Source organism: Ursus americanus, chromosome 4, assembly GCF_024610735.1.
Source record: "Ursus americanus isolate L20-20 chromosome 4, mUrsAme1.1.p, whole genome shotgun sequence".
Lineage (NCBI taxonomy): Eukaryota > Metazoa > Chordata > Mammalia > Carnivora > Ursidae > Ursus > Ursus americanus.
In genome coordinates, this window is record NC_142130.1 from 18,283,162 (window position 1) to 18,427,340 (window position 144,179).

Sequence of the window (144,179 nt, forward strand, 5' to 3'; positions counted from 1 at the left end):
AGTACTAGGAGGGAGGAGAAGAAAAGGAGCAGAAAAGTTCTTCCATGACTGGTACTATTTTAAAATGGCTTTGCACTCTCTGGTTTGGCAGATGTTTAAAGCTGAGTCATTCTTAAATATGGTTTTATGGATTCTTTGGAGACTATCCTGCTAGACCCTTCCAACTGCAACTCCCATGACATGAGTCATTCTTTTTGTACTTATAGCTACTGATACACCTTAGTTGCTGGTGAAAACAATAACCCATTTCTCAGATTCTCTATTGGTGACCCATTACCTTTCCAGGCAATCTTCTTGGAAAAACTTCTTGCTGTGTGAAATTATGTATTTTTCTTATTGTTTAAGTCAACCGAGTCATAGTGTTAGGTTATCTGTAACAAAGGCACTTTTACTGATAACAGTGACACATCAAATTTTATTTTTCTCTTCCTGGTATCCTGCTTATTTTATTGGAGGGGAATTGCTAGTTGTTGAGAAGTCTAATGAATTGATCATGATTATAAATAAAAATTACAATAAGGAATTACAGAATAAAGTCCTGAGAACCTTATCCCAAAACAAACTAAGGGCAGGGTTCCCAGACTTCTCTTTAAACCTCCCTAAGTGAGTTTTTTCTAAGATTGACAGATTTTATTTTCACTCTATTTTGGAAATCAGATGGAATGCCCATATGTTATAAGCAGTAACTGTAATATATTTGCCTTAAAAACTGACAAGAAAGCAAAAGAACTAGAACAAAGAACACTAATTTTGTACCCAGCTGCATGCTAAACACACAATGAACCAATTTGAACCCAAATATAACTGCTATTTTCAGATGTCTGTTTAATTTCTTAAGTAACCCATGAATATGTTCTATTATGAAAGATTCAAACAATCTCAAAGTTCCTTTCCTTTTTTGAGTATTTGCATACACACACACATATAACTTTAAATATTTTACATAAATGGAGTCATCATAAACGTATTGTTCTGTGGCTTACATTTTTAGTTAATAATTTGCTTTGATAATTTTGTAGTTGTACAGAGCTCATTTTAAGGACTGTGTGATATTCAATAGTGGAGTGCATATAATTTATTCAACCATATCTATTAATGGATATTTAGGTTCCTTCCAATTTTTAGTTATTACAAACAATGCTACAACAAACCACAAACATTCCTTTCTTCATATTTTTCTGAGCATTTTGAAAAATCAATTGAGACAGTATATACCTAGAACAACAAAATATCCCCTGAATCACTCTCATACGCTTGTTTAAAGTTCTTGCTTCATTACATATACAGCTTTATTTAACAGGTTATAATAACATATTAATTGAACAAATGGATCACTGCCTGTGTGGATGTTACCTAAAATAGTATGCTTAATAAAAGTCTCATGTCCCAAAATGAAACTGCAACAGACGAGTTCATGAGCTGACTAATCTAATTGGGAATGCAGGCTGACTTTAGGCATGGTTTATTAGACCAAATTTCTTTCCTTCTTCCCTCCCCCTCCCCCCCTTGCTTCCTTCTTCCCTTTTTTCCTACTTTCCTCCTTCCTTTCTTCTTCTCACCCTTGTGTATTATTAAGTGTTAGAATACCCTTTCAAGTCTTGGTACTTCCATTAACCACTGAGACATATCTGTGAAATGGTTACGATGTATGGACAACTACTAAGAAGTGTTTCTAATTTTCACAACTTTGAGAAGACTAAAAGATCAGTTTTTAAAAAGTGGTCCTCTTTTAAGCAATTACAGAATTACACTTGTCAAGCTGTTTTTCATTACAGGGGAGGACTTGCATTATGTTTTTATTGCCTGAAAGAAAACCCTGCCATGCTTTTCATGTTATCATGTAATCTATAAATAGATTTTCTCATTCAGCAGAAAGGAAGCAGAAATTTGATAAGCTTTACATAAGATATCAAATATTCCTATGGTTCCTGGGTCAACAAACTGAACAACTACACGAAATCTCCCTCATATACTACAGTCTGCATTAGCAGTATCTCTTAGTTTAGCAACCTTTATTGTAACAGAATCAAGGTCTGAAGGCATCAGAGGGTATTTTTAGACTTCAGTGGGGTCATGATCTGTTCTTTTTAGGTGTGGATTTCATATATTAAAATTCAGTGACTAGTTTTCCCAACTTCATAAAGCCCTTAAGGCAAAATGCATAATGAAAAATTCTGTGGGGTCCCAAACAGCAAAAAGGGATGCGTTTTAATTATATTTCCAATATTGTTTTCAGTAGTTATTCAGTTTGTTTACTGTTCTTCCCTAGATCTTCCTAGGCAGCCAGTTGTAAAAGGCTTCTGTGATTTGGCAGTATAAGAGCCCGTAAAGGAATGGACACTGAGCTATTTCCAATTAGCACAAATGCCAGGTTAGATACCAGTCAAGTGCGGCGACAGATAACATTCCTTGTATGTGTAAGGAATTTTTGTTAAACAAGACTTCCTGCCAGGTTGATTTAATTTAAGCATACTAAATAAAGAAAACTTCCAGAGACTTTGTAAATAGATTTCTTAGAAGGCTATAAAACTGGCTTGGCTCTCAGTTAAGTCTTTTAAAAAATCTTAATTATACTCTCTCAGCATTTTCATACTAACACCCAGAGCAATCTCTTTGTACTTTGACCAAAGATTGTTTTAAAATGTGATGAAGTAGAATGGGGTTTTCATTTGCATCTGCAAAGTCACTTACAAAATTAGGGAGCATTTTTTTTTTAATGCACTAGTAAATCCATAAGAGAATTTCATTCTAATTTTGATTCACCCTAAATACTGTTACGTAACTGTCAAAACTATTTCATATCACTTGTGATTTATAAATCATAAATGCTTTCTCAAGTTTTGATTGTATAATGACATAGTGTTCCAAAACGATTCAAATTTGAAGCTTGTATTTTAATCACGTAGGGGCAGGGGCACCTGGGTGGCTCAGTAGTTAAGCGTCTGCCTTTGGCTCAGGTCATGATCCCAGGATCCTGGGATCGAGCCTCGTGTTGGGCTCCCTGCTCAGCAGGAAACCTGCTTCTCCCTCTCCCACTCCCCCTGCTTGTGTTCCCTCTCTTGTGTCTCTCTCTGTCATATAAATAAATAAAATCTTTAAAAAAACAATAATCACATAGGGGCAAAAAGTGACTACTAACAGCTCTTAATTTTGCAGCATGTGCTATTTATTTATTTATTTTTAAAGACTTTAGTTATTCATTTGACAGAGAGAGAGAGCACAAGCAAGGGGAGTGGCAAGCAGAGGGAGAGGGAGATTTATGATAGTCAACAAATATTTCTTGAACTTCTACAGTGTACCAGCACTGTATTTGGACTACATCAGTGAACAAAACAAAACACCCTGTTGCTATGAAGCTTGAATTTAGCTTCTATTATACTGGAGTTCAAAAAACAGCTAAGACACCTTTAATGCAAGTTTAGTTTAAACTGCGGCAGAAAAAATTGGCAGAGGGAACTGCTTTCTCAAGCAATGTAAGTTACATCAAGGTAGATTTGTCTGTTTTCAATGACCAGGGAAAAAAGCCCCATACGAAGGTGGAAAAGGGACAAAACAAATAAACAACAGGATTTAGTAATAACATCATAATAGGTAAACCGTCTTTATCTCCAATACTAGCTATGTTCCATGATTTCCAAAAGTTACCGAAAGGACGAATCGCAACACTTAAAAGTAAACCAAGAATTGGAGTTAGAGTTTATATTTGTAATAGAATACAGTTTCTAGAGCACATTTAAGAAACTTGTATGTTGCTGTAACTTGGGTGTCAGGTTACACGGGAGGAGGAAATCTATGAAGGAAATGAGAGTATAACAAAATACAACTGAAATGCAGCTTTGAATCCTAGTCCAACTGTTTCAGCTGATTTGCTGAACAAGGTAATGGTACATATTTCCAAGCAGGACCATTTACTGCGTTGCAGCTAAATAAACTGAAAGTCCAACAGATTGCTTCAAAATCTCCCTTTAATTAAAAATGGATTCCCTTCTTACAAGAGCCAATTCATATTTCTCACTTAGTGTTTTCCATTATCAAAAAGTGGCTTATATTGTTCTATACTTAGAAGGCTCAAATTTTTATTTATGATCACATACATGTTTCTCAAATGCCTTTCAGATGTATGCATGTTATGTATACATATGTGTTCAGATATATACGTGAATACCACACTATCCATGGTGTGGAAGCAATTAGGTTTGATTTTTAAATGTTCTTAAGTTTATATTTGAAGATTTTCTCTGCGGCATGATACATGTTACCTGAATTTGATTTTAAATGCTACCAGAAACTTTTCAAAATGCTACATATGCATTGTACTTTGTAAGTCATACTGAAGAAAACACTAGTTTCCAGTACTCATCCATAACAATCATAGCTATATGCTTATTAAATACAATAAATCATGCTCTAGAGACTATTCCACATATGATTGTGAGTTTTGTATCATATATTCATTAAACTTTCATTTTGTTCATCTTAAATTATAAAAAATATTTTTTTATTATATGTAATATAGATTCTGAATCTATTAATATTTATAATATGTTAAAATACATCATATATACCTATATAATACATATATTCTTTATATATTGTATGTATGTGTTTTTTCGTAATTTATTTAACTAGCAAATAAGAAAAGAGGCAAAATAATACCAGCGGACAACGATTTCTTAATATTAGAAGAAAGAATGAATATTCTTGGTGTACTTAATATTATTTTTCAAGTGTTAATCCTTACCAGTTAAGCATTCCACATTTTTAAAATCACATTTTCCTGGGAGTGAGGTGAATTATACATTATGAAGTGAACCAAAAATACTCTTGATTCTTTTACACATGATTCTTTTAAAAGTTTCTTGGTAAAATCAAATAGCCATCCAAGAACTGATAGGCAAGTCTGGAATTCTCTATGATATTTTATTGTTAAGTTCTACTTTTGGTTTTACCTTCTCAAACCAGAAGTTCTCTGCTATGGAACATGAACTAAACTGATCCTGAAAATCTTGAATTCACGCCTAAAACTCTGATTTATGAAATACAAGTTAACTGGAATTGGTTGGAATGATTAATTCTGCTGTGGTGCTAGGAATCAGAAAGAGTAACTTTTGGTTTTCTTTCAAATTCTGATTTAATTTAATGTCAACGAAAATACCCACAAAATATTTACATGTTCTTTTAGTAGTCTTCAGTACAGGCTAGGGGAAAGAAAAAGTAAATATGTAACAATTGCTAAAGACCTAAATTTGCCAGGAATTGATAAAAATGTTTTTTCTTCAATCCCTACAACAGTATTATGAGCTCGGAAATGTTGTTTTCAACAGCTTAAATCTGAAGGAAAGTAACTTTCTCAATGTCACACAATTATTAAGTGGCCGTGTGGTCGAACCCAGGTTTGGTGACTTCAGAAACTCAGCACTTCATGACTATACCCTGATGCCCATCTGGTTGGTCTTAATTTCCCTTTGTTTCCTGGCTTACTGTTAACTTCCTTATTTTTATCCTACTTCTTTTTCTTCCCCCACCCCCCTCTTTCTTTCCTTTTCCAGTATGAATGGAAAAACACAAGAGAACAAGTATAGCTTCATTGTATTGGGAAAAATACATTATGAATATCCTAGATATTTTGCCTTATTTATTTTCAAATTAGGGTAAAGGTCAAAAGCAGCAAAGTCCTAAAGGGTTTTATCCTAGTGAGGGACTGGTAGGAAATTGAAGACATATTCAAATTAGATCATTTGAGGACAGTTTTAAAAAGAGACTATTTTAAAAGTGCCCTCAGGATGTAGGAAAACTACTATATGAGAGAGTGCAGTAGGGATTGGGCTCCCTTGCCACTGGTAGGCCTGGAGAGCGAGGGGGTTTGTGGCTTCCAGAACCTGGAGACAGGAAGCTCTGTGGGTACGGCTGTCTGACAAGTACTCTAACCTTCAGTCAATGGATGCAAACAGATGTGAGATGGTGGAACCGGTTCCCCATGGCTACTGCCCTCCTACCATCTCCTGCACGAGCTCTCTCTGAGTGGCAACCACTCAAAACTAGAAGGCAAAAAAGCCTGCTGAGGCAGCCTCCCCAGTTCAGCCTCCCCGCTCACAGAGAAGGCTGAAGAAGAATGGAGAGAGGGCCTAGTGAGGCAAACAAAGATAATCCAGCACAAGGTCTAAATTATGGTAAAAAGAGCTTCTCTAGCTAGGGGTAATCCCTTGTCTATCAAAAGCTTTCATTTTTGCTAATATCAGAAATATTATTTGCAAAAACTTAGGAACAATGATATACATGAAAGAAATGATAAATTAATCAGGTGTAGATAAAATATTTAATGTCATTGCAATTTGTACAAAGAAATTATGTGAATTTTGGTGGGATTAATCAGGGAAAGCTATTTATGAGCCCAGGTGTCTCAGTCAGTTAAGCAGCCCACTCTTGGTTTTGGCTCAGGTAGTGACCTGGGAGTTGTGAGATCGATCTCTGCCTCAGGCTCTGCACTGAGCATGGAGTGTGCTTGAGATTCTCTCTCTGTCTCCCTCTGCCCTCTCCCTGCCCCCCTGCTTGCTCTTTTTTCCTCTCTTTCTTTCTCTAAAATAAATCTCTTTCTCCCCCTGCCTCTACTCCTCCCCCCTCTCTTTCTCTTTCTCTCTCAAAACAAATAAATAAAATCTTAAAAAAAGAAAAAGAATAAGGGCTCTGGGAGCGCCTGGGTGGCACAGTCAGTCAGCAGTCCAATTCTTGGTTTCGGTTCAGGTTGTGATGTCTGGGTCATGAGATCAGGCTCTGCGGTGGGCTCTGTGCTCACTGCAGAGTCTGTCTGAGACACTCTCTCCCTCTTCCTCTGCCTGCTGCTCCCCCTGCTTGTGCTCTGTCAAATAAATAAATAACTAAATAAAATGTTAAAAAAAAAAAAAAGAAAGAAACATCAGGGCCGAAACCATATCTAAATGGCCAATTTGCAGCAAAAACATGATCCCAGAAACCAGTTTTGCAGTATGCGGTCTCACATCAAATCTGCTTTATGTTTAGGTTGACTATCGCAGGTGCCTTATTCCACAATACTTTACCAAGTATTTTTGAGTCATCCATGTGAACACAGGTCAAATTATCTTCCCCTGGCTCCTCCTCGCTGATCCCGTATCTCAAATGTCTCAAAGGAGCCACTTTTCCTATGTCTCCAGCTCTGCTCTGATTTCATTTAATGCCACTTTATTTTCCTTGCTCCTGGGGACAATGGTTTTTTTCACCATTTCTGTTCCCACAGTTCTCTTCTTAACTTTGCCTAGTTCACACTTAGGGCCCTGGATTATTCTCTCCAGAAACCTATAGCTTTATCAACTTTATTATTGTCAAATAATTTCTACCTCCTATAAAGTGATTGCTTTTGAGTAGTCATTTTATGTATTTGCCCTTAACTTTTGTAGCTCCAGAAAGTGAAAGTACAGAAAGCATGTTATCATAGATAAATGAAAAAGTATTATTAGTAATCTAACAAGCTCAATGTTTTCCAAATTATAGGCCACGATCCGTTATAGGTCATAAGCTAAGTTTAGTTGGCAGACCCTAGAACTGTTTTAATTAAACAAAATACAATGAGATAGGATGGGGTTTAAAAAAATAGAATGAGGCCATAAAATAAGACTATACATTGTCTCATGAAACTTTGTTTTAGTTATTTATGTGTATTTAGGCTTGGTCACCATGTAAAATGTATTTCTTACTCTGGCTCAAGACACAAAAACTTCCAAAGTCACTCTACTATATCTCATTACCTGTTTGTTGCCTTAAAAAATGCTCTTAGTCCTTTCTATAAGAACATTATTATGTTTTCAATTAGATTGGAAGCTGTTTGAGGGAAAAGACTCATTTCATTTACCTTTTGTACAACAGCTCCACCATTCAACTGACCAACATTACTGAAAGCCTTAACACATACAATGCACTAAGTATCCAATAAACATTAGCCATTTTGACATTTATATAAACTAAAGAAAAATGAAGGCTGTGCTAGCTGAAAATAAATCTATAAATGAAATATCCAATTATAATAGGTCTCCAGTTTGTCTTATTTGTTCAATACCATTAAATTAAATGAAAAAATTCTCTCAATACTATATGCCAGACCAGGCATTTTGCTAGGTGTTTAAGGGAGATACATGATTAATATATGGTCCCTGCTCCAAAAGAGTTCATGATCGATAAGAGATATGTGTTGAGAACTGAATTATAAGTATTAAATATTTGGTGTGTTCCTCTCACAACATTCTACTAAAGTGGGAATCATAATCCCACTTTAAAGAAGTGGAAACATGTTTAGAAATGTCAAGGTATTATTGGGATTTTAAACCCTCTAAATTCAAAACTCATGACTTTCTACCTTATCCACTACATTAGACCTAAAATTTGTATGTGAGTTACTTTGTCAAATCCCAGAATATGGAGAGGTATACAACTGTAACATTCACATTTATTAACTAATCAATACATTTTTTTGAGTGCCTACTATGTGCTCGTGTTCTAGAAAGAAGATAAACATGTGAAAACTTAGGATAGAAATTAACTACCGAATTTAAGGAATCCCACAATATAGATAAAATCGATCGCCAGAGGGATAGACTTTATGAGAACTGCTATAAAAGTAGAATCGTAGAAAACTGTTACCCAAGGCAAATAATTCCAGTTAGGTCTGGTTACACACAGCATTGCAAAGCATTTCAAAGAAGTCATAGCTTCCATATCACAAAATTGGAATAGCCCTGAGAAACACTGCTTGTATGCCTCCCCCAAACCCATTCACTCTAAAATATGTAGATCTGGACCAAAATGGCTGAGACTGCCAGCATCAAGTAATTATGGTTTACTGTAGTAGTTTTCCATAATTTTATAAAACTCACAGTTTCCTCTGTGGCCAACTTACAATGAAGTCTAAAATGGAGAAGAGATAGAAGCAGAGCTAATGAGGTAGCAACGAATGGTCACACAGAGCAACACCGTTCCCCACCAGTGTTTCATTTTCTCAAAATAATCCTGTATGATAGGTTCTGGCACAGATTTTAGACAAATTGGTGAAGATTGTGAATTTTTTAAAAATTGTTTTTCCTTCAGGGGTATTCGTACAAGTGGCTTTATAAATATGTTCTTAAAATAATGTTGAAATCGAGAAACTATTTTGAAACACAGGATTCCTTGGTAAGACCAAAAATCCTTTGCATTTTATATCAGAATAATAATGTATTGATGATTAGTGATGGTGAAAAGAGTCTAAACTTTTTCATTGTCTTATTCAATATGCTTGAGACTTCCTGAATAACTGAACACTTTACATTCTTGGTTCTCTTGATTCTAAATTGCCAAGCAAGAAAGGCTTAAACTTTTTTTATGTCAACTTTATATATATTCATACCTTTTTTGAAATATACTTAAGCTCCATATACATTGATTCAAGGGATTAGAATCCCGATTATACCTTACCATGTTTCCCATTCTTTAAAGTGGGGATAGAGTTGATGACCTAAGGATAATCTATTTGTAAAACTTAATTACCTGTCAAATGTCAAGTTTGTGAAGGTTTATGGATGTGTCTTTAAGTATTTTCATTAAACTGCTTAACCTTGAATGACGTGGGTTTGAATTGCACTGGTCCACCCATATGCGGGTTTTTTTCAATAAATATAGCATAGCACTATAAATGAAATTTTCTCTTTCTGATGATTTTTTTTAAAAGGTTCTATTTATTTATTTAACAGAGATAGAGACAGCCAGCGAGAGAGGGAACACAAGCAGGGGGAGTGGGAGAGGAAGAAGCAGGCTCATAGCAGAGGAGCCTGATGTGGGGCTCGAACCCAGAACGCTGGGATCACGCCCTAAGCCGAAGGCCGACGTTTAACCGCTGTGCCACCCAGGCGCCCCTCTGATGATTTTTTTAAAAGATTTTTATTTATTTATTTGACAGAGACAGAGACAGCCAGCGAGAGAGGGAACACAAGCAGGGAGAGTGGGAGAGGAAGAAGCAGGCTCCTAGCAGAGGAGCCTGATGTGGGGCTCGATCCCATAACGCCGGGATCACGCCCTGAGCCGAAGGCAGACGCTTAACCGCTGTGCCACCCAGGCGCCCCTCTTTCTGATGATTTTCTAAATAAAATTTTATTTTTTTCTAGCTTACTTTATTGTAAGAATACAGTATGTAATATATTTACAAAATATGTGTTAACTGACTGTCCTAGGTGTACCTAGCACAACATACAACAGAGTAAAAGTCTAAAAAATACTTGAAAGGTGAATGAAAAATCAAAGTTGGAGCTCTTTCTCCTTTTCATAAACTTGTATTTTCATTTTTGAAGATTATTATTTTAAAAAATAATTTTATTAGTAATGCAATCCCCTAAGATTTTGATCGCTTTACTCTTCCTCTAATGCATTAATATTAACATTTTTGCATGGAAAATGGAATCATAATAACAAAATAGTATTAAAATGCCTTCACAACATATTTGCCTAGAAAACTGGTGTCTTTGAATGAGGAGTCATTAGGATGAAATTCAGAGTTATCACACTTGTTGAGTTGCTATGAGTTAATTACACATCGTTCTCTAAAAATGTCATCTTACCAAGGACATCCTTTCCCTAAGAAGATAATACTTAATAGAGAAGAAAAAATGTTTCTATTTTCTAGCCAAAGCAAGATCACAAAAAGAAATAAACCTATAAGCAACTTTCAGAAAACAAAATTGTAATAAAATAACAAGACTGCATTGGTGCTTTAACAATTTTTTTAGGTTCTCAAGCCATTTCTTAGGTGAACTGTATAAATTTTGTTCTTTCTTATGATGAAAGCAAATCTATCTTAGTTTAAAAATACAATATGACCTATGAATAAGAGTATGATAGTTTCTATTTTGATATTAAAGTTTATGTACAATATAATTAGTAAATTGGAGAATTCAAAGGAAATTGGAGATTCAAACGTTATCTCCTTTTTTCCTCTTTTCTCCCACCGTTTACTCCCTGGGGAAGGGAAGGGTAAGTCACATAAAAAAATTTATTCAGCATATATCCATCAAAAGAATATGAGAGTTAAAGAAATTAACACATATATGTATATTTTTACTGTATATATATTTGGCAATTAGCAAATGCTTAACATGTTGTATATATCCCAGAAATGTTTAATCGATGGATGAAAGAAAAACAGTTTTTATAAGAATTAGTTATTCTTAAGATCACATTAGAATTCTCAGAAATTCTACCTTAGTCTCCATACAAATGTGGATTTGCCTATATTATTTATGTTAACTAATACATCTAATAATACTTGGCAGAGGAAAAAAACTTATTTATGGACAAGAACCTAGCTTTATTTAGTGGACTGAATCCAATACAACTTCTACATCCCCTGCTTTTATGGTTTCTTAAAAGCAGTGTGTCATTAGAAGAATTACTGCAACTTTTTTTTCTTAAATCATTAGCTTATTCACAGGGAGCAGAATGAAAAACTTACAAAAGAAAAACAAACAAACAAAATAGTTAAACCAGGTCAAAAGAGTCATCAAATCTAAGACAAAAAATTTTTTGTCTACCCTCAATTAGAGCAGATGTCTTCTTTCCCATTTTGCCTACCTGAATCTACCTGATTTAATGTTCTTTATATAGAAGTATCTTCCTCTCAACATCACCAAGTATAGATTTAAAGCAAAACAATTTTAATCAAATTTACATGCAGATTATATGGGCTCCAGCCAATTCCTCTTATCATAATTGACCAGAACTGTGGTACTGCCGTGCTTTATAGAGTTTTAGAATAATTTTCTTTGATGCACATTTCTATCATTATAAATGATATGGCCTGTTTAAAAATATATCTTATAAAATTGTTTCCCTCTCCTGTCTTATTAACTCTTGAGAGTACTGTACAGTAAAATTTTGGAAGTTATTTATTTCCATCTTTTTGGTTTTGAAAATTCCTTTATATTGGAAATTGGAGAAAACACTATTAAATTTCAGCTGTGTTTCAAAGTAGTTTTAGTTATCTGAAATATTTATATATTTTAATAGACATATTTATATGTATAAACATATATATATATATATATTTTTTTTTTTTTTAAGTAAGCTCTAGGCCCAGTATGGGGCTTGAATTTATGACCCTGAGATTAAGAGTCACATGCTCTACTGACTGAGCCAGCCAGGCACTCCCCCAAATGTATTTTGAAAGTGTTATGAAGTATGTGTTATCTGCAGTTATGTCTCATAGAAATGGCATAGTCAAAATTAACCAAAGAAGTCCAAAAGACAAGGAATTGTATAGTAAAATTGGAAATGCCTATCAATTTTATAGTTTGTAAATCATCTTTAAAACATTTTTATATAGATCATCCATTCATAAAAACATATAAAAAGCAGACTGTCTAGAGAATAAAATATCAGAATGAACACCCACAAACCCAGTAGCCTAATAAATAAAACATTACCGGTATTTTAGAAACTCTTTTTGTCAGTCTCAGATTGGGACTCCCACGTGGCTCAGTACGCTAAGTGTCTGATTCTTGGTCTTAGCTTAGGTGTTGACATCAGGGTCATGAATTCAAGCCCCACCTTGGGCTCCGCTCTGGGCATGGAGCCTACTTAAAAAAAAAAAATCTTCTTTCTCCTATCTCAAGAGGTTAACCGCTATCCTGATTTCTCTGTTAATCAGTCTCTGAGTTTTCTTTATAGTTTATATCACCTATCCCTAAGCAATTTCCTGTTTATTGTTTAATTTTAAAAACCTCAGGAACAAACCCAAATCTAGATGTATATAGAAAGGGCTATATTGCTACTGTTAACACATACCTTCCAAGGAGAACAGAGTTTGTATGTTATAGTCTTGTTTCAGCTTCCCTGAGAATTTAAATTTAAATGAGCCCCTTTTAAAGAATTCAATGAGCAAGGCCACAAGTGAATAGTCTGGATAGTAATGTGGGTCAACTGGAAAGAAACAGAGACAATGAAAGGAGGACAAACTTACACAGGATCATTACTCAATAATATCATTAATATAGCCAAAATGTAATAAGAATGTATATATTTACCTATGTGTGTATATGTATGTGTGCGTGTATTTCTCTGAAGTATATAAATTACATATATAAAACCTACATACATGCATTAACTGTATACGTGCAATAGACTGAATGGTTATGTTCCTCTAGATTCCTACACTGACATCCTAACCCTCAAGGTAATGGTATTAGGCATTGGGACCTTTGGGAAGTCATTAGCTCCTGAGGGTAGAGCCTTCATGAATGGGATTAGTGCCCTTATAGAGGTCCCAGTGAGATCCTGTGCCCCTTCTACCATGTGAGATGATAGTGAAAAGACAACTATCTATGAGGAAATGGGCCTTCACCAGACACCAAAATTGCCAGCACCATTATCTTGGACTCCCTACCCTCCAGAACTATGAGAAATAACTTTATGTTGTTATAAACCACACAATCTGTGACATTTTGTTATAATAGTCCAAATGAATAAAGACAATTATATATTTATTTATTTGGGAAAATTAGAAAGAGCCTCTGGATATTAAAAATATGATAGTAATATGGGGTGCCTGGGTGGCTCAGTAGGTTGAGTGTCCGACTCTTGATTTCGGCTCAGGTCATGATCTCAGGGTCATGAGATCAAGCCCTGCATCAGGCTCTGTGTTCTCTCTTGCTCTCTCTTGCTCTCTCTCAAATAAATAAATAAATCTTTTATAAAAATACTGATTCTGACAGTAATAATGATTCTAACAGTCCAATCAGTGCTTCTAGAGTTTAATAATAATAACTGAGCATTCATTCCATGCCAGACGCTGTACTCAGCACCTTCACATATATTGCGTCACTTAATTTTCTCATTAGTCCTTAGAGGTGGCCATTAGCATTCCTCATTTCACAGAAGACAAAACTAAAGCTCAGAGGTGTTAACTAACTTGCCAAAGATCATATAACAAATAAAAACTCAGGTCAGACTTCAAATTCAGTCTTTTTAACTCTAAAGTTCATATACTGAACTGCTACATTATAATATCCTGTACCATTAGCAAGCTGATGAAGGTGGAATGCGCACAACGGTTAGATGGTAAGAATTTCCTCAAAGGATGGTGGAGGAAGTCAGCTTAAGAGTCGCCAAATGGAGCACCTGGCTGGCTCAGTTAGTAGAGTGTGTAGCTATTGACCTCAGGGTTGTGGCTTTGAGCCTCATGTTGGGTGTAGAGATTACTTAAAAATAAAATCTTAAAAAAAAAAAAAAAAGAATGGACATATGATGTGATAATGTGAGCCAGGAACAGGAATCTGAATTTGAGAACCAAATCTTGTCTATTGACCTTCTGAACATGCTTCCAGTTTTCTTAGTCACCACTGGTGTTACCAGACCTCTAACTTTTCAGTCCTGGATTGTCTGCAGACAAACACAGGATTTTCTTTCTTTCTTTCTTTCTTTCTTTCTTTCTTTCTTTCTTTCTTTCTTTCTTTCTTTCTTTCTTTCTTTCTAGATTTTATTTATTTATTTGACAGACAGAGAGACAGCCAGTGAGAAAGGGAACACAAGGAGGGGGAGTGGGAGAGGAAGAAGCAGGCTCATAGCGGAAGAGCCTGATGTGGAGCTCAATCCCAGAACGCTGGGATCACACCCTGAGCCGAAGGCAGACGCTTAACCACTGAGCCACCCAGGCGCCCCTCTTTCTCTCTTTTGAAACATTATATATCTCCTCTTAAGTTTTTCTTTTTGTCAAAAATTATACCTAATTTAAAGAATCGGTTGGTGTTCAAGGAATTTAGAAACTTCCCATCTATAATCATTTTCCCTTTCCCAGAGACAACCACTTTTAACTTTTTAGCTTATTATTTTGCTATCTTCTATATCTCTAAATAACATGTGGGCATTATCTACTGACTTCCCACTGTGGAAGAGGAGACCTCAGCTCTCTTCTTTTTACTGCCTCTTCTACACAAACTTTCTGTTGTTCTGTTGTTCTTCCTCTTATTTAGTCTTATTGGAATTTATGTTGGATCAATATACTGTATTATATTATATTGTGTTATATTATATTATATTAGATATTATACTTATATAATATATATTCAGAGCTGAGCCATAAGATAAATAAGAATTACTTTTCTAGGATGACTTTATATTTTCCCTAGAGTTTTAATATTTTTTTTACCTCACTTAATGTTTTAATTACTTATCAACAATTAAATCCCAAACTGTTCACTAGTTGTCTAAACATAATTTCAAGGGGCACCTGGGTGGCTCAATTTGTTAAGTATCTGCCTTGGGCTCAGGTCATCATCAAGGCGTTCTGGGATCGCCCTGCAACAGGCTCCCTGCTCAGCAGGAGGTCTGCTTCTCCTTCCGCCCCTCCCCACTGCTAGTGCTCTCTCACCCTCTCACTCTCAGAAATAAATAAAATCTTTAAAATAAATAAATAAATAAATATCATTTCAAGAAGCTCATTTACAACAACAATTCTAACAGGTTTATCTTGAAAAAGTCTCTCCAATTAATTAATTAATTAACTTACTTTTTATAAACTGAACTGTTTATACTCTTTACTGGATACACAGCTATCATCCTGAGATCTCACTTCACCAGCATCCTTGGGGGTTCACTTCACCCTCTCTTACATTAGAGTCCCTTGTTTATCTCCTCAATTTTTTTGAAGATAATATTCTTCATTGCTTCCTCAGAAAGAACATGGGGAAGTAGCATTTTTTATATTTTTCTGTATCTTAAGTATTTTTATTCTACTTCATAGGTGATGATAGTTTGGCTGGCTATGGAGTTCTAAGGAAATCATATTCCTTCAGACATTTAAAATGCACTTCTCAAGTATTTTCTTGTTTCTAATATTACTTTTAAAAAGCCTAAAGCAATCCTAATCTTCTCTCTTTTGTACGGGATCATTCTTATAGTTATGGAAGCTTGTAGTATCTTACTTTTGTCTCGAGTGTTCTGGAATGTCTTGATGTTGTGCTTTAGTGTGAGTCTATTTACATCTATGTTTGGGCAATAGGTAAGGTCTTTCAGTCTGGCACTGCATGTCTTCCTTTTGGGGCCACGCTCCAGAATTATTTCACTGATGATTTCTCCCGTTCCTTTTTCTTTTCTTGCTTTTTAAAGGGACTACTATTTAGTCATTACCAGTCATTCTGGTTTTCTTTTCTTTCTATCTTAGTGTTCATTTCTTAATCTTTTTGTTCCATTTCTGTGAATATTCCCTCAACTTTTCTACTGAGTTTATCATTTTTGCAATCATATATATTTTTAAAAGATTTCTGTATTTATTTGAGAGAGAGAGAGAGAGAGAGAAAGCACAAACACACAAGTGGGGTAGGGGGAGGGGATGAGGAAGAGGGAGAGAGAGAGAATCCCAGCAGGCTCCATGCTCAGTGTAGAACTCAATGCTGGACTGATCTCAAGACCCTGAGATCATAGAGTGCCTGGGTGGCTCAGTTGGTTAAGCATCTGCCTTTGGCTCAGGTCATGATCCTGGGGTCCTGGGATCAAGTCCCATGTCTGGCTCCCTGCTCAGTGGGGAGTCTGCTTCTCCCTCTCACCTCCCTACCTTGTGTTCTCTCTGTCTCTTTCCCTCTCAAATAAATAAAATCTTTAAAAAAAAAAAAAAAAGACCCTGAGATCATGACCTGACCAAAACCAAAAGTTAGTCCCTCAACTGTCTGTGCCACCCAGGTACCCCTAGAATCAGTATTTTAATTTAAGCATGAGACTAATTTATGTGAAATCACTATGGGCTCTTTGTGTTTTTTAAAACTGATTCATTATTGGATTATGGAATCAATTCGGTGAATCATTATCAACATTTAAAAACAAAAACAAAGTAGTAATTCATAAACCAGAGTACTTTGCACTAATAGGGTTTATTTAAATGTTTCAGAAACATGGGGTGTTGATGGGAGTGAAGCATGCTATTTGAAGGTAGTGGCGGTTCTCTCCTTTCAGGTAAAAGCACAGTCACAGAAAAATAGGTTAAAGGTGTTACAAATAATTGTGTTTTTTAAAGTTTTTGCTGCAATAGTAAGTTATAATAAAATCTAAAGTAAAGTCCAAAAGCTAACTCCTAGTTTTCAAAACTACCAAAGTCCAAAAAGGTGCTTTTTGGAGTCCATTGCATCCTAATTCATCTTGCATGCCTAAGAATAAAATTCTGACGTCTTATAAATAAATTTAGTTTATACAAGTGTCTTTGATAAAATTTCATATTTTAAAAGAAGCAGGTATATATTTATCATCCAGACCTTGGTTTCCAGATCCAATTCCACGATAAAAGAATCAGGGCTCTCTAGAGAAATGGCTATTTCCATACCAGAGGGTAGAAAAGTATAAAATGAACTTGGAACATATTGTTGTTCAAGAAAGTACATATTGTTTAAATAGTGATGAGCCATGTTAAAAGAACTTGCTAGCCAATTTGAAGAGATTCCTGCTGGCCAAATCTTTGACAAATTGTGAATCAAAAGAAATGTTTAGAAAAATATTGGGCTGAGGTAGGGAAAATACAAAATGAACCTGGGTCATCTTATAGTAACAGAAAACAAGTAAATACACACAAAAAATGAAACAATGGAAGTTTATCAAAAGACATAGGAGCTAACCTAAAGAGCTTCTAATGGCCAAAGCTGGAACAATTTGAACAAAATAAAGTAGTATTGGATTATATCCAAAGTATAAAATAAATAACCATGATTCCATACCTATATAATTAAGTGATTGAACAAATAAATAAATGAGAGTGAAGGAACAAATTTCCCTTACTAAAGGATTTCAAAAAACATAAGTAGATACTCTTTCCTTCTAGAAATGGCGCTTAATCCCATTTCCCCTCTCCATTCCCCACTACTCCTTGCCTTGAGTGTGGTTTGGATTTTTTTTTTAAGAGAGAGTGAGAGAGAGTGCCCATGCTTGCATGCACACACGTGGGGGTGGAGCGGTGGGCAGAGGGAGAGAGAGAATCTTAAGCTGGGCATGGAGCCCCATGTGGGGCTTGATCTCACAACCCTGAGATAATGACCTGAGCTGAAATCAAGAGTTGGACACTTAACCAATTGAGCCACCCAGGCACCGCAGTTTGGATTTGTCGACTTCCAAAGAATACAGTATAGGTAAGGAAAAATTGCAGTGGAAAGATCTGAAAGACACTAGCTTAACAAAGTGATCAAGGTTAATATCATTAATAACAAGTCATATCACCTCTGTGATATGATGTGATGAAGACACTTCTCCTCTGTGGTATTCTTTTCCCAAATTCATAACTCCAGTCTAATCATGAGAAAACCATCAGATAACACAAAACTGAGGGACATTGTAAGAAATATCTGACCAGTATGTCCTAAAACCATCAAGGTCTTGAAAAACAAAGACTAAGAAACTGTCACAGACCAGAGGAAACAAGGAGACATGACAACTATATGCAGTCTGGTATCCAGAATTGGATCCTAGAACAGTGAAAGAGTATTAGTGGAAAAACTGTTGAAATTTAAGTAAAGTCTGGAGTTTAGTTAATACCAATATTCCAATGTCAGTCTTTTGGTTTTAACAAATCTATGATGATAACGTAAGATATTAACACTAGGGGGAAATCGATGAGGGATATATGGGAACTCTCCGTACTAACCTTGTCATTTATCTGTAAATTTAAAATTATTCCAGGGACACCTGGCTGTCTCAGTCAGTAGAGCATGCAACTCTTGATCTCAGGGTTGTAAGTTCAAGACCCACATTGGGTGTGGAGCCTACTGTAAAACAAACAAACAAAAAAATCATTCTAAAATAAAATGTTTTTAAAGAGAAGCAAATATAATTTAACAACAAATGTTAACAAAGAACTGAAAGCAAAGAACGCTAGTATAAGGAGGCACATAATGTTTCATGCAAGTTCGTGTAAAATATGCATAGAAAGGTGGAGGTGAGCAAGTTTTAAGAAGGTGATCACAGCCCCCAGATGATAAGAATTTGAAATCACCTATTTTCAGTCTTTCATATTTAGAGAGTTTGAGAATTTTCCTAAGGTTACCTGGCCCAGCAAGTCATGTGAAGAGCCATTTTGTGATAGTCTCTGCTCTAAGCTCCACGTTTTGATGAAACCATATTCTTTCTTGCATGAGCTTTCTGGCCTGGTAGAGCCACATCTTTGCTTTCTTTTACCTTTAGTGGGTTCCTGTTGTTCTCAGTATAAAATTTAAACCACTGGGTGCCTGGGTGGCTCAGTCAGTTAAGCATCTGCCTTGGGCTCAGGTCATGATCCTGGGGTCCTAGGATCACCCTGCATCAGGCTCCCTGCTCAGTGGGGAGTCTGCCTCTCCCTCTGCCTCTCCACCAGCTTGTGCTCTCTCTCTCTCTCTCCCTCTCTCTCAATCTCAAATAAATAAATATAATTTAAAAAATTTAAACCCCTTAATTGTTTGCCAAGAATCTCTAGTTAGGTTCATCTCTTGTCATATCTCCCCCATACTCTATGCTCCAGCCATTCTACCCTTTGGGAGCCTTCACGAAATCTTTTTCCTCTGACTAGAATATTGTGCCCTTTACTACTGTCCCCATTCTACATGGCTAAATCAGGAGTCATCTTTCTCACGTTTCTGCATAAAGGCGCTCCTTCAGAGAGGTGAACTGACTGCCCTAAGGTAACCACAATGGAATTGGGCCTGCCAAAGAAAGCAGTTCTCTCACCTTCTGGTCAAATATGCTTGAACATTAAATTACATTATGAATGGAACTCCAAATAAATGTGGGAAAAAAGCAGCATTCTAATCATACTAACAAATCAAATTTTTTTCAGTTGTCCAAGTGCTTATTCTTATCTATTTGCAGATGTAAATTTTACATAGTTATAATCATTATGCAGATTGACTTTCATATTCTGCTTTATTTTTTATTCACGTATTGTTAAGCATTTGCCATATTATTACATAGATTAGGTGGTTATTTTTATTATTCCTAGCTCATACATTCATTCATATTTAGAACTTACAATATTTGGAGTTCTAGGCAAGATAATGTTGTACAGAAGAAGAAATAAATCTTGGCTCTAGAGGAGTTTATATCTAGGTTACATTAGTCAACACTTTGTTTTCTATCTTTAATTAATATTGTTATTATTAAATGCTATAGCCTATATTAATAAGATAATATTATCTTGTGTTCTGTAAGTTATACTATGTACCCTCTTTTTCCAAATAGTCCCATCTATAAATTGCATTTACTCTTATTTTAGTTTCTCCTCATAAGCTTTCCCCAGAAAATCTCGTCTGCTTTCTGGATCTTTTTTTTTAAAGATTTATTTATTTATTTATTTATTTGAGAGAGAGAGAACAGCAGGAAGGGCAAGGAGAGGAAGAAAGAATCCCAAGCAGACTCCACACTGAGTGCAGAACCCGATGGAGGGACCTGAGTTGAAACCAAGAGTCCGACGCTTAACCAACTGAGCCACCAGGTGCCCGTTTTCCTGATCTTAAATGCTAAATATTCACCATAGACTCCCAAAACTTCATCTCTACCCTATACCTCTACTAAAACTTCACAGAATGTTTTGAAAATATCTCAAAGGTAATATTCCCCAAATAGAACTTCTTATCTGCCCCCACTAATCTTCCTTTATGTTCTAAACTTATAGCGTCATTATGTGCCCAATTGCTCAAATAAAAGCTAACACTTATCCTTGAGTCTCTCATTTCTCATCATATCTCTAGCTATTAGATCCCATTGCCTCATCATTTTAAATATCTCAATTTTATCTCTTTTTCTTCATTCTTATTGCTTTTATTTGGGTTCTACTCATCTCTTATCTAGCTTGCAATAGACTTTTAACTGGTTTCTGTCTTCACTACTGTGATTTTAAAATCGTTCTTCCTCTCTACTGATAAAAATTCTCTTCCTTAAGACCCAAACGCAGTTGGGGTGCTGGGTGGCTCAGTCGTTAAGCATCTGCCTTCGGCTCAGGGTGTGATCCTGGAGTTCTGGGATCGAGCCCCACATCAGGCTCTTCCACTGGGAGCCTGCTTCTTTCTCTCCCACTCCTCCTGCTTGTGTTCCCTCTCTCACTGGCTGTCTCTCTCTCTGTCAAATGAATAAATAAAATCTTAAAAAAAAAAAAAAGACCCAAACGCAGTTAAGTGATGTCCTTACTTCTGAACTGGTGATGGCTTGTTCATTATCTAACTCCATCCCCACCATTTATTGAACATCTAATTTATACCAGCCATTCTTCTAAGTTCTTTATACATATTATTTCTTTTTTTTTTTTTTTTTTTTTTTTTTTTTTTTTTTAAAGATTTTATTTATTTATTTGACAGAGACAGCCAGCGAGAGAGGGAACACAAGCAGGAGGAGTGGGAGAGGAAGAAGCAGGCTCATAACAGAGGAGCCTGATGTGGGGCCCGATCCCACAACACCGGGATCACGCCCTGAGCCGAAGGCAGGCACTCAACCGCTGCGCCACCCAGGTGCCCCTATACATATTATTTCATATAATCCTTACTCAAGGTTGCAGCTAGCAAGTGGCAGAGCCAGCACTTTGACTGTAGTGTTACTCTTGTATTACATTACAACTGCCTTTCAGAAATATAATAATTCTAAACCTCTTAACATGGCTTATAGTATTCATCCCAATTGGGTCCAAATTCCATCCATCCATTTACCAAATATTTACTAAATACCAAGTACAGTTGAGTACAAACAGAAACTTCTGGGGCACCTGGGTGGCTCAGTAGGTTAAGCATTTGCCTTCGGCTCAGGTCATGATCCCAGGGTCTTGGGATCAAGCCCCACTCCAGGCTCTCTGCTCTGCGGGTAGTCTTCTTTTCCCTCTCACTCCCCCTCTGTGCTCCCTCTCTCTCTCAAACAAATAAATAAAAATCTTAAAAAACAAGAACAACAACCAGAAACTTCCTTCAAAGTGCTTATAGTTTGGTAGAAAATAATATGAGTGCAATATGTTTCAATTAAGTGGCATAATACAATAAGATAGAAATATTCCCAAATTCTATGTGAACAGACTAAAAAGCTTCAGCTGGACTGAATTTTCCTATTTCATACATTTGGTCATTTTTCATGCTGTTCTGGGGTTTGGAATGTCTCCTTCCTTGACTACATGACAACTACAGTGTCTGCAAGGTGCCACTAAATAGTCTTTTGCTTTGTGGAGGCACACTGACTTCTCAGCACAGAATTGACATTTCTCCTTGGAATATCCATTTTACATGGAGCAAAGTTCTAATACAGTATGTTCTGTTGAATTGTACTGCTTATTTATGGAGCTATCCTTTACTCGGCCCTAAACTATAAACAGAGACCCGACTGATTTTTCTTTATTTTTTTAAAAGATTTTATTAATTTGAGAAAGAGAGAGAGAGAGAGCATGAGCTGGGAGAGAGGGAGAGGAGAGGGAGAGGGAGATGGAGAGGCAGACTTCCCTGCTGAGCAGGGAGCCCAATGCAGGGCTTGATCCCAGGACCTGGGATCATGCCCTGAGCTGAAGGCAGACACTTAATTGACTGAGGCACCCAAGAGCCCCAGTCTGATTTTTCTGTATATTCCCTTCTATCACACACTTTGGTCATACACTATCAATAAGTGCTTAAAACTAAAAAATGTCACCACTTTACTGTTTACTATGTATTTGGCTTTCCTTTAAGTGTTTTAGATAAATCAGATGAATAAATTGATAAATGAACGAATGGATAAATAAGAGTCTAGAGAGAGGTTGGCTGGTTGAGGCTGTGCTTCACAGATTCTCAGAGTCACTGGTAAGTTCTGCTCTCTTTATACTGTGGTAGGTAGAATTCTAATATAGCTCTCCTGATGCTTGCTCCCTGGGTACCCATGTTTTTGTGTGGGAAGAATATGGAACTTGGTTCCAACCAATAGAATAGGGGAAGGTGAAGAAGTTTTAGTTCCTAATAAATTGATTCCAAGTTACTTAAAAAGGAGATGATCCTGGGTGGCACTGACCTAATCAGGTGAGACTTTAGAAGAGCGTCTAGAAGTCAGAGACCATGATGGTTAGTTTTGTCAGCTTGGCTAGGCTATTGTGCCCAGTTGTTTGGTCAGACACTACTGTAGATGTTGCTGTGAAGGTATTTTGAAGATGTATTAACTTTTACATCAGCAGCGTTTGTTTTGAGTAAAGTAGATTGCTCTCCCTTTTGTGTTTTTTCCAATACCACCCAACAATTCTCTAATTCTCAGCAGACACTAACTGGGTGTTCTACAAATTTAACTCAAATTTGACATTGTCTACCTAGAGATAGCATCAGATCCCACAATTTAAGGGACCAGTCCCATAAGACTTCACCTACTGCAGAGGCCAATAGCCAAGTCCAGGTTGTTCTGTGCTTCTGACTAGCCTACAAATTGGAGTTTTCCATGACCTCTCCCTTGGGTTTAACTAATTTGCTAGAGTAGTTCACAGAAACATTTACTTATGCTTACCGGTTAGTTATAACGAAATTATAAATGATACAGATGAAGTGGTGCATAGTGTGAGGTCAGGAAAGATAGTGAGCATAGGAGTTTCTATCCCTAGAGAACTAGGCTGCATCACCCTCCCAATGTGTGGACGTGTCATCTTATCTCCTGGTTCAAGAGTTTTTACAGAGCTTTAATTTCCAGCCACTCACCCGTTTTCATTACTAGAGGTCAGGAGTGGGACTGAAAGTTCCAACTCTCTAATCCCTTGGTTTTTCTGGTGACCAGCCCAATCCTGGCCCCACCCTAAAACACCTCATTAGCATAAACTCAAGAGTGTTCAAAAAGCCTCCATATGATTAACAAAAGACACTTCTATCACTTAGGAAATTCCAAGGGTGAGAGAGCCTAAAGGAATTGCCTCATACAACTGTGAGGGCTGGCAAATCTGAAATCTTCAGAATACGCCAACAGGGTGGAAGTTCTGCAACAGTTGTTGTAGTCTTGAGTCTAAAGTCCTTATCCCACTCCTTTCAGTGGGTATATATTATTCAATTTTATGGATAAGTTTGCGCTAATTACTGCTCCCTGAAGGGTTAAGTTAGGCTCTGATTTTTATTTTCTTTCCTCTTTTATTTTTTGTTCTTAATTGTGACTGTGAGTTCCTTCCACCAATAAAAAATCCTTATGAACAACCTCGGAAATTTCTTCAGTAGATCTGTAAAATAAAGTCCTACAATTTGAATTGCTGGCTTAAATAGTATGGTTAATGTAAACATTGATACCATTTAAAAATGTCTCCACGGAGGTTGAACCAATTTACACATTTGTGTACCAATATGACCCTTTTCCAAATTTTTTCTAACACTTGTTTCATCAAACTTCATATATTTCTATATATTTATTATTTTTATATATCTATATTATTTATAAATCTTTATTTTTCAGAGAGGGAAAAAGGGGTATCTAGATGTATTTCTTTTGTTGAGACACATTTTAGTTGTGTTTTTAATATGTTTATTGACCACTTACATTTAGTATTATGTCAACTGTTCATGTTCTTTATCCATTTTTCTTTAGGATTATTTGTGTTTCCTTGTGATTTGCAAGAGATCTTTGTTTGGTAAAGAATATAGTAACCCCCCCCCCACCGGGGGCTATCTTTTGAATTTCTTTATGGTAATTTTTTTCCTTTGAGAAGTTTTAAATGTTCATGTATTCAAATTTACAAGTCTTTCCCCATTGGCTTCTAGGTATTGTGTTTTGGCAGAATCAACGAAACATAATTTGAAAGGTATCTATACTTACCTGTATTATTTTCATGGTTATTTTTACACTTGGTTTTGTTTCAATAGGAATTTATTTTGAAGCAAGTAGTAAAAATTTTAGTAGCCTAAAATCATTGTCGTCACACTAATAAAATTTTCTTTCTCATTTACACATCATTCAAACTAGAAAATGACAGAGCTGAACTTGAAAAGGGCAATCCATGTTCAGAGCCCATGCTCTTAATTCTATTAATTATTCTCCAAGTGGACATATGATCTAGTCCTTTTTGCTTTAAGTTCAACTTCACATTCGGTTAGGGCCTTGGGGAGGAAGGAGATTCAATTTCTGGCTTGCAAAATAAAACGAATATGACTTCTTTTTTCTTTCACCTTGATTTTCTGATGGCATAAGAAATAGATTGAGGGACTTACTATGATATGAAGATGACTAAACAGAATAGTTAGGTTTAATGTAGTTTTCTTTAATATTCATTCTTATACTCCATGTTTGATAATATCTAGTTACAAAAAAATATCAAAGATGCCTGTAGAACAAAAGCTGAAACATTTTAAACTATGACTCCTGAGTGTTTCATTAGCTGTTTAAAAAATAGGGTACAATTTGTTTTGGAAACTGTTGGTTGAAATATTAAAAGTTAGTTCACACTTTTTTTTAAAGTTTATTATTCCTTTTAGTAATTCTACACCCAACATGGGGCTCACACTCACAACCTCAAGATCAAGAGTTACATGCTCTTCCAACTGAGCCAGCCAGTCATCCATATTTCACACTTTTTAAATCTTTGTTTCTTCAGGAAGGAAACTCATAGTCTCAATTTTGTCAAGTTAAAATTATTTTCTAAGGCAGTACTTTGAGAAGATTTAAAATGATGATAGCATGTTTTCATATCACATTTCATTAATAGGACTCAAACTAAATATAGTGCCACAAAATTGATAAAAATCTTGAATTCTTAGTGTTTCAGTAGCTGTGTATACAGTTTCATTACGCACATGTTTAATTCCATCTTTAAAGAACACTTCCTTTTTTTTCTAAAGATTTATTTAGTTATTTTAGGAGGTAGGAAGGGGCAAAGAGAGAGGCAGTAAGAGAATCTCAAGCAGACTTCCCCTGAGCACCAAGCCCAATGTGGGGGCTTGATCTCATGACCCTGAGATCATGACCCCAGCTGAAATCAAATCAAGAGTCAGACACTTAACCAACAGAGCCACCCAGGCCCCCCAAGAACACTTTCTTATTTAATTTATAATTTTTAAAAATTAGAAATAGTACTATTTATCAAGGCAGAAAACTTAGAAAACAGAAAACAGGGAGAAAACTGATCATTCATAATGCTACTGCCTTAAGATAACCATTGTTAATATTTTGGTAGAAGTCTTTACAATGTATTTTCATGCAATATATGTATATATTTTCTGTACAAAATTGATTCCACATATAGTATTTAACCATCTTCTTTCTTTCTTTCTTTCTTTCTTTCTTTTTTTTTTTTTTAAAGATTTCATTTATTTGACAGAGACAGAGAAAGAGAGAGCGAGGGCATGCACAAGCAGGGGAATGGCAGGCAGAGGAAGAAGCAGGCTCCCCCATAGAGCAAGGAACCCGGACTCGATCCCAGGACCCTGGGATCATGACCTAAGCCCACGGCAGATGCTTAACCAACTGAGCCACGCAGGCATCACAAACCATCTTCTTTTTATAGGTATATTATAAACATTTTATCATATCAATAAATATTATTCTAAAACTTCATCTCTAATGACTGCAGAATAGTCCATGGCATAGCGTTTAAAACATGATAATACTTTTTAATGTGAGAATCAAGAGATTTGCTCATTCCAAAAAATCCAAACAGTGCAAAAAATGTAACAATTATAAAATTTATGTCAACCATAAGTCCCCCTTCTGGAACTACACACTATTAATACACACACTATTTTAAATGTGATTATGCATGCTGTTTTGTGCCTTTCTTTTCCTTTACAATTTTTTTTTACTTTTACTGTTTTCTAATTTTATTGAGGTATAATTGACATTTTTTCTTTTTAATAACAAACATCTTTTCAAGATGATGAAAATAGATCTACATCAAAATTTTAAACTTTGTGTAATATTCCATTACGAATATAACAGGGTCATTGATGGGGGTTTTAGAAATGGAAAGGGGAGGTTCCAAAGGTGGCTCAGTTGGTTAAGTGTCCAACTTTTGATTTTGGCTCAGGTCATGATCTCTGGGTTGTGAGATCGAGCTGTATGGGTGGGGGGTGGGTGTCTGTGCTCAGCAGGGACCCTGTTGGCTGGAGATCCTCTCTCTCTCCTGCTCCCTCTGCCCCTCCTCCTGCTGGCCTATGTTCTTTATCTCTCTCTCAAATAAATAAATCTTAAAAAAAAAAGAAATGGAAAGGGGAAGACTTAAATCCTAGTCTGCTACTTAGAACTTGTGTGATCTTTGATAAATGACTGGTTGCTGTGACTCTCAATTGTTTAATGGAAATCATGAGGTCTACCTAGCAGTAGTAGTAAAGTGTTAGTGGGAACGGGTGGGGATGGGGGCAAACGCAAATGTTTTTAGCATGCAAGTCCTGAAGAGGACCAACTTTAATTCTTCGAAGTTTAGATAATATGGAATGCTTAAGTTTGTGTCCAAATGGATTTTTTGCAGCCCTACCCAAAGTCACTCACATTGGGAAGCAGAAGAAAACAATACACTGAAGGCCAAAACAACAAGACAGAAAGAAGGGAAGGAAGGAAGAAACAAAGAAGATGAGAGAAAGAGAGAAAGAGAGGGAAAGCAAGAGAGAGAGAAAGAAAAACCCATGAAGCAAACTAGACCCTTCATCCATTGCTGATGGAAATGCAAATGGTGCAGCCACTTTGGAAAAGAGTCTAGCAATTTCTCAAAAGATTAAATGGAGTTATTACCATATTGAGACAGGGAAACTGAAGGACTCCATAAAAATCTGTTTTTGCTCCTTTTTCCTGCTTCTTTTCTTGCTAGTACCTTCACCTCCACTCCATTTTACACATGCCTTGTAAATAGTGTCTATCCTCCTTGTAAGGGACAAGGAGTTAATGGTTCTCTAGAATAAATAACATCTAAAGAAGAACCAGGTGAGAATGACCAGGGAAGCTATCCTAATGCACATTCCAGACCACTGGAGCTAGATATCTGAACGCAAGATCCCCTGGTTCCAAGGAATGACACCTGGGCCCTTGTCTTTGTTCTGTTTCCTGGATGCCTGAGAGGACCAAACACCAGAACTCCGCCCTCAATAAAAACCCCCAGACCCTGAAAAAAGATGAGGCTCCCTCCTTTCCTTTCTGAGTCTCATGGACACTCACTCTGTTAGTTGCTTTCTCTTTATCTTCAATAAATTCTGCTTTCATCTCTTGCTGGCTCACGTTTGATTTCCATCCTGTGTGAAGCCAAGGACCCTCTTGGCTGGTCCCAGCCTGCTGGCACCAATATGAGCCAACAATTTCAATTTTAGGTATATACCTAAGAGAAATGAAAACATACATCTGTCTATACAATAACTTATACAGGAATCTTCATTGCAGCATTATTCCTAATAGGCAAAAAAAGTGTAAGCAACTCAAATGTCTATCAAAGGGTGAATGAATTAATACAATGATGTTATATATCCATGCAATGGTATATTTGACAATAAAAAGGAATGAGTAGTGATACATGCTACAACATGGATGAATCTTGAAAACACTATGCTAACTGAAAGAACTGTCATAAAAGACCACATACTGTATGATTTATTCACGTATATGGAATGTCTGGACTAAGCAAATCTATAGAAAGTAGGTTAGTGATTGCATAGCGCTTAGGGCTTGGGTGAAATGGGGGGACTGCCCACAGATACAGGAATTCTTTTTGGGCTGATGAAAATGTTCTAAAATTGATTTTGATGGTAATTGCACAACTCTGTGAATGTACTAAAACCCATTGAATTGGACACTTTAAATGGATGAAATGCTTGGTATGTGAATTATATCTCAATAAAGCTGTTGGAATAAAAAGCAAACGAGGGCGTTGTAATTCTGAAGGATCACAATAAAATGGTATATAAAGTGTTGGACAGATTAAGCCCTTAATAAATGGTGGCCATAACTCATTGAAGGAATTTAGTTTGTTTACATTTTCCTCACCATAATCAACATTTTAAAAAGATCATTTTGTATATAGCAAAACAATAAGGAACACTGTTGCAGACTGTTTTCCTTCTGAACCTTTGGAGACGTAGCTGTGCTGATGAGACGTTATGTACACTATTTTTAGGACCCCCTGTCCTCAGAAGGGCTTGGGCCATGGGCATTTCTCTGAGAGTACAGAGTGCCAGCAAAGCATCCTTTTTAAAGCGTTTTTCTGTCAAAATGCTAATAAAACATACGCATAAAAGAGTCCTAGCATTTTTTCCAAGGGCCTTGCTTTGGGAAAAGGTTTGGTATTGTTAAAATAGATACTCGAACTATCTCCGACATAATGCTTGGTAGAAAGCCATACAAGATGACTCTGCTTTGATCCTTTTTGTGGAAGTTTGCAGGCATTGCCAAAGGGGAAAACGTGGTGTCCCGCTCAGTACCAAGTTTCCCTGACTACTTCTAACAATGGGTATTAACGTAAAGTCTCATGCAGGTTGTAAACACGTCCGACTCAAAATTAACTTCAATACTTAGCCTGACTTTTAACCAGTTGAAATGTTAACAGGTGGGGAGAGGGCTCTAGCGAACTGTGTGAGGAGGCGTGGGACTGTGAATTTGAAGAGAAGGCCACCGATTTAAATAAAAAAGAGCGAGGTAAAAGAATTTGGAGGACATAATATGTACATTTTAAGGCTCCCTCCCCCGCCCAAAGGTTGTGCCAGTGGGAAACTGGAGCCCCCCAAACTTGCTCTTCCCTAGATGAGGAAGCTAGTCCACGGTTACCAGCACTTGCAAGAAGTTTACGGGCTGAATGCCCGAGCCCCGCGGAAAGCAGATCCGTGGGGCAGGCGGCATCCGCGCAGGCAGTTCACGCCGGGGCGGCTGGAGGTACCCACCCGCTGGAGCGGGGAAGCTGTGGGCACTGGAGGGCGGGGACGTAGGGGAGGGTCAGCAAAGGTCTGACAATTGTGTCGGGAGGCGAACGGGGCGTTGGCAGCGGCGGGCGGAGCCCAGGACCAGTGATGTAAGGAGCGGAAGGATCCCGCTGGGAGAGTCAGGGTTGCGCTGTGAGACCCCAGGGGTGTGGGGCGGGGGATCCCAGTCCCCGCCCTGTTTTCCCCGCCCCCTCCCCCGCCTCCTTTACGCCCCTCCCCCCTCCTCCCCTCTGGTTGGAAAGTTTCTAGAATCTCTTCCCAGCGGCCTTTGCGGTTCCAACATGGCGGAGCTGACGGTGGAGGTTCGCGGCTCCAACGGGGCTTTCTACAAGGTACTGACCCTCTTGCCGCTTTGTCGGGTGTTCTGGGAGCTAAGGCAGGTTTGGGGGAGGGCTGGTGGTCCCGGAGAGTGAGGTTTGGGGTCGAAAAGGGGGGCCAGGCCGAAGCCCGGGGCTGCTGGGTTCATCGCTTTTCCCCCCTCCACCCGCGGTTTAACGGTCTCGGGGGCCAGGGCTCCGTTATGTTTTGAAACAACACGTCGGACACCTCTTGCGTTTTCCTACTTATGAACCTTTTTCTTGGATGCTAGTGCGGCCCTTGGCGGGCCGGTGAGGAGAAGCCGAGTCGCTGCTGGGCGGCGGGGAGCTCCCTGGGAGCAGGCCTGAGCGCCGGGAGGTTGGGGAGTCGTGAAAGGAGGTGGTGGGATTGTGTGGTCACAGCCGCTTCCCCCGCCCCTCGGACTGGGCCGAGCGGGAGCGCATCGGCCCGCTGCTCCGACCCCTCCCCACCCCTTTGGGAGGGGGTTGCGTCGCGGAATCTTAAGAATTCACCTTTGTATTAGGGTCTGGGGCTAATAAACTTTAGTGTCTGACTAGGAAGCGGGTGCCGAATTGAGGGTTAGGATCGAAGAGAAAACTAGGAAACCTTGTAATGTGGCGGGTTGAAATATTTTTGCGGCCTGGGAAATTGGGCGGCGCCTTAGCCCCTTTATTACGGAAGAAAAGGCTAGAGTTACAGGCTTTAAAGTAAGATTGAAAAAATGAAATCGATCAGGGAGACTGGTGGGGAGGTGACTGATTTCTTTATGTTAGTTATCCAGTGTTTTTGGAAAGAACTGTTGATTTTTGTTTCTTCCCCACGAGGTTTTTTGTTTGCACCGGGAGATACATTATTATGAGATGGGGACTGGAAAACAGAAGAGGAATTCGAGAGTAGAGGAATTTAGTGGGGGCTTCCAGTGTAGGGGTCGCATAACTGAAAATGAAATCCTTACAGTTCAGTTTTGCCATTATAACGGTCCCTTGTCCCGATTCTTTCTCCAGAAGTATACCACGATGTTACAAGATCAATACAAAATCTCCCCAGCTGTGTCTGTCAGTCAATCTTACTAAGCCGGGATCTCAAATGTTTGAGAGTCCTGGCTATTTTTATGAAGGGCCTCCTCTTAATACAGGAGTATTGTGTGTACGCAGAATATATTCTCTCTGGGTTTCATTTCAGCGTACCTTTTGTTCAGGGGATTTTGTTTTATTTGGTGGTCGTAATTTCCTCTGGTTAGCGTTGTTTTCCCTTTTGTAGTTTACTGACAAGCTAGGTGAATTTGGTTTAACTGTCACGTGGTAATAGCATGGTGGGGAATCGCAGTTGGCGTCTAAAGAATCTCCCTAAGCTTTTTACAAGTTTAAGTCGCTTTAGGTGGTCAGCATAAAGTAAAAATTGTGACTGCCCAGTGGAAAGGAGTCTTTTTGCTTGACTGATATATTAGAAGTCTAGATTTAACATTTGGTGTCAAACAAAAGATCTCATTGAAATTTGAGTAGATACTTCATTGACTTCTGTTATTGAAACCTAGTGGTTGCCTTGTCTGACCCCAGATACAGTTGTGGCACAGTGCACAAAGAATGGCCTTGCCATACTTAATCCCGTCAAGAGTAGGTAAGGTTCATCATTTTTGCACACTGCCCCCGTGGAAAAGTTTCACGTTGCCACTGTATGGTGATACAATTGTTGTGTAATGGAGGTATTTTTTTTCCCCCCTGGCAAATTGAAAAATAAAATTTTTTTGCCTTTATTTTGTAGCATGTGGTCGATAGAACATTACTTTTTTAGCTAAGTATTTGTGTTAATTGCTATAGAAAATATTTTTATTTTATAAGATTATGTAAGGTTATCAGTTTGAAAGTTTGAAGATTGTTTACAGTGTTGTTTTTTTTTTTAAGATTTTATCTATTTTGAGAGCGAGAGAGCATGGGGGGGGCGGCAGAGGGAGAGGGAGAAGCAGAGTCCCTGCTGAGCAAGGAGGCCGGCTTGGGGCTCCATCCCAGGATCCTGGGATCTTGACCTAAGCCGAAGGCAGATGCTTAACGGACTGAGCCACCCAGGTGCCTCTGTAGTGTTCGTTTTTCATAGTTTTTTAAAAATCAAATTCACAGTGAATGTCCCCATTGTGGAACTCTGAAGTATTGTTGATCCTTATCCTTACTTTACAGGTCTGCTTGATTTTGCTTAGATTTTGAGTCCATTACTCATTTTTATTTCACAAAGGAAGGTGGTATTTAGGCAAAAGTTGGGAAATATCCTAGCCACAATGTGTGTACTAAAATAATTGCACTTGAACGTTTGGAATTTTATGCCCTACCATAATCCCCCATTGTGGAAACTGGGGTCTTCAGAACTCTGGAATAGAGAGAATGGTGAGGCGGGAGGAGCCTTGGATTTGAAGTTAGTTAATGGTAAACTGAAGTACAGACCTAGAATTCCCATGTGTTTACCCATCCGTGCACTTCTGAGCGTATCTTTTTTATAAAATGAAGGATTTGAGGTAGTTCATATCCCCAGTTTTTTAATCCCACGGAACTGCTCACTTGGAAAAAAATTGGTTTGCTGCACAGTTTATTATTTTTAACCACACGATTTTTTTAGATTACTTTGCATGTGGTAAAATTCACCTTTTCTGGTACATAATTACATGAGTTTTGGTAAATGTTGTGTAACAACTACCAACACGATGGTCTGAGTTCCACTGTTCCCCAAACTTCTCTTATGTGCCTTTGTAGTCACCTTCTCTTTTCACCCCCAGATCCTAGAGGGTTTTCCTGTCCCCATAGTTTTGCCTTTACCAGAATGTCCTATATGTAGATTCATCAGTATGCTAAGTGTTTTGAGTCTGGCTTCTTTCATTTAGCATAGCAGCAATTTAATTTTAAGTAAAATTTTCTAATTTAAACAATAATAGTGGTCAGTGAGGGCATTTTGGAAATAGAAGTTGTCTTCAGATAACAGCTGTTAACATTTTGGTTCTTTCCCTGGTGTTTTTTTCAGTGTGCAGGTGATTCTGGTTTTCCTTTTTCTTCCCTCCCCCATATGCACACACAGCTGTAAATGCTCATCGCAGTAAATTTCAAAGTCTTGGGTTTAGTAGCCAGTATCATCATGCCTTGAGGCAGTGCTCTGTAGACATTTATTAAAGATTTTCTGGTGGAACTGAAACTTCATCTTACAAATTAATTGGAACCAGTGAAAAGCTAAAAGAAGATGTGACCTAAAATTAGGATCTTTTTTTAAAAAAAAACACAAAACTATATTTTGCATCTTGCTTTTTTTTGTTTGTTTTTTTAACAACAGTGGATCTGTGGTTTGTTAAGGAGATAAGAACTTGATATGCTTCTCTGCCGCTCTGTAAATCTTTGGGGATTGGGAAGAGTGGGAGATACGTTAAGTACCTAATAGAGGGTATAATTTTATATAAGAATTTGTTCATAGCTTTTTCTACCTAGAGTGAGGCATCTTAGGCTTTATACAACTGGCCATTGAAGGTGCTTTTATTTAAGATAGAATTTACATTTTATGGTTGTTAGTGTATTTATAGAGTTGTGTAACCATTATCACAACCTCACTGTAGAACATTTCAGTTACCCCCCCCCCCCCCAAAAAAAACCCCTGTGCCCATTTGGAGTCATTAAAATGCTTAACAACTGATGTATATGATACTGAGCTTTGTAATAGCATTGTACCTTGCATAGCCGTAGGCAAAATATAATTTAAATAGAAGTTGAAAGTAAGTCCCTCAATTTCTGGCTGATGTAAAGGAAAGTTTCCATGGTGTTCCAAGGAAATGTGTAATCTCTAAGATGGCTGAATGAAATTTCAGGCCTTCTGTAGAAGACAGAATTACTTTTAGAGCTCTGCAATTTCTGGTTTGATTACAAACCAGAGTGCTATGATATTTCCGAAATTTGCTGTTACTTTACCTTAATATTAAAATGAAATTTGAGAGTAATTACATTTGCAGTAGGTTTATTAGCATTAATGATGACCTATAGAGTTTTAGTAGAGGAGTTTCTTGAGAGAGTACGGACTTCTCAAAGTTAGTATTGAATATTTCCTTGCAGATTAGTAATTGAGGAAAAGATAGATGGTGGCTGTCTTAATATTAGGGACACTGAAATTAAAAAAAACATTTCCAGATATTTTAAAGATAATTCTCAGTTGTACATTTTTTTATTGAAATTTTTTTAGCGAAAGATTTGACTTAATACTGTACATATGGGGAGTCCACACAGATGGAAATTCCAAAGATCCCCCTAATCATACAGGTTTTAAAATGTGTTTTTATAAAAACATAAAAATTAAGATTTAACATAAATTTTTTTTAAGATTTTATTTATTTATTCAACAGAGATAGAGACAGCCAGCGAGAGAGGGAACACAAGCAGGGGGAGTGGGAGAGGAAGAAGCAGGCTCATAGCGGAGGAGCCTGATGTGGGGCTCGATCCCAGAACACCGGGATCACGCCCTGAGCCGAAGGCAGACGCTTAACTGCTGTGCCACCCAGATGCCCCAAGATTTAACATTATTATTTTTTTTTTTTAAAGATTTTATTTATTTATTCGATAGAGATAGAGACAGCTAGCGAGAGAGGGAACACAAGCAGGGGGAGTGGGAGAGGAAGAAGCAGGCTCCCAGCAGAGGAGCCTGATGTGGGGCTCGATCCCACAACTCCGGGATCACGCCCTGAGCCGAAGGCAGGCGCTTAACCGCTGTGCCACCCAGGCGCCCCTTAACATTATTTTTAATAATTAAATTTACATTTTTGTAAAGTTTTGTTTTTGTGTTACAAGAGCAATATGTAAGTATGAAAAATCTGAGAACAGAAAAGCAGAAAAAGAAAAATTTTTATCTACTTAGAGATACATTGTCAAGGCCTTAGCTTTAGGTACATACAGAAACATACTTTTCCCCATATTTTCACGAGCCTGTATGTTTCTTGTAACATCAGATATTTGTGTGCATTTTGTAAGGTAATAGTTTACTGTGTCTGCCATTTACTAGATAGTCTTTGAAGCTTATACTAGTGTTTTCTGATTTTGTTCCTTCAAAAACTCCATGAGATTTGTGTTTTTATTCCCATTTTATGCACTAGGAAACTGACAATTACAAGTAACTTGTCCATAAATACACTGTAGCTGAAATGAGATTTAACTCTAGGGCTTCTCACTTCCAATGCCTAATTTAGTATAGGTTCTTCAAAGGAAATATTAGAGTAGTGGGCTTTTACTTAAGTATTTTAGTTAGAAAGACAAGGCAGGGCCCCTGGGTTGCTCAGTCCGATAAGTACCTGCGGCTCAGGTCATGATCTCAGGGTCCTGGGATCCAGCCCCTAGTTGGGCTTCCTTCTCAATGGGGAGCCTGCTTCTGTCTCTCTGTCCCTCCCTGCTGCTTGTGCTCTATCTCAAATAAATTAATAAAATCTTAAAAAAAAAAAACAAAAAACAACAAAAAACCCAGACAAGGCAAACACTTGATAATTCAAGAAGCAAGTTCTCTACCACAATGGTAAGGATGTAGCAAACTAGTTTTTTTTTTTTTTTAAGTTTTATTTATTTTTAGTAATCTCTGCACCCAATATGGGGCTCAAACTCATTACCCTGAGGTCAGGAGTTGCATGTTCTTCTGGGGCGCCTGGGTGGCTCAGTCATTAAACGTTTGCCTTTGGCTCAGGGCGTGATCCCGGCGTTCTGGGATTGAACCCCACATCAGGCTCCTTGCTGGGAGCCTGCTTCTTCCTCTCCCACTACCCCTGCTTGTGTTCCCTCTCTCGCTGGCTGTCTATCTCTGTCAAATAAATAAAGTCTTCAAAAAAAAAAAAAAAAAAAGAGTTGCATGTTCTTCTGACTGAGCCAGCCAGGTACCCCAAGCTAGCTTGCCTTTTTTTTTTTTTTTTTTTTTGGAAGATTTTATTTATTTTTTGAGAGAGAGCTTGTGAGAGAGCACGAGCGGGGAGAGGGAGAAGCAGGATCCCCATCCCAGGACCGTGGGATCATGACTTGAACCAAAGGCATACACTTAACTGACTGAGCCACCCAGGTGTCCTGCCTTTTTAAATTTTTTTTTTTAAATAGTGGGAAGATCGATAGGCATTCCATGAGTGATCCTAATTCTTGTACGAGGTGGTCTTAAGACCCTTTTTTCCCCCTTTCATCTGCAGTATAAGGCAGTTGGATTGCTTTTAACAGTTTATCAAGTGGTGGTCTATGCTAGGTTCTGTTCATTAAGGTCCTATCTAGTTCTAAGAAAGCTATTATTTATTGAGCACTGAGGCTGTCTATCAGACTGTGCAGGTGCTTTGTATGAATTTATCTCATTTAGTCTTCTGAATCACAGTGAAGGGGAGATAATGTTAACAGCAACTGAGGAAACTGAGGCCAAGTGAATCTAGATTCATAAAATTAATAGGCTGATTCAGGGTTCAGATTGGTTTTTCAGACTTCAGTAAGGTATAAAAATATTTACAAAAATGAAAAAACAAAATGCAATATTCTAAAAAACTGAAAACTTAATACTGAAACTAATTTCTTCAAGTTTGCTGTGCTACATACAGTACACAAGGCAAGAAATTAAGAAAACTTATTTAGAAACATTTAGCATCAGAAGCGTTAAAATCTAACTGTATATAGGAGCCCTTCAAAAAGTTACAACCTGCATTTTTATTTTTGTTTTTTTGAAGATTTACTTATTTTAGAGAGGGCGTGAGCTATGCGGGAGTGGGAAGGGCAGAGGGAGAGAGAATCTCAAGTGGACTCCCTGCTGAGCAGAACTAGGGGCTAGATCCCAGGACCCTGAGAACGGGACCTGAGCTGAAGCCAAGAGTCAGATGCATAATGACTGCACCACCCAGGTGCCCCAACAACCTGGATTTTTAAAGTATTTTCTCTAAAAAGAATCTTATCAGCTATACAAAAATCTGAGCAGTTTTATACTGAAGCTAATACTGAGCTGTACTTGAATTCACCTTCTTAAAACAGTTGTCTAAGTACACACGCACATTCCTCACATTATTACAGAATACCATTCTTCATCTTCCTTATCATCCTTCTCCTCCTCCTCCTTTGAGCCTGTTGGCCTGACAGGGCCCTTTTTTCCTCCTTCAAAGTGATTTTTTTTTTAAAGTTCAAATATATGGCTTATCAAGTTATTAATTACATACTATTACTAACAAGGTGTTAATACAGTGGGAATCAGGAGAACTAATTGGGAAGATTCCTGGAGAAATGATTTGGTATGTGTCTTGATAAAAATCTGTTCTTTCTAATATGGCAGCCACTAGGAATGGGTGAAATGTGCTAGTGTGAATTGAGATGTGCTTTAATTGTAAAATCTATACCGGATTTCAAAGAATTAGTATGAAAAAAAGAATGTAATACATCGTAATTTTAAAATGGGATTACCTGTTAAAATATTTTGGATATGTTGGATTAAATAAAATTATTATTGAAGTTAATTTACCTGTTTGTTTTTTTTTTAATTTAAATACGGCTGCTAGAAATCTTAAAACTAGGTGTATGCTTCACATTATAATTTATGCTAGACAGTTTTTTAAATATACTATTCTCAGTTGCTAGTTTCATATTGCTCGTTGTATAAAGTATTTTGGGAAATATTTGAAATGCTTTATGCATATGCAGTTGACCCTTTAACATAGGTTTGAACTACATGCATCCACTTAACATGTATAAATGTATTTTTGTCATTTTTTAACATTTTTTCCAGCTGTATATAATATAAAATACGTGTTGGTAGGTTGTTTATGTAATTGGTAATGCTTCCGATCAACAGTAGGCTATTAGTTTTAAGTTTGGGGGAGGTCACATGTTATATGTGGATTTTCAGTTGTGTTGGGGTGAGTACCTCTATCTCCTGTGTTGTTCAAGTGTCAACTGTACATGAAACTTTTTCAGATTTTCTTACCATGAGGCACCTCTGGGTAATCTTGCCATGTAGTATAGAGTATTAAAGGTTTTGGAATATTATTTGGCAGATATTTATTAATAGTAAGTGACTTTGATCATTCTGTTAAATTTTTTAATATTGAGTCCTCATAAATACCTTGAGCAAAACAAAATGAATACAAAAGATTGCTTTGTTGATTTGAATGTATATATTTATACATACAAAGATGCTGAAAAAAAATGAAAAAAAAAAAAAAGATGCTGAAAGCAGTTGCAAAATTGAGCCAGCATTAAATCTCAGTTAAATATCTGTTATTTTAATTTGTTTCCTTCACTTTAGCCTCAGCATTTCTTGCTTAGCTTTTTTGGGAGAATGAGTAGAGGTCTCCTCCAGTAATAACTGATGAAGTTTGTGGTTATTTTTGGGAGATGAACATGACATGCATTCCCTGTTGATTTCTTCAGGGTCAGGACTCGCAGGCTTTCTGTATCTCTGCATTTCTTTCAGTGGCTAATTAATCATAGTAAAACTTTTCTACTAAAAATTTTCTTTCCATTTTGTAACTTTCTGCTTTTGTAGTTTTTCAGATTGCAGGATATTCTCAAGTCTTAAATTTTCCGGTGGCTTTTTAATGTGTATTTGGTACATAGTAGGGCTTCTGTACGTGTTTGTTGAAGTGAACAGATGATCTCTTATTCTTGGCTTCAGGACACTCTGATTTGTTTTTAATTTTAAGGTAATATAATGGCATACATGCAAAATTAACTTCATTTCTGATTCTGATTCACTCAGTTGTAAATTTTTTAACTGTTACATGTTGATCCTGGTTCAGTTCTGATGTCACAGAACCTAATGGATACATAGAACTATGGGGAGCTTCAACTCTTTCCAACTGGAAAGTCATAATAGTTTCAGGTGGCTGTGGTAATTCCATTTCAAGGAGAACTGTTGGATATGTGAAATTAACAAGCCAAGAACATTGACAGACAAGTGTTAGTAGGTATTTATGCCTTCTAATGAAATCTTTATATCTTCATTGTCATTTTTAAAAACTCAGAATAGTTAAATGTTCAGTACTAATGAATGCTGAAAAGGTTTACTTGGAATAATTTTTTTTCCGTGTTAGAACTTACTTCATAATGCAGTAACTTTTCTAACATAATGTAATCAATGAATTTGTGGACTTTTTTTGTAGAACATGTGTCCATTGATTTGAAATGACTTCCGCTTGTAGATTTAGTTATGTAGGTCTTCAAAAAAAGTACTGCTTGAAGTTAAGAAATTTGATTGCAGTGTTAGTCTTAAATATTTGTGCTTGTTACTGGAATCAAATTACAATTCAAATCATTTAGGTGTTGTAGGCATCAAACCAGTTTATTAGGATCTAGCTTTGTGATCCCTAGGGATGGAAAATATATGTGCTGTATGGAAGAAGTGCTGGTTGACAAAGTGCTTTAGAATATATCTCAGTCCTTTAAAGAATATATATGCATACATATGTATAATTTTACATGTAGGCATTAAGTATTCACGAACTTGCTTTGTTGTAAATCCCCCCCCTTTTTTTCTTGCTCCCCTTTGCCACATAATCTCCTCTCATTCCCGCTCCATTTCAGGTAGTGTTTATACCCAGGTATATTTCATACTAGATTTTTGTCTACACTCAATAGAATGGTACATAGATACATATACATATGCACATGTAGGTTTTTTTCAGTATTGCTCTATAAAAATAGGATCCTCTATATTTTGGCTGTTTTCCCTTGGAGTGTAATTTATTTTTAAATGGTTACATAATATTTCATGGCAAGAATTATGATATCCAGCCATTCCCCAGTTCATAGACACTCACACTTTGTTTTCAGTTTTTTGCACGCCACATACCTGTTTCCATTGGAGAGGTTTCAAAGAATGGGAAGCTTGGTGGAAGGGAACTTTTCTTTTTTTTAGCTTTAATAAATGTTAACATTACTTTCCAAAAGGCTTAACCCTTCCTATTTTCTCTGTTAGTAAATATAAAAGCTTTTCTGAACATCCTTGCCAGAAAGTGGGTTCTATAATCTTTAATTTTGGCCAGTCGTCTGGGTGTAAATGGTTATCTCAGTGGAACTTCTATTTGCAGATTCCCTCTTGTGAATTTTAATGTTTGTTGGGCATTTGGATTTGCTTTTCCATAAATTGTTGTTTGTCTGTTTTCCTATTGGATGTCTTTTGTCACTTTTTGAAATCTCTTATTGTGAGAGTGCCCCTTTCTCATTTAATACCTGTTGACTTTTTGGTATCTCTGGTTATAGAGAAGTTTTATTTTTTACATACTGAACTAATTTTTCCTTATCAGGGCTCCAGGGTTTCCAGTCCTGGTTAAACACAGCCTGTGTCATTTTATATATAGAACTTCTTAAATTTTCTTGTGTTTTTATTCATTTATTTTATCTTCACTACACCAGGAGTTATTTTTGAGTATTCATAGGCAAATGTGCTAGTGCTGTGTATTTTAAAAAAATCATCTGTTTTGGGGTTTTTTGTTTGTTTTTGCATATGGGGGAATTAGGAGGAGGATGCCCAGCATCCAGGAGAGCTCAGTCTCATTCAGGGTTGCTAGAACCTCTTGAGAATTGCTCCAGAAAGTCTCTGGAGTGCTCCGGGAAGAATGTAAAGACTCCTTGAAGGAGAATACTGTGACTTGCTTTGTGGCAAAAATACAGTTGGGAGTCTTATTACCCTTATCTTACTGCCCTCAGCCCTCTTGTTTTACCTATTGCGGAGTAAAGTAAGTAGTGGATCTGAGACCCAATCTTAACAGTAAAACCATTGTGCTGTAGTGAGATTTTTTTTTTTCCTTCCCTTATGAGTTCTTTTTATATCTGTTACCTGAATACACAGTCCTGAAACAAAATGTTTAATTGTAAATTATTTACATTTCTTGATATAAAAACACCAGGAGGAAGATTTCTCATCGTATTTTTTTTTTAAAGATTTTATTTATTTGACAGCCAGCGAGAGAGGGAACACAAGCAGAGGGGGAGTGGGAGAGGAAGAAGCAGGCTCCCTGCTGGGATTCCAGGACCCTGGGATCACACCCTGAGCCGAAGACGCTTAATGACTGAGCCACCCAGGCGCCCCTCTCATGGTATTTTTGGGGAGAGGAGTAGCTTTAAGTACTTCGGGCACTTGAGTGCCTGGGAATACCTTAGTTTAAGAAGCTTCGATTCTTTGCAAATTGAGACGTGTAAAATTACTTAGACAATGATGATCACCTGTGCTAGGAGCCTCTAAGTCAGTTTCTCACATAATAGATTGTCTCATCCAGATTATAATACAGAAGCACTATCTTCTTAGTTCTTGTAAGGGTAGTGTATAGCTAGTACCATTCTAGATGAATGGGAGAGAAGTTCAGTACCCATGGTGAATGCCTTAGTAATTGGGCTGTATTCTCTTAGAACCTTGGTTAAAAAATACTGTGTGCTGTATTCAATTTTATTTTATTTTTACTCTTGTAAAATGGATCATAGCATGTAGAGTGTAAAGCAGCACAAGAGATGATTCTGACTGTTGACATGTTGATTTGAGGTATGAAAGTGAGCCAACAGCGGAGGTGTCTGTACAGTTTAAATTAGGGTTTAGAGTCTAAGGAATAGGTTACTTTTTTTTTTTTTAAGATTTTATTTATTTATTCGACAGACATAGAGACAGCCAGCGAGAGAGGGAACACAAGCAGGGGAAGTGGGAGAGGAAGAAGCAGGCTCATAGCGGAAGAGCCTGATGTGGGGCTCGATCCCATAACGCTAGGATCACGCCCTGAGCCGAAGGCAGATGCTTAACCGCTGTGCCACCCAGGCGCCCCAATAGGTTACTTTTCTATACACAGATTTGGGAAGTTAGCGGAAGACCCGTATAATTTCATCTAAAATGAGTTGGTTCTGAGAGACACTAAGAAGTGTTGTCAGTTAATCTGTGAGTAGTAGTTCATACTTACTGAAAGATACCCTTATCTTTAAGATCTTTTGAGCGATCTCTACACTCAACGTGGGCTCAAATATACAACCCCGAGATTGAGTCACATGCTCCACCAACTGAGCCAGCCAGGCTCATCTGAAAGATGTCTTTAAATGCTTGCATGCATAAAATGGAAGATAAAAACAAAATAAATTGGTTAAAACATCTTCACAAGCAGGTGATGGTGTTTCTTCTTAAAATATCTTCCTCAGTGTCATGGAGAGCATTGATGTTGCAAGTATACTTTAAAAGAGCTCTCCTCTATTATCTCCAGGGTTTTCTTGAAGGAATTTTCATCCACTCTGCAAGTTTTGGTGCTGTCTTGATTTTATCAGAAGGTGTCAACAGAACAACCTTCTGGTAAGAAATCTTAATCTTTCCTAAAATTGGCCTTCATTGGTTTGCTGAATGAAAAATGTCAAGAGGTTGCAGTCAAGTGCTACAGAAAATTGCAAGCAAACCAGGTTTGAACATGCTCAGACGGTGACATTTATATCCTGATTGCCATGAGGTTATCTGCTAGTCTCTAAGATTTGCCATCAATTGGTAGGATGTATTCTGATTTCAGAGATAATAAATTGTTAGATATAGTATCTAACAAATTGGCCTGGGAAGATAGACTGGGGCCAAACGATGACATCAGTAAATAAACGGATAATTGATCAAAGGATAACAAATGATAATCAAATCTGCAGTGGCAGTTCTTGGGAGGGGGTGCATGGAAGGATCTGAGGTGAATTTTGCACAAATTATGCTATTAACTTTTCCTTTCTCTTGGGTTGTGTTTTCATAATCATCTTTATCCACAGCAGTAACTGATGCAGCTGGGGAAAATGGAGAGTTAGCCCATTAGAGGAAACACAGAATCTAACAAACTGAGCCTGGTGTCTTTAACATATAATTTATTCTAATCGACGTATTTTTAGAAATACAGTATTTTATCACAAGTTTGCTTCAGTAATTAAGTCCTCAACTGTGATGTTTTAACACATTGGAAAAGGCATTAAAAATGTTATTTGACTGTTGTGGCCAAATAGAAAAATAAAATTTTAAAATTTCAGCAAAGTGGTCCTGAGAAAGACTTTAGAAAGAAAAGCTTTGATAGAAGTATTAAAGGTAGAGTGAATCTTAAATTATATAAGAATATTTTGAAGGAGGCAGTGATGTGAGTGTGAGAACTTTTTACCTTATGCTTAGGAGAATAAATGTGAACTAGAGATTTTTGATATTCCTTTGCTTTTTACCACTTGAGACTGGAGTCTCAAAAAACTTACCCTCCATTTAGGAAGATTGTATGGTTTCTTGCTAGCAGTTTTTGGCTCAGTCTGTTGGCAGTCACTAAAGTCTTCTAACAAGAATTTTGAGGTTGGGGCGCTTGGGTGGCTCAGTCGATTAAGCGTCTGCCTTTGGCTCAGGTCATGATCCCAGGGTCCTGGGATCGAGTGCTGCATAGGGCTCCCTGCTCCACAGGGAATCTGCTTCCCCCCTCCTACTCTTCCCACCTGCTCGTGATCTCCCTCCCTCCCTCTCTCTGTCAAATAAATAAAATCTTAAAAAAAAAAAAAAGAATTTTGAGGTTTAAGAGTTACAACTTTAGGTTATAAATCTTAGGTTTTTGGATCTGGGTTTCCACTCTAAAACCTTACTTCAAATTGAGGATTCAAGTTGTCTGGTTTCTGGGTAGTTTGCTGAGTGTTAAGGTTTTTGAGTTTGTTTTCCCTTGGATAAGGAATGTAAATTTTGTGATGTAATGAGTTGCAATTACAGGCGGTTATGAATGGGTTTTTGAGAAATTTAAAAAAATGGCTGAATTTGAAAGGATAGTTACTTTGTAGTCAAAGGAATTTTTCTGAACTAGGAAGTGCTCTTAGTGATTTGGTGGGAATGTTCTCTTAAGGGATTTGTGCATCTTTTTAGATTTGTAAATCACAGTTGAAGCAAGCCTTTTGATAAATTGGTTTTAAACACTAAAATTTTGTTTTATTTCGAGCCTCTTTTGGGCAAGATAGCTTGCCTTTCCAGTTGTGAAGTATATATTGAGTCCCCACCCCCCCCGGAACTTTGCCTTAAATAGGCTTTTTAGGAAAGGTGTTTTATTTCTTCAAATTAGTATTGCTACTAAACCTTTTGGAATTTAAAAATACAAATCAGGAAAAGCATTTTATCATGTGATTGAAGATGAGTTACTGAAAAGAGCTCCAGAGATGAGTGTTTAAATTTAGCATTTATAGCCTCCTAGGGAGTGAATTTTGGGGCTATGTAGCTATATGTGGTTTTAGCTTCCCTTTCACTAAAATGAGGGATCTGTAAGGTTTATAAATGAATTTTTTTTTTTTTTTTAGGTAAGCTTTAAGCCCAGTGTGGGGCTTGAACTCACAGTTCTGAGGTCTAAGAGTGAGTCCCATGCTCTACTGACTGAACCAACCATGTGCCCCAATAGAAATTTTATCTTCAGAATTAGGTAACTTTCCCACAGACAGAGACCCTGCTTTTTGTATTGATTTTTGACTATATTTATAATGTTGGTCTTCCAATTCCTGAAATAATTCATACCATGTTTCTTTCTGCTTAACCAGTAGGATTCCCCCCCCCCCCATGACTGCCCTCATCAAGCTGAAAATCTGTTTTTCAGCTGTAGTATTCTCTGTCATCAAAAATTTATCTTTAAGTTAGGTAGGTAATTCTTTGCACTTTGTTCTTTCTGCAAGCAATTTAAGCTCCCACCTCAAAATTGCTAACCTTAAATGTGAATGTTAAAAAAAATGAGGTTGCTTTTTATATTCTGATAATGGAAGGATATGCAAAAAAGTGGGAGGAGAAAAGCAAAGTTCAGAACAAATAGCAGTAAACATAAGATTTTAAAAATGATTTATATAATTGAAACTACAACTTATTTTTTCTGTAACTATGCATTTACATAGTTCATACTCATTGTTACTTTCGCTTATTAGCTTGTTCACCTGTTAGCTCACCTGAGACAATGGGGATTTAACTCTGCTGTTTCATCTCCCTTTCCTTTCTTTATGTTATGATTATTAACTTTTAGCTTTTAAGTAGTATAAACTTGTCAAACATTTTGTGGCTTTTTTTTTTTTTTTAAGATTTATTTATTTTAAAGAGCATGTGTGCACACTCTTGGGGGGGGCAGAGGGAGAGAGAGATCCTCCAGCAGACTCCCTGCTGAGTGCGTGGAGCCTGATATGGGGCTCGATCTCACAACCCTGAGATCCTGACCTGCGTGGAAATCAAGAGTGAGATGCATAACTGACTGAGCCACCCAGGCGCCCTGTAGCTTTTGTGTTTTGTGTTTTTGGTTAGAAAGGTCTGCTTTAGTCTGAAGTTTTAAGTAACTTACGGTTTCTCTTGGAATCTTTATTGATCTAAAAAACTTTGAATCTTTCATCCATTGATTATATTTTTGGTGAAAATGCCTATTTTCATTTTATTTCAATAATTATTCAGATGTCCCAATACTGTTTAAAAACCATTCTTCCCCCTATTTGTAATTTCCTAAATGACTTAGACCTATTTTTGGAATCTGTTTTGTTCTCTTAAAATGTGTGTGTGTGTCTTGATTGTCGTAGCTTTAAAATAAGCTTTAATATTTGGTAGGGATAGTGTTTTCATTATTCTATACTCCCACTTAAAGGTTTCGTTTTTGAGTGTTTTAACTTATTTTAAAAATAGACTTTGGTGTAATTTTATTTAAGATGAACCTCTTTTCCCCAAACAGAATCATACACTCCTAGTTATTTTAGTGGGGTCCTATTTAGGGGCATGTTAAATTTTTACAATATCAAGATGATTTAGGGATGTGATATGATTTAATTTTCTTGAATATTCTATATTCATTAGTCCAGTTTCAGATTTCCGCACATAGGTCCTGTACATATTTGTTGTTGTACTTGTTGAAGGCATTCCTAAGATTTTAATTTTTCATTGCTGCTGCCATTAGATTATTTTTTGTCTGTTTTATTTTCAGCTGCTTATTGTTTTATCTAGAGAGCAAGCTGATTATTAATTTGTCACCTTATTCCATTATTGAATTTAAAAAATTTTAGGCTGTATTGCTTTTGAAAATTTCAGTTCTTCAAATAGTACTTCTACAGCTCAGGGATTTTTGCTGTTCTCTTCATCCCCTCCCTTATCTCCATTTTACACATAGTTTGTGGCATTCCTGGGTTTTTACTGTGTAATGTTCTATTTGTTGCTTTCTTGGGGACAACATTCTAAAGATATTTTGATCACATTTTTGATGGTTATACTGCCTTGTTGCTTATTGATGATGATACTTTATAGTTAAGAATTTCGCATATAAAGGGACCATTTTATAATGATGTTTTGGAATTTTCATGTTTGAATATATGTGGGAAGAGGAAAAAAATGTAACAGGTTTTGTTCTGAGAAATACAGGTCCTGGGCCAGATGAATGCTGAATAGGAAGAGAGACAAAATCCCCAAAGGTTGGATTAGAACACAAGGAGGTACAGAAGTTGTGGAGACATAAAGTCATAAGGCCCTGCTATTTCTTGTGCAGACAGACATGACCATTGTTACTTACTCTCCCCTGACTCAGATTTTGGTAATGACCTAACCCTGCCATTTTGGGGCTTGAGTGTATAGGGACCTAGCAGCATCATTGTGGTGGCTTCCAAGCATACAGAAATACCGTGAGAAGTGATGTCTGAGTCTTGCATCCAAAGGACACAATTTCTTAGAGATCTGGCCATTAGAAGCACCTTATTCCTAGAATCTGGGGTTTGGGGATTAGAACGTTTGCTAATTAACAGTTCATTCTTTATTTAACCTATGCTTGAAGGATGTTAGTAATTCAAGTAGGTGTCTGGAGTTGTGTTTTTTCTTAAAGTTTGTAGATGATGTGCTCCCAAACAAAGCTGATGGTGATGGTGGAAGTAGAGTGGGGATGAGTTGGAAAGCATTGAATAAACGTTGATTTTTAGGTAGAAAATAGATTTTTATTATAATGAAGGATAGAATTTCCCAGTAGCTTGCAACTCTGTCCTGAAGGAACTCATTTTGTGAAGTATACAGAAATGGCAAAGATTTCTTAGCGAAACATTCTAGATAGACTCTGAAAGTTGTTTGTGAAGGACTAGAAAACTTCAGTGAAAGTCGAAAAGGACTAACCTCTAATGGTAATAAGGTATGTTTTACTTCATATTCATGAACTTGGAAACTCTGTTTCTGAAATATTCCTTATAAATGCTAAGCATATTAATAGAGATAGATTTGTTGGTAACATAACTCTGAAAGTACTGACCAGAATGCTTGCAGAAAGTGATGTGTGGCTGAACCTACTAGAAATAGAGAAACTGGACAGGTTGTCATTATTATACCATGGTCAGATAATCAGAACTGGAATGCCAGCTCTTAATTTTTAGCTTTCGGAAAGAAAGGAATAACTAATGTCTCTGGAATTGCATGGCCGGAGCTGCTATAACACTCGTGAAAGGAACGTATCCTGAGTGTAGCCTCAGATGAGGACGTTTGTATTGAAATGTCCCATAGCACACAAATCAGATAATAGACACTTGAAGCTGATGTGAGATCAGGGCCAAATACAAAGTCATGCAGATGAGTAGCAAATGTGAGAGGAGTGCAGTGACTTTAGAATTATCAGTTAACTACGCTTTGTGATTGGTGAATCTGTATTATTAAGGAAAATGATTTTATATTTAGCCACATCTGTTATCCTCTCCTTTCCAAGAGTTTCTGTCTTCGGATTTTTCTGGGGTGATAGTAGTGATTTGCTTACTTTTCAGTTTTTCCACTGCCAGTTTGTTTCAGTTTTTGGTTTGCTGTTTGCTTAGAATACTGTCTGACATATAGTAAGTATTTCAATATTAGTAATTGTTTTTAAAATTACTGATACTTCTGTTTCGTAAATTTCCAAAATTTTGTTGCAAAGTTTTTCTTTTCTCTTTATTGTTTTTATTGTTGATTTATGCCTTAAAGCTCCTTCAGTATTACTAAATGGACTTTTGGGGAGGAAGATGAGGTAAACCGGAAATGTTCATCCCTGCCTTGTTTTAACCAAGTACTGCAAGTGTGTTGTTTATTTAGCTAGTTTTTAAGGGGATATTATGGAGTCTAGTGTGATAAAGATGTTTTGGAAAGTTATTTACTGAGTATGCTCAGAGTGTGTGTAAGCATTTGTTAAGATTGAGAATTTTGCAGTTCTTCCTGACAGTAATATAAAGTGTCACTTAATGTCATTTGTAATCATACAAATGCCAAGTGGACTGCACTCCCAAGTTACGCAGTGGCAGAGCAAGTATTTGAACACCCTACACCCATGTCCTTTGGTCTTTCTTGAATGTCAGCTCCTACCGTTTCAGCTGTATCAGTCAAATGAAGATAGATTAAAAATACTAGTTTCAAAATTAATTTTAAGACAAGAAAATGACCATCGATGTTTATTGTGAATTTTTTTTTAAAGATTATATTTATTTATTTGATAGCGAGAGACAGCCAGTGAGAAAGGGAACACAAGCAGGGGGAGTGGGAAAGGAAGAAGCAGGCTCCCAGAGGAGAAGCCTGATGTGGGGCTCGATCCCAGTCCCAGAATGCTGGGATCGCACCCTGAGCCCAAGGCAGACGCTTAACGACTGCGCCACCCAGGCTCCCCTATTGTGAATCTTTATATTCATTCCAAAATGGTTTTGAGGCAGTGTACTTACTGTAGTTTAATTTTTTTGTTTTTAAGTGAAGGAAGAAGAGAAGTTGGTAGGAAAAATTAAATTAATGGAAGATTAGTATTCAAAATGTAGTTATGCTTTTTACTAATGGTGGAGTATAATATTTATGATATTTGTAGTTTCACCAAGTACTATGATGAACCTTAAATCTCTCAATTTTCATAATTCCATGAGGATGCTGTACTGAACCATTAGGTTAAAATTATGCCCAAGAATGTGTAAATGCTAGAGGTTGGGATATGAACCCTGGCAGCCTGATTCTAAGAGCCTGAATTCCTAGTCATAGTAGTAAAGACGGCCTTGCTCAGTTTGAGTATCGGCTAATACCTCTGATGTTTTAGGGATGTACATTCATTTTTTTCCTAATTCCGGGGTAGATGACACTATGTAGAAAGAGATTCAAAGAGGCTAAGTAACTTCTGAGGTTGTATAGCTCATAAATGGTGGAGATGGAAATCAAACCCACATCTGCCTAATTCCAAGCTTTGTGTTCTTTTAGGTGTTCCATATTTGTATATGTAATACAGGCTTTTGCAGTTAATGTAATTTTTTTTAAGTGTTCTCTCCGCCCAAAGTGGGGCTTGAACTCACAACCCTGGGATCAAAAGTTGCAGGCTCTACTGACCAAGCCAGCGAGGTGCCCCTAATGTAATGTTTAATTGGATATTGACATGGTTTTGATAATATTTTTGTTTTTTGCAGGGATTTATCAAAGATGTTCATGAAGACTCCCTCACAGTTGTTTTTGAGAACAAGTAAGTCATTTTTTATCAATAGATATCGGTTGATATTAAAGATTGGTTGTGTTAAATTCGTGTTTTTTTTCTGGGTGTTCCTATTGCCAGTGGAAAATGATTTTGCTTTTGGGTGGGGGGGGGTCTTTGGTTGTTTGAGCATCTTATGAGTTCAAGTAGTTCTAGTTTTGATAACTTTGTTCACCTCTTTTTCTGCCCACAATATACTTAACAAGTATATTTTTTCGTGACCTTTTTTTTTTTTGCCAAAACGTATGTGAACATGAATTAGTTTTTTTTTTTTTTGCAAATGGGATTATACTATGCCTAATTATTAAAATCCCAGAATCCTGAAACGGTGTTGTAGAAGGCCTTCCAAATGGCTACTGGTGTGTATTGGGCCGCCTTTAATTTAAACTTGATATTAATAAGGAATAATATCAGTTTTATAGTTGTTGTAGGGTGTACATCTTGTTTATAAAATGTGAAAGACAGGTGCACCTGGGTGGCTCATTCCGTTAAATGGCTGCCTTTGGCTGGGGTCATGATCCTGGGGTCCTGGGTTTTAGCCCGAGTTGGGATCCCCACTCAGCAGGGATCCTCCTCCTCCCTCTGCCCCTCCCCCTGCTCTCTCTCTCTCTCTCTCAAATAAAATCTTTAAAAAAAAAACGTGAAAGAAAGTATGTTGGGCTTAGTTCGGAAGAGTTATAAAGGAGCACTGTATAATTGAAAGTCGGAAAAGAAGTTTTCAACTTTCACTTTTAAGCTGCTTCTGGAACGGCCTGAAGAGATCTGCCCAGCAGCTGTTTCATGTAGAAGCATGTGTTGGGATGATTCCTGTCTGAGCAGCTGCCATTTAGACAGTAATGGTGAAAAGAAAGCACTCAGAAATCTTACTTGTCTCCTGATGTTTTGCCCAGCATCTGCAGTTAGAAGCTGTAGGAATTTATTTGCTATTTGATTTGTTAGTGTACCTCCCAGGCATATGAATGACCTATTGGAACTTAGAATAGAGAAGAATTCTTAACTTTATCAACCCAGTTTATACAGTATGACACAAAAAATGTTATTTAAGTAAAAGCTAAGTTTGTTTTAATTTGGTCATATTTGCTGTAAAGATAAAAGTCAGCTTTTCCCAAGTTTTAATATTAATGTGTGTTGTATTCATTGCAGAAAATGTAAATCCTGTGTAAGAAAATTAAATCTTATAATCCAGCTATGCAAAATAACTGAGTAATTTTCTGCCTTTCTGTGAGCATGAACACAAAAAATTATGCAGTTAGTTTATAAGCTCAGATTATTTCTTTGATAGGTCATATAGTTGTAAAATTGTTTGAAATAAGTTGGTTGCACTACTGTTTATTGACAGTGTGTAAATAGGACATTATTTCAGGTCTAAATTATTACTATGAACTTAGCCTATTTCATTTTTAGAAAAATGTATGTACTGTTCCCTTAGGATGAGTAATTTCGATGGCAATACATACATAATTAGTATTAATTATGCTAATTTATAAACTATTAAGAGTCATGTGAAATCTGTTTTACCTCAACAGACTAATTACTTGAAAAAATATAATATGAATGAAACTTGCTTTTCATTAGGGGAAGCTAAATGATTAACTCCAAAAGTATACACCACTAAGCATAGACTGTATAGCTTCCATATTAGGGGCTTTTAGAATAATTTATTTCAAAATTGTTAATTTATTTTCTGATCTTTCAGCTGGCAGCCAGAACGCCAGGTTCCATTTAATGAAGTTAGATTACCACCACCACCTGACATAAAAAAAGAAATTAGTGAAGGTGATGAAGTAGAGGTATGTATTTTAAGTTTATTTTTTTGTATGACTTTTTTTGTTTTAAATAAATATTCTTTTAGGAAAATCTGTTTAGCTGATAGAGAATAAATCTAATTCCTTTTCTCTAGTCTTTTTGTTAATTGGCGGTATAATATATATAGCAGGGCTTGAGTTTTGGAATCAGAACTGGGATTCATGTCTTAGCTTCACCATTTTTAGCTTTGTGGCCTTGTGTCAAGTTTCTTTACCATGAAAAGGAAGATAATTTTGAAGTTAAGAATGGTAGTATATTTGAATTGGTTTGTATAGAATCTGGCACAGAGAGTTGTGTGGTGTTGGTTGCTGTTTTCTCTTTTGCCAATTACTTTAAAATTTTTCTTGTATTTTTTTTCTTAGTATTTTTGTAATATATTAATAGTTGTCCTTTATTATGGTGATCATTAATATAGTTGATACATAAAAATGTGAAATATTGTAATTAGCTTACAGCGTTATTGAATAGTTTAGAAATGTCCAGAAAATTTTAAAAGTACAGGGAAAAAAATGACAAGGAATTACGCAAGAGGAAAAAAAAACCACTATTCACCGTTTTTGTCATTTCCAGGCTCTCCCTCCCCTATTTTTAAAAATAAAAGTGGGATCATATGGTGCTTTTTTTCACACTTAGTAGAGTTTGGATGTCTATTTTCAATATGTTAGTGGTGTTAAATATACCTGATGTTATGTGAAATGGAACATGGAAATAATTGTCAAATAGAGGTGTTGTGAGTCTGTTGGAGATAGAAAATTCGATTTGTGATTTTCAGGAAATTGATGTAATTCCATCAAGGTGCTCTAATATGCTAAATATATTTTTCTAGTTTATGTAGGGTGAGGTTGGGGAACTGGAGGTATAGGAGAACCTATACAGATGAAATATCTGTTTAAATGTTTTTATAAGCACTTACCAGTACATACTCTGTGCCAGTTGGTGTTCTGAGTACTTGGCACATGAACTCAGTTATCTGCCTCCTTTATTTTTTTGTAATTTTTATTTTTTTTATTTTTTATTTTTTTTTAAAGATTTTATTTATTTATGTGACAGAGAGACAGCCAGCGAGAGAGGGAACACAGCAGGGGGAGTGGGAGAGGAAGAAGCAGGCTCATAGCGGAAGAGCCTGATGTGGGACTCGATCCCGGATCGCCAGGATCACGCCCTGAGCCGAAGGCAGACGCTTTAACGACTGCGCTACCCAGGCGCCCCTATTTTTTTGTAATTTTTAATGATAAATTTTGCGTTCCCATTAATTGTAGATGTTATATGCTAGGAAACCAAAGAATGGTGGCTCTTTTAATTTCTGGCAGCCTAAACTCCTTTCCATTCTGAAATTTGGCCTAGATTTTAATTACTTGCTCTAAGTTCACTGGGCACCCTTTTGGTTTTGCTAAATCAAAGCATGTTATAACTTAATTGTGTCAGAGCACCATGAGACCATTCCCTAATGGTATAGCCTTCACTTTACTCACTTTTTTCTTTTATAGTTCACTTCCACCAAAAGTGGGAAATAAGAACTTTTTTCTAAGGATATCTGTAACTAGTCTAGGTGTGGTGTGTATTTGTGTCCTTCAGGGAAATGTCATAGATGGTATGGGAAGACACAGGGAAACAAAGTGGCAAAGTGTTTGCTGTAAATTAAGGAGTGTGAAATAGAGTACTGGTGGGTACTATGAACTGTATCTGTGATGCCGCTGATTAGTACTGTACTTGTTCACTTGGGACTTTAGACTCCAGTGAAAATGTTTTTCTCAATGTTAAATCCTTTTCTAATCAGCATCTTTTTTGTAGTACGGATGGGTAAAAGAGCTTGATTTGTTTTCATTTTTCAAAATTTATTTCTGTTTTAGAAGTTTTTTCTTCTGGAATTCTCATGATGGGTCAGGTCAAGCAAAGAATGACTTCGTTTTGGAAATGTAGAATTAGAAATGTGTGGTGGTCAATTTTGAGACTAGTGTTTTTCATACTTTTTAAATTGTCCAGATGATAGTGTAAAGTCTCAGATTAAAGGACAAACTTGGTGTGCTCATGGTGTTGTTACATTGTGCTTTCCCCTGTCTCAGACTAAGAAGTTCCTGGACCATCTTTTTGCCCTCTCCCCTAGCTGTGTACAAAATACTGGTGTAAGAGATGGAATGATTTGAAAATTGATGATTGCAGAGTGTTATCTTTCACATTGTGTTTTATGGTTCAGTCTTGGTGAAATTTACTGCTTAAATTGTGAGAATCATTATCTGATATTAAGGTGTCATTTTTCCCCACTTTTGGAAGATTGGAAATTCACATTTAAGTTTCAAATTGAACTTGCTACCCACGGATTTACTGGCTTTTTTTGGGTCCTTTTTTCTTCTTTTGGCCACCGTTAGGAATCTGTATGACCTGGAATGTTTAGGAATTATGGTTGTTAAATTTTGAACCAAATAAATTTTTGAAAACTCCTTACCGTTTTTTAAAATTTTAAAATTTTTTAAAATGTTAATTCTACTGTAGTTAACACAGTGTTTGATTAGTTTCAAGTATACAATATAGTGATTGAATAGGTTCATACATATTCCTCAGTGCATTATCAAGATAAGTGTACTCAAAAATCCCCATCACCTATTTTATTTCACCCATTGCCCCCCCCCCCCAGTCAACCCCCACTTCCCGTCTGGTAACCATCTGTTCTCTGTAGTTAAGTTTGTACTTTGGTTTGTCTCTCTTTTTTCCCCTTTGTTTTATTTCTTAAATTCCACATGAGTGAAGTCATGGCATTTGCCTTTCTCGGACCAGCTTATTTTGCTTAACATTGTTCTCTCTAGCTCCATCCATGTCATTGCAAATGGCAAGATTTCATTCTTTTTTATGGCTGAATAATAATCCTTTGTGTGTGTGTGTGTGTGTGTGTGTGTGTGTATTCATTTATTAATGCACACTTGGGCTGCTTCCATAGTTTGGCTACTGTAAATAATCCTGCAGTAAACTAGGGGTGCATATATCCCTTCGAATTAGTGTTTTTGTATTCTTTGGGTAAATACCCAGTGGTGTGATTACTGGGTTTTAGGGTAGTTCTCTTTTTAATCTCCTCCCCCTTTAAATTCAAATAAAGTTCATTGTAAAAGATGAAATGATACAGAATTATATAAAATAAAAAGTGAACTTTCCCTCTTAGTGTAGGTACGCTTGTCTGTACACTCTAGCTTAAATCTCATTTCACCAGAGTTGTGGGGTTTTTTTGGATCTTTAAAGAATATTTTTTTTAAGTTACATAAATTGGGAATAGGTTACATATTTGTGATTTCTGTATTCAGTCTGTTGGGATATAATAGACATTTTCATGCTGCACATATTTACCTGATTCTTTCTAACTACCCCATAATATTTTTTAGTACAGATGTATCATAATTAGAAATTAAAATTATTGGCAGATATTTTTTGCTATTGCCAAAAAATAAAACCCAGAGTTAATGTTCTTATGTAAACCATATTCTGGTAGTATGGAATCTAAGTGTTTCACTTGCTTAAATTGGAGGCATGTATATTTAAAATTTTGATGGTACCTAAATGTACCAATTTTGTCCTCCAAAAATGCATTTTGATTTACTACTTCATACTTCTAACACATGAAGGCGTTTGTTTTCTCATAGATTGGCTGGGTTATTAAGCTGTAAAGTTTTATAAACCTGACAAAAGGAAGCTGATGTCTTCGGAGTGTTTATTTCCTTGATCACTAGTGATATGGAGTATCTTTTAAATTAGTTTATTGGCTGTTAGCCCTTTGTTCTGTGAATTTTCTGAGTTTTTTTGGTCTATGTAGATTTTGATGGAGGAAATCTTTGTATTTTATGGATAATTTTTTATCTGTTGTGCTTTCTCCTAGGCAATTAAAAAGTGTATTTAATGGCTTTTCCCATGAAGTTTAATTTATTCCAATCTGTTAGTTTTTTTTGGTGTGCTCTTCAAGATACTTTTTTCAGTATTTCTACAGGTGTGATCTTTTTTGTTTTAAGGAGTGTAGTTTTTTTTGTTGCTTTTTAAATTTTTTTAATTTTAATTTTTTTAAAAAAGATTTTATTTATTTATTCGACAGATAGAGACAGTCAGCGAGAGAGGGAACACAAGCATGGGGAGCGGGAGAGGAAGAAGCAGGCTCATAGCAGAGGAGCCCGATGTGGGACTCGATCCCATAACGCCGGGATCACTCCCTGAGCCGAAGGCAGATGCCTAACCGCTGTGCCACCCAGGCGCCCCTGTTGTTGCTTTTTTTTAAAGATTTATTTTTGAGAGAGAGAGTGGTGTGCATGTTGGTGAGGGGCAGAGGGAGAGTGGGACAGAGAGAATCCCAAACCGGCTCCCTGCTGAGCGTGGAGCCCGTTGTGGGGCTTCATTCCATGACAATGAGATGAGGACCTGAGTTGAAATCAAGAGCCAGACACTCAGCCACCTGAGTCGCCCAGGCACCCCTGAGTATTATGACTTGATACTTTAATGTAGAGTAATTCATTGCACAGTATGTTTTAGTATATTAATTAATTAAAGTCATCAGCCGCTGTTTCTGCCAGTCACATGCTATATAGCAGTAATAACAGCTGATGCTTGTATGGTACTAACATATGTAATCTATAACTGGCTTTTTTAAAGATTTTATTTATTTGAGAGAGTATATGTGTGCAGGAGCCAGGAGGTGGTGTGGGTTGGGCGGGTAGGATCAGAGGAAAAGGGGCAAACAGACTCTCTACTTAGCGGAGAGCCAGACCCAAGGCTCGATCATAGGACCCATGGAACATGACCTGAGCCAAAGGCTCAATCATAGGACCCATGGAACATGCATGACCTGAGCCAAAGCCAACATGCTTAACCGACTGAGCCACCCAGGCATCCCCTAACTGGCTTTTTAAGCGGATTATCTCAGTTTGACCTAACAGTCTCTTCAGGGCCTCTTCTACAACTCTGTGACTTTATTAAGCTTTTCAAGGTCGTGTAGCCTGAAGGTTGGGAAGCTGAGAACCAGTTCTAGTTTTTGTCTTGAATGTGACTCTCTAATATATTATGCTGTATTCATACGGTGTTGTCAGTTTTGTGCCAGACTGACAACTCTTGTTCTTTTGCACCTCTAGGAACTCTGCCTCTTTTAAGAAGGGAAAGGTGACTTTGATTTGGGCATCAGTAATGGATATAGAACAAAAAAGATACAGGAGAGAGCTTTTTATTGAGCTCTTCAGTCATTTATTTAAAGATCAGTCATGACAGTTTCATTCTTGTAGGTCAGGAATGGTTGAATATTGACAATTTCATATGGTTTATCCTAAAATTTTACTACTATAAAAATGTTTGGCTTCTTGAGGTTCATCTTCCCAGTTTACGAGGCTTACATGGAATTAAGAACATGAATTAATGTCGTGGTCTAATGTCCTCAAGAAAATAATACATGACTTATCAGAGAAAGATGGGTTTTGAAAGGTTTAAAATTCAAAGCCTTATTTTTAAACCCTCTTAGTGGCTTTTTTTTTTCCTTAGTGGCTTTTTTGACTTTTTAAAAAAGTGGTATATGTTTTAAAATCTTTAACATTTAATGGAATTAAATTTTTTCAGTAAGTATTTGCTTGCTTGGTTGATTTTGCTAACTTTAGATTGCTAAGAAAATGCTTACCTTCTGAAATTGGAAGTAATGGGAAAATGATTTCTTTAGATTTTCTTAAGCCGGATATATAATATAGTATTCTGGGATATTGGAAGTTCAATAGAAAATATTTTTTCCCCCAGTGATTTCACATGTGAAGTGTTTTGTCTTTTATTATAGATAACTGCTTTGTTCAGCAAGTTAGTACATGGGGTCACACACAAACGTTCCATAGAAAGCCTGACATAGTAGCCAGTATATAATTTTAAAAGGTTTTCTAGGTTTTCCTCTTGGGTTTAATATATTAAAAAACTTTTTTTTTTTTTAATTGTGATGCTTTCTGGTTGAGATAAGAATTGGCAAATTTCTGTTCTTGTGGTGTAATAAACCTTTTTTTTATCTTTTATGGTGGATTGTCAGACATATGTTTTATGTCTATATATTGTTATTATAATGTTGGGATAAATGCCTTGAGAGAAATAAGTGTGGTAATAATTTGAGATATGAGACTCCGTTCCCTGAAAATTTAAGAAAAACTTTTTTTATTTATCGAGAGGGGGAGAGTGGGAGAGGGAGAATGCTTGCGAGCACATGTGAATTGGGGGGCAGGGCATAGGCTGGAGGGAGAGAGACTCTCAAGCAGACTCCATGCTGAGCGTGGAGCCCAGTGCAGGGCTCAGTCTTATCATGATCTTGAGATCATGCATGACCTGAGCTGAAATCAAGAGTCAGATGCTTAGGGGCGCCTAGGGGGCTCCGTCAGTTAAGTGTCTGCCTTCTGCTCAGGTCATGATCCCAGGGTCCTGGGATTGAGCCCTGCATTGGGCTCCCTGCTTAGCGGGGAACCTGTTTCTCCCTCTGCCTGCTGCTCCCCTTGCTTGTGTTCCTGCATGCTCTATCAAATAAATAAATTAAATCTTAAAAAAAAAAAAAAAAAGTTGGATGCTTAACCAACTGAGCCACCCGGGCACCCACCCTTACCTTAAAATTTTTAAAATTCAGTATTTTTTTATACAAAAGTTGCAAGATACATGTAATTTCCATTCTACCTTTAAAATAAAGATTTTATTTGACAGCACAAGCAGGCAGAGTGGCAGGCAGAAGGAGAGGGGGAAGCAGGCTCCCCGCTGAGCAGAGAGCTTGATGCGGGGCTTGATCCCAGAATCCTGGGATCATGACCTGAGCTGAAGGCTGATGCTTACCGACTGGGCCACCCAGGCTTCCCTCCATTCTACCTTTAAAAAATGTCTCCATTTGATTCTTGGAACAAGTCTGAAAATTTTACATATCTGTAATTAGTCTTTCTTATAATGCCAAGTTTATTGTTAGTTCTTTGGGAAATTTGCATATGTTAAAGGAGAGGTAAACATTCTTGTTTATTATATGGGAAATGGCTATTTTCTAGACTGAAGAAACCCATTTGTTAAAAGTATCAGCAGCATACTTGAATGAGAAAATACTATTGTATAGGTAGATAAATCACATCAGTGTGTTTAGATGTTAAACTTGCTTTCCTAATGTACATTTTCCATTTCTTCATAATAAGTTATGATTGTAACAAGATGAAATAGTGAATGTAGAGGAATAGTACTTATAAAACTGGCTGTTATGATTAAGTATTCAGTTTAATGGTTAACGTTATTTAGAAATTTTCTTTATAGTTAATTTGGTGAAAACTGGTAAAAAAAAATTATTTCTGGTGTTCATATTTGGTTGTGACTTTGAAAAGCATAGTTAAACATTATTAACTTGATTGAAAGGTTGATAACATTAGGATCCAGACTGGAATTCCATTTAAGTAATAGTTTGGTTGTGTGTTAGAATGTAGAGGCCATTTTGTTGTATGGTTTGACTTGGAGTTATTTGGCAGAAAGAGCTCTGAGATAGAATTCTGGAATTTGATTTTTCATGTTCCATCCTCCACTCCATGAAATGAGACTTCTTCAGACTGAGTACTGTTGTGCTTTTAGGTCTCTCACGGGTAGTTTTTTCGTCTTTTTATTTAAAGCTCTTCTTTGGATTTGTAGAACTTTAGAATGTTAAAATAATGAGGGCTATTGCTTTAGAGTGTGATTTGCTCCTTGGGAATACTTTGGAAATTTAAAGTCTGAATAAAGGGAATTTTTGTGAGGTGCCCTGCTCCAGCGATGTAGTCATAAATACAGTAATCAACACAGTATACTAGGGCACAATTTTAATGCTGTGTCATTAAAGTGATTTTTTATGGTGTGAGATAAACTGTTCATTTTGGAAAGAATGTGATTTGACCGACTGCACTCAAGTGGAGCCAAATTCAGAGTGTTTGATTCAAGCTCAGGAACTTGGATTTAGTTGGCTTTATGAGAATGACTTTGTCTTTCAGCGGTACAGTTTTTAATGAAGCTTACAGAGGTAGGTGTGAGTATAAAATGGAATCGAGCATTTTAATATTCAGTGAGAGGATAAAGCCTCAAGGCAGTCCAGAATGGTTTATTCTCTTTTTTTGGTGGTAAGCCCACATAGGAAGCCACATTCCTAGAAGATTGTGTTTTGGTGAAAGTAGAATTAGAGCAAAGGGATTTAGATAATTTAAAGATGCACCCCCCCCCCCCCCCCAGGAAACTTTCAGGCACCTGTTCACTAGATCACCAAGAGATACTCCAGTCTGTTTAGCTGAACTGCCTTTCTGAGATAGTACTTGGGATGGGCACTTTCCCTCCTGTTCTTCGTGTTTTCTTTTAATCTGCGTCATACTCAGGGAAAATGGTCATCAGCACTTACCATTTGGACCCAGTGGGCCATTTAAAAAAAATTTAGGTCTGTTTACATATAATTTCACAGAAGTTAAGAATAAAAGGATGCTGAAGGCCAATGTTAAGTATCCTAACGAGCATTTAAACATAGCAAATATAGGGATGCCTCGCTGGCATAGTTGGTTAAACATCTGACTTAGTTTTTGCTTAGCTTGTGGTCTCGTGGTGGGATAGAGCCTGTGCTCAGAGCAGAGTCTACTTGAGTTTCTCCTCCCTCTACCCACCCCCCCACATGTGTTTTCTCTCTCCCTCTCTCTCTGGAATAAATATATCTTAAAAAAAAAAAAAAAGCATAGCAAATACAACTTTTTATTCCATATTTTCCTGGTTTTGATAATACATATACCCAAAATGAGTACAGGTCTCTAAACACTACTGCTCATCAGCTATCATGCATAAATGCAGAATAAATTCATCTTAAAAATACTGATCTCAAATTTAAAACACATCTAGTAAGTTCTAGTTTATCATTTCATTCTGGTTCATCTTGTATTTGGATTATCAGAAATACAGTACTTCAAGAATATTTTGGAACTCTTAATGGCTTTTAATTTTATTGAACAGAGTGTAGTCATCTTTGTGCTATCCAGTTGCATTGACTAATCCACTGAATTTTTTGCATGTTTTCATCATGTTTCTTTCTAGTCATCTTTGCATACACAGCTGCCTTTGGCATTTGTCCATTTAGGAGCTGTATGGGGGTACTTTTTGGTGTACAGTCATAAAAGATGAAAGAATATGGTCACGTGACCTTTTAGAAAAACAGAATGGTCCCAAGTCTTGTTGCAGGATTTTGTATGATGAAGTCCCAGTTTGAATGATTAACTGGGTAAGGATACTAATTTCCCATTTCTCCTTAGAAGTATATTATTTGGGAATATTCATCATCTGAAGACTTCATGGTGGGAGATTCTGCTTATAATTTCACATTCATCATTAGAATCTAGAGTGCTGTTGTCTATCTCTGCATCAGTCCTGATTCCTCTAATAATTGTGAAAGCCCTTCCTCTGTAAATTTTGTCTTTGCGGTTATGGGTGGAAAATTAAAAATTCTCAATTCTTAACTGTTCAGTGAAAACCAAAAGCAGACTGCAAGAATGATGTCTCCAGTCTTTTTACACTTTCTTGAAAGACTATGCAGTAAATAAACTACAGGATGATGCAATAGTAATGCTTTATTTCACTGTTGTGTTCTTCCAGGTGATACCATCATTCTTCTCTCTTTTTTTTTTTTAGCCTTTTTTTAAAGCACAGTTGAGAATAATTGATGAATGATGATGAAATAGTAAAGTGTTTCAAGATACAGAAAAAAAACAAGATCACTAGATTTCCCCTTAGATTTATAAGAGGTTCCACTGGATACATAAAATAATTGCAAGATAGAATGAATTTTGTTTTATTCTAAAAAAAGGTAAAATTTATTGTTATTTTGGAGACTGTAAAAAGGATAAAAGTAATGAAATAGATTTGCTCATAAAGAAATACAGAGCTAAAATTGAGTCCACCGGAGCCTGACTGGTATGTAGGTCGTCTTTTTTTCTGATCATGGTGCACAGTGAAGTTGGTTATGATTTTGGCTTATTCAGTTACATTTCCAGTATTCCCCCACTTCCAAGATTACTCTCAGATCGCCTCAGTGAGGCTTCAGGCTTTCTAAAACTATTTGCTTATTATCAATAGTTGTTTGCATTTAACCCAAAGATAGGTGTTAACATATATTGGTAGATTTCTCTGTCGTCCTCTGCAGAGACATCCTCAGTTCATATAATAAAGATTTTTATGGGGTTCTTCTTGGTTGTCTCTTCCCAGAGCCCCCTCCCCAATTTTCCACATATTGAAAATATATCAAGATGCTGTACCATAAGAAGTAACTAACCCCAAAGGAAACTTTCCTAATGTGTTACAAAATACCTGACAATTACAAATACAGAGCATATAAAAAAAATTTTTTTTACGGAAGAGGTTTGTAAGATTCTTATGTACCATACTAAATGGGTATAATTTAAATTTTTATTGTTCAGCTGAAAATTTCAGTGCATTTGATTTAGGTTCTTCAGGAAGGAATCTAAATATCATATCCTCGAAGGTTTTAAATTTGGGTTTCTTTTTGAAAACTGTTCTTGATTTCAACATCTTAAAAATATTGTTAACGAGATTTAAAATATGTCTTTAGTAATTTCTAGCTTATCCTTGTGTCTGTTACTTGAATCATGAGAATGCTGCGCTTAAAAATGAACAGTATTGACAGAAACTGTGAAAGAACTCAGTTTTATACTATGTTAAACTGCCTTGTAAAAAGCATTCTTTAAAATAATATTTATGTTTGGAAAACCTCATGAATTTGGAATTAGATTTCCAAAGAGCCAAATTGCCCAAAAAGGGTTCAGTTTTGTTTTTCAACAGTAAAATTTAAGCATGCACGACTCTGTTATTGAATTATTGTTAGCCCATCATTTTTAGTGCAGTGACATTTTTGATTCTAGAGTTTAATGGGATTCGGCATTCATAGTATGTCATTATTTATAATGTTGAAATCTTTTAGGATGAATGGATAAGGGCCTTTTTTTCTCTTCTCAGGTATATTCAAGAGCAAATGACCAAGAACCATGTGGATGGTGGTTGGCTAAAGTTCGAATGATGAAAGGAGAAGTAAGTGATGTTTACACTTGCCTTGTGACTAGTTTCCAAGGAAATACCTCAACTTTTGGCTTTTGTAAATGTTACTTCAATTCTTAGTTTTGTTTCTAACTGCCTAATTTGGAAATAGTTGATCATACATTTAAAAAATTCATTAGACCATTTATTTTTGTTTTCTGAATTTGCAAACCTCAAAGCTTCTCTTCAGGGATGCACTTCAAGCATGTGAGGACCACCAAGGTTCATGCTTGTAAGAGCCTATAATCTAGTTTAGGCAAATCAGATTGATATAACTAAGCTGTGCTTAGTATTTGTGCCACAAAGGGGAGGGTCTACTGGTTAAGCTGAGCAAGGCAATTAGAACTTCATTTAAAGCTCATTAATTTTGTTCAGATGGGATTTTTAAAGTATTTTGATGTCTTTTAGTTTTATGTCATTGAATATGCTGCTTGTGATGCCACTTACAATGAAATAGTCACATTTGAACGACTTCGGCCTGTCAATCAAAATAAAACTGTCAAAAAAAACACCTTCTTTAAATGCACAGTGGATGTTCCTGAGGATTTGAGAGAGGCGTGAGTAATTTTGTTTACTATTGAATTGCTTTGTGAATTAAGAGGATTTTTTAGTGCTACAAAAATCTTTTTTCCCAAACACCCAATCAAAAACTTCTGATAGAAAATCTTTTTAGTAAACAAAAGTTTTAATGGATAGTGTCAAAATGAAATACTTAGTTTGCATTATAATTGCCTTCTGAATTTAATCTATTATTTAGGTTTTAAATATGAATTAATTTCTCCCTAGGTGTGCTAATGAAAATGCACATAAAGATTTTAAGAAAGCAGTAGGAGCATGCAGAATTTTTTACCATCCAGAAACCACACAGCTAATGATACTGGTAAGATAACCACACATTTTAGGGTAGCCAATGGATATTTCACAGATTTTATAATTAAATATTTGAAAAGATAAAAGCTAACTTGGTATGCTGTGAATTTCTTAATACCTATGGAAGAAAAATTTTTTTACAGCTGTAAAATGTAAATTTCTATCTTTTGTGGAGTAAGGAGGAAAAAAAAAACTTAATATGGCATTCATAACAACATGAAATTCTGAAGTTGTAGGATCCTGGATCCTCCCCTGCCCCCACCCCCAATCATAATTTGAATAGCAGAACTAAATAATATGGTAATTCAGAAAGGGGAGTGGGGATTACCTGTGGGAGGGGTAATTATGGGTGGGGAGAGAAGTGTAGGAGATGAGGATCAAGGAAGGCTTTATGTGGAAGGTTCCTGTTTGTATTTTCTTGAAAAATAAGATTTTTTGAGTGACTAACTTGTTTGTTTATAGTCTGCCAGCGAAGCAACTGTGAAGAGAGTAAATATTTTAAGTGACATGCATTTGCGAAGTATTCGTACAAAGTTGATGCTTATGTCCAGAAATGAAGAGGCCACTAAGCATTTAGAAGTAAGTGAGTTTATCAGAAGGTTTTTTGTGTGTCTCATTTAGTTTCATAAGTATATTATTCAAATTTCCTTGCTTAAACTACTTGAGTATTAGGTAAGGCAACTTGGGACCTGTTTTGTGGCTAATACCAGGAGTTATTGTGCCCTTCGAACTTATTTTTGTCTGTCACTTTCCCCAGACAGCCTTCGTTTGCTAAATGCCTGTTGAGTTTTTTGTTAGGACTTAGTAACAGGTGCCGAAGAACTTAGAAACTCATTAGGAGTATCCAGTAAAACTGTATTGCTAGTTTTTCTTTACTCTGTCCTTAACCTTTTTTACTACCCTGTCAGCTGTCATTCATGACACACTTCCATTAGTTAATTAGTTCACTATAATCTTACATAAGAGGAGAGGAAGACACATAGCATGTAGGTTTTTAAAAAGAGCCTATTGTTGCTTTTCTATCCCATTCTAAGATACTCCTCTGTTTTCTCCTATTCTTCATTGCCACACTATTAGGAGACACCCCCCCCTCCCCATGCACCCACATTCAGATCTTAAGAGAAATTGAGGTATGTTTATCTTTAGGACAAATTTGCAAGTACCGTTACTAATTTAAAAAGTTCCAAACAAGGGATATATCATAAGTGAGTTTTAAGAAACGAATCATCATTCAGATGATTCGTCATTCAGATGATGGAGAACTCCTTGTATCAGTAATTCCAGAAAATTGTTTTAGAATTAACTGTTTTCTGTGATCATGATTAAATAGACCTTATACTGTTTTTTTCTCCTTCTATTATATGATCCCAAATGAGTATCCTTTATTTTTTCTTAATTCTTTTTGTTTTTTTTTAAATTATGGTAAAATACAACATAAAATTTACCGCTTAATCATTTTTAAGTGTGCAGTTCCGTAGTGTTGTCTGTTCATGTTGTTAATCAGCCAATTTCCAGAACTTTTCATTTTGCAAAACTGAAAGTATATCCATAAGACAGCAACTTCCCAAAACCCCCACTCTCTCCCCACTTCAGGCAGTCACCATTCTTCTTTTTGTTTCTATAAATTTGACTACTCTAGAAACATGGGTATATGAAAAACTTTTTGTTTTCGATCTTTTGTAATATAAATTCTAATTATCTCTTTTACTAGTGCACAAAACAACTTGCAGCAGCTTTTCATGAGGAATTTGTTGTGAGAGAAGATTTGATGGGCCTGGCAATAGGAACACATGGTAGTAACATACAGCAAGCTAGGAAGGTTCCTGGAGTTACAGCTATTGAGCTAGATGAAGATACTGGAACATTTAGAATCTATGGAGAGGTAAGTTGTCTGTCCATCATCTTAGTAACTTTATTTAAAAAAGTTTTTTTGCAGTAACTTTATTATAACTATTGTTCGATCATGTATTATTTGGAATTTCAATTTCCCGGTAAAATAGTTTTAATCAGTCAGCCCCAGTAACCATTACATGTATGCAGGTCGATTGAAGATAATATTGGGGCAATAAAAGATTGAGTATTTAATGTGTACTGTTCTCAGAAGTTTAACCAACTGCTTTGGATTGTAACTCAGTTTTATGTGCATTACAAATAATTTGCTTTTTTTTGAGTGCTTACTGTGTCAGGCACTGGTAGTTGTAAATAGCATATAATTGAGGAGCTTTTGAAGAGCTTGAATTTGGATAATATTTTGTCACTGGTTAATTGTGACATTTGTGTGGACTGGAAAATAACATCTGAAAAATAATTCAGACTTTTCATCAAGACCATGCCTCACATGAGAATAAATGGATGAGGTTTTTGGGGTGATTATTTCAAGTCTTGACTATTTTTTTTTTTTTTAAAGGTATTTATTAGAAGGGCTCCTGGGTGGCTCCTGGGATCAAGTCCCGCCTTGGGCTCTCTGCTTGGCAGGGTCTGCTTCTCCTTCTCACTCTCTCCCTGTGCTCTCCCTCTCTCTTTCTATCAAATAAATAAAAACAACTTTATTTATTTATTTTTTAAAGATTTTATATATTTACTTGACAGCCAGCCAGCGAGAGAGGGAACACAAGCAGAGGGAGTGGGAGAGGAAGAAGCAGGCTCCCAGTGGAGCAGGGAGCCTGATTCGAGGCTCGATCCCAGGACCCTGGGATCACGCCCTGAGCCAAAGGCAGAAGCCTCACGACTCGCCACCCAGGCACCCCAATAAAAACAACTTTAAATAAAACTATTTATTAGTGTGTGCGTGTGAGTTAAAGAGCACAAGTGAAGGGGAGAGGGGCAGATGGAGAGGGGCAAGCAGACTCCCTACTGAGCAGGGAGCCCAGTCTATCGTAGGACCCTGGGATCATGACCTGAGCTGAAGGCCAACACTTAACTGACTGAGCCACCCGGGCGCCCAGTTTTGACTTTTCATATGTAATTCTTCCCATGAAAAGCTGGGTCATATAGTGAATCTGACTAGAAGCCTGATTTTCTTTCTTTTTTTTTTTTTTTAATTTTATTTCTGAAACCTTTAGAAGTGGGCAGTATACAGTAGTTAAGACAAAAGGCTTTAGAGCCACACTGCCTGGATTGAAAACGTCTCTGCCACTTGGAGTGAGCTTTGGAGAAAGTTACTTAACTTCCCTGCATAATTTTCCTCATTTTAAAATGAAAATAGTGCTTACGTTATAGTCTGTGAGTATTAAATACACTGAAAAATTTTCCGTGTTCTATGGTGAGCACACAATACACTTCATCTGTCGTTATAAAAGAACAAACAGTAAAAGTGGTAGGTAACTTCCTGAGAACTAGATTCCCGGTAGAGAGGCTCCCTTCCCCCGTCTTTCAGTCTTTTAAAATTATAACCATTAGAAGTTAGGAATTTTAATGATCTTATTGATAGGTACTTCAAAAAAAAAAATGCATCTCCACAAAAACAGCTTTTAAAATAATTTTATGTTGAGAATGAAAATACAATTGCGGACAGTGTAGACAATATGAATAATTTGTATTTAACATTCAACTAGAGAAATTTAACATGGGACTATGAACTAAATATTTAGGATTGGGTTAAAATTTGGCTAACGTAAGTAAGCTAAATTCTTGGTATTTTCTCAACTTAGGGTCCCCCCCTTCCTTTAGACATGTTCTAGTAGTATGTTTTTTCCCTAGCCTTTTAATAATTCTTTTTTTTTTTTAAGTACTTCATGAATTACTTGACTTGAAATGTCACTTTAGTGGACTGAGCAGAATCTTGTACTAGAGAATAATAATTCAGGATTTCTCATTTCTTGTGTGTGTGTGTGTGCGTGGCTTGTGTTTTTGGACTGGAGTTTTCTTCAGGGTTATATTTTACTTTTATTTTCTCCTTCTGTAGAGTGCCGATGCTGTAAAAAAGGCTAGAGGTTTCTTGGAATTTGTGGAGGATTTTATTCAGGTTCCTAGGAATCTTGTTGGTAGGTATTTCTACTAAATGTTAAATAAGTTAAATGTTATTAATTATACAGCAATTTAATTGAAATTTAATCTTGTCCGATACCATATCTTATTTATAGTTACGTGGAGCATTTGATAGCCATACTTGTTTTCATTTTTTAGTAATGTAGTATGTGACTTGTATCTGATTATTATTGTAGTAAAAAGTGAAGATATTTCCTTCTGTACAGGGTGACTCACTAATAAGACCCATGATTTTTATAACAGTTTGTCATTAACGTTTTTTAAAAGTCATTTCACCCCTTGGGCTTGCTCTTCTTATTCCCTTAATGTCTTTTTGTCACTCGTATGTCCATCAGAATTGTCATAGTATTTTTTGAGAAGGTGTTTTGTGATATTTTTTTCTTTAGTGCAGAAGAAAAAGTAAGAGTGGACTAACAATAGGGTAATAAACTTCTACACAGTAGGCCCTGAATAAATAATAATTGGTTGTTGCAAAGGCATAGAATGAGGTAGGAAGTCAAGGGCAGGAGAGAAGGATGGTGATGATGATAGGAGGGGAGGTTTCACTATTAAGTTTCTGACACCACTAACGGAAATTAACCCATAGGCTATAAGTTAAGTGACAGAATTTTGAGTTTGAAGCTGTAGTTAAAGGAGCTTTATAGCTTGGGTTGAGTTGTTTAATAGCTTTGTTATTAATATTCTCTACGTTGGTGTAATCTGTCCTTTTATATGCTGTTTGAGACAAATGGAAAAATTTTGGTCATGTATTAAGTAAATAGTGATTATCCTAAACCTTTAATGTAAAAGTAAGCATTAACATAAAGCAGAGACATTTCGGAGGAGGGGCTTGAGTTTTTGTCCACTGCTGTGTCTCGTGAGTTTCTTGACATTTTGAAACAGCACGTCTTGGGCTCCCATTTATATATAATTAGGCCTGTTTTGCCTTTTGGAAATGATTTTTTGCTATAGGTGTTCTATTTGTCAAATCCTGTTTAAAAAAAAAAATCATAGAAAAAACCCCAAAATTTCCACTTTAAAAAGATGTTTGTTTTGACCAGTAACAAGTTAGTATACTCTGGGACAATAATATACAGTACAAGAACTTGGACAGTTTCTTGGTTTTCAGCTGTTAGTTTGCCTCTTAACTTTGCCCAAGCATTTGGATAGGTATGACATACTGCCAGATAAGTAAGCTCCATTTTATTGTTTCTTGCTCACTATAGATTGAACTGCTGGAGAGATGTTAAAATTGAGTATAAGCTTGAAGAATTTTTGTATAATTCTAACAAACATTAAGATACAGAGTATTATCAAATGTCATTGTCAAATGAAGTCACCTTTGACAAGCTGTTTTTGAAAATGAACCTGTTATTTTCTTTAAATCACAGTTATTGACACCTGTTGTACTAACATTGTGGTTGCTGCTTTACAGAACGTAATTTAACTTAGGTTTCTTCACTTGTAAAACTGATTTGGAGATAAGAGTGTGAAAGGAAATTGGGGTTCTTTCCAACCCAACAATTCTATAGAAGATGGCCTTGGTCTTACAGAGTTTGTGGTAGTGTTAATTTTGAGTAAAAATTCCTGATATTTTAGAAATAAGGAAGTTGGATATGTTTGTAGTTCTCTGGTTCTTCTTTTTATTCATTTATCTGTGCATTGATGTGAGTACTTGTCGTGTCTCTTTTTTCCTATACTCTGTTTTGGTTTGCTTTGGTGATTGGGTTATTTGGGACTCTTCGGAAAATATACATTAGCAGCAACTATTATATGTTGGTGAAATACTCAGAGGTAGTGTAATGATTTCTTGGTTGTTGTATATAATAATACTACATTTCCCTCCAAAATGTTTTATGGGTGAAGCAGTCTTTTGAAAAATAGTACACTCTTAGTCCAAGTGAAAAAGAAAAAAGTGGACAGAGGAGTAAAAGGGAATGAGGACTACTTGGTGGGTAAGTTCAAGAGAATTCTCTTACACATTCAGGTTCTAAGAGTTGTAGACCCTGACCATTCTCATGCCTCCTAAGTCAAAAGAAAAATATTATGTGAACATTGATTTAAAAATGAATTGAAATTTTTTACCTCCTGGAAGCTTTCCTTAATCACTTCTTTACTCTGTCCCTTCAGCATTTATGCTCAGTGCTCAATTTATACTACAGGTCTGCTTCAGTTTGTCAATATGCTTTGGAATTTAATGGAAATGATCAGTTAAAATATTGACGGTCTCTGGTGGGACTAAATAAAACTTTCAGGTAGGTCCCTGCCACAGACCCCAGAAGGGTGATGGATGTACACTCACCACTGGTATAGTTCATAGAAGGAAGGGGCCAAGATTCTGGGGGAGGGATTATGATAATATCAGTCTGATTTTTGTTTTTTCGAAAAGACATTTGCTTATTTTTAGCAGGGTCAAGGATGGAGTTGCTGCTTGAGCTTCACTGTGTTAACAATGAAGGTTGCTTTTATATACTGCTGCTAGGGCTGCTCAGAGAAGACCTACATCATGTGAATTCCCTGGCCTCTATTTTTTTTTTTTTTTTTTTACCTGTTCAATTGTGCTGCTTTTAAACAGGGTTATTAATAGGGAAGGAGGTTTGAGAATAGGAATAGAAAATCCTGTAATGGTGTCTTTGCTGTATTGACCCATTTACTCTTGCTGTTGTTCCCTTATTTATTCTTTAATGGAAACTGTTTTGTCAAGCATGTGATAGGAATAACATCCATTTTAACCCCCTTCAACCGAAATTAATTTATTCTGGAAATAGGTTGCTGACTTAGTTAAAAAAGAATGAGGAATCTGGACTTAATAACCCTTATAAGGGATATGTTTGTCTCATACAGGGAAGGTTACCTGAGTATTTACTTCTGTTACCAGGTAACACCATCTAGTACTGCTTTGCTATTCTATGCGTTTGCTATCTTTGTAAGAAAAAGTTCCTAAGGGGAAGAGAATTTCCTACCCCCCTTTTAGTTTCTCTTTTAGTTATTGGATACTCAATAACTGTTGTTTGACACACTTAAATGTTAAGTGTGGAGAAAGTAAATAATTTGGATTTTATGTCAATATATCGTATTTCATATCTAGGAAGACAGCATACCATATATGTACTATATGTATTTGTATAGCTGTGAAGTACTTAAAAACTTGGTAAAAATGTTAAATGCAAACATTTTATTTCATTGAAGAGAGAGTATTCATTTTAAAAGTATCTTCAAGTTATAAGTGTGTTTTGGACAAATAGCAACTTGAATATGAAAGCAAGATTGAATTTGTTAACTTAAGAAAACAAATTGGTATGATTAGTGCCAAAATAAGCGTTTCTTTTGCCTTTATTTATATGTCCAAAGTTTTGGAATGGGTTGTATTGGTATTTTAAAAATACAGAAACCATGCAGAGCACCTTAAGAAATGTTTTGGACTTGGAAAATGACCTACCTGTGAGCAGCATTGTCAATCCTAGGTAATATGGCCTTAGGCATTCTGAAGAGAAGGAAGTTTAAGAACAAGGATAAAATTCCTCCATAGTCTTCAGGGTGAATATATTGAGAGTGAAAAGATGGAACTTTGCTTGGTTTTTTAATTTGATAACAAGTCAAATTATTTGGGCTGGTGTTGGAAGGATAGCAGTATTGGTTTTAACTTAATGTTTTATTTTTTTCTCTTATTAAAGGAAAAGTAATTGGAAAAAATGGCAAAGTTATTCAGGAAATAGTGGACAAATCTGGTGTGGTTCGGGTGAGAATTGAAGGAGACAATGAAAATAAACTACCTAGAGAAGATGTAAGTATTTAAAATGTAATTTAATTAGCCCTTTTTCTTTCGTTCATTCGTTCGTTCGTTCTTTTTTTAAAAAAACCGTGTTCTGTTCCTGGCTGACTTATATTGTTTTCTATTTTGGAAATCATTTTGGTGAGTTGTATCTAATGAACTACTTACAGTCTGAGGCAGTGGATTTTTTTTTCTTTTTTTAAAAAGTTTTTTTCCTTACACTATTGCTTTCCATGCTTAAGAAAACAGTCATCTTTGAATTGTGGGCCTTGGGATCTTGGTTAGTTTTTCATCACTTAGTTAAAAGCCAATTTTTGGTAAAAATGGTTTCAGTTTGAGAATTTGTTAAGTTCTTTTTTGTACTTAACAAAACAGCTTATTATAAAGGAATTCTTAGTAAATAACCGTGTACTTAATCTTTTTTAGAATCTGAAAACACCGATCATTTCTTATTTGAAGTCTTTAACCTTTTATATTGCTATTAATTATGACATGAACTTTCTGAAATTTCTTTCTCCATCCCTTCTCACATGTTCATGTTTAGTCTACAATGCAGTTCTTTACTCCTCATACATAACTTTAAGGATCTCTTACTTTGGTGGCTGCAGTGGCTTAAACTTTGTGTGCCTGCATTCGAATGAATTTAAGGCAAGGATTTTCTCCCAAATTATCTCTCTGGAAACAGCTTCAGTTCTGCACAATAGATTATTGCTTGGAGAGCTCTTTAGCCTCTTGGAAAGAATGTGTCTTCTTTAAAAGAACAAAAGAAAACTGTAGTGAGATTAGCTCAGATAACCTCACATCAAGTATTGGATGTTATAAAGATGCCTGTTAAAGAGCCTCTTCCTTTATTCCTTTTAATTAGAATGTAGAGGCAAAAAACCAAAAAGCACATGACTTAGTATTACAGAAATGAGTATTTGTGGCTGAGATTGCTTTCATCCTGCATTGCTTCCAGAATTGCTATAAATCTCAAATAACCTTTACTTTTAAGCAACTCTCCCTCCCATTGCCTTTGAGAGGAGGATTAAAATCGAGATGTCATTAAAATTCAACTTTCCCCCTTTATACCCCCTAATTTTAATGTATAAAAGAATGTTGATCCATTTGGTATACAACCACTCCATAAAATTGGTCTGGATATCAGGATGTTTATTGGTCAGGACCATTATCTGAGTCAACTATAAATTTCTTAGCTTGTTACAAGTAACTGCTCTTCTCTTGGCTTGATTTATCCCTAATTGCTTTCCAGTATTTAACATCTTGTTGCAAAGCTTATTCTTCTAAGTCTTTCTTCATAAATAAGAACTTTACTGTACTTTACTATTTGTAGTTTTAGTTATTGTTACCCCCATTTCTGTGCCAGGGTTAAGAAATTTAAATGCTTATGGAAACCCAAGCAGATACTAAATGATGAAGCAGGTTGGAATATACAAGACAGGGACATGAGGGTACATGGTCTCTTTCTATTAAAGAAGCAGATGCTGCTTAGCTTTAATCTGGTTGCTATATCTTTTGATATTCGGAGAAGCTGGAAACCTGTAATAATATACAAAATTAAAAAATTTTCAGAACATTGAATGTTAAAACAAATTTGAAGGTTGGTATTTGCTTATTTGGGGCCACCATTTCATAATTTAAGCTGTCTAAATCCCCTGACAGACTCTTTATAACTTGTTTACTGGTCTTTGGTGACCCACCGTTAGCCTGAGATGACCTTTCCCACCTGTGTATCATAGGAATTACTGTCTATGTAGTTGCGTATTTAATGATTTTCTCTCAGCGGTATATTGTTATCTCACCAAGCCACATTATGAACTCTGAAATCAAGAAATAAAGTCTGATTTCCCATATTCTGTGTTTTTCTCTAGGCAATGAAGTGTACAGTTAGATGCTTGCTCAGTATTTTCACTCCGTTTTTAAGATTGGATTTGAATTTTTCACTGTAAAAAAAAAATACTTATGTAAAAGAATAGCACAGAAGGGTATTGTGTGAACAGTAAATGTCCTGTCTGTATCTCTCCTCTCTCCATTGTGTCTAATAGATTTTAGACTGTTGTTGGTTGCCTTTTCATGTCTTTGTTTTGCTACTGAAAAGTGTTGTAGCAAATATCCCTTAACCACTGGAGAGTAAATTCCTGGAAGTAGGTTTTTTAGATCAAAGGGTAAAAGGCATTTAAATTTTTTAGATCTTAGTTTTCCTACACAGTCTTTCTACCAGTGTCGGAAATGGGTCTGTTTTCCACATACTTGCCAATACAGAGTTCTATCAAACTTTTAATTAGTGCCATTCCAGAAGGTGTATATGCTATCTCTCCATATGCTTAAAAGACATTTTAATTTTTCTGTTAAGCAGCTTGTCTTCTGTATATTTTTTGCCTTTATTACTAAGTAGTTAGAACTTTTGCATTTTAAGGAAGCTAGTCTTTTGTCTTTTTATATTTGTAGCAAATACTCTTTCCTTATTTCCCCCAATATAAATTTTGTATGTTGGTATTTTTTTTTTTTTTTTTTTTTTAGACTTTTGCTTTATGACTTAAGACTTTTTCATTCTGTGTCCTGCTTGGCAAGATCTTTCCTACATGTAGATCATTTAAAGATCCCATTTATATTTCATTCTCCAGGTTTTTAAAAAGTGTGTAAATTTTTCACTCCAGTGGGAATTTTTTTGGGGGGTGGGTGTAAGGTATGAGAAAGCAGTGATCCGTCTTTATTTTTCCCAAGTGCTAGTTGGTAGTATCAGTGCAATCTACTAAATATAAGAAATCAGTTATTAGCATTTTTTAAAAATCTAGAAATTTCACTGAAATGACTCATAGAAATGAATTTGTATATTCAGTATTAATCATTTACTCTTAAGATTTTTTATTATGGCTGTATAGTAGCCATTAAAATATTTTGTAAAACATGTGTCTTTAAGGTTGTGTTCTTACCTGTCCTTTTCTTTGGAGGTAACTATTGGTGATAGCATCTCAAATTCAGGGTCAGGGCATTGTATATCTCTATATTCCTTGCAGATCATCTGTCTGGAATGACTTTCCCTTTACCTACTTGGTAAAATTCTAATTGTTTTTAACATTTACTTTAATATTCTTAGGGGTTCCCCTAAGTTTCCACATCAGGGGTGGCATACTAAGTTTCCACATCTGGGGTGCCATAATCCACATTCTACTTAATATTCCTGTGTTTTTCATTGATACCACTAATGCTTTGCAGTAGGATTATTGCAGGAATGTTTAGTATCTTTTCTGAAACTGTGATTGCCTGTAGAATACGGACTTTGTTTTACTTATCCTTTTTCATTAGTGTAGATTCGGGCATGTAACAAGTGGTTGTTACTTGGAATTAGGTAACTGGATATACAATTGGCTGGCTCATTTGCTAATTGTATGACTTTGGGCAAATTGCTTTCTCAGCTGAAATTGGAGTATTTTTTTAATTGGAGTATTTCTTAAAGTTACTTTTTAAGGAATATTAAATAAGATACAGGTGTAGAATAATATACTTCTAGAAATACGGGATGTGCTTAAAATACTTTAGATCTTTTTTCACCCCTCTTCCATCTTTTATTCACTTTGCATTCTTTGTTATCTGCCCATGAATTCCTGAGGTTAGGGGCAAGACTTCTTACTTCCTAAGCTTAAGTTATAGCCTTTTTTTTCGTGCCCTCTTAAGCCTATCTGTTTATTTATTCTTTTTTTTTTTTATAAAGATTTTATTTGTTTGACAGAGAGACAGCCAGCGAGAGAGGGAACACAAGCAGGGGGATGTGGAAGAGGAAGAAAAAGGCTCTCAGTGGAGCAGGGAGCCTGATGCGGGGCTCGATCCCCGGACCCTGGGATCATGCCCTGAGCCGAAGGCAGACCCTTAACGACTGAGCCACCCAGGTGCCCCAAGCCTATCTGTTTAAAGAGCTGTTAGGAACTCATCTGTAGAATCAAGAAAATGAGAGACACTGAAACTGACTGGGGGAGTTTATTTATGCTTTACTAATTTTTCCTTAGCCAGTAAGAAGCTAGAAGTGTATTTCTTTGTAAATTCAGCAAAGTTAATCCTTTGATTTGCTTTAATATTGGTGACTAAATATTTGCCCATATCAGTAATTCCTTTATTTTACATTGCGTAAATGTTTGTACTCTGTACGTGACACTTCTGTTAATGGTCAGGAAGTACTGAGTCCAGTGCACAACATTGACAGTTCTGTTATGTGAGCACTTATTAAGGATAACCTACCCAATGTGCTTTACCTTTTTAAAGCTATCACTACCAATGTGATCTGTCTGGTCTATAAATTTATACCAGTTTGAAGGAAAATTTCTTTAAAAGGTGGTTTATATTTGGAGAAAGACTGAATTAGAAATTAGAAAATCTGGGGCACCTGGTGGCTCAGTTGTTAGGCGTCTGCCTTCAGCTCAGGTTATGATCCTGGCGTTCTAGGATCGAGCCCTGCATTGGGCTCCCTGCCCAGCGGAAAGCCTGCTTGTCCCTCTCCCACTCCCCTGCTTGTGTTCCCTTTCTCGCTGCCTCTCTCTCTCTCAAAGAAAATAAATAAAATCTTTAAAGAAAAAAAAAATCTGATATAAAAGTAATTTAAATTTTTAGCATACTTAAACTGTAGGGCAAATACAATGAGTTTTTGAAAACCTCAGTATTTAAATTTTGAATTTTAGTAGATGTAAATCGCTGTGTTTTAGAAAAGTTTTCCAAATTATATATTGGTATGTGAAATTTAGGTTAGAACTTTGTTAAAATATGAACTACTGAGGATGCTGTGTTTTCTTACAGGGTATGGTTCCATTTGTATTTGTTGGCACTAAAGAAAGCATCGGAAATGTGCAAGTTCTTTTAGAGTATCATATTGCTTATCTAAAGGTTTGTATACTGTTCACATTCATATTGTTGCTTCATATGTTAAACTTCAAATTACATCAATTTTATATTCATATTAAATTTCAAATCATTAAATATTTTTGTTGATTCAGCTTCAGATTTACCCTGTTTTCCTACATGAGAAGTTAGGAGTAAAAGGTCTGTTGCCGTAATAAAATGATTGGCCTTATGCACATTGTTTCTCTTTTTCTTTGAACTTTTTATATTCTTTCCGTACTGTTTAAGAAATGGTCACACTTGTGTTCCTGTAATTTGACTATCACCACCTTATGTATATATATATATGTGCTATACTGAAACCATTGTGTTTTTACCTTGATGTTTTAAATGCAAATAGGGCAGGGAGTAAGATGGGCTTTCTTGGTAATTGTGGTATTTGAATCAGAGGCGATACCCCATAGACATCGTTTGATAATTCTTAACCATTGTTTTTCAGATAAACTATTTGAGTTGATAAATAAAGAGCAAAGATTTTAAAAAAGAAATGGGCCATAAATTATTAAAAGTTGCAATTGTCATTTTCTACTTCATCTTTTATTACTAAGTTTCTCTTCTAATACCCTCAACAGCTCTGTCTCTAGTAGGTTTTCCTTTTAGTCACTCATATCATTGCTGTTATGTTAATATTTTGAAAGCACACATGATGATGTCATTCTTTTAAAACTCATGTTTATAAATCTCAATTCAGTCTGGCATTTTAAAGCCCATGCTTTATCTTCCAGTACTCTACTACTGTTAGCCAGGAGCTTTGTCTGGTCACCTTACCTTCACATTCTGTAATGACCTTGGTTTCTGAATGCCTAAGTCTCCTAGTTCATCTAGGCTACAACTCAGGTGTCACCGTTTTGATGGAAAAGTAGGTTAATAGTCCCTCTAATACATGGCACCTGTATCTCACTTATTAGTTTTAATTCCTTGAGGGCTGAATCTGGTAATGTGTAATTATTTGCTATTTAACAAACAGATCGTTCGTTCGTTCGTTCATTCATTCATTCATTCATTCTTAGTGCCAGGAACTAAAACTGTGACTATTGCTCTAGCATAAGAAACATTTATTTTGCCTTGTAAGCACCAACAGATAGTTTATTTTAATGCTTGTCTGTTAAACATACCCTTGAAGGTGGAGAGTCCTTGTCTTTTTCTATTTTGTATGCTTGTAGCACTAAGCATACTTGGTGCTCACTAAGGTATTGAGTAAATGTTCAGTGAATTGAGTGAGCAAATGATACTGTGAATTGTATTTACTAGGTACGCAGTTGTATTTTACCAAATAATTGGCCAAGATCACAGCTTTCATTGATAGGGTGTATAGCTTTAACTGTAGGCTTTAAGAAGGTAAAAATGGTACAACATAGAATATTTACCCTTTTTTGTTTGGCTTATAGGAAGTAGAACAGCTAAGAATGGAACGCCTACAGATTGATGAACAGCTTCGACAGATTGGTATGGGTTTCAGACCTTCTTCCACCAGAGGGCCTGAAAAAGAAAAAGGATATGCCACTGATGAAAGTACCGTCTCTTCTGTACAAGGTTCTAGGTCTTATAGTGGAAGAGGCAGAGGTCGTCGGGGCCCTAATTACACCTCCGGTTATGGTAAAAAAACAATTTTTTTTGTTAGTCATTTTAGTTTAGGCACTTCAAAACTTTTTGCTTAATATTATTCAGTTCATTGCTCTGTCCTGGCTTTGGGGGCAGGAGATAATTTTGAGCTATGTCTATGGTAGCAAAGGCATACTTTACATTAATGACAGTAAAAGGTATATGATGCTCCAGCAGCTATGTAATGAGATCAAACATGGTTTTGTTGAGTTGGCAGTTCATGATCATGTTTATTCTAAATGTTTAGAATAAAGGTAGGTGGCATTTGTATGTACATATTTGTAAACAAAAGTGTTGTATACATATCAAAACGTAGTAATGGTGATTATACTGCTAGGAAACATCTTTTGCCTACTCTCTAGGAAAGATAAAAATGAAAAATAATGCCAATCAGTGTGCCAAGGTTGTGTATAGTACATCTGTACTAGCTTTATAAAATATACTTTATTGGCTCACTTGGCAGTTTTGAATATAAATATTTCACATCTGGAATTATTTTGTGAAATAACATTTCACTAAAATGAGGGCTTTAAAAAGCTAGAACCAAATTAACATTTTATAAATGATCATCATTTATTTAATCATGTATTTCAGTGTGAGGATGGGGCCCTAACCCATGTAGGAAGGGGCCAGTGGATGGTGGTGGTCAACAATTTTCTAATCCTAAATTTTCACTTATTCTTCTTCAGCTTTGGAGTTGTTCCATTTTTCTCCATTTGGACTTGGATCTTAGCAGTGACCTGATTTTTGTCTTCCCTCGTTCGCTTCCCTTTCCTTCTCTTTTCTCCATTCCTCTATGCTCACCCTAACTAACTGCTTTAGAAAAATAATTCATAAGCCTTTTCCAAAATAGAAGGCATTTAGGGAGAATGGATAAACATAAAAGTTTACAGTGTGCAGATTTCATGTTTGAAGGATCATCTAATGATGCCAGAATTATGTTAAATTTATCCTTTCGTTTGTTGTAGAGCTGTGAAAGGTTAATTATCCCTTCCCTTTCATATTTTTCCACGTTCTCATTTCTTGATAGTTTTTATTTAAAGTTAACTATTGGAACTTGAAAAGCAAAATTCTAGTAAAGTGAGTGTTTAGCATATGAAGGGCAGAAAATTGTGAAGTACTGTATTTCCTGAAAATACATTTAATACAAAGGACAATTAACCAGTAATTAAAGAGAAATTATATTGAATGATTCTAGAGGCACAGATTACTAGTACAGATAATCAGATTTGGCTTTTTGGATGATAGGATGATGAATTAGTTGAAGACTTTTATAAGTCTCTGTGGGAAGTCAACTAACTGATGAGGCCAGTCTTTTGCAAAATGCCTTTGTTGACAGATAAAATTTTTGTGAGTTAGTAAGTTTTTATGAGTGTTAGAGGAATATCCTCTGGATTGAAGAAAAGTTATGCAAGTTGTTCAGTAGATGGCACTCTTACCTCTGAAACTTTGCAGACTGGTAGTAGCATTGCATTTCTTGAAATAGCTATTGAATTTAAGTGGGCTTGAGAGAAAAAACATTTGAATTTGGTTATAGATACTCTCTTACCTACTTAATATCAGGATATTTAGGTGATAATATATAAGTTGTATAAGAAACATTTGCTCATAATGTCTCTGAAGTTGGTATGATCCTTAGAATGGATGATGTTTTAAAGCTAATGGGCAACATTTTCTTTAATGGCACACAAAATATGTCTTAAAATAAATGGGTGGCATGTTGGAATTGACAAAATATGGTACTTTAGCTATTAAGTTTAGCATACATGAACATTGGAAAGGATGTGAAGTATCTTCAGGAGTGATTTTAGAAGTGTTAGGGGAAAATCTGATTTATAACTCTGTTAAAAACAGGTTTTATTTGTTGGAGTCATTAAAAATCAGATTAGTTTCATGAATCATTTTTAGAGCTATTTAAAAAGTTTATTTGGATTCATGAACTTAATATTTTACAAAATTAAAAGAGTGATGTGCAGTGATTTCAGTGGTGTGCATTCATATGATTAGTAGTGTTAGTTTCCTTTTGATGCTTTAACGAATCTCAAACTTAAAGGCTTAACACAGATTTATTATCTTATAGTTTCCTAGGTCATAAGTCAAACATGAGTCTCAGTGGGCTAAGTTTTTTTTTTTTTTTTTTTTTTAAAGATTTTATTTATTTGAGAGAGAAAGTGAAAAGAGCACGAGAGGGGGAAGGGTCAGAGGGAGAAGCAGACTCCCTGCTGAGCAGGGAGCCTGATGCGGGGATTCGATCCTGGGACTCCGGGATCATGACTTGAGTTGAAGGCAGTCGCTTAACCAGCAGAGCCACCTAGGCACCTTCAGTGCGCTAAAATTGTCAGCAGGGCTGTGTGTCCTTTCTTGATGCTGTAACATTCCCAGCTTCTAGAGACGATCTTCATCCCTTTTGCATATGACTCCCTCTTTCAGTCTTCTAAAGCCAGTAGCTGCAGAGTTCTGCTATCTCTTTGGTTCTCTGCAGCTGAGATTCATATGATGAGTTTCGCCTCACCTGGATAATCCATGATAATCTCCCCACTTCAATATCCTTAACCTATCACATCTGCAAAGTCCCTTTTGCCATCCCAGAAACATTTAAGCTTTATTTAATATGACTAAAGCCCGAGCACTAGCCAGTTCATTAGCCCTTTTTCTTTTTGGCTTTAATATCTCTTATCTACTGAAATCTATGTTTTAGATCACCCCCTTTAAGTATTTAGAATACAAGATTAAGGTTAAAGTTTAGGAAGAATTTCCTTGCTTGTGATACTGAGTTAAATACTATGATGTATTTCTGGAGAAAATTCAATAGGGACTTAAGTAAAAATTTTTAAAATGAGATATTCACTTACCTTCAGATTTTGGTATTGTCTTCAGGCAGTGTATAGGCTTGTCAGTAAATTCAGAAATTCTTACACATTCCAAAAGATATTTGACTGATGAAATGATAAATTGCCATTATTCTAACAAACCATGACATCAGTTAGTATATTTTTTTGTTATTTGGAGAAATAAATGTTTAGGAGATTGATTCTCTTTTGTGGGATTCTCAGTCCTAATAAACACTTTTAAGTGTGAATACTAAAAACTTGGCTATAGTTTTTTCTAAAGGATAGTTCCAACGTTTTAATCCATTTTTATATAATTGAGTGGTTATTTCAATATTTAAGGTCGTGGAAAAAAAAGGAAGAATTATCTGTAAAGGAGAAAGGAAGTTGTTAGGCTCCTTCATTTACCTTAATACATCTACTTTTGTACATCTGAAGAGTTCTTATGTTTTACTTTCATCATCAAATGACTGGAGTTAAAATGTAGGGAACTTGTAGTTTATAGAATCACTTTTATTTGGGAGATAAGCAAAGGAACTTCAAAATCATGCAACAGATTCATTTATCAAGAGAGAATTGTTATGCATATTGTTAGGTGTCTGGGGGCATTTAGAGGTAGAAGAAAGAGCTCTACCATTTAAATATATCATAGACCAAGTGGGATGTAAACCCAAAGGAGAAAAAATGGAAAAGAACACATGCCAACATTGCATGATAGACTCATATTGCTTTTAAGGAAATAAAAGGAGAAGTGAGGTCTGTTTAAAAGTTAAGTTGGTCTGGAACTAGAAATTGAACTGGGCTCTGAAGGAGATAGATTTGGACATACGATAAAAAGGAGCGGTGGAAGTGGCATCCCAGAATTAAAGAATAGAAGTGGGAGTGAGTATTGTAGTGATTGAGTCCTCTAAATCTGGCACTTCGTGATATGGTAATGATACTGCAAGTATTTTATAGAATATTTGCAGTGTTTAAATTTTTAAAAGGTCAGTATTAAAATAGGTCATTGAAACCTTAGAAATGGTCTGTCAACCTTTAGAATCTCAATGAATTTTTCTCGTCAGGTTAAAGTTGTCTTCTCAGCATTCTTAAAATTTGTTCTGTAATTTTACATAGTGTATTCTAATTTAAGCCACTATTGCTCGTAAAACATAATTATTTTAGGTACAGCTACTAAAAATGCACTCCCAATTTATAAGAGACGATCAGTTATAAGAAAAAGTGCGATTTCAGAGATGTTAAAAGTGTGAAAAAATGTGCTTCCTAGAATCAATGAAATGGTAGAGTACACTATACTAATTAAACTACTCGTTTTTCTAAATATTAAATTTGCTTTTAAGTATTGGATTGCAGTTATTTTTACTATACTAATTTGTTTTTAAAACAAAAATGGGCAATTTTTTTTAATTTCCCTGTATTAACTGTTTTGCATATTGTATATGTAATGTCTTGTGTGTTTTCTGTAATATTTTATTGGCTCTATTTCTGCACATTCAAACCAATTTCTAATTTCCCACTAGTAGATCCTGTATTACTAGTCTAATATTAACGTGATTAATAAATTTTCGACTCATTTGATTTTTATGTAACTTTCTTTGAATCAGCCAATTAGGGTTATTAACGTAATGATTTGTAGGAAGTAATTTTGAAAGATATCACTCCTTTTTTCCCTTTTTTAAAAAAATAGGAATCTAACTGGCTTATGTTCTCTTTCCCAAGGTACAAACTCTGAGCTGTCTAACCCCTCTGAAACAGAATCTGAGCGTAAAGATGAGCTGAGTGATTGGTCATTGGCAGGAGAAGATGATCGGGAGAGCCGACATCAGCGTGACAGCAGGAGACGCCCAGGAGGAAGAGGGAGAAGTGTTTCAGGGGGTCGAGGTCGTGGTGGACCACGTGGTGGCAAATCCTCCATCAGTTCTGGTAGTCTTTTATATACTATGTCAGAATCCTTATTTTGTGAACAGTATAACTTTATACAAGTTAATTCATTTCCCAAGGCCACCCATTCTGGGAAGTGTCTTCTCACTGAGGAAAATAGTGGAGTATATGGCAAGATAAGGAGAAGCCCTATAGGGTGTTTCTCAGTGAAGGTTTAGCTAGAATATTCAGGTCAGAGAAATTTTGGTTGGCCGATTCTCTGTTTTGATGGTCCAAGATTTCTCTCTCTGGTTTTTTGGGGGCTTATGTAATTAGAATGTTTTTTTCCTTACAATATTTGGGTTATATATTTGTTTGCCAGACAGACCCAGAAAATTCTGATGCACAGAGAGATCTAAGTTACTTTACATACTTAATATTGAAAATTAACTGAGAAGAATTTTTGCTGCACTGTGTACTATTTTGGGAACGGAAAAATTGTGAAATCAAATTTTTTTTTTTTACTGTTTGAGGAATTGAGTTGTAAAGAAGGCTGTTTAGAAGACTGAGAACTGAGGTGCATAAGCAACTTTTTACTCATGTCTTTTTATAGGAGTTCCGAGAATGTTTTTGCTTAGCATAATGGACTAGGGGGGAGGATTGTCAGCAGTATGTGGACTAGATTATATCAGAGATATATAACCTTTACATATTTTTATTGTATACCACTTTAAGAAAGCCACTCTTAATGTTATACGCCCTATGAAAGTTTATATAGTATTTTAAATGTCATAGAACATACCTATATATAATTGTATAGCAGACTTGTTTACAAACTACAAAAAGCTGGAACAAATTACACAATTTTAGGGGCTTTTAAAAAGGTACTCAAGTTCCAGTGATATTCTTTGAGCCCTAAGTTTAGTTTTATAGGCGTTTAGGGAAATAGTTTTTATATTTTACTACATTACATTGCTATTACCAAGGTTTATAAAATTGTAGTATGCTGAATTGCGCAATAAATGTACTTTACCTAGTGCTTATGATTAATGGATAAACTTAGTGTCTTTTGCAAAGATGCTAGCTTGCTAGCTGTTACCAAAGGAAACTTAGAAAGGAAAAATCGTGATTAGGTGAATTTCTTCTATAATTTGGTTGGTGGAGGCAATAAATGCACATAGGTAAGATGGGTATTTTTTTTCTTATGAATTATATCTTAAAACTTTCCCTTTCCCACCCTCACCCCACCTTACCCCTCCTTTACTCTTTGTTTCTGGAGATGGGAGTACTAGTTAACATTCATTTCTGTATTTTCCTATAACCAGTTAGAATTTGAACCTTTATTTTAGTTTGCTTTTTTTTGTGTAGACTTGTTTTGATTGCTTCAGTTCAGTAACATTTCTATTATGCTGTGGAGTGCAGGTTTTGAGAGTTATTTGGTAATAGTCCATTAACATTAGCACAAAGCAGCAGCCAGCACCTTGAACTCCATAAAGGGGACAAAACTGAATATTTCTCTTCATTTTCATTTCTCTAGCCTCTGGGCGGATTAGCTCAGAATGTGAATATCAAAAATAGCATGTAAAAATATATTATTTTCTAATACATTTTCAAAACAAGTCCAAGAAATGGTAGGTAGCTGAGGGTATTTGCTCATTTTCTGCTTTAATTTTTCATTGCCATTTAAAGTTTTTCATGTTTGTTATTTTCCAGGGAAAATAGTGATACAGAAAACATTTGAATACAGGGTATGGGGGAGAATTGAAGTTTCTTTATCATTAATAGATATAGATCAAAACATTACTAATAACTGCAGCTCTCTTAAACAAATATTTCTTGCCTCTGACATGCATATAGTGCTCAAAGATCCAGACAGCAATCCATACAGCTTACTTGATAATACAGAATCTGATCAGACTGCAGACACTGATGCCAGCGAATCTCATCACAGTACTAACCGTCGTAGGCGGTCTCGTAGACGAAGGACTGATGAAGATGCTGTTCTCATGGATGGGATGACTGAATCTGATACAGCTTCAGTTAATGAAAATGGGCTAGGTATGTAAGCACTTAGGGAAAAGATATATTATTGTATAATAATGTATGACGCTTTTTTAAAAAAACAAAAACAAAAAAACAAACAAACCCCCAAATGTAATGCAATTCGCATATTGAATTTTTCTTGGTGTTTACTTCAAACAAGATAGATAGCTTTGTGTCTGTCTGAAGTGTCTAGTTCTCAGATTTGTATAGCTAAATTATTTGAAACCAGAAAGGTTTATTAAAGTGCCCTTTGATGCCATTAAATCAGTACGAATATTCCAGCTGCAAGGTACTTAATACTCTTATTGTTCCTAAACCAAAATTGGGCTTTCAGCTTGCCTCTTTAAAATTTATTATAAATGACACTAGTGAAGGTATGTATATTGAGTAGGCGTTAACTTCCAAAGGGCTAAAGTGTTGTTAACTTTGCTTAAAAAAACTAAATTGTATTGGAAAGGAAGACTTTATTCCTGAATGATGGTAATTAAGTTGTTGAGTTTGTTCAGTTGAGAGTTTAAAACCCTCTTAATTTCCAAATGATAATTCCATTTTTAATCTATTTGAAATGCTTAAAACTACAAAATTATTTTCCTGTCTCAGTAATGTATGTTGTTTTATCTTCCTTGTTGAATTAAAAAGTTCTCTTTCCACATTCTTAAATCTTTGAAGGAAAGAAGTTTTTTTGTTCTGCCTTTTGTTTTTCTCGGAATAGTTCATGGTAAACTTTGCAATTACAGATGATAGTGAAAAAAAACCCCAGCGACGCAATCGTAGCCGCAGGCGTCGTTTCAGGGGTCAGGCAGAAGATAGACAGCCAGGTAACTTGAGTGGACCTGTTGACAACACCAGGTCACAAGCATGAAAAAATGTCATGTGTCTGCTTTCTAAATATATTATACTTACATGTACACATGTGTGCATATACATTCAAGATGTGCATTGCATAAATTGTTTACTCAACTAATACGACTACTACTCTTAAGAAAATGCATTCTTCCTTCACTCCGTAAATGTTTACCTAATCGAACTAATGTTGTGTCTTAATTTTTTTTTTTACATGGAAATACTGTTGAGAAGACCATTATTTTGTCCACTTGGCAGATTTTTCATACTTGAGTTTGGGCCTGCCATCCCAGGGACTTTGTTGTAGATTGTGATTGAGGTTGATTGGCAAAACCAGGCAAACTTTTGCATGGTGCCACTTACTATATCTGAATTCAGCACCTCATTTTTGTGGGAATTCTAATACCCACAGTTAAAAAAAAAAAAAAAAAAGTATAAATGAGAAAAATACTTGAAAGTGTCTTTTTTCTAATAAGAGGAATGCATGTTATGTTTTGTTTGTTTATTGTAGTGTGATGCCTTTTCCCTTACACCTACTAACTATTCAGATTAATAGTACTTATTTGTTTTAGAATGTTTATTTTAAGTAGTCATAATTTTTAGTAACTTCAAAGAAACTTGTTTGCTGTGTCTATATTATTTTGAACATAATTCCATATCCTGTATACAGAGTCACGTGTATATTCACAATGAAGAAATTGTGTGCACCAAAAATAAACCCCTTTTAAACTAATCAATTTCTGCATTCTTTCCAAAGCAAATTCTTGGATGTGTTTTCCCCAAATAAAGAATGTAAATTCAAGTATCTCTAATATTTTAAGTTTAGTGGTTGTAGAGACATTTGGGAAAACTGGTTAAAGGTGTTAGTTCCCATTCTTGAAGAAAAATTCATGTTTTAAAGATAGTTGTAAATTTAAAAGGAATTAAATATTGTCAAAAATAGAAAGCTTCCAGAAAGTGTTTCTTACTGTTTTCCCTTCTCTTCCCTCTCTCTGTAGTGTTAGAAATGTTCTTTAGACCAAGAGGTCATATTTACATTGTTTGAAGTTGGCATGGCAATGAATACAATTTCTACCGCTCTTTATAAATAAGAAAATTCAAACTATTGTTGTGGGCTTACCATAGGGTAAATAACATAGTTTGTTAACTAGGTGGATGGTGCTTTATTACCAAGTCAATGGACATAAAAAACATAGTGGTGTTAAAGAAGAGGCCGAGAGATTTCTGTATGATATTAAGTGAAACTTGAGTAATTTGGGGTGTCCAGTAATTTGATGATTTGTTCCATACTTGCATTTATTCCTGTTTTACCGTTCTTTGGAATTGCTGCTTTTCCTGTTTAGAAATCCTTGTCTTCCGTAGCCTGTCTTCCCTGTTCTTCCCCTAGAATCTTTTAAAAGCCCCCTAAGATAACATCGATGGAACAGACACATCATTTTCTCCTTACCCCTGCCAGTACTTGTAGAAAAGTAGCATCATCTAAAAATATCAACATTCCCTTATATACACAATCATTTCAGTTCTCATTTGCTCAAAATTTGTTGTCTTTAGTGTAAATTAAGCAGTGAATATTGCTTATTATACTTAGAAAGTGACTATACAGTGTGTCCAGTTGATTTACTTGGGCCCCTTAGGAGGAAATTCTACAGTCCAAATTATGCTGCACAGATCGCTGTATTTTTCTTCTAGATATTATATTTATTAATCTTTAATGGCCTTTTAAGTGGCTAGTATTATAAGGACTGGCTCTGAATAGGCTTCGAGTCACCTAAGGTGGTTTTTGGTTGTACTTCCCTTTATGGGGGAGGGGCACTGGTAAGTTTTTACCTTTCCAGCTAAGTGCCTCTTAATTTAGTTGATACCCTTATCAAAGTTTATTATTCTGTGAGTGTACATAGTGGATAAAGGGTTCTAAGTTGTCACATATTCAGATTTAGCCATATGTTTGTGCAGCATGGTTTCCAAGTAGCAGAGTTCTTCCAGGTGTCACTGAGGTCTGAACTGTGGAAACAGAATGAATTCATTAAGGTGCTCCCCAAACTAGAATCATTTCTAGAATGGTTTTGCCACCATGTATGTAGACTATATAATAATGAAATGGATTTGACAGTATTCTTCTCTTCAGTTTTGAAAACGATTACTAAATGTATTTATAAATGAAGGGTGGATTTAAATGATTTTTTAAAAGCTCCAAAATGAATACCCCAAGTTTCTTAGAATTTGGAAACAAGGCAGTTTTAGATAGGAAACATCTTTATTTAGTGCTGTTTCTTAGAAATGATATGTATTCTGAATTAAGTGGTTTCTTTGAGATTTAAGATTCATTTAGTAGTTTCAGAAAATTCTTGGCTCTTACAGAAGTACTATGTTAATTCGTGGACACAAAAGATAAATTGTAAATACTGTCCAGCTTCTTTATCAAAATGACTTATTTTCATATCATTTGAACCTGATGGACCATTTCTCCCCTAGTGACTTTTAATAAATAATTTAAAATTTACTTGAGTTTTCATTCTTTATATTAACTTGCTCTCATCCCGTAAATTAAAATACACTATATTTCATATAATCAGAGATTTTCCTCCCCAGTTTCTGGTAGAAAATGATTCTTTGAAAGAGAGCGATTATTTGGTATTTCTTCAAATCAATAAATTCTCCGTCGTAAGTCCTAAAGAGAAAGGATTGAGGTGTAAATTGAGGCCAGAGTACCTGTAGAACAGAGATGTTGCACTTGGGTTGGCAGAAGGGTGTTAGGTTGCTTTAGTCTTATTCTTATGTCACTATTGCCATCCACTTCCTTGCAAACACACATACACTTCAATCAGTCCCTTAAAAGATTGTCAAAGCGGGGAAGAGGTGGTTACTGGATTAGTGGTGGCCCTTTTCCCACCGTATCATTGTCCACATTTTTAGGGTGGTGTTCTGCCATCTTTAGTTGGCTTGTAGTTTTTTATTTTAGACCAGTCAGAATGGTTTGTGAAAAAGGAACCATAAAATACCACACTTGGATATCTTATTTGCGCTTAAAAAGAGAAAAAAAGAACGACAAAAACAAATATTTGAGTAAATCTTCTATATCTGATGAAATTTTCATATTGAAGTATATATAGCACACCGTGATTTGCACCAAATATGCCCCGTTTTTTCCCCAGAGAGTTGCAAACACTGGGCTTAGAATCCTGCATTTCCTATTCTTAGTTGTGGATTTCTGTATCAAACTTTATCCCACAACTATAGTCAGTCAGAAGCAGTGGCTGGATTCCTGTGAAAGCAGACTTAAATCTAGGCTTCCTTGGATCTCCAGCTTGGAATTTATATTGTCCGCACTAAATCACAGGCACATTTTTCAAGTTTTGTTTTTGGTTGGAGGTGGTACCCAGCTTAAAATTTTGAAATTGGGTTACCCACCATCAGTTTATTTTAAAAGTAAAATTACTCTTTATCCATAATTAAACTTTAGAAATATTTTTTTCAACACCTGTAATTTTTTTCTCATCTTCAACAGTCACAGTTGCAGATTATATTTCTAGAGCTGAGTCTCAGAGCAGACAAAGAAACCTCCCAAGGGAAACTTTGGCTAAAAACAAGAAAGAAATGGTAAGGAGAATTTAACCTGTAGGTTTTGTTGTTTTTGTTTTTTGGGTTTTTTTTTTTTTTTTTTTTTGGTTTTGTTTTGTTTTGTTTTTTTTGTTTTTTGTTTTTTTCTGTTTTGGTATGGTTTAGCTTTATTTTTACTTCTTAACTTACTGTATGATCGATCACTTGTTTCCCCAACTAGACAAATAATATTTTAAAGACTACTCTTGATTTTGTTCTTGGCACCAGGTAATTGAAGATATGCATGCTTGAGCCTGGAATACTTTTCATTTAGAATTCCAAATAGCATTTGTAAAATTCAGTCTGCCCAAAGATATTGGGCATGGAGATTGTTGGCTTAATTTGGGGAGCAGTAGGCTATATACCTCTTCTCAGTGATGGATGTAGACCTTTAAGTTTCAATTCTTTAAATGCTTTAAGGGATTTGAAATGTAAATGAGTTTCAAAAAAAAAGGTGAGTAAATTAGGTGTTTATTTGCTTAGGGTGTTAACTTTGTATCTTTTACATGGTGATCTTTCCAGTGGTTAAAATTAGGTTCAAGTTTTCAGATTCTAATGTGATATAGCACTGCTAGGTACTAGAGATAGATTTGAAAGACCAATAGAGGTGGAGTACATTGGTATATGCTTTGAAAACTTAAGAACATTTTAATTCTTTGATCCAATGTGGTTATAAAACTAAAATGATTTATTAGCTAATTAATGTTTATATAGCTGTTTTCCTCCTCAGCTGTAGATTTCATTTATAAAGAAGTTGAAAAAGTTGTCTCCCTTTGGCAGGCAAAAGATGTGATTGAAGAGCATGGTCCTTCAGAAAAGGCAATAAATGGCCCAACTAGTGCTTCTGGCGATGAAATTTCTAAGCTACAGCGTACTCCAGGAGAAGAAAAGATTAATACCTTAAAAGAAGAAAACACTCAAGAAGCAGCAGTCCTGAATGGTGTTTCATAAACTGAAGAAGTTCCTAGTTTACAGTTCTTTTACATTTTACAATAGTGCTTGTACAAGCTTGCCAAAGATAGAATATGGATCGCCAGTCTTTACATCGCACTTTCAGTTCCTCCATTTGGAATTCAGAAAGGGGAGGGATCCTGAAGAAACCATATGTTAAACATACTTTGACACCTACTGTGTTATAAAATATATCATCAGATGTGCCTTGAGAATAGTATATGTAACATTAAAAAAAGTTGCTGGCTATAGGAAATGTTATTTTGTTTTCAAAATATGGCAGAGATGGGGGGAGGTGGGTGGGGTGGGATCCCTAACGTAATATTCTTTATGAAAAGCATTAGCTGCTTTTGTTACATTTTTAATAATATGCAACCACTTCTTCACCTGAGGAAAACTAGAATGAAATGCAGTCTAAAATATTTTGCACTGAATTGTAATTTCTCCATTAGTTTAGTCTGGAAACTGGTCTGTTTTAATGTGTTTTTTAAATGCTGTATGTAGAGGAAAATCTGCAGACCACTGGAATACATTTTGTTAAACTCTCATCTGCAGGGACACTGGGTGATATTGGCAGTGACTGTTCTACATTGAGGCTTTGTTTGGTTTATTTATTAAAGTGTACAGTATTTAAAAATCAAACATAGCTTTAGTTAAAACACTAAGCTGAATTAGTCATGTCCATTTCAGACATAACCTGAACTACTGAAAAGATCAATTTCCAGGAGGTTTATTCTGTATAAAAGTACATGTAGTCTTCAGTAGAATCTCTTTCCTTTTTTCTTTTTTCTTTTTTCTTTTCTTTTCTTTTCTTTTTGATTTTGGTTGTTTGATGTGCAATATGTTTTTGTATGCAGGTAGTAAATAAACTTTGATCTTCCATTTGCTGATTTTTAACTTTCTACTTTTTATACCAATTGTAGCAAAGTAGTTGGAGCTAGTAATAGGCCTAGAATAGTTAACTTGATTGCTTTTTAAAAAGCATTTATATTTGCTCATAAATAGTATTAAAATATTAATTGGTTAATCATTTTGTAATGAATCCTCTGAAACCTTAGCACTTAAAATTTAGTCTGTTAGACTAGATTGGCTTAGGGAATTGATCATACATTTGATACTAGTAAAGTCTTTATATCAAAGGCAACTTTTGGAAGGCAATGGGGTAAAATCCAGAATTTTGCTTTGGCCTTTGAGAATTATTTTTATAAAGAAGTATGGTGAGCAATTTTTAAATAAGAAATAGACCATTAACTTGGTTTTTGATTCTCAAGGAAATAATTTTGAAGGTTGTCATTAATGATTGTATTTTTTTGTATGTACTTTAGCCACATGGCTTAATTTTAGGAAGATAAAGATTTCGCATTAAGTGTTCAAAGTAACAGTGATAAAATAATTATGCAGATATATGTGAGGTCATATCAAATGTGGATTTACTGGAGGTTCCCTGCCTCCCCCCAATAGAAGCACATAGACCACTGAACAAGAAAGACAGCCCTTTGTCATTTGGTGTTTGAAAAGTGTTTTTTATGTGCATAAAACTGTTAAGTGATTTTAGTTAATTTATAATGACTGAAAGACAATTCAAGGTACTGCTAAAAATGTAATATTTGTCAGGTGTCCATATAACCCCAGACCTCAAATTTATTATCACTGAAGTTAAGATGTGATGGTATTAAATGCTTTTTCCTAAAACCCTAGTAACAGAATTTATAAGTAAGATGTGGTATGAAGAGGGCAATCCTTGTATTTTAAGTATCAAATAATTTCATACCCAGATTTTTAAAAACTTAACCCACAAACATCTTTTTTAACCATCAAAGGTTAGAAAGATGTAAAATTGTTGGCATTTTTTTCTTTGCTCTCTTCAGTAACAGGGTTACAGATTAATTACAAGGTATGAGAATTTTCATTAATTCCCAAATTGGTAAATACGGTATAAATAAAAAATGATTTTTCGTTTTCTTTCATGTAGAATAGATTCACTAAGATCCTTCTTCCATAAAGATTGTTTCATTGAGAAAGTAACATAAAACCATTTAATAGTGCAAGCATATGAATAACCATATTCTTGGAAATAAATATCAAGGTTTCATTATTTACAAGTGACTAAACCTAATGCCTTGTGTATTGTAGAATCATAAGGCTTTTTTTTTTTTTCCTTGAGAAAGAGAGAGAAGGGGGGGAGGGTGGAGCAGAGAGAGAATGGAAGAGAGAATCTTAAGCAGGCTTCACACAGCACAGAGCCTAATGGTTTGATCTCATAATCTTCAGCTGAAATTGAGTCAGATGCTTAACTGAGCACCCAGACACCCCCATAATAGACTTTTGTTGGGGTAAATACAATATACTCTGATTTAGAAGTTAAAAGGCCCACTCCCCAAAGGTAGTAACCATTGTTGATTCAGGTAGCCTTCCAAATTGTTTTGAGAGGGGTGCATCTTTTTTGGCTACTACCACACCAGTTAGATAAGATGTTGCTGTGGGAAAACTTAATGGTAAGTTAGGACATGCTGAAAGACACTCAAGCAAAAAAAAAAAAAGAAAAAAGAAAGAAAGGTCTTGTGCAGCCTTCACATTGTTTCAGTGTACTTATGTGAAATCACACAAGGAAGCTTATTAAGATTACATGGGGGCAAAAATAATCTTTTCCTGAAATCTTGGGAAGCTTAGTATTTATTTTTATAGATTTTATTTTTAAGTAGTGTCTGTACCCAATGTATAGACTCACTCTCAACTCTGAGATCGAGTCACATGTTCTGACTGAGCCAGCCAGGCACCCCTGGCATCACCTTTTTAAAGCCTTCAGTGGCCCTAAAACTTTTGCGGAATGGTGTAAATGGGTCTTTATTGATAGCTCAGTCACTACTGGTATAATTATAGTAGGGCTACACCAATTTTTAAGTAGTTGTTTATTTTAATGTAGAATTGAGAAGCAGCACATGAAACTGGTGAGTTCATGAAAACCTAAGAGGCATTCTTAGAACCAGGCAGAGGGAGGTCACTTAAATGATTTTGCCAAAAAAACAAAAAATGCAGGTATATGTAGTCAAGTAAAGTAACCTAAGGACAGATAACACTAAGCTAGTGAGGAAGAGGTAGTTGGTATTTTTTTCCAGGTCTCCATGTCAGCCATTCTTTTGTAGCTGGGATCCATCACCTTCATGCTAAGTCACAGGTGTTTTTTGTAGGTATTGTTTTCTGTGAGTCGAATGTGTAACTTGATAAAGGTCTCTGCAGAGTTGGCATATAAACTGAATGTTGCAGTTAGACTGGGAAATTGTACCATTTGTCTTCACACAGATTGCACTTTTTTGAGGTTGAAACCAGTCTAGTTTTCTCATAGGCTGTGCCTACAGTAAGCTTAGTCTTGGAAATGGAAAATCAGCTATACTGCAGTAAGTCCTGTGTTGGGTGGTGGTTATTGGAATGAGGGTAAAGGAAACTTTACACTTGGATTTCCTTCTAGAAAGCCTCAAGGAACTTTATTTGAACCGGATCTGTGTGTTTGACAAAATTCCAAAAGGCTGAAAGATGTTTGGTGAGAATCCTCACTCAGTTTCCTACCTTTTCTGTTATGGTTTGGATCCCCAATATCTTTTATGAGGATATCTGGTATAGTGAATTTGATGACTTTTTAAAAATTTTTCTTTATTAGAAGTGTTCTTGATAGTAGTTACCACCTTTGATAACATTTGGGTTTTATTTCAGGATCTGCAATAAAGCAACAATCACAGTCTGTAATAGTTAAACTTTGGCAAGTGGTAGTAATTTGAAGTTGCACTCAACTGTTGACTGAAAATAGGTCACTTACGTTGAGTCATATGAAATTGCCAATAGTTGACCATTTCTGACCCACAAAAGTGGCAGTTTCCTATGGCTCAACCTAAGTACATTTTTAAGTATGATCATTTACTCTAGAATCCAAGCAAGAGCCTAATCATCCAGAAAATCCCTTATGATTTTTCTCCATGAGGGATGTAAATAAGGAAATATATTAATTTTGTAAGAAGGGTTTATTATCAGATTCCTTTAGATTCAGAATCATCTGTACCTTCTATATTACTACTTCAAGTACTCAAATAAGATATAGGCTATAATGCAGGCTATAGTCTTCATAAGAGGATTTCTATCAGTCCATTTGGCTTGCTGCTTTCTTCCTTTGATAATTTGAAAATTATAGGTATAGGTGTACAGAATTGGGAGTTTCAGTGTACCTAACCCAGACATTTCCAGCTATGCTGTATGCAATCTAAAGACAGAAAAAAAGGGCAAGATTATTTTTCACTGACAGTCTTAAAGTCCCACTAGTGAATAGTTGCTGTTTTTTTTTTTAAGATTTTATTTATTTGACAGACAGCCACCGAGAGAGGGAACACAAGCAGGGGGAGTGGGAGAGGAAGAAGCGGATTCCCAGCAGAGGAGCCTGATGTGGGGCTCCATCCCAGAATGTCGGGATCATGCCCTGAGCCAAAGGCAGATGCCTAACGACTGAGCCACCCAGGCACCCCTAGTGAATAGCTTCTTAAATTTGTGTTTCAGTGACTGGTATGTTTTTCTTGGGGTGAAATTACAGGGATATTTTGTACCTCTTTTACTTGGACTGTCAAAAGCAGCTACTGATTTTTTTATTTGGGGGTTGGGGACTATTACAAAAAATTTCCCATCGTTTTTGTAGATAAACCAATTTGTCATGTTGCCTCGAGCTTACGTCTCAGCCTGGTTGAGTTTCATTTTTCTGGTTGTAAAGAAGAATGTAAACACGTTTGAAATTCCATGAATTTTAACTGTACTAAAGTAACAGCAAGTGCTAACATATTCCAGATTATACCTTCACACTAGACCGTGGACCTTGTCATTGGGTCAGGAATAATTGGTAACATTGGGTAGAAGCTCGCTCGCTCTTTTTTTTTTTTTTTAAAGATTTATTTATCTGAGGGGGGGGGTGAGACGGAGAGAATCTTTAACCAGACTCCCTGCTGAGCATGGGGTTTGACCTACAACCCATGAGATCATGACTTGAGCTGAAGCCAAGAGTCGGATGCCTAACTGAGCAACCCAGGGGCCCCTGGATAGAAGCTCTTCCTATATCCTGTTGCTAAGGCAAGAGTTAGCTGTAAGGAGGCACACTACCCAGAACAGTTCCAAAATCACAAAGTAGAGCTTAGGTCATTTAAGTTTCCTAGTACTCAAGGTTAAAATGATCTGCTTCAATGCTGTAAAAACATTAAGAAGCTATATAGCATTAACCTTTTAAGTTAAAGGATATTAACCAACTGAGCTCCTTTTGACTTTGATAGTAAAATTACTTTAGTCCAATGAAATTTTTCAACCTGCCGTTTTCGGGTTGTAAAGAAGAATGTAAACATTATGTTTGAAATTCTGTTAATTGTAACTGTACTAAAGTAACAGCAAGTGCTAACATATTCCAGTTTATACCTTAACACTGGACTGTGGACCAATTCAGGATTCTTTTAATAACCAAAACCCACTCTAGCATTTTAAATAGTGTTTTTGTACTTTACCTCAAATTTTAATTTTTTTCTATCCTATTGTTCACGTTGAAACAATTCTGTATTCTAGCCAGAAGTGTGGAAACTTAAAACTTGACTTGTCAACTCTTTATGAAGCATTCTGCCTGAGTGAATTTTTTAAAGAATTATTTCTGATGCAAGGTTTTAAGGTAGGGCATACATTTTCAATATGCTGAATATAGCTTTTTAGTGTGGCATAGTTCAACATGCTTAGGGTTTTACTTGTGTTAAGATGTTAGTTAACTAATATTTTCCGATTAGTGGTTTTCTAGCTGCCTTTCACCCTTTTTGCTTTTGTTATAAATTAAGGTCAGCAGAGAAAACCTTATAATCAAGCTTCTAGAATTAGAATATATGAGTATTCCACCTGTTTTCATGCAAGTTCTCAATTGTTTCTTCAGTGGTTTGGGTGTTCTGGGATACTGATTTGTATCACTAGACTTTTTTTTTTTTTTTTTAATGCTTCCATAGGTATTCCCATCATTTGGAAAATACTTGAAGGCAAGCGAATTTTCCTAAAATTCTAAGAGTGGGAAAAGATTTAACTTCTAGGACCACTCATTATAGCCCACTTTTATCACCAGCAAAGCAGTTTTCACAAAGCAGCATAGGTCTCATAGTAATGTCAACCCAGAGGCAGTGAAGTCAGAATGGAAGGGACAAAGTAGGGGAACTAAATCTGTGGTATGCCAGATGTAACATTAAGGCTGTGCATAGGAATTCCCCATAACCTACCTATTCAGGACTAATAGAGAACCATGTTACAAATGAACACAGTAAATTGGAGAAGATCCCCCAGGGCTTGCTTACAGTTTCATTAGCTGTGTAACCTCTGAAGTAATTTGCTTTTTTTGTTTCCCTACCCATAAAATGTGGAGGAACCCTCACTTTTTTTTTCTTTTTTAAACAGATGGGGAGGCGTTAACCATGTAGGTAGTGTACTCAGAGTACACTGGCACAAAGTAAGTGCCTGGCTATTACTGCCCAAGTTTGACTCGAAACCTGCACCTCCTATCTCAGTGTTCATGCATACCTTCCTCCCCCTTGAAGAAGAAAGAAGTCTGAGTACCTGCTGATAAAAAGGCCCCACACTAAAGGTGTAATGACAACTCTCACTCAAATTTCATTACCACCAAGGAAAACATCCCTGGTTATCAAATTTGTGACAGGTATCAGTGCAGGTTAACAGCATGGCCTGCTCACCCAGAATACTGTTTTGGGCATTACTTAACTTCACTGTTGTTTCTGTACTTGTAAAACATACTTAAATACTTAGCACAATGCTAGTACACTGTGAGTAGTCAAGAAATGGTAACATTACACATCAAGTATTTTGTTAAACATTAAAAGATGGAAGGCGCTCATACACTTGTTACCAGTTACCCACTATGATCTGGAGCCCTCACACAGGTGACTTTTTCCCAAGAAAAATGGTAGGTCTGGTTCATAATCTACAATGAAATGTGGATTCTTCTACTTAAACGGTAAGCCTAGAGGAAATAAAACTGATTACTATGAAAGAAAAACGTGCTCTGTTGTGCTCCTTAGTGTCATTTTAAAGCATTTTTCATTGTCTTAATAGTCACCTTAAAACAGGTGTGCCATTTGCATTAAACACTTGAAAGTATACCCACTACACAAAGTTTTCTCTTTTAGGGTCAGTGCTTGATTATCTCTGGGCATATTAGCTCATATTTCCTATTTGTCCTTCAAAAATTTGCTTTTAAGTTTTAATTGATAATCTCTCTTAAGGAAACTTTTGGTTAGTCCAAAAGACTGAAACAAAATGTTAGTAAAAATAGTTGATCCTCATTATTAGCAGATTCCTTGTTTGCAAATTCACCTACTTGCTAAAATTTATTTGTAACCCCAAAATCAATACTCAAGATACTTCCTGCTCGTTCATGGACATGCAGAGTGGTGAAAAATTTAAATCACCCAGTGCCCAAAGTGATGCTTGCCTTGTTTCAGTTACCATACTGTAAACGTCCCTTCTGTGGTCCAGTTAATGCTAAGTTTTTCACATTTTTGTGCTTCTTGGTGATTTTCCTGTTTAAGATGACCCTCAAGCCTAGTGAAATGCTGCCTAATGCTCCTGAACACAAGAAGGCTGTGCTGTAACGACAGGAGTTAGTGTTGGCTGCAAACTTAACGTTAATGAATCAACAGCATAAGGTGTCTTTAAATAGAAACACACATAAAACAAGGTTATATATTGACTGGTTGATAAAAACATGACCCAGAGGTTCAGAGGAACCTTTATTTCCCCTATGAACACATGATTCAGTATTTGCGAATTTCAGTGTTCTCCGTAACTTCATAGCACATTACTACTTTGAATAACAAGTGTACCTTCATACCCCTTTTCCCCAGAAATAACTAAAGAGATTTATCCTACGTAAAACCCACGGCTGCCTTAAGCTGCTGCTTTCTCCTATTCTAAATCATAACAAGTAGACTTGATCAGATTTTAAGGAAATGGTGGAAAAATAAAAAGCAGATATAATCCAAATCTGAAGTGTCGGTAAACACATACCAACACCAAACAGGATCACCACCACTATTTGGATCTTAATTGACCTTGAAAGTCTTGTGTTCTCCATTAATAAGAACTTTTAGGATGATGTAAAGTTTAAATGATAGGTAGTATAATTTATCATCTTAGAGCTAATGATAATATTCCTGCTGGTGGCCACAGACTTCTACTTCAGGTGTTTTTACAGATCCTTGGGTTAAGATCCTTCTATATTTCATGTTCGACTACTAGCCATTTACCCATACATGTCATTTAAATATGAGTTCATAAATTCTCCAATAGTCCATGCTGAGTATTTTCCATAAATGAGAGCATTTCAGTTTTTAGTTTTGCTAACTGTGTTTTAAGCTTGGTCATAACAAATGCAAAAACTTATTACATAAAAACCCAGTAATTTATAAACTTTTCAGTTTCTTTCATTGGCTAGTTCAATACAGTGTAAATATTTCTTGATTAAAAACAAGACCTCTACTGTAAATCTTACACTGTCAACAGTTTCTAATGTATGAAATCTAAATTCTGTCAATTATATATATATGTGTATATAGTTAGATGTTATTTCTTAGGTCAAAGTTGTGGCTAAACTCACTTTTAAAATTTAAGGTTCCAAGCAGTGGGGCTGGTTTTCTCAACTCTGAGCAGACTTTTCTCCCAGTAAGATGACTTCCTCCTATAACAACTTGTGCAAATTCCATCGTAATACCACATTGTATTTTAATTACCGATTTTTCAGTATCCCATTAGATTGTGGCCTATTTCTATTCAAGTGGTATCTACCTATAATTACTGATGCTAAATCTCAAAATATTCTATAATCTGATTAAAATCCTCACATTCAAAGAAGAAACTTCTACCAAAGCTTTGGTTTAGTTTGTGCTAAATCATTTTTAAAATTTGTAACTTTGAGGCATTTTATTATAAAAAGCTAGCACTTGTATACATAAACCAACAAGAACTTAAAATTCATCACACATTTACTTCATTTTTTAGCTTGACCTTCTAGTAAATCTTTAGCTTCATTGATTTTGGCTGCTATATAAGGAGATCCTCCTATAGGAAGAAAGAAAAAAGGAATAGTTACAATATGGTTTCTCAATTTGGGCTTGATGAAAACCTATTCTCTTGTTTCAGGGATCCCTATTGCTTATCTGAGAGGTGGAATTAGCAAAAACGGTATTTTGACTTTTTAAAATAACTTTGACACAGCAACCAGATAACCAAATGTAACATATTTGACCAAAGGGAAATAAAGTAATTCATATTAAGATTTCCACAAAAACAGCACCTTTAAAAACTTAAACTGGAGATTTGCCTATCGTTTTCCCCTTAGTTGTGGGTGCTGAATGCCATTCTCTGCGGTTCCTAAATGAACTTGTTTTTGCTGGTGGTGGTGGGGGGGGAACCTTAAACTGATAGAAATAGGATTAAAAAACCCCCCACATATGTGACCTTGAAATAGTATAAGTTACTATTTATGATGATTACAAGTCATAAATGAACATGAATTTATTGTACTATGTTACTTTGAAAACATGTGCTCAGAGGTTTCTGAGCTTTGTTGGAAAGACCCCACTATGATTTGTACTCTTTTTCTGTCCTCACAGTTTTTCTCTTTTCCTGTTATTTATTGTGCCTTCATGATAATTACCTAGGGGTGCTTTCCTCCTACGCTGGAGCACTGATTCTCAAAATGTAGTTCTCAGAGCTGCAAGCATCAACATCCCAATAAGAAAATACACCTTTATAAGCTCCATACTACGCTTAATGAATCAGAAGCCTTCCAATAATAGAAGCTAAATTTTGTAGAGGAGGCTACTGCAGTCAGATACCAAACAATCACAGACCTGTTTAAACTCAAAACATTCTTAATGAAGGGCCTATCCTGTTTTGAGCAGTGGAATGTGGATTTTGGGGTCTATATTTTGGTATTCCTCATAATTATTTGCTTTCAACACAGCCAACTCTGTTTAGAAATGTATCAGAAACAAATCTTACAGGTTTCTAACTAGGTAACCTCTAGTTCAAAGGTCTAAATGGATAGAAAAATTAAAATTTTTAATTTCCTTAACTGAAACTTAGCATTTCTTTTCATAATATAGACCCCTCCCCCACCAAAAACAGCAGTATTGATAGTATTTCGATTAGAAGTCACATTTTATCACTATTGCAGATCTGAAAATGGTAATGCTTATCACTTTCAAATTACAGTAGTTACTAGATAAGCTTATTCTATAAATTTTTCACTCAGGATTTATTCTTTGAAGATACTGGAAAATGGATGGATCCAGCCTGGGCAACAGTGCTCACACAAACATTTAGGCATCTCCCTTGAAACAGCCAAGAATTAAATATGAAATTATTCCACTAATAACAATTAGTCACTGAAAAATATGTACAAGAAGAATTTAATGACTACTTACCCTTGTCTGGGTGATTTAAAAGCATAATTCGTCGATGAGCATCTCTTATTTTTCCTTTATTGGCAGTAGGGCTAATTTAAAAAGAAAAAGGTAGTTTACTTCTAGATCACATCAAAAAATTGTAATAAAGCCCAATTAAAGATCTCGTGAAATGGGTCCAGTCAACACAACAATATGGAAAGTGGTTTAGGAACGTCTAACATACAAGGATGATGAATCTTCTGAATCAGAACTAAAAAGCTCCTTAGGAAAACAGATTTTTTTTTTTTTTTAAGATTTTAATTTGAGAGCAAGAGAGAGCACAAGTGGGAGTGAGGGGGAGGAGCAGAGGAAGGAGGAGAAGCAGACTCCCCGCCGAGCCGGGAGCCTGACATGGGGCTTGATCCCAGGACCTAAGCCTCAGTCAGATGCTTAACCGACTGAGCTACCCAGGTGCCCCAGATCAGTCATTCTAAAAAAGTTAGTTGAGGCACACCCGGGTGGCTCAGTAGGTTAAGCATCTGACTCTTGATTTTGGTTCAGGTCACGATCTTGGGGTCCTAGGACAGAGCCTCACATTGGGCTCTGAGCTAAGCATGGTGTCTGCTTCTCCCTCTCCCTCTGCTCCTCCCCCCCAACCCATGCACGTGCTCTGTCTCAAATATTAAAAAATTAGTTGAACTTTATAATCATTATAAAAGTCCATTTATTGAAAGGGAAAGCATGTTTAAGTATCTAGAAATGAAGGGAGAATATCACTACAAAAAATGTTACAGAGAACAACACTGAGCACTTCAATTGTTGGTTTAAAAGCCTATCTTTCAATGAATTAAAAAGTGCTTATGTGCTAGTGTGCCTTCTCACTGGACTTTTGCAGAGTGTTTAGATCTTAGAATGTATGTAACACTACTATATCTCTTAATAAAAGGTCTTTTTACATTTGTTCATAGCTCTAGAGTTGTAGAAAAATTTAGAAATTATTTACCTTACACCTAGTATTAATGCTGCTTCTCGTTTTGTCATTTTGGGTTCAAACCCACCTCTATAATAGCCACCACTGAAGGCCTGAAAGAGGAAATGCATTCATAAAAATAGATTAAAATAAACTGAAAATTGCTAAAAAAATGTTGAAAATTTTCCTAACAGAAAAGTTAAGACATTTCAGAGAACCTTAACTGCAACACTTACGACATTTTAGCTTTATGAGTAGCAACGAATATTTTAATGATCATTAAACATCCATTTTTCCCCCCCAGAAAAACTATCTTAAAAATATAAAAGAACAGTGCCTCAAAGCCAGTTCTTCTGGGAATAAAGGAAAGATTATTCCAAGTTAGTTGTGTTACAGATAAAAATTTGATCTAAGAGGTGCCTGGGTGGCTCAGTTGGTTAAGCATCTGCCTTCAGCTCAGGTCATGATCCCCGAGGCCCAGTACGGAGCCCTGCATCAGGTTCCCCGCTCAGCGGGGAGTCTGCTTCTCCCTCTGACCCTCCACCCCATCTTGTGTGCTCCCTCTCTCAAAGTATTTAAAGTATAATTTAAAAAAATTTGATCTAAGAATATGATTATATGTTAGAAAAACAGTGCTTTAAGAAAAAGATTTGGAGATCTTTTCAGGTTCAAGGGCATTTTGAGGGTAAAGGTAACTACTAAAACAAGACTTTAAGATATGTATTCAGAAAATCAGGCTTCCAGGTCCCCTGAACTTGTAAATCGGAGATCATATTGGTAAAATTTACCATCATCCTTTTGTGTCACATTCAATCACAACAATAAAAATAAGTACTGAACAAGCTGTCACAGCCAAACATCACATCCACTCATACTCTATAGCCTAATTAACTCCAGTGCTACCCAAGAATCTTACTAGGGCAATGCCAGGGCCACACAGTTAAGAATGGATCACTTCAGATCCCTAGATCTGTGTTTGTCATGCAGAGCAGATAAGGGAAGGCAAGAATTTGGACAAATGATGAAGTTAATAGTATCTAAACAATAAAGTGCTATTAACTTTCATGATACTAGAATTGTGTTAATAATACGATTGTGTTAATACCCCAATTCTGTCATACAAAGCATTTGATTTTTTAGGGTAACAACATTACAAAGCTCAGAACTTCTAAACCCTCTTTGTGGGAAGAAAGACAAGGGGCCCAAAGCAAGCTCTTAGAACTTCACAGATGTTTGGAAATTAACCCTCTTCAAGTGTGACTCTAAGCTTCATACACAGGCAGCATAGAAATTAGCAAAAATGTTTAGCAAGTCTTACAGATTTTGGTAGACTCTGAAAAACTTGTTTTACTTGAGGCTCCATGTGTTTCATGGCTTGCAAAACATAACGGCCTAAAAATAAAAGCAACAGAATAATTAAAAAATCTCCAACCTCCCCTACTTCACTTCCACTCCCAAACCATAAACAAACCTGCAAATCCTGCAGCAGCAATGGTCAGTCCAACTGCTACCACTGTACTGGCCTGGTAAAGGGAAGCAGAGTAAAAAATTTACTTCTCGAATTCTCAACCTTCCCTATTGTACCCATTGTCCCATCCCAAACTCCTTGCAAGTTTTACTTTCAAAGGAGAAGCAACTTTAGGAAGAAAATAGTCTGCCCATGATCCTTTAAAAGGACTTCAACTTTTATCTCCAATTCACTGTAAAAAGGTATGGGATTTTTACTGTGAAAGATAAGAGTGAGGGGATTTGCTTAATTTACAACAGTCAAAAAGATGATTACCCTCCCTTTGAAAACCTCTTTCACCTCCAGGCAAATAAAGCCACATTACTGTTCAATCAAGAACAATGAAAGTTTCTGCTAGAGAAAGAACTATTTAAAGTCTATAGAATTTTGACAACACGTTTCAACCGTAAACGTGGGCTTAACTAGAAGACTAGCTTTTCACAGCACCTTCGGCACTGTGGCGTCTCACGGTCACTCTACAGAGGCCCAAATATATTCAGGAATCGAAAAAAGATGTGTCGGCAAAAGCCAAGGGGGAGGATACAGCAAAGTAAAGAAGGTACTGTGAGGCTTTACCAGGGGAAGAGCAGGTATAATCAAATGCGTTTCCACTAATCACTGAGCCTCGGGGACGACGAACCAGGGACTGAAGACCCCTGCAGAATGGCCATACGAGAACGTATGAGGGTTGAGCCAACAGCTTTGTGTCCTGGAGAGTGTGGCTCTCTGGGGCCTACATCTCCAGCCCAGAGTCGCAATGGGGAGACAACCTCGGCTCCCCTCCTCCGAGGTCGCCACTTGAGATTGCGGTCTGGGCCCGAGATCGCTAAGGAGACCAGAAGGCCGCACTCACCATGGCTCTGGCTTGGCTCCCCGGCCTCCACCGAGAGCGCGGTTCATACCAGCCCAAAGGCCGCAGCCACCAGTTCCCACTCCTCTCTACCAAACAGCGGCACGGCCACCACCGGCAGACACAAACGGCCCAGATACAGGCGCCCAAGGAAATACGGCGATAGCGGCCGCAAATAGGTCGGAAAACTGTCGTAAAAGGGGGACGCAGTGGGCCAGAGGGGAAAGGTCGCTCAAGCAGTGGGCAGGTGCACAACACGACTTCAGATTGGTTGGTGGGTGGGCGGATCTTCTCCTTGCTTGGGCTCAGAGCTGGGGCTTCTGTGTTTTGCCCTTCGCTACCGGGCAGAAGGTATTTGGAAATTCCCATGGGGAAAGGTACTGGTGCAGAAGGTCGAGAACAAAACTGTGTAGCCTTTCTCAGAACGCGCTCCCCCTGCCCCCCCTTTTCAGCACGTGCATTCGCCTTTTGTTTTACCAGTCAAGAGTAATGAATATCCTTAGAAATGCCATAACAGTTTCACGGTGAAGCCAAATAAATATGTAGCAAGACAGGATGGCAAACGAGAATATGTCCCAGAAAACCAAAACAACAATTGTGTTTCAGGGGTGCTCGGTAGCATTCTCTTACTTAAAAGAATTTTATTTATTTATTTATTTAAAAAAAGATGTTATTTATTTATTTGTCAGAGAGAGAGCAAGAGAGCGCATGCACAAGCAGGGGAAGCTGTAGGCAGAGGGAGAAGCAGGCTCCCCACTGAGCAAGGAGCCCCATGCGGGACTTGATTCCAGGACGCTGGGATCATAAACTGAACCAAAGGCAGCTGCTTAACTGACTGAGCCACCCAGGTATCCCTACTTCAGAATTTTAATTTGTGACTTGACCTTGTGAAAATATTTGGGGTTTTGTTTTGTGGAATGGAATAATCACTTCAAAGTCAGTTAATATTCTGATCATGGGACCCCCAAATCCCCACAACTGAAATATGCTACTTAAAATTTCTCTTCCTCTCCTCAAAAACTAGGGTTTGGTTTTGCCATTACAGGGCATCAGCTTCATATATCCCTCCATAAATGCTTGAGAAGAGGAAAGTAATGGAGACATTAATGGAAGTTTTACAATGTTTGGATGATCAAGTAAGTTTGGAGTTACTTTCCCCCTTAAAACTTATAAAGTATTAGAAATCGGTTTACATTGCAATGAAATTCTGGTTTGATGAGCTGGTTGCATATTAGACAAGTATGCAGATTTGTTGGCCTTGTTTTCCCCATCTGTAAAAAGATTCTGTGTTTGGATCTTTAAGAATTCTAATAGTCCTGAGATTTTTGTGATGTAATATATTGTCAACCAAAATGTCTTACATGTTATGTAAGGAATTTTTTATTATTTGCATATTGCATATGTACAAACTAGAGCAAATAGCTTGCTTGAGGAACAGGTTAACATTAGAGAGGCCCAGTCTCAGGAAACCAAGGATGGGTAATGTAGGGAGATATGAAGTGGACAAGGCTCTGTTTCTGGAGGCATGTCAAAGTCGATGTACAACCTCATTCTGTCACTAGCTGTATGACTTTGGATAAGTTATTTCTGACTCTGAGTTTTCTCATTTGTAAAACAAGGAGAACGATGACTACCTCACCAAATTTTTGTGAGGATAGAGAATTATGTACATGGTATGCTCTGCATGTAATTAGCACTCAGTGTGTTGGCAATTATTATTATGAGGCATGTTGAAGTACAAATTGGTGTGCAGAGGCCCTCCCAATTCTCATGATACCTCACTCATGGATGTGAGTCTGGTAATCTTTTCCCTTCCCATTAAGGACATGGAAAGCAGCTATAAAAGTAATCTTTTGAAATTTCCATCAACTGGTGAATGGATAATGATTCCTTGCTTCTTCTAGCTTCTGATGACTGTCAGCATTCCTTGACTTGTGACTGCATCACTTCAGTTTTCAAGGAAGGTCAGTATCTTGAAATCACTCTCTACTCTGTCTTCACATTGGATTTCTTTGTGTGTAGAATCTCTGCTTCCTCCCTTTTAAAGGATGCATATAATTGCATTTAGGGTCCAATCCTATAGTCCAGGATAATCTCCCCATCTCAAAATCCTTAACTTAATCATAGGTACAAAGACTTTGCTATATAAGGTACCATTTACAGGTTCCTGATTTTAGGGCCTGATATCTTTGGGGGCCATTATTTAGTCTATTAGAGTAAGAAAAGACAAAAGAGAGGACTTGTAGGGACAAGAGAACGGGAAAGGACTCTGCTCAATTTCTTCTCCCAAGTTTGCCCGTCAGGTAAGTCACTTATTGGGGAAGAATAAGTGAGTGAGAGAAGTGTTCTTGATTGTACCTTTCAAATACTTTTTAACTGTGACTCTTAGTAAGATATACATTTTACATTGTGATCCACAGAACAAATACATACTTGGACACATAGATACAGAAACACACACATATGCACACACAGATACACATTGAATTTAATGTGTATTTATTTATTTATTATTACTTTCTATGACTAGCACATTTTTTAAGTGCTTGAAAGGCAAACATAGTTTAGAGCATATAGCAGAGAAAGTGGTAAAGGTTCTACCATAGAGAAGCTACTACACCAGAGGTTTATAGTAATAGGTACAAACTTTTCAGACCTCTTAAATAGGAATATGAAAAAATCTTTGAAAGGAAAAAATCCTATATAATTTAGGGGCTAGATCAGCAGCCTCATCAGGTTAGGAAGACTTGACATTGCTGAGTCACTTTCTATATTGATGCTATATTGCCTTCTTCATCTTTCCTTCTCAGTAATCAGTTTATATTCTGGGACAGCTCAGTGGAGTAGCTCATTAATATGTACCCATAGAGCTCTGAATCTAAAGTGCTATGTTCTGTTACTAACAGGAATCCAAGTATCAGTGAGATCATTCTTAGGTGGGTAAAGCCATGAATTCCCACGTCCACTTACCCTGAAATGAAAACGACACTCTCAAATTAGTTTAAAATGTTAATTCACAATCAAAAGTGATTGTTAGAGATGATCTCTCAGAGTGATGTAACCTGTCATTACTTCTAGATCTATATTAAAAAAGCAAATGAGGAGCGCCTGGGTGGTTCAGTCTGTTAAGTGCCTGTCTTCGGCTCAGGTCATGATCCTGGAGTTCTGGGATCCAGGGATCCAGCCCTGTGTCAGGCTCCCTGATCAGCGGGGAGTCTGCTTCTCTCCTTCTGCCACTTCCCCTGCTTGTACTTGCTCTCTCTCTCTCTGTCAAATAAAAAAAAAAAATCTTAAAAAAAAATAAAAACAGCAAATGACTGGACTAGAACCTGAAAGAAAATGACATAGGACATGAAAAACTATGGCAATAGTTAGAATACCAGTAAAGCTTCAAACGTCTTCAGAGAAAAGCCTCCTTACGGACCATTTTGTTAAAACACACTCCTCTGCTCCATTCAGAGCTGAGGAGTTTGCTGAAACCAGAGGTGATTCAGGGAACTGGGTAGTCTCCTGCTTTCTGCCAGTCTAAAGCAAACTGCTCTGTCTGTCTGCATGTCTTACATCGTGAGCCCTCAAATAACTGCTCTGCAAAGTTAACAATGTCAGAATTCTAATTTGCATTTCTTGTTCTAAGATATTGTTGGCAGAATTGTTTGTGCTTTTCAAGAATATGAAATGAATGTTTAATTCAGCATAGGAAAAAACGGAACAAATGTTCAACAATAGAATAGTTACGTAATTTGTTTCCTCCTCTGTAAAGTCGACATAATATAGTACTTCATTGCATTGTTTTAAGAATTAAGTTAGATAATATATGTAAAGCATATAGTATATAAATAACTGCTCAGAGAGCATATTATTTTTACTTCAGCTTATCTCCTCAACCCTGCATTCTCTAATTTAACCCTTTCCAGCTCAGGTCAAAGTTCTCTAACCTGGCCCCACAATTCCAGAGAGTCTCATTAGTCTTTCAGTTTTTTTTTTTAAACCATGCATAGTTTTATTTGCTAATACATTTATGCTTCTAACTCTTTCTCTGTTATGCATTAGACTCAGAAGGTCTAACATGGACTGCACTGGAGGAGATAATGCTAAGTGAAATAAGTCAAGCAGAGAAAGACAATTATATCGTTTCTCTCATCTATGGAACATAAGAACTAGGAAGATTGGTAGGAGAAGAAAGGGATAAAGAAAGGGGGGGTAATCAGAAGGGGGAATGAAGCATGAGAGACTATGGACTCTGAGAAACAAACTGAGGGCTTCAGAAGGGAGGGGATTGGGGGAATGGGATAGGCTGGTGATGGATATTAAGGAGGGCACGTATTGCATGGTGCACTGGGTGTTATACGCAAGTAATGAATCATCGAACTTTACATCAAAAACCAGGGATGTACTGTATGCTGACTAACATAATATAATAAAAAATATTTTTAAAAAAAAGGTCTAGAAGCTATTGAAATAAAGTCAATGTTTCAGTTGATAAAAATTAGTTTCCATTTTACTATCTTACCGTCAGCACTTTTACAATGTAGTTACTTTCTTTTAACACTGAGACTTGAGTATTTATATATATTCTTTATATAGCATTTCTTAATTTCTATTCACTGAGAATATAGGGCATGCTAGTCTTTCAGTTTTTAGGCTCCAATGAGATGAGGTTATTCTGTCAGCCATAGATACCAAGGAAATGTATTCCTCTGTGTCTTATTTCTCACAAAGATGAGTTCTGCTGCATTGTTTTGTAGGTGTTCGGTATGTCTCTCTGATGGCCCTAAATCCATCTTCAGCCACAAATTACCAACTCTCAAGAATTAGGGCTGCTTGGCCTACACCCCTGGTTTGTCCCTTTCTCTTTTGATGGCTACTTTGTTCAGTTTTCATTCACTTCCTCTCCCTTGGGATTGTGCTTTTCTTTTTTGTCCTTTCAGAGAATACTTAACATCAGAGTTTATTTTTCAAGGATTAAAAAAGCCAATTTTTCTCACAGATTGATAAATGATAATTTATCTTACCAATGACTAAACATTTAGATAACCAAGAGCCAAATTTCTTAAAACATGATATATTACAGATGCTTTCTTGCAGTTTTGAGATACAGCCTTCTCAGATTCCATATTCAATCCAGTGGGTTCCAAACGGATCTAAAATGGTTCAGTTAATCGGAAATAGATGTTGGGTGCTACAGTCAGTTCTAAGATAACCAAATTGGAGAAAAATTATTAAAACTCTATGACTGGATCTGGTCTTAGACTTTTAGGTAAGTTCACTTTAAAATAATAGGATTGTTGCAGGTGGCAAGGAAACAGAACTTTGATAAGTTATATGTCAGAAATCTTGGATGGATTTGGGAAAAAAGCTGACTTAAAGGCCTGTGCATGGGCTTCATCTTATTCTTTTGCACATGCTGACTGGGTGAGAGGGTAAGGCCAACTTTCTGATGCCAATGAACAACCTCTTCCTCTTTTCTGTCTGGACTTGGATCGGTTCTGTGACCTTCTCTCTTGCCACAATATCTGCTTTCCTTGGGCCCTGGAAGCCATTGCCCTGCTCGTTTTGGAGTGTGTTCAACCGAGAATCAAGTTTCCTCTTTTTGAACATTAATCATTCATCTAAGGAAGCTTTTGGTGTATTCCTCTGTCTTTGTCATCAGTTCCCATTGCACTTGAGCAAGCTTTTCCTACCACGTCTTCCTTTAATTCCTTTCAAAGTTTCTTGATCTTTAGCTCTTCAAACATTGTACTCACAGAAACTGTCTGAAGGGTTTCTAGGTCTTTCCCACAGCCAGACTTGCTGGTCATTAGTTGATGAACTGTTTCTTCCATTTTGCTTATCCTTTTTACTGTCTCTCTCTCTCTTCTCAGATAAGCTAATTTACACCTCTTCCAGCATTCTTTGTTAAGTTTTTGTTGCTTGGAATTTTTCTCGTGGAGTTGTATGATTTGTTCTTGTGGCCATCACAAGGAATGGTTAGAAAAGACCAAGGTTCCAGAAAGATCATTAGGTATTTCTCCAAATACTACGTGCTCTATCCGGTGGAGCTTGAGTGGAATCACAACCAGCTACTGGTTCATTCTGCTACTGCTGCGTCTCTCATTGGTAAACCTCTAGGGCCTCCTTCACTGAATTCAGGTTAATTGCCACAATTTTTACTTTTTTGGATAGTGTATCATATTCCTTTTTGAGGAATTTTCTTTTCTTCAACTAAGACCTCCTCAATATCCAGCCTTTTCTCCCAGAGTTGAAGGGCCAGTTCAAAAAGACCCATGTCATGGGGTGCCTGGGTGGCACAGTGGTTGGGCGTCTGCCTTCAGCTCAGGACGTGATCCCGGCATTATGGGATCGAGCCTCACATCAGGCTCCTCTGCTATGAGCCTGCTTCTTCCTCTCCCACACCCCCTGCTTGTGTTCCCTCTCTCGCTGGCTGTCTCTATCTCTATCAAATAAATAAATAAAATCTTTAAAAAAAAAAGACCCATGTCACCATCTGTTGGGCAAATATAATCATCAAAAACCTCATCATGAGATTCATATTCATCCTCATCACTGTCCCAGCAGATTCTTCTTCACTGGATTCATCACTATCCTCAACTTTATCAGCATCTCCTTCAAACTCCTTTTTCTTCATCCATTTAATACTTTTTCAGACCTTCATGAGGAAATTAGCAAATTTATTGTTTTCTCCAATGGCAGCTTGGAAGCCCATATAGAGTGCCTTTTCTTGGTTCTGGAGTTTGGCAATTTCATTCTTTTTCTCTTCCATCTCTTTAAGAGTCTCATTTATTTTCCGTTGCATGTCTGGTTCTTCTCTGTCTAGTGAATTAACATGCTCTTGAAGTACGTTCTCCTATTTTTCAAAATTCTCGAGGAGAAGTGTTTCTTGAAATAATGTGACATGGTGCAGGTCAGATCATTTCATTTAAGTATCTAGTTTTAGTTTCTAATGTCTTGGGAGATAGCATCAAAAGCAACAGTTCTTTGACCCTGTTGGACAAATACTGTTGGCACGTACAAGTGTTTAACCTCATCTCTTTTCGTAATCTCCAGCTTCACATCGGTTGGATCTGCTTTTTTAAATTCCATTAACTCTGGAGTACCTAGTCTGAGTGTCCTTTGATGATCTAGGTGATGAATCTCTTGTCGCCAGATCACTGTCCTTTCCAGAAGAGAGTCTGAGGAATCCTCCATCCGAGCCTGCAAGACCCTGCCTTTTCATCTGCTGTTGCTTAAAACTAGGAGAGTTTCTTCATCATACTGAAGTCTCTTTTCTGGCAATTCTCCTCGGTATATCTGGGGGATTTGGGGAATAGGGATATGCCTGGATATGTGAAGAATCAACTGAATGCTCTTCAGTCCTTGTACCAGGCACTGTGTTTCCTTGATGGCAGCCACTGTGAGGTCTTGAAGAGAGAGGATGCAACTGTTCATGTGCATTTTCTTTGAATGGGCCATGGGGTCTAGGTGTCCCAGTTTCTCTTTCTTCTTGGTAGCATTTATTCTCACATGCTGAGGTATCTTATAGTCTAAGGCTGTCTCAGATTGAAGTCTCCCATATACAACTGGGTCTCTTTGATGGCTTCAGCATCTTTGGGATCTTCATAGTCACCATCAGGTTTACTCTTGTACAGTTCCTTCCATTCTTTTTTTTTTTTCCACTGCTGAATTTTAAGTTGGGCCCCTTTCAGCTTTTAATATGTTTCTTCCTTTTCTCAATTTGATTTTCCACCATAATTTCTCTTAGGGTTTTAAATTTCTCTTAGAAATTTAGGAAATTTCTTCCCTTTTTCTATAATTGATTCTTCTTCTTCCTACCTGTATCTTTCTTGCTATCCTTTCTTCCAGCTTCCTCTTTTTCAGTCCTCTCCAAATTGCTTGTTCTTCTCTCTGATTGACTTGCTCATTTGGACTTGGAGTACTTAGAGGGCTTCACAACCTTATAGGAGGGTATCTTGTGATCACTTTGGATGGCATGAACCACAACAGTATCACTTTCCAATGAATCATGAAATTTATTCTGTAGCTTCATGAGGCCTAGTTGATATTTCTCTTCTTCCCAAGCTAATTCCTTTTCTACTTGTTGAATTTTATAAGCTGTTTTTCTGCCAGCCAGAGCATGACTTTTGGAATCTAGATCAATATCTGTTCATTTAAACTGCATATGCTTTGGTAATTCTTCATTTCTAGAAGCTTCCAAAATTTATTTCATAAAGTTTTGACTTGTTCTCTCTTCCCAGCCTTTATTCTTCCACTTCTTTCATTAATTTATCACGTTCTCTTTTTCTTCTGGCATTGTCAATACTGTAGGCTTTGGGATCTTCCATATCTTCTGGAATTGGCTCTGCTTCAGTTACCATCTTGGGAGACAGCACTTTGACTTTGATGGCTTTGTTTAGCTCAAATTCAGAAAAAGTGTTGAAAACAAAATATTAATACCTGTTCCAGTAGTCACCAAGAAATGGTCATCAAAGCTAGGATAGATGCCTTTAATCCATCCATAATTATTGGCATGCATATTGAAGTGCCAGTAGTCTACCATATTCATCAATGAAGGATTACTCTGGCTTAGGATACTAAGACTGGAATTTCTCCATTTTGCATTCCGCAAAAGATCAGTCTTGGTTAATGCTGAAAGTGATAGTTTGGATGGGATTATCCTCTGTATCTTCAAGAGGAAAGTCAGACGGTTCATCCTTCTTTTCTGTGATATCACTGCTTTTGTCATATGGGGGAACTCACAGTGATACAGAAAGCCAGAATCATAGCCACTGAAAGAAACCCAGAACTTCTTTGGCTCAGAATAAAATCCACAGAGGACATGACGGGGAACCGATGGAATAAAGATTTCCGGTAATGGCTCCTCTACCTCCTCTTCACCCTGGAATTCCTTTTCTCCATCTTCTCCCATCTCTGCTGCTAGCCTCTTCCTCCTGCCTTCTCCTTTGACTCCTTTTGTTTCTTTCTCTTTTCTATTTCTATTAATCTCAGAATCTTAGATTTGACACTTGAGAAATGGCAACATTTTATGCACATGTCTTTGATTTTATAGGAGACTACATCATGATCTTACTCTTCCTCCTTTGTTTTTTTTTTTTTTTCTTAAAGATTTTATTTATTTATTTGTGAGAGAGAGCAAGCCTGAGCAAGTGAGAGAGAGCATGAGCAGGGGGAAGGGGGAGGGGAAGGGAGAAGCAGACTCCCCACTGAGCAGGGAGTGGGACACAGGACTTGATCCCAACGGGACTCGATCCCAGGACCCCGGGATCATGACCTGAGCTAAAGGCAGACGCTTAACTGACTGAGCCACCCAGGCGCCCCCCTTTTGCTCCTTTATAGTTGGAAATGGAGTTTCAAGAACATAGCCATTCTCACAGATAATCAGTAATGTACTTTCAGGGTGGGAGATTGAAGACTATGTTAACTGGCAAACAGGTCCATATTATATAATATAGTCGATTGGCTTATAATCCTTTTCTACCTCAAAGAAGAAGATAGTTTGGTCTTTACTCCCTGTGGTTAGAATTTCTCCATCATGTTCCTAAGCTAAAACAGTAACACAAACAGTATGGGATTTGAAAACCTGTTTCAAATGACTATTTGCATTTGAAATTTTCTTCTGTCCTGCAAAATTATAAGCCCTTTTGGATCATAAAGCTCAAGAATTTGAACAACTCCATATTTGAATCCTACAATAATCTGTGTTCCAGTGTACCTACCAGTCCGGGGTCCCTAAGCAAGGGCAGTACCTCCTAGTTTGAATTTCATTTGAACCAAAGGAGTTTTGCTAGCAGAATCATAGATTAGAACAGAGCATTTCAAGGTAGTAGTGGCCACGAGTTACATGAGGGGAGAGATAGCCAAGGCTTCAGTAGCTCTGGAATAGAAGGAGAAGAGGCATTCTGGGTCTTGGGTCATATTTGAAGTTTGAATTTTATGTGTATTTAAATTGAATTTAATTGAAATGAATGTTTTTGAGACAATACTTGTCCTTACTTCATGAGACATATGCTGGTCATTCCTATTTCTTAAAAAAAATCCTGGGAAACCCACTAAAATTCACAGACCATTAATTAGTCATGATTGGAAGTATGGAAAGCATCATGCCATAAGATTCCACACTTGGAAATATGATGCCAGGCAAATCAGAGTTGTTTTTTTTCCCTAAAAATTATGTGCCAGACATTGTGCTGTATTCTTTATGTAGATTATTTCACTTTATTCCATGACAGTAATCCTTATTTCTTGTTTTGCAGATGAAGATATTTTGCTGGATGTATTTATTTTTCCCTCCAGATCCCTTCTCTGTCATTTTCCGTTCTGCTCTATATCCCAGAGGAACACACAAGGTTAGGAGCCCCTCTCTTCTTCTGGCTTGGGATTCAGTTATGTCCATGATCAGAATATCAGAAGGTAGGAGGACATTGAGTTAATGATGTTCATTTCTCCATCTTCATTCCTGGTGGTTGCCACAGGCCGATTGAGTTTGTCCATTGAAGAATACAGTTTCTGTTGCGTGTGTGTTCAGGTAATTATTCCCACTCCTTGCTCCTTCAGGTCTAAGAATAGTAATGACTTCTTTGGCCCCAGCGGCCTTACCATACTCAGGACACTTGACCATCATTCGTGAATTTATCTCAATCTTGTGTGCCTTTGTAAATAGTCCCTTTATTAAATTCTCCTCAGTTATTCTATTTGGGTATAGTTTACATCTGTTTCTAGCATGGATGGTGACTATTGTAGGAAGGTACTGCAATAATTCAACTAGGAGTTGATGGTAACAGTGGAAATGGAAAGGAGGGCTGGATTCCTGCTTATGTGTTGAAAGAACCAATAGAATTTGCAGATGGATGAAATCAACTAGGAGTTGATGGTAACAGTGGAAATGGAAAGAAGGGCTGCACTCCTGCTTATGTGTTGAAGAAAGAACCAATAGAATTTACTGATGGACGAAATGTAGTGTGTGAGAAAAAGAGAAGATTCAAAAGTGACTCCAAAGCTGTAGGCTTGAGCAGCTGGAAGGATGGAGTTGCCACTTACTGGGACTGGAAGGACTTCAGGAAGAACAAGCTGGGGAACTTTCGTCATGTTAAATTTGAACTTAACTAGGTATCCAAAGAGCGTTTTCACATAAGCATTTGGATGTACAAGTCTGATGTCAAGAGAGAGGTCTGGGAGTCATCAGCCCAGAGATAGTCTTCAAGGCCATGGAACAGATGAAATCAACCACTGTCTGAGTGGAGAGAGAAAGAAAAGGAATAAGGGCTGTCTTGTGGACTCTTCCATATTTGGAATTCAGGGAGATAAGGAAGAACCAGAAAATTAGACTGAAAAGGGGTGACCAGAAACGAGGTGAGTGTGGTGTCCTGGAAGCCAAATGAAGAAAGTGTTCAGTGGAGAAACTGTGTAAAATGTTGGCTGATAGTCAAATAAAAGAACAACTGAGAATTGACTACTAGAGGTCACTGGTGACATTTATGTGAAGAGTTTCTGTTCTGTGATGGGGACAGAAGTTTGATTGGAGTGTATTTAAGAGAGGATGGGAATAGAAAGAGTAGAGATATGGATTATAAGACATCTCTTCCAAGGAATTTTGCTGAGAAAGGAATTTGAGAAATAGAACAGTACCCAGAGGGAGAAGCAATGTAAGGAGAAGGTTTTTTTTGTTTTTGTTTTAAGATGGAAGAAATAAAAGCCTATTATCTGCTCTAGGAATGACTTTAAAGAGGGGAGGATTTGACAAAATTCATTGAATCACATAATTTAATCATATAGTTAATATTAATACTTTAATTCAATAATTTTAATAATATTAATTAGGTAATATAATATTAATAAATTATATAATTTAAGAAAGAGAAGAAAGTGTAGAGACCTTTTCTCCCCAACAGCTTTGCTTTATTAATCAGAACACAGAGCTTCAGAGTGGTTGACCGACGACTTCTAAAGCCCTGGCAGAGTCCAGTACCTCTCACCCTTATTGTCCACTTTCCAGATGTATATAATGTTAGGATCATAAGATGAGAGATGAGGGGGTCCCAGAATTGCCTTTCCCTGTATTTCTTGACCATTGTTTTTCGGAATTATCTCAGATCTGGATTAATGGAGTTGAAGTTCCTGACTAGCAGCCATTTAGTCTAGGGAGTCTTTTCTGGGCAGGTGCTCACACATGCTGTATGTAAAACTAAATGGCACTCAGTAAATATTTTCTTCCTTTCCTTCTTCATTCCACCTCTGATTATCCTATTCCTTCTCTCCTTTCCTCCAATGGTCCTGCTATGACCTGATAATCTACCATTGGGAATTCATCCTGTTGTCTCCTGTTTGGGTATGAATATTCTTGGTAGATGATCACACTGAACTGTGGTCAAACAGCTCCTCTGTGAAGTGTTTTAAGAGATCCTTTTGGGGTTATAACTAGTAAAGGAATACTTTAATGGGGTACAGAAGGGAAGGAAGAAAGAAGAGACTTCGAGTAAGAGGGACCAAGGACAGGCCCAGGTAGGAATCATATGAAGACCTAGGGCAACAGGGAAGTGGAGGGAATTCTGCGAAGCCAGAAGGAAGGGCCCAAGGTCCAGCCACTCCACTCCAGTCAGCCTCATCTGCACCCAGTCAGCTGAGCCCACCCTGCCCCGTGGCTATTATAAAATAATTTATAACTATTTCTCCTGTGATTTTTCTCCCTCCTTTTCTCAAGTTATTTCATTTTTTCCTCACTGCATTTGTTTTTTGTTTTTTTGTTTTTTTTTTTAACTGAACATAATAAAAGAAAGAAAAGTGTGTTTATTTACAGGAAAGTCCTGAGAAGCAGGAGCAGACGCGGCTGCAGGGAGGTGGTGTGGCAGTGAGGTCGGGCGCCCCAGGGGACGGTCATGATGTGCTGGCTGTAGGGAGCACAGGGGCCAGCCCGTGGGGGTGGTTTCTTGTTCTGGCAGCTTCGGCTGAGGCCCCACGCCGGGTGTCAAGCGAAGACTGAGGAACTCCACCAGGCGTGGGTCCTTGTGGAGCTTTTCCTCCAGGGCCCGGTACTTGAGCGGGGCCAGCTCCTTGTGGCGGTTAAGCTGCTCCAGGATGTGGATTTCAGAGAACTGAAATATGCTTGACCCAAGTGACAGGACTGCATTTGTGGATAAAGGCTCCACTCTCAGTCTCTGAGGAAGGAAAATTGAGGCACTCAGGATTTCAGGGGACTTGGAAATTGGGGTAGCCGCCGCGCCTTTTTGCAAATGGAGATTTTCCAGTCAATCCTCCATTTCATTCCATCTTTGCATGTCTTTTTCTGTTGCATTTCTCCGTTCTTTTTCCCCCTTCCCTAGCCAGGGTTCCACTTGTATGTAGCAGCTTTACGCATTGAATAAATCGAGTCCTCCCTGCTGAGCTGTCAGCAAATGGAACTGACCAACAGAACAGCCTGTGTAAGTGCATCTTGTGCTCGGGCCAGACAGACAAGCACAATTATTTGATTGCAGGAGATTGCCTCTAAATGAGGGTGAAATAGTGGGTCTGAGACTTCTTGGTGAATATTATTAATAATATAGTGTCATGCATTAATAACATAGTGTCATGTGAAACAAAGCTACGCTCAAGGGTCTGTCTGAAGTCCCATTTTAAATCACATTTTCAGGGAGGTAGATGATGGAGGAGAGGAGATGTAATAAAGCAAGGTGTCTTTAGGCTTCTGTTTGGGAGTTTCAATTTGACCTAGGCTGAAGTTAGGAGAGTACATGTTGCCGTCTTATTTGGTGGCAAGAATGAAGCATAGGATTTGTTTCTGGCTAATTGTCATAAAAATCTCATTACTATAGTGCTCTATTGTGAAAAATCAGCTTTACTCTTATCATTAGAGTCCTCGAAGAGAGGCCATTCCAAAAACTCCATGATATATGGAGTGTGATGTCCTTGGTTACTGCATAGTCAACTTCCTCAGCCCACCCACCACAGACAGTCATTCCAGACTCTTCCACTTCTCCCTTCATAAACCTCATTGTCCTGCCAAATAGGATGCATCACCGTCATTCTCCAGATGTGCCTTGAAGTTCGCTGCCCCTGGGCTTTTACTCAAGTCATTCTCTCTATTCCAAGTGCCCTTTCCCAGTCTCATCTCTGTCCATCAGTGAAAGGCCCAGATCAAATGTACCTTCTGTGAAGCTGTCTTTGTTTGTTCTTCTTTGTTCATTGTGAACAGGTGTCTGCAAACGTTGTGTAAAGGAACAGATAGTAAAATTAGGCTTCGTGGGCCACATATAGTCTAGGTAGGTCTTCCACCTCTACTCTGAAGCTGGACCACCCTTAATAAGGCCACTGTGCATCATAAATACAACTGGTATTTAGACATAGAATATTGTTTTCATTTATTAGATATTGTATTCATTGAGCACTTATGTGCAAAGCTCTGAGAAAATATCAATGAACAAGATAGACGGCAACCTCAGCCCTGTGGTGCTTTTGCAGTCTCAGCTGGGAAGCGTGATCTCAATATGAGCTGCCTTCCTGACATATCTCAACTGCACTTTTCTGTTTTTCAGATCACGACTTAATATTTGCTGCTTGGTTGGTTTACCAGGGTGGAAGAAATAATACAAATTATAATACTGGAAGCTGGCATTTAGTATATAGTTTAGGCAGTAATAGATATCCTCTTTAATATGTACAACCATAGGGACATTAAGGAATTTATCCGTAAGGAATCTTTCCATAAGGAATTTAATGAAGCAGTTAACCGTGTTCAGTTATTTTGTTGTCAATCTGGATGGGCTGGTGATCACAGCTGTCACTTAACCAGATTACAGGAGATAAATCAGTCTACTATAGGCAGTATCTCGATCACCCACTAAAGTAAGCAACATCAGTTAGCATAGGCACATAGTGCTTAGTAAGTGGTGGTTTAAAAAGATAACTTAGGCAGTAAGTGAAGGACTAGAGATTTGATTTAAGGTCTGTTTGAGTCCTAAGCCTGATATTTCCGGTGTAATCAAAGTAATGTTGGCTCATGTTGTTTCATTCTGAGCACAGATTTGCATTGATAGGTGCAACGGTAAAGCAAAACATACAAATAAGAAACAAAAATAAGTGCACATACAATTTGTTGAAAGAAATTAAGATATTTATGGCAATCTCTAAAGAAAATATTTAAAGAGGGACTAAGTTCTTAATAGAAGAATTTCCTAAGTTTTTTTTCCATAGTATCTCTTCCTTACTGTCTGCCTTCCACAAAATCCATTGCCAGACAAAGCTCTTAGCTATCCCAGTTCCCCCCAGTGCTGTTTGCTCGGCTCTTTTTCATCTTGCCACCATTCCTCAATCTGTTTTATTCCCTTTTCCAGTTACTGTGTGCCCGTTCAAGGTTTTCCTATTCCTTTATATTCTCTGCCTCCCCACAGTCCTCACTGTGGTAAGTCAAATTATAAGATGGTTCCCAAGATTCCCAGGCGCTGGTGTTCACCTACTCTATGATTTTATCCCTATGGGTGTGGGCTGGACCTGTTAACACAGTGGGCTCATCACCCTGTGATTAGATTAGGTAATATGGCAAAGGTGATTAGATAGTCATTCCTGTGGTTATATTACTTTTTGTAAGAAAATGTCCTAGCAGACCAGAGTGAGATTCTCATGCTTGCTTTGAAGAAGTAAGCTGTTGTGTTTCAAAAGGCCTATGGTTAGGACCTAAAGGTGGCTTATGGGAGCTGAGAACAACCCGTAGGAGCTGACAGCCAGTGAGAAAATGGGGCTTTAGTTCTACACCTGCAAGAACTGAATTCTGCCAACAACTTCACTGAGTTGGGAAGAGGCCCCCAAGCCCCAGATGAGACTGCAGCCCAGGCTGATACCTTGGTTTCAGCATTGTGAGACCCTGAGCAAAGAATTTAGCTACAGTGTTCTTTTCTTATCTTCTTTTGGATTAGTCAAGTGCTTTGTTTTTTTTTCAATTCCATTTCTGGGGCTCCTGGGTGGCTCGGTTGGTTAAGTGTCTGCCTTTGGCTCAGGTCATGGTCTCAGGGTCTTGAAATTGAGCTCCGCATCTAGCTCCCTGCTCAGTGGGGAGTCTGCTTCTTCCTGTTTCTCTCCCTCTGCCTTCTTCCCCCCCCCCCATGCTTGCTCTCTCTCAAATAAATAAATAGATAAATAAAAAGTCTTTAAAACATTTCATTTCTGCTCCTCCATTACTTGTTGGTTACATACTCTTTTACAATTCTTGTGGTGGCTACCCTTGATAGTACAGCATCAGTCTTCAACTTATTAGAATCTAATGTACGTTAATACTTATGCCATTTCTTTTCCCCTTCCTGCCTTTTGTATTGTGGTCATGTATTTTAATTATACATGTATTTTAAATATCGAAAACTTTATTTTTATTTTATACCATTAATATTCACTAAGATTTACCCATATAGTTATCATCTGTATTGTTCTTTATTTTTTTGTTTTTCTTTTCTTCATTTCCATGCGTCTTCCTGTGATCATATTCCTTCCACCTGAAGAAATACTTTTAGTATTTCTTTATTGCAGCCCTGTTGGTGACCTACAGTTTTTGTTTGCTTGGAAATATCTTTATTTTGTTTTATTTATTTAAGGATATATTCACTATGTATGTAATTGTAGATTAATACCTCATTTCTTTTATCACTTTAAATAGACCATTTCATTGTCTCCAGCTCCATTGTATTCTGGTGAGAAGATAGGTTTCAGTATAGTTTTCTACTTGTATCATTTTTGGAGGGATGTGCTTTTAAGTTTTTATCTTTTTTCCAGCAATTTAAATATAATATGCCTAGATATGGGTATTTTTAAAATTTGCATTTCTCGGGGACAGTTTTTCTTCATGAACCTATGGATTTTTGTTTTCAGTTTGAAAAATTCTCTACCATATTTCTTTAGGAATTATTTTTACCCTGTTTAATGTTTTCTCTTATTCTGAAAACTTAGTTAGATGCATGTAAAAACTTGCTGTATCTGCTTTCTTTTACTCTATGAATTTGTTACCTATGACTATCACCCCAAAATTTATAGTTTAAAGCAACAAATATTAGTTATTACACGGTTCCTTTAGATCAGGAATTGTGGAGCAACTGTCATTTTGGCCCAGGCTCTCTCATGAGGTTCCAGTTGAGATGTTGGCCAGAGCTGGAGTCATCTAAAGGTTTATGTGACCAAAGGGAACTCTTTTAAGATGGCTTACTCCTATGGCTCTTGAAAGGAGGTCTCATTTCCTTACCACATGGATGGTATATTTCATAAGGCTGCTTGAGTGTCTTATAATATGACATCTGGCTATCCTGACATTAAGTGAAACAGGAAAGAGAATGCAAGGAAGAGACTGTAATGCCTTCTGTGACCTAATTTTGGAAGTCCTACACTGTTACTTCCACCTTATTCCATTTGTTAGAAGTGAATTATTAAGTCCAGTCCACAATCAAGAGGATAGGAATTAAGCTCTACCTTTTGAGAGGACAAATGCCAAATAATTTTTAAATATATCTTAAAACCACCACACTCTGTAAGAAGGACACTTGTTGTAATGAGCACTGGGTGTTATATGGAAGTGATAAATCACTGAATTCTACCCCTGAAACTAATACTACGTTACATGTTAACTAACTTGAATTTAAATAAATTTAAATAAAATCTTGAAAGAAAAAAAAAACCCTACCCTACCGTACACTCTGAATTCTGTTTTGTCCATTCTTTTCTATTTCTGTGCTTTATTCTTAAAGGATTTTTTTCTGATCTATCTTTCAGTTTACAGATTCTCTCATTAGCTGAGTTTAATATGCTGTTAAACATATCAGTTGAGTTCTTAATTTTGGTTCTTTTTCAATTCTAGAATTTCTATTTGTCTTTTTATAAACTTTCTGGTCACTGGGTATAGTTTCTATCTCATCGACAAAATTTTTAATCTTTTCAGTGAAAAAAAAGCATGGCTATTTTAAGTTCATAGCTGATCAGTTCAAATCTGGAGGTGTTTGTTGTTTATACTTTTTCTTGTTTGTGTTGTCTTGAATTCTCATGTTTGCTTATACTTGATTTTCTGCTGGATATTTCATTTGAAAAATTATTTGTAGAAATTAGTTGGAACTTGAGAGATGTTAATTTCTTCCATAGGAGATTTTTTCCTCTTCTTCCAAGAGTCTACAAACTCCTACCTTTGGGATTACTTTAATCCAACTTATATTTTCTGAACCACTCAGATGACTTGAAGCTGGGGTTTCATTCTGGTTCTCCCAGATCACAGAGTACAGCTCTTTGGGAGTCCTAATATAAAGATGGATGGTTTGCTGGGGCTCCTGTCATTGGGAAGCCTGGAATCAATTTTGTCATCCTTCGGGCTAAAAAGTGTTCTTCAGTATCTTACTCACCTCACCCCAGATTGACAAAAGCCATCAAGGCAAAAGAGGCAATGTTAGGCTAACCTCCCTGAATCTCTGACTTCTCCAATATCTCAGATAAGTTATTCTTAAATTTTGTTAGCTCTCCTGACCCATCCAGGTCAATGTTTTATGTATGTTATCTATTCTTTCCAATTTTCCTTTGTAGGTAGGATGATCTGAATCACTTTGGCCACCATCACTGAAATCCAAAGTCTCTCTGTTCTTTATAGCAATATAAGAAACTAGCAAGATCTGATTATAAACAAATAAAGGCTCTTAATAAAAAATATGAAGAAATTACAAGTTTTTCCTTCATTGCAAAAATATTGCTCATCTTCTGGAAATGGACATAGAAAATCTTCCATACCTTGCGTGAAAGCACAAATGATAGTTATCCCATTTACTTCCAATGAGGAGGAACAGAGTTGAATGGTAGTGAGGGATCTCTGGCATCATGTATACAATTTTCCTTGGGAGCTCTTATAACATAGACTATAAATGGAACGGACAAGCTTATGTGGCATATTGAACTTAGTTGATAGGAGGGAGGAAAGAGATAGAGAGGGAGAGAGGAGGGTAGAGAGAGAAAGAGAGAGAACAAACTAGTTTGCAGTGATATTACTGCAAGCCTAAACAGATTAATATGTAGGCCCGTGGGATAAACTGTCATGGAGTTTAATTGCATAAGGATTGTGGTTGGATGTGACTGGAAATGGGGAGATGGAGAGCGGTGGTACTTTGGATTTGAGGCTGAGCCCTGCGGAGAGGGGAACTTCAGGCCGAAGCTGAAGTTGTTGCTTTAATGATGGGCTTATTGAAATGAGGGCATCAGCAAAGCTGTTCTAATTCCCAGTGACAACTGAGACACAGAATGGCCATGAGAGGGTTTGGCACTGGGAACTCTGTGGGAATCAAGTGCCATTTAAGTAGTTTGGTGCTGTGACAATGAGACATCTAATGAAAGTTCAATAGGCAACTGGAATTATGTTATGGAGTGTGAGTTAGAATTTAGTATGGAAAAATCAAATTTGGCAGTCATTAGCCTAGAGGTGAGATCAGTACTCTCAGAAACAAGGATATTGTTAAAAATAGTGATGCTATATAAACTGTAAAAAATTTTTATTTTAAAGACACAGTTCATTTATGCTTGCATTTCTTTATTCTTGACATATCCCTGAGTTGAGATGATTAGATCATTCAAAGTTGAAGGGTTTTGTAAAAGGAACATAAAGAACAGTGAAACAGTGATGCCATTGAAAGGAGTCTGTCAGTTAGCAGAGTAGGATTAGCTTGTAGATGAGGGCTTAGCGAGGGTTAAAGAAATGCACAGAAAAATGGAATTCAGAACAGAATCATTTATTCTCTATAAACTGGAATGTAGTTTATAATAAATTAACTGCCATAATTAGAAAGATGTAAGGGCTCAGTCTCAGATACCAGAAAGCATTCAGACAGAATTAAGGATAAATTTGCAGTTGAATGATATCTGTGAACTTCTCTTTTTTCCTCAGGTCACCTTTCAGACAGTTGAGAATTCACTACCTGGGGCACTAGGAAGTCTGTTTCCCTCTTTTTCTCCTGTCTTCTTCCCATTCTAGCCCTCCCTTTACCAGGCTCCCGGCTTGTCCTGGATGTTCACATTCTCCACACTGCAGACCTATAGAACAAACAAACCTTTCCTGGTACAGTTAATTTATTATTATGGTAAATTTCTCCTTTCCACTTGTTGTGAGCATGGGGTGGGATGAGAGAGATAAAGGGGAGAGAGAATCCTGTCCTACCCTTCTGGTGAAGATCAGGTGGGACAAAGGTAGGAAGGGGACAGAGTTTCCAGTCCTGTCTTATATGTGAATGGTGAAAATATATACTCTTTGCATGGAAATGCAGTAGTCAAGAAATGGTCATGTATTAGAGAAGGCTTTTAAATGTTTCAAATGCTGTTTTAAGATGATCAGAGTGGAGTCACTGAAGGGGAAGGTGTAGAGATATGCAGAGTCATACTTCCTTTTTAATGTAGGCATTTACAACTATAAATTTCCCTCTAAGTCATGCTTTGACTCAATTCCATGTTTTTATAAGTGGTATTTTTGTTTTTATTAATCTCACAGTATTTTCTCATTTCCTTTCTGATTTCTTTTGACCCATTGGTTGTTTGGGAGTATGTTATTTAATTTCCCTAATTTCCTTCTGTTATTGATTTCTAGTTTCCTTCCATTGTTGTCAGAGAATATACTTTGTATGATTTCAGTTCCTTAAATTAATGAGAAGTGTTCTATGGACTAACATGTGGTCTGTTTTAGAGAATATTCCATGTGTACTTGAGTGGAATATGTGTTTTTCTGTTACAGAATGGAGTATTCTATAGATGCCTGTTCGTTCTGGTTGGTCTATAGAGTTGTTTAAGGCTTCTGTTTCCTTACTGATTTTCTGTCTAGCTGTTCTGTCCATTATTGAGAATGAGGGTATTGGAATTTCCAACTGTTGCTGTTGAATTATCCGTTTCTTTATTTAATACTGTCAGTTTTGCATTTTGGGGCTCTCTTGTTAGATGCTTATGGATTTACAAATGTTATATCCTCTCGGTTGACATTTTTTATTATTATAAAATGTCATTCTCTGTCTCTAATAATAATTTTTGTCTTAAATTCTGTTTTGTTTGATATTAATATTATTACTCCAGCTCTTTTCATTCCTTTTGCATGGTATATCTTTTTCCATTCTCTTTCAACCTATTTGTGTCTTTGAATCTGAAATGTGTCTATTGTATAAAGCATATAACTGGATCATGTTTCTTTGTTTGTTTTGACAATTTCTGCCTTCTAATTGGAGATTTTAATCTCTTTACATTTAATATAAGTACTTTTTTTTTTTTAAAGATTTTATTTATTTATTTGACAGAGAGAGAGACAGCCAGCGAGAGAGGGAACACAAGCAGGGGGAGTGGGAGAGGAAGAAGCAGGCTCATAGCGGAGGAGCCTGCTGTGGGGCTCGATCCCATAACGCCAGGATCACGCCCTGAGCCGAAGGCAGACGCTTAACTGCTGTGCCATCCAGGCGCCCCCACATTTAATATAATTACTAATAAGGTAGGAATTACATGTGCCATTTTGCTGTTTTTAATATATCTTATGTCTTTCTTTTGATCCTCCAATCCTCCATTATTCCTTTTTTGTGTGTTAAATAGAGATTTTCTAGTACAGAAAATATCAGTTGTCAGTTCTTTTACTATGTATCTTAAAGTCATTTTCTTCAGTGGTTGATTTGGGGATTACCATTAACATTTTAATGTTAGTCTGTAAAACAATTCTCATTAATTTAAGGAATTGAAATCATACAAAGTATATTCTCTGATGACAATAGAATGAAAGTAGAAATCAATAACAGAAGGAAATTAGGGAAATTATACAACATGCTCCAAAATAACCAACGGGTCAAAAGAAATCAGAAAGGAAATTAGAAAATACTGTGAGATTAATAAAAACAAAAATACCACTTATAAAATTTAAATAACTTAATAATTGTTATTTGATGATTTTGTAGAAGATTAACAAGTAAAGTTTCTTTGGGCCTGGTTTCTTTTTCCTTCTCTTTCTTTCATTCATTGGTGAAAACTGGAAATGTAGATCTTTGCCACTTCAATTTATTCTATTCAGTAGCTTACTTCTTTTTTAGTCACTTTTGTTAATTTTTTCTTTTATAACAATCAAACATGTCATCTAAATTTTTTAATAGTTTAGAGTTGAGTATAACAGCAGTCTTTAGAGGACTTTTATCTCTGAGGATATATAACAATGTTCCTAAGGGTCTGTAGGCCATGATTTTTTTATGAGAATTCAAGAAGAGCATAGCTTTTATCCACTCCAAATCTTATCATGGTGTATTGTTCCAAAGTGTCAAAGTGTATCAAAGAAGAGACAAGTTTAAAATATTTGGTTCAGCAAAGTCTACTTCAATCAGGGCATATTTTTAAAATTGTTTTCTTTGTTTCTCTGAATTCTTGCTTTTTCATCCAGAGGCAATTTTTCTCTTTCGTGCTGTAGATTTCTTGCAAATATCTGATGATTTTTACCTGCCTATACTTGGTTGGAAATGAAGGAAAATGGAGATTGACTGGGAGCTCAGTGTGAGGGGACCATACAATGTGTTAGAGGACCCTGAATACCTGGAATAAGAAAACATCATTATGTGGTACTGGCACTCACAAAATACTAGCAGACTGAATTTAACAGCATATTAAAAGGATTATACCCCATGGTCATGAAGGATTTATCCCTGAGATGCAAGGATGGTTCAACATACATACATTAATAAGTGTGATACATGTTAAAGGAATGAAGGATAAGAGTCATATGAATATCTCAATAGATGTAGACATAACATTTGATATAATTCAACATCCTTTCATGGTAAAAACTCAAACTGGGCATAGAGGAAATATACCTCAACGTAATAAACAGTTCATGTATGACATGGCCCACAGCATCACCCACACTAATAGCACTGGTTTTCCCCAATGGGTCATTCAGTTTTTTTAGAACAATTTTGGTGATGGAATGGTGGCACTGGTAGTAGAATATAGTCCATCAAAGAATCTCATGAGTCTCCTTATTTTTAGTTGTTATTTTTTACTGTTGAATTTAGGAATTCTTGGTATATGTTGGATAAAAGTCGTATTTCAAATATATGTTTTGCTGATATTTTTTTTAAGTCTTGGGCTTGTCTTGGGGTGCCTGGGTGGCTCAAATTGTTAAGAGTCTGCCTTTGGCTCAGGTTGTGATCCCAGGGTCCTGGGATTGAGCCCCGCATTGGGCTACCTGCTCAGTGGGGGCCTGCTTCTCCCTCTACTGTTCGCCCTGCTTGTGTGCTCTCTCTTCCTGTCAAATAAATAAATAAATCTTTAAAAAAATAAAAAGTCTTGGGCTTGTCTTTTCACTCTTTTAACAGCGTCCTTCACAGAGCAGAAGATTTAAATTTCAACGACATCCAACTTACTGATTTTTTCTTTCATGGATTTTGCTTTGGGTTTTGTATCTAAAAAATCAGTCAAACCCATGGTCACCTACCTTTTTTCCTATATTATATTCTCCTATATTATATTTTATATATCACTTTGTGTTTTACATTTAGGTCTATGAGCTGTTTTGAGTTAATTTTTTTTGAAAGGTGGAAAGTCTGTGTCTAGGTTTCTTTTTTCTTTTCTTTTGCATGTACAATTTTTTTTTGATGTACGGTTATTCTCCCACCATTCCTCAAAAGAATATTCTTTCTTCATTGAATTGCCTTTGCTTTTTTGTTAAAATCAGTTAACTATATAAGTGTGGATATATTTCTGGGCTCTCTAATCTGTTCCATTGATCTACTTGTCTATTCTTTCACCAATAGTGCACTGTCTTAATTACTATAACTTTATTGTGAGTCTTGAAGTTAGGTAGTGTCAGTCCTTTGACTTTGCTCTTCTCTCTCTATTATTCATTATTGTATAAGGCTATTCTTGGTCTTTTGTGTTTCCTTATGAACTTTCAAATCAGTTTGTCAATATCCACGAAATAATTTTCTGTTATTTTGATTATGATTGCATTGGATTTATAGATCAAATTTGGAAGAATTGACAGCTTATCAATATTGAATTTTCCTATTCATGAGCATGAAATATCTACCCAGATATTTCATTTTTTAACTCAATGGTTTCTATTTGTTTCTTTTATATAGTTTTTATTTCTCTACTGACATTTATCATATTTTCATTTGTTACAAACATATTTTCCTTTGTGTCCTTAAGCATAGTTTTATAGCTGCTTTAAAATCATTGTCTGCTAATGTCCGGATCATCCTGAGGCCATACTTTCCTGTCCTTTCTTTTGAGTATAAATCATGTTTTTTTCTGTTTGTTCTTTTTTTTTCATATGTTAAGTGATTATGGATTGCATCCTGGACATTTTGAAAAATACTGGAGACTGGAGACTCTGGATTCCATTATACTTAAAAAAAATTTGTTTAAGGTAATTTTTAATTAAAGACTTTTTTTTTTTTTTTTTTTTTTTTTTACCTTTTGACCCCATTCACCCATTTCTTTCACCCTCTACTTTTTGCCTCTGGCAACCACTAATCTGGTTTTTGTATCTATGATCTTGTTTTTTTTTTTCTTTTTTAAAGATTGCAAATAAAGGTGAGATCATACATTCTTTGTTTTTCCATGTGTCTGACTTATTTCACTTAGCATAAAACCCTCAAGTCTTGAGGTCCACCCATGTTGTCGCAAATGACAAGATTTCATTCCTTGTTATATCTGAAGAATATTCCATGTATATATATACCATAATTTCATTACCCATTCATCTATCATTGGACACTTAGATTGTTTCCATATCTTTCCTGTTGTAAAGGGTGCTACAGTGAGTATGGGGATGCATAAATCTTTTCAAGTTAGTGTTTTCATTGTCTTCCTGTAAATACCCAGAAGTGAAATTGCTGAATCATACTGATAATTCTATTTTTAATTTTATGAGAGACCTCCATACTTTTTTCCGTGGTTGCTGCACCAATTTTCATTCCCACCAAAAGTGCACAAGGGTTCCTTTTTTTCCGACCCAAACTTTTTCTTGTCTTTTTGATATTATCCATTCTAGTAGCCTCACTAGGTGTGAGGTGATATCTCACTCTGGTGAGATTTTTCATTTTCCTGAAGATTTTAAAAAAAATATTGTATTTATTTATTTGACTGAGAGAGAGAGAGAGAGAGAGAGAGCAATCACAAACAGGGGGAGCAGCAGAGGGAGAGGGAAAAGTAGGCTCCCCACCAAGCAGGGTGCCTGACGTGGGGCTCAATCCCAAGACCCTGGGATCATGACCTGAGCCAAAGGCAGACGCTTAACCAACTGAGGTACCCAGGTGCCCCTCATTTTCCTGAAGATTAATGATGTTGAGCATCTTTTCAGTATTTGTTGGCCATTTGTATGTCTTCGGAAAAAGGTCTATTCAGATCTCTCAATTTTTAAATAAGATTATTTGTGTTTTTGCTATTGGATTGTATGACTTCTTTATATATTTTGGATATTAACCCTTTACCAGATCTATGATCTGCAAATGTCTTTTCCCATTCAGTAGATTAACTTTTTATCTTGTTGATTGTTTCCTATGTTGTGCAGAAGCTTTTTAGTTTCATATAGTCCTACTTGATATTTTTGCTTTTGTTTTTATTTTTAGTGTCAGATTCAAAAAATCATTGTCAAAACTTATGTTAAGGAGCTTACCGCCTATGTTTTCTTCTAGAACTTTTATGGTTTCAGGTATTACATTCATATCTTTAATCCGTTTGAGTTAATTTTTATATATGGTATAAGAAAGCCCAGTTTCATTCTTTTGCATGTGCATGTCTAGTTTTCCCAGCACTGTGTATTGAAGAGACTGTCTTTCTTGTAAATATATGTAAGCATTTATTTCTGGGCTCACTATTCTTTTCCATTGATTAATTTGTGTGTTTTTATGCCAATACTATACTGTTTTTAATTATCATAGCTTTGTAATAGAGTTCGAAATCAGGGAATGCGATGTCTTCAGCTTTGTTCTTTTTTTCTCAAGATTGCTTTGGGAATTTGGGGTGTTTTGCGATTCCAGACAAATTTTAAGATTGTTTTTCTATTTCTGTGAAAAATACCATTGGAATTTTGATAAGGATTGCATTGAATCTGTAGAATGCTTTGGGTAGTATGGGTATTTTGACAATATTAATTTTTCCAATCCATGATCACAGAATATTTTTACATTTTTTTGTATCTACTTTAATTTCTTACCTTAATGTCTTGTAGTTTTCAGTATATAAGTCTTTCACCTCCCTGGTTAAATTTATTTCTAGGTATTTTATTCTTTTTAATGCAATTATAGGTGGATTATTTTCTTAGTTTCTCTTTCTGATAGTTTGTTATTAGGGTATAGAGATGCAGCAGATTTTTGTATAATGATTTTGTATCCTCCAACATTAGTTCTAATAAATGAATTATAAAATTCATAAAACATAAAATCCAACATTTTAACCATTTTAAAAGTGTACAGTTTACTAGCATTTAGTATATTCACAATATTGTGTTACTGTCACCACTATCTAGTCCCAGAACATTTTCATCTTCTAAAAGGAGACCTGTGCCAGTTGATTACTCACTTCTCATTCTCTCCTCGCCCACCCCCTGGAAATCACTAATCTGCATTCTTTCTTATGGATTTGCCTACTCTGTATATTTCATGTAAATATACATGTGTCTGGCTCCTTTCACTTAGCAGTATGTTTTTAAGGTTAATGCGTGTTGTTGTATGTTTTGAGTATTTCATTCCTTTTTATGGCTGTATAATATTCCGTCATATAGATATGCTACAGATTTTTTATCCATTCACCAGTTGATGGACATTTGGGTTGTTTCTACCTTTTAGCTATTGTGAATAGTGCTGCTAGAAACATTCATATATAAGTTTTTATTTGAACACCCGTTTTTAATTCTTTTGTATATATAGCTGTGATTGGAATTCTCTGCTTGAATTTTTGAGGAAACACTAAACTGTTTTCCAAAGAAACTGCACAGTTTTATATTCCTACCACCCCTTGGGCATGAGAAAGCTCCAAAGTGTGTGGGGATAGAGAGGGAGTAGAGAAGCCCCCGAGCTGATCCCTCAGTGGGCTTCCAGATAGGTCAAAAACACAACCACTGTTGTTTAAGAACAGGGTTCATATTGCTCACTCTTGTCACTAGCAAGCTGCATCAGGAATCTGGGCCACCATCTTCATGGTTGCCACCTGATCTGGAGGTGGATGGTGGGGAATTTTAAGTGCATAAGATAAATGCCACAGTCCTCTCTTACCAAAATTCAGTAGTTTCTTTCTTTATTAAGTGTTCTCTTGGATGTTTTAAGTCTTTGATTTGATTCCAGAGTTCTGAAAAAGTTGATTCTGACTTTTTTTTGGTAAGCTTGTTGATTGCTTTAATGGGGGGATGAAGGTTTGGAGTTCTCTACTCTGCCATTTTTGGTAATGTCACTTGTTATTTTTTTGAAGATACTGATTTCTTTTGTCAGTTTGGCTGAGCTCAAATGGAAAATTTGGTTTTTCCCTCAAGAGAGCAGTAGCTGAAGTTTCATTTTATTTCCTTTAGACTTATCTAGGCTGATTGTAGTTTGCCCTGTGCAAACATGGTTCAAGAGTTAGCCAGAGATTTGAGCACAGATTATACACAGAACTTGGGACACTCTTTTCTGGCTCTCTTCTTCCTGGGGTGTCCTTTTTTCCCCCCCAGATGTGGTTACCTTGGAGTGTTTCCTTAACATGTCAAACTTGTAAGACTGTGTTTCTATCTAGTTTTTAGTGTCCCAAATGTCATGTACTTGGTCCTTGGTTCTGAGCTTTTAAATAATTTAAGAGGACTATTTACGGTGAAGCTTCAGGCACCATGTAATAGGGGAAGTTATATTAGGGATTTGGTATCTGTATCAGTCTTCTAGATCTGCCATAACAAAATACCCCAGAATGGGCGACTTAACCAACAGAAATTTATTTCTTACTATTCTGAAACCTAAAAGTCTAACACCAGTGTGTGAGCAGGTTTGGTTGATGCCTTTCTTGTTTGGTTGCAGATGGCCACCTTTTTGGTGTATCCTCACATGGCTTTTTCTCTGTACATGCATAGAAGACCCCTGATACTTCTCCCTCTTTTTATAATGACACCTGTTTTACTGGATCAGGGCCTCACTTGTATAACCTCATTTATCCTTAATCACCTCTTTAAAGGTCCTATCTCCAAATGTAGCCACAGTGGCGGTTAGGGCTACAACATATAAATTTGGAGGGACACATTTCAGTCCATAGCAGCATCTTCTTAGTCTCATAACATAACTGAGATAAAGGAGAGCTGTGTTTGTTCCTCTGAGGCAAGCATATAAAATTTAAAAATAAAAAAGTGAAAAATTCAAAATCAGTTTTCCAAAGAAAATATCTGAATTGTGGTGTCACTGGCCACTCCTAGATGGCTGGGCAACAATTGAATACCAGAACATTCCTTTATTTTCCTGCTAGTGAAAACAAAAGCTTCTCTTATAGGAGGAATTATCTGAGTATTTCCAACTAATTACTAGTCCTATATATTAACTTATTATGTTTTTAATTTTAATTCCAGTATAGTTAACATACAGTGTTATATTAATTTCAGGTGTACAGCATAGTGTATCATGTTGGTTGATTTGCAAATATTGAACCACTCTTGCGTCCTGGGAATAAATCCCACTTGATGTGGTGAATGATTTTTTTTAATGTATTGTTGAATTGAGTTTGCTAGTATTTTGTTGAGGATTTTTGCATCTGTGTTCATTAGAGATATTGGTTTGTAATTCTCTTTTTTTTGGTGTCTTTATCAGGTTTTGGTATCAGGATCATGCTGGCCTCATAAAATGAATTTGAAAGTTTTACTTCCTCTTCTATTTTTTGGAATAGTTTGAGAAGATAGGTATTACTCTTCTTTTTTTTCTTTCATTTTTTAAAATTTAAATTAAATTAATTAACATATAGTGTTACATATAATAATACACATTACATATATATTACATATATAATAATTATATATTACACATATAGTACATATATAATATACACATGTATAATATATACATATATAATAATTGCATATATAGTAATACACATAACATATAATAATACACATTATTAGTTTCAGGAGTAGAGTTCAGTGATTCCTCAGTCTTACGTAATACCCAGTGCTCATTACATCACATGCCCTCCTTAATGCCCATCACCAGTTACCCCATCCCACCACCCCCCTCCCCTCTAGCAACCCTCCGTTTGTTTCCTATGATTAAGAGTCTCTTATGGTTTGTCTCCCTCTCTGATTTGGTCTTTGATAGGGATTCCATTGAATGTATAGATTGCTCTAGGTAGCATAGACATTTTAATAATATTTGTTTTTCCAATCCATGAGCATTGAATGTTATTCTGTTTCTTTGTGTCTTCCTCAATTTCTTTCACGAGTGTTCTATAGTTTTCTGAGTACAGTTCCTTTGCCTCTTTGGTTAGGTTTATTCCTAGGTATCTTACGAGTTTTGGTGCAATGGTAAATGGGATCAACTCCTTAATTTCTCTTTCTTGTGTCTCATTGTTAAGTGTATAGAAATGCAACTGATTTCTGTGCATTGATTTTATATCCTGCCATTTTGCTGAATTCCTGTATGAATTCTAGCAATTTTGAAGTGGAGTCTTTTGGGGTTTCCACACAGAGTATCATGTCACCTGTGAAGAGTGACAGTTTGACTTCTTTGTCTATTCGGATGCCTTTTATTTCTTTTTGTTGTCCAATTGCTGAGGCTAGGACTTCTAATACTATGTTGAACAGCAGTGGTGCGAGTGAACATCCCTGTCATGTTCCTGACCTTAGGGGAAAAGTTCTCAGTTCTTCCCCATTGAGAATGGTATTCACTCTGGGCTTTTTGCATATGGCTTTTATGATGTTGGAGTATGTTCCCTCTATCCCTACACTGTGAAGATTTTTAGTCAAGAGCGGATGCTGTACTTTGTCAAATGCTTTTTCTGCATCTATTGAGAGGATCATATGGTTCTTGTCTTTTCTTTTACTAATGTAGTGTATCACATTGATTGATTTGCGAATGTTGAACCACCCTTTGCAGCTCAGGAATAAATCCCACTTTGTTGTGGTGAATAATCCTTTTAATGTACTGTTGGGTCCTATTGGCTAGTATCTTGGTGAGACTTTTTGCATCCGTGTTCATCAGGGATATTGGTCTGTAATTCTCCTTTCTGGTAGGGTCTTTATCTGGTTTTGGGATCAAGGTAATGTTGGCCTCATAGAAAGAGTTTGGAAGTTTTCCTTCCATTTCTATTTTTGAAACAGCTTCAGAAGAATAGGTATTAATTCTTCTTTAAATGTTTGGTAGAATTCCCCTAGGAAGCCATCTGGCCTTGGGCTCTTGTTTTTTGGAAGATGTTTGATTGCTGCTTCAATTTCCTTGCTGGTTATGGGTCTGTTCAGGTTTTCTATTTCTTTCTGGTTCAGTTTTGGTAGTTTATACATCTCTAGGAATTCATCTATTTCTTCCAGATTGTCTAATTTGTTGGCATATAGTTGCTCATAATATGTTCTTATAATTGTTTGTGTTTCTTTAATGTTGGTTATGATCTCTCCTCTTTCATTCATGATTTTATTTATTTGTGTCCTTTCTCTTTTCTTTTTCATAAATCTGGCCAGGGGTTTATCGATCTTATTAATTCTTTCAAAGAACCAGCTCCAAGTTTCATTGATCTAGTCTACTGTTCTTTTGGTTTCTATTTCATTGATTTCTGTTCTAATCTTTATTAAATTATTAATTCTTTATTAATTCTCTTAGGACCACCTTTGCTGCATCCCAAAGGTTTCGAATAGTTGTGTTTTCATTTTCATTTGTTTCCATGAATTTTTAAAATTCTTCTTTAATTTCCTGGTTGACCCATTCATTCTTTAGTGGGATGCTGTTTAACCTCCATGTATTTGAGTTCTTTCCAAATTTCCTCTTGTGATTGAGTTCCGGTTTCAGAGCATTGTCATCTGAAAAATATGCAGGTGCCCCAGGTGGAACTGCACTGCCCTTGGGGGTGGGGGTGGTGTAGGCTAAATAAGTGGGTCTAAAGCATGAGAATGAAACGGCAGCCTCCCAATCTCCAGCCCCAGAGCCGAAAGCTTGCATCCCCCCCCCCCCCCCCCCCCCCCCCCGCTCCTCAATGTGCCCTCAGGGAAAAGTAGTCCTTTCACTCCTGTCTCCCTGGTCTCCATCTGCACTCTGTACTCACTCAGCCTGTGATGGAGCGTTTCTATCTTAAGCATGTAACCCCGCTTCAAGTCTCCAAACCCTGCAGATTCCTGCAGCCTATACCCATGCCACTCCTCCTGGGGAAGGGAGTGGGGTCTCAACGTGGTTCTACCACTTGCTCGGCCCCTGCTTGGAGAGCAGTTCGTGGTTTATAGCAACACCAAACTGAAAGCCCACTCCTGGGCTTGCTGACTGCAACTGCTTCCCTGCTCTGATCCCTAGGAACTTTGCCGCACTCAGGCACCCCCATTCTTTCTGTGACCCCAGGTATCCTGAGACCACACTATCCCACCTAGGATTCTGCCCCGCTTCACCACGTGAGCATCTTTCAGGCAGGGACATCCCTCACCAGAGCAGACTTCTAAAAGTTCTGATTTTGCACTCGGCTGCTGTATCACTTTCTGGTAGCCAGTTTATGGAGGCTTCCTCCCCCGACAGTTTATTTTCCAATATATCGTCTTGGATTCACTTCTCTGCACCTCCTACCTTGCAGAAAGTGGTCACTTATCTATTTGTAGAATTGCAGCATTTCTTTTCTTAGATCTCTGGTTAAGTTCACAGGTGTTTAGAATGATTTGATAGCTATCCAGCTGAATTCCTGGGACCAGACAAAACTAAGGTCTCCTACTCCTCTGCCATCTTGGAAAATCTCTGGTATTACTCTTCTTTAAATGTTTGGTAGTTGGGGCACATGGGTGGCTCAGTCGTTAAATGTCTGCCTTCAGCTCAGGTCATGATCCCAGGGTGCTGGGATTGAGCCCTGCATCGGGCTCCCTGCTCAGTGGGAAACCTGCTTCTCCCTCTCCCACTCTCCCTGCTTGTGTTCCCTTTCTCTCTCTCTCTGTCAAATAAATAAATACAATCTTTAAAAGAAATAAATGTTTGGTAGAATTTGCTTGTGAAGCCAGCCATGTGGTCCTGGACTTTTGTTTTTTGAGGGTTTTTTGATTACTGATTCAGTTTTATTTCTGGTAGTCAGTCCGCTTAAATTTTCCATTTCTTTCTGCTTCAGTTTTGGTGGGTATATGTTTATGGGAAATTATCCATTTCTTCCAGGTTGTCCAATTTGTTGGCATATAATTTTTCATAATATTCTCTTACAATCTTTTGTATTTCTGTGATGTTGGTTGTTATTACTCCTCTTTCAATTCTGATTTTATTTGAGTCCTCTCTCTCTTTCTCTCTCTCTCTTTGTGAGTATTGCTAGAGGTTTACAAATTTTGTTGATCTTTCCAAAGAACCAGCTCCTGGTTTCATTGATCTGTTCTGTTGTTTTTCTTTTATTTTGTTTTTATTTTTTTTTAGTCTCTACATTATTTATTTCTGTTCTAATCTTTATTATTTCCTTCCTTCTCCTGGGTTTTGGGTTTGTTTGTTCTTCTTTTTCTAGCTCCTTTAGGTCTAAAGGCAGGTTGTTTATTTGAAAATTTTCTTGCTTGTTGAGATAGGCCTGTATTGCTATAAACATTCCTCTTAGAACCACTTTTGCTGCATCCCAAAGATTTTGGACTGTTTTGTTTCATTTTCATTTGCTTCCATTAATTTAATTTTTGATTTCTTCTTTGATTTCTTGGTTGACCCATTCTTGTTTAGTAGCATGTTATTTAGCCTCTAAGTATTTATGCTCTTTCCAGATTGTTTCTTGTGGTTGACTTCTAGTTTCACAGCTTTGTGGTTGGAAAGAATGCATGGTAAGACTTTGGTCTTTTTGAATTTGTTGAGACTTGTTTTGTGGTAATATGTGATTTATTCTGGAGAGTGTTGCATGTACACTTGAAAAGAATGTGTATTCTGCTGTTTTAGGATGGAATTTTCTAAATATATCTGTTAAATCCATCTGGTCCACTGTGTCATCCAAAGCCCCTGTTACCTTGTTGATTTTCTGTTTGGATGATCTGTCCATTGATGTAAGTGCAGTGTTAAAGTCCCTACTATTACTAAGTACTATTGATTAGTTCCTTTATGTTCCTTATGTTCCTTTATGTTTGTTATTAACTGTTTTATGTATTTGGATGCTCCCATGTTTGGTGCATAAATATTTACAATTGTTATATATTCTTATTAGATATTTCCCTTTATTATTAGTGGTAGTATTTGTAAAATATTTTAAAGTACATCCAGCATGGGGCTGGAACCCACAACCCTGAAATCAAGAGTTGCATGCTCCAACAACTGAGCCAGCCAAGTGCCCTGTCCCATTTGTTATTATATAGTGTCCTTTTTTGTCTCCTGTTACAATCTTTGTTTTAATATACCAATATAAGTATTGCTATGCTGGCTTTCTTTTGACATCCATTTGCATGATAAGAAAGTCTCCATCCCCTCAGTTTTAATCTGCAGGTGTCTTTAGTTCTGAAATGAATCCCTTTCAGCACTTTGAATATATCATTTCACTCCTTTCTGGCCTGTAAAGTTTCTGCTGAAAAATCTGTGGATAGCCTTATGGGGGTTTTCCTTGTATGGACACAATTTCCTTGACAAATGGACACAATGGTCTTCTTTTCTTTTCTTTTGCTGTTTTAAAATATTTTTCTTTGTCACTTTTTTTTAAAACCATTTTAATTACTATGTGTCTTGGTGTGGACCTCCTTGGGTTGATTTTTTTGTGGTAATCATTGTGCCTCCTGGATCTGAATATCTGTTTCCTTCCCCAAGTTAGGGAAGTTTGCAGCTATTATTGCTTCAAATAAATTTTCTGCCCCCTTTGCTCTCTCTTCTTCTGGAATCCCTATAATGTGAATACTGTTATGCTTGGTGGAGTCATGGAGTTCCCTAAGTCTGTTCTCATTTTGCAAATTTTTTTCCCTCATTTGTTAAGCTTGATTACTTTCCATTACTCTGTCTTCCAGGTCATTAATTGGTTCTTCTGCTTCATCTGGCCTACTATTTATTCTATCTAGTGTATTTTAAAATTCATTTATTGTGTTCCTCATCTTTGGTAACTTTTTTATTTCTTTGTTAATGGTCTCATTGATGTCATCCACTCTTTTCTCAAGTCCAGTGAGTATATTTATGACCATTACTTTAAATTCTCTATTAGGCATATTACTCAATCCATTTTGCCTAGGTCTCTTGCTGTGGTTTTGTCCTATTCTTTCATGTGGGACATATTCCTGTGTCTCTTCATTTTGTCTAACTCTCTGTGTCTATTTCTGTTAGGAAAGTCAGTTACATCTCCTGCTCTTGAAGGCAATGGCTTTATGAAGAAGAGGCCCTGTAGTGTCCTGCAGTGCAGTGTCTCCTGTTCCCTAGGACCTGGCACCTCAGGTGCCTGCCTCCTATATGTGTGCTGCGTGTGTCTTACTGTTGAATCCTGGCTGCTTTTTCCTTCAATCCAGGTGTCTGCAAGGCTCTCTTTGCCTTTTATAGCCATGGTTGGTCCCCAGCTATGTGGGGCATATTTTAACAAATTCTGGTCTACTTATGAAATGAGCAGCTTCCTCTGTAACCAATGCCCCGGGTTGGGAGACGCCATGTTGGTGGGGTTTGTGGCAGTCTTCTGGGCAAGGGGACCTGCAGCACCAGGATTGAGGCAAGCATGACTGAAATGGGCAGATCCACTGAAGCATGTGGGGGCAGGGTTGATATAACCAAGTTAGGGAGAGAGTCTTGGTGTGGTGCTGGTCCCTGCAGATGGTTGCATGTTTATGTTGTGGGGTAGGGAAGGGAAATTGCACCAGCCATCTTCTTTGTTCCTGGAAAGGTCTCCCTGGGATCTCTGCATCTTGGTCCATGCTCCGAAATGAGTTTATACCTCCCTCCCATGTGCCCCAGGCATTTTTTCAAACTGGGGCTTCTATGCTGTAACTCTGCTATGTCTTTATGGGTGTGAACTCAGCTCCTAATGCTGTCTGGGCTCTCCCAGTGTTGAGCCCACTGATTTTTAAAATTCCAGGCTTTAAGTTCTGCTGTTTTTTTTTTTTTTAAGATTTTATTTATTTGACAGAGAGAGAGAGAGAGCAAGCACAAACAGGGGAAGTGGGAGAGGGGGAAGCAGGCTTCCTGCTGAGCAGGAAACCTGATGCGGGGCATGATCCCAGGATCCAGGGATCATGACCTGAGCTGAAGGCAACTGCTTAACTGAATGAGCCACCCAGGTGCCCCTAAATTCTGCTGGTTTTAAGAGCTCATGAAATTTTGCCCCTCTTGCTTTTAAAGCCAAATGCTATGGGGATTTGTCTTCTCCATGTGGGCTCCCTGGTATGATAGTTTATTTCTCACCCTTCTCTGCTTCCTCTTGACCCTGGATGACCACAGTCCATTTTGCTCCTAAACCACATCTCCACCCTTCCTATCTTCTTAGATGTACCCTCTTCTCTACCTTTAATTGTGGACTTTTCCCCTGCCAGTCTTCAGGTTGTTTTGTGGGTTATTTACAGTGACGTGAGTGTTATTTAGTTGTATTCATGGACCAAAGCAAACTTAGTGTACTATTCTGCCATCTTCCCAGCCTCCCATGAGTCCTCTTTAAAAGCAAAGGAGAAATAACAAAAGTTAAAGTTCACAGATACTTTTTCCTCTCTCCCTAAGTAGAACAAATAAAAGTTCTGTTAGCAATGCAGAATCCAGAATGCTTAGGAGTTATTTTATAAAGAGAATTTAAATTGTTCTATAAATACCAGTTTCCTTTTAGTTGGTGCTTCTGGATGCACATAGTGCCTCAGTTGGAGAATGTTCTTTGAACACAAATATTTCAGACAGTGGTTTGAGCAGTGTCATGTTGTGGCTGGTATATGTAGTTATATAAATATTTTCAGAATGGGAGTATACTCTTGACTTACCAGTCCATGGTCACTAAATTCATAGCAAAATGCTATCTGAACTGTCCATTGGTCCTGTTTTATTTATTTATTTATTTATTTATTTATTTATTTATTTATTTAATGATTTTTTATTATATTATGTTAGTCACCATACAGTACATCCCCGGTTTCGGATGTAAGGCTCGATGATTCATTAGTTGTGTATAACACCCAGTGCACCATGCAATACGTGCCCTCCTTACTACCCATCACCGGTCTATCCCATTCCCCCACCCCCCTCCCCTCTGAAGTCCTCAGTTTGTTTCTCATAGTCCATAGTCTCTCATGTTTCATTCCCCCTTCTGATTACCCCCCTTTCTTTATCCCTTTCTTCCCCTACCGATCATCTTAGTTCTTATGTTCCATAAATGAGAGAAATCATATGATAGTTGTCTTTCTCTGCTTGACTTATTTCACTTAGCATTATCTCCTCCAGTGCCGTCCATGTTGTAGCAAATGTTGAGAACTCGTTCTTTCTGATAGCTGAGTAATATTCCATTGTATATATGGACCACAACTTCTTAATCCAGTCATCTGTTGAAGGGCATCTCGGCTCCTTCCACGATTTAGCTATTGTGGACATTGCTGCTATGAACATTGGGGTGCATATGGCCCTTCTCTTCACTACGTCTGTATCTTTGGGGTAAACACCCAGTAGTGCAATGGCTGGATCATAGGGTAGCTCAATTTTTAACTTTTTAAGGGACCTCCACACTGTTTTCCAGAGTGGCTGTACCAACCTGCATTCCCACCAACAATGTAGGAGGGATCCCCTTTCTCCACATCCTCTCCAACAATTGTTGTTTCTTGCCTTGTCTATTTTTGCCATTCTAACTGGCATAAGGTGGTATCTCAGTGTGGTTTTGATTTGAATTTCCTTGATGGCTAATGATTTTGAACATTTTTTCATGTGTCTGTTAGCCATTTGTATGTCTTTATTGGAAAAGTGTCTGTTCATATCTTCTGCCCATTTTTTGATTTGTTTATTTGTTTCTCGTGTATTGAGCTTGAGAAGTTCTTTGTAGATCTTGGATACCAGTCCTTTATCTGTAGTGTCATTTGCAAATATCTTCTCCCATTCTGTGGGCCGCCTCTTAGTTTTTCTGACTGTTTCCTTGGCTGTGCAGAAACTTTTAATCTTGATGAAGTCCCATAAATTCATTTTATCTTTTGTTTCTCTTGCCTTTGGGGATGTGTCATGAAAAAGGTTGCTTTGGCCGATGTCGTAGAGGTTGTTGCCTATGTTCTCCTCTAGAATTTTGATGGATTCCTGTCTCACATCGAGGTCTTTCATCCATTTGGAGTTTATTTTTGTGTATGGTGGGAGATAGTGGTCAAGTTTCATTCTCTTGCATGTAGCTGTCCAATTTTCCCAGCACCATTTATTGAAGAGACTGTCTTTTTCCCACCGGATGTTTTTTCCTGCTTTATCAAAGATTAGTTGCCCAAAGAGCCGAAGGTCCATTTCTGGGCTCTCTATTCTGTTCCATTGGTCTATGTGTCTGTTTTTGTGCCAGTACCATGCTGTCTTTGTGATCACAGCTTTGTAGTACAGCTCGAAATCCGGCATTGTGATGCCCCCAGCTTTGTTTTTCCTTTTCAACAGTTCCTTGGCGATTCAGGGCCTTTTCTGGTTCCATACAAATTTAAGGACTGTTTGTTCCAGTTCTTTGAAAAATGTCATCGGTATTTTGATCGGGATAGCATTGAAAGTGTAGATTGCTCTGGGTAGCATGGACATTTTAACTATGTTAATTCTTCCGATCCATGAGCATGGAATATCTTTCCATCTTTTTATGTCTTCCTCAATGTCTTTCAAGAGTGATTTATAGTTTCTAGAATATAGGTCCTTTACGTCTCTGGTTAAGTTAATTCCAAGGTAACGTATGGTTTTTGGTGCTATTGTAAATGGGATGGATTCCCTAATTTCTCTTTCTTCGGTCTCGTTATTCGTGTACAGAAATGCAACTGATTTCTGAGCATTGATTTTGTATCCCGCCACGTTACTGAATTGCTCTATAACTTCTAATAGTTTGGGAGTGGCTTCTTTCGGGTTTTCCGTATAGAGTATCATGTCATCTGCAAAGAGAGACATTTTGACTTCTTCTTTGCCAATTTGAATACCTTTGATCCCTTTTTGTCGTCTGATTGGTGTTGCAAGGACTTCTAGTACTATGTTGAATAATAGTGGCGAGAGTGGGCATCCTTGTCGAGTTCCTGATCTTAAGGGAAAGGCTTCCAGCTTTTCCCCATTGAGAATAATATTTGCAGTAGGCTTTTCATAGATGGCTTTTATGAGATTGAGAAATGTACCTTCTATTCCTACACTCTGAAGGGTCTTAATCAGGAAAGGATGCTGTATTTTGTCAAATGCTTTTTCGGCATCGATTGAGAGGATCATATGGTTCCTGAGTCTTTTCTTGTTGATATGATGTATCACGCTGATTGATTTGCGAATATTGAACCACGCTTGCATCCCAGGTATGAATCCCACTTGATCGTGATGGATAATCCTTTTAATGTACTGTTGGATTCTATTAGCAAGTATCTTGTTGAGGATTTTGGCGTCCATATTCATTAGGGAAATCGGTCTGTAATTCTCCTTTTTGAGGGGGTCTTTGCCTGGTTTGGGGATCAAGGTAATATTGGCCTCATAGAATGAGTTTGGTAGCTTTCCTTCTGTTTCTATTTTTTGAAATAGCTTTAGGAGAATAGGTATTATTTCTTCTTTGAATGTTTGGTAGAATTCCCCAGGAAAACCGTCCGGACCTGGAGTTTTGTTATTTGGAAGGTTGTTTATCACTGACTCAATTTCTTCATAATTAATTGGCCTGTTTAAGGAATCAATTTCTTCCGGTTTCAATCTTAGTAGTTTATAGGTTTCCAGGAAGGATTCCATCTCTTCCAGATTGCTTAGTTTATTGGCATATAGCTGTTGATAAAAATTTCTAATAATCCTTCCAATTTCAATGGTGCTTGTCGTGACCTCTCCTTTTTCATTCATAATTTTAATAATCTGGGTCCTTTCTCTTTTCTTTTGGATAAGTCTTGCCAGTGGTCTGTCAATTTTATTGATTCTCTCCAAGAACCAGCTTCTAGTCCTGTTGATCTGCTCTACTGTACTTCTGGTTTCTGCTTGATTGATTTCAGCTTTAATTTTGGTCAGCTGCTTCCTCGTGCGTGGATTAGGCCTGTCCCTCTGTTGCTGTTCCAGCTTCTTGAGGTGAGAATATAAAAACTGCATTTTAGATTTTTCTATTCTTTTGAGTGAGGCTTGGATGGCTATGTATTTCCCCCTTAGGACTGCCTTTGCAGTATCCCATAGGTTTTGGACTGTTGTATTTTCATTCTCATTGGTCTCCATAAATTGTTTAATTTGATTTTTGATTTCCTGGTTTATCGAGTCATTCCTGAGCAGGATGGTTCTTAGTCTCCAAGTGTTTGAGTTTCTTCCAAATTTTTCCTTGTGGTTGAGTTCCAATTTCAGAGTGTTGTGGTCTGAGAATATGCAGGGGATAATTTCAATCTTTTGGTATCGGTTGAGACCTGTTTTGTGTCCCAGAACATGGTCTATTCTTGAGAATGTTCCATGGGCATTAGAATAGAATGAGTATTCTTTGGTTCTGGGGTGTAGTGTTCTATATATATCTATGAGGTCCAACTCATCGAGTATGGCATTCAAAGCCTTTGATTCTTTGCTTAGTTTTTGCCAGGGTGTTCTATTTCTGATAGTGGAGTGTTGAGGTCCCCCACTATTAATGTATTTTTATTTATATGTCTCTTTATTCTGGTTAAGAGTTGGCTTGTGTGTCTTGCTGCTCCCCTGTTGGGGGCATATATATTTATAATTGTCATATCCACTTGTTGAATACTTCCCTTAAGAATAATATAGTGCCCTTCTGTGTCTCTAACTATAGTCTGTAGTTTAAAATCCACTTTATCTGCTATGAGAATTGCTACCCCAGCTTTCTTTTGAGGTCCATTTGCGTGGAAGATGGTACTCCATCCCCTTACTCTCAGTCTGAATGCATCTTTGGGTTCGAAATGAGTCTCTTGTAGACAGCAAATGGATGGGTCATTTCTTTTTATCCAATCTGCAACCCTGTGGTGTTTTATGGGATGGTTCAAACCATTTACATTAAGACTGATTACTGAGAGATATGATTTTAATAATGCCATGTTGCCAGTAAAGTCTTTGTTTGTATTGGCTGTGACTTTCTGTTCTGTATCACTCTTGGGGCCTTTTTACTTTTATAGAACCCCCCGTAATATCTCCTGTAGGGCTGGTTTCGTGGTTACAAAATTGGTTAGTGACTGGAGATTCTGAAATGTCTTCATTTCTCCATCAATTCTGAATGACAGCCTTGCTGGATAAAGGATCCTTGGCTGCATGTTTTTCTCTGAAAGAGCTTTAAATATGCTCCCCCAAACCCTTTCTCTCATTCCAGGTCTGTGTAGACAGGTCTGACGTAATTCTGATGCTTTTGCCTTGGTACGTGAGAAATTTCTTTGCCCTGGCCGCTTTCAATACTGTATCCTTGCATCTAATATTTGTGAAATGCACTATGACGTGACGTGGCGTAGGTTTGTCGTGGTTGAGCTTGGGAGGGGTCCTCTCTGCCTCTTGGACACGAATGTTTGTTTCCCTCGCTAGATTAGGGAAGTTTTCAGCTACAGTTTGTTCAAATATCTCTTCTAGACCTCTGTTTTTCTCCACCCCATCGGGGATGCCGATGATTCTAACATTGGATCGTTTCATTGAGTCAGTAATCTCCCGTAACCTACATTCGTGGGCGTGGATT

The 144,179-nt window shown here is 36.7% G+C and overlaps 2 protein-coding genes, 1 long non-coding RNA gene and 2 pseudogenes across 13 annotated transcripts in view; 2 read left to right on the forward strand and 3 right to left on the reverse strand.

Annotated features, from left to right (window-relative positions):
- The first annotated feature begins 30,002 nt into the window (after positions 1-30,002).
- Positions 30,003-90,477, forward strand: FXR1 (FMR1 autosomal homolog 1). 6 transcript variants are annotated; one of them, XM_045788719.2, is made up of 18 exons: positions 30,004-30,148; positions 49,463-49,515; positions 51,221-51,314; positions 62,299-62,370; positions 62,785-62,933; positions 63,163-63,256; positions 63,709-63,825; positions 64,958-65,128; positions 67,151-67,229; positions 70,887-70,996; positions 75,770-75,856; positions 77,260-77,317; positions 77,405-77,467; positions 82,021-82,224; positions 84,019-84,219; positions 84,942-85,022; positions 88,553-88,644; positions 89,425-90,477. In XM_045788719.2, the coding sequence occupies exons 1-18, from the start codon at positions 30,098-30,100 to the stop codon at positions 89,593-89,595; spliced, it is 1,947 nt and encodes a 648-aa protein (XP_045644675.1). In that variant the 5' UTR covers positions 30,004-30,097; the 3' UTR covers positions 89,596-90,477. The 6 variants fall into 6 exon arrangements, with proteins under 6 accessions (XP_045644672.1, XP_045644676.1, XP_045644674.1 ...); XM_045788716.2 differs by having other exon boundaries at positions 30,003-30,148; positions 77,260-77,467; XM_045788720.2 differs by lacking the exon at positions 84,942-85,022 and having other exon boundaries at positions 30,003-30,148.
- Positions 90,478-97,372: 6,895 nt separating this feature from the next.
- On the reverse strand, positions 97,373-103,553 carry DNAJC19 (DnaJ heat shock protein family (Hsp40) member C19). Its single transcript, XM_045788723.2, has 6 exons — positions 103,374-103,553; positions 102,485-102,536; positions 102,332-102,405; positions 101,047-101,126; positions 100,083-100,153; positions 97,373-98,712 (listed from the first exon to the last, which is right to left on the reverse strand). Exons 1-6 carry the CDS (start codon positions 103,374-103,376, stop codon positions 98,642-98,644), a joined length of 351 nt encoding a protein of 116 aa, XP_045644679.1. The 5' UTR covers positions 103,377-103,553; the 3' UTR covers positions 97,373-98,641.
- Positions 103,554-103,634: 81 nt separating this feature from the next.
- The window catches only part of LOC123786471 (uncharacterized), a 697,240-nt gene continuing 656,695 nt past the window's right edge, over positions 103,635-144,179 (forward strand). For 4 of the 6 annotated variants that reach the window (XR_015724132.1, XR_015724131.1, XR_006777971.2 and 1 more), the window contains exons 1-4: positions 103,653-103,747; positions 104,416-104,506; positions 105,275-105,334; positions 113,618-113,710. This is a non-coding gene — a long non-coding RNA (uncharacterized LOC123786471). Of the gene's footprint in view, positions 104,219-104,415; positions 104,507-105,274; positions 105,335-113,617; positions 113,711-144,179 lie in introns of all 6 variants that reach the window. The other 2 variants (XR_015724133.1, XR_015724134.1) reach the window with 2 other exon arrangements.
- On the reverse strand, positions 108,753-109,635 carry LOC123786454 (cilia- and flagella-associated protein 44 pseudogene; annotated as a pseudogene).
- On the reverse strand, positions 109,637-113,369 carry LOC123786455 (cilia- and flagella-associated protein 44 pseudogene; annotated as a pseudogene).

Excerpts from the sequence above, each read along its gene's own strand:
- FXR1 (XM_045788716.2), top strand. The coding sequence starts at position 30,098 with ATGGCGGAGCTGACGGTGGAGGTTCGCGGCTCCAACGGGGCTTTCTAC. Across the intron at positions 65,129-67,150 it reads CATTTAGAATCTATGGAGAG|AGTGCCGATGCTGTAAAAAA; the intron begins GTAAGTTGTCTG and ends CTCCTTCTGTAG. Across the intron at positions 85,023-88,552 it reads GGCAGAAGATAGACAGCCAG|TCACAGTTGCAGATTATATT; the intron begins GTAACTTGAGTG and ends CATCTTCAACAG.
- DNAJC19 (XM_045788723.2), bottom strand. Across the intron at positions 102,406-102,484 it reads TGCTGCTGCAGGATTTGCAG|GCCGTTATGTTTTGCAAGCC; the intron begins GTTTGTTTATGG and ends TTTTATTTTTAG. Across the intron at positions 98,713-100,082 it reads TTTAAATCACCCAGACAAGG|GAGGATCTCCTTATATAGCA; the intron begins GTAAGTAGTCAT and ends TTCTTCCTATAG.